Raw genomic sequence first — 127687 nt, 5'->3', positions numbered from 1 at the left:
GACTTTGACAAGCTGGGGCCAATATCAACAGTCCAATCAGTTCACTTTGTTATGTCTGATTGATTAAAAATAAACCTTGCCACAATTTAAATACCCACAGTAATAAATATCCACAGTGGATACTGAGTTTCAAACTAATGACTTTATGGACATTTTTATTTTATGCTCCTTCTATTTCATTTGCCACCTGTTTTTTTATGGAGGTGGATACTAATATGAATTTATAATTGGAAAGATTGTAGAAACTATAAGCTGAAGAAAAAAAAATCTCATATTTCCATGAGCCTGGGCTCACCCCAGTCTCATATCCATGTTCTTGGCTGACATAAATTCTACCTGATTTGGTCTTCAGCTGTTATAGCTCCAACATATGACAAGATGAGATGCATTTTTGCTCATGTTGGTTGTATGGAGTGCTTATTTTGAGTTCCTGTCAGTAGTTTCTGTCGCTCACAGAATGTTCTGTCCCCACACAATGTTCTGAATAAACTCTAGAGATGGCTGTGTGTTAGAAACCTCGGATATCATCCATTTCTAAAACACTCAAACCATCCCTCCTGGTACCAGCAATCATACCATGGTCAAGAGGGATCACATTTGTGCGCCTGTTCTGATGTTTGATGTTAGCATTGACTGAAACCCTTGATTTATAACTGCATGATTTTTCTACATACATATGTAAATTTGAAATCCATGACCTGCTGAAAGAAAGCCTGCTTTCAAAGCCTGCTTCCTGAGACAGAAAGATAGAATGAAATAAAGAATGAAAAGAGGGGGGAAGAGTAAAAAGGCGAGAATGAGAGAGTGGGAGAGAAAAATCAAGAGGGAAAGAGAAAAAGAGACAGAATGAAAGAGCCCTCCACCTCCATACACACCTCCACAAAAAGACGGACACAAGGTGGAAGGCAGGTCGCTATGGCAACTGACGAGTGGCCTCCAAGGAAAGTCACTCACACACACACACACACACACACACACACACACACACACACACACACACACACACACACACACACACACACACACATATACACACTCTCTCCCTCAGACCTCCTCAATTAGCTCTGCCTGTGGCAGTCCCTCACTTATACACTAGCTCTCACACACACACACACACACACACACACACACACACACACACACACACACACACACACACACACACCAGTGAGTGGGCAGTGAAGTGAAGGGGCTCGCATTAGGTGAGCTGGTCATCAGCCCAAGGCAACTTACCAACAAACCAACCAACTGCTCAACTGTAAAAATTACACAAGGAAATAAAATAATTTTTTTATATCTTACACTGTTTATTGGATTTTCTGGATTTTCTGAATTTCTGGACTTTTTTTTTATAATAAATACTAACTAATTAAACGAGAGTAAAAAAAAAAGGCAGCCACTATGCTGTAATGTGATCATATATTTTCGATTTTGCTTAGCTAATTATTGTAGTTTTTTCTGTTCTTAATTAACATAAACCTACTATGAAGCAAAACTGAATACAGACATGGACATTGGGGCAGGGTAGTGGGCAGCATTGTTGCCTCACAGATCCCTGGTTCAATCTTGACTCCTTTCGGGTCCCTTTGAGGATCTTTGATTTCCTCCCATATCCCAGAAACACGATGGTAGATTAATAGGTGATTCTAAATGGTAAAAGTGTGTTTATTTGTGAGTCCCTGGGAAAGAGTGGCATTTCATCTATGAAAGGGGTGTCCAATGTTTTCCACAAAGGACCAGTTGGAATGAAAACCTGCACCCTGCAAGATTGGACACTTCTATAGGGTGTATTTCTACATATATCCTAGATTTATATTTGGCAGATGCCCTTATCCAGAGTGGCTTATTTATAAAACTGACTAATGGAGTTAGTGTCTTGCTCAAGGGCCAAACAGGAGCAGCAGGGCTGGGAACTTTAGACATTTCAATTAAAAGACCAGCATCTTCCACACTGAACTTACCACTAACCAATTCCACGTCACACCCAATGTTCCCAGGAAAATCTCTGGATCCATCACAATGCTGACCAAAAGCTAAAAAAATAATGAATGATCATTAGGATTATGCGAAGCAGGCAAATGTGCACCATTGCAGGCATGTAGATAGGGTCAGTGGCTGTGAAAGTTGGCCCAGCGCTGACCCAGAAGCAGCCCAGTGTGGGAGGGTAATCTTTACCGCAGTAGCAGTACTGGACGATGTACGCCATAAGGAAATGCTCCAGGCTTTAAGCCCCAAATTAATTTTCCACCCTTCTGCTTCCAGCTGGAACACGGTCCTGGATGCAGCGGAGAAAAATGGGAGGTTTAGCCATTCGTGCACTTGCATCTCTTTCACTTCTGTTTGTTAGTCTGTGTTTTTCCGTGCACTCAGTTTCCTTTTACTCCAAATTGCGACTAGCGGAAATCGGATCATTAATAAAAAAAGGGGTAAAAAAAAGTGGGACTGGGTGAAAGGGCAAGAAAGAACACTTTGATATTTGATTATGTTTAATTCGACACTGTGTTTTTGTTTTTGTTTTCTTAGATTGGAATAAACACTTAATCGGTTCCAAAGCTGCCGCTTCAAGAGATATTAGCCTGTTTCACAATAATCCAACAGTTGAAGCGCTGAGGCAATACACACACACACACACACACCCCACCACCACCACCAGCAGCACCACCAACCCAACACCACCTACACAACCACCACCAGGCTGGGTCTATATTGTCCTCGCCCCTGGCAGCCTAATGGTCCACCCCCTCTCTTCATTCACAATGGTCATGTGATGTGCACTTTCAGAGTACAACAGCTTACTGAGAGCTCCCCATTCATTTCCTCCTGAGTAGTCCACGAAGGAGGAGGGAAACAACAGAGCAAGAGAGAGCGAGTGACTGAGAGTGAGAAAAAGAGAGAGACGAGTCTGACCGCACAGGAAAACAAGACAGACAGAGAAAGAGCAAATAGGACGCAATAAGGATATCATTTCTTTATCTCACCTTCCAAGACTTCAGAAAAGGTTAGTACCTAAAATCTATATGGCATTGCCTTTCTCTCCCTCCCTCTCTCTCTCTTTCTCTCTCTCTCTCTCTCTCTCTCTTAGCTGTCAGCTGTCATTTCACTGAGTTGCCTGTCAAGATTCTTCGTAGCTGTCTTGTCTGGATGATCCTCAAGTTGAGCAAAAAAATTCAAATCAGACCTTATAATGACAAATAGCTTTCAATTTACTGTACACATAATACATGTTATTTGTAATTTTTGGTCTGTGCATTCTTTTCTGTATTTCTAAATATTTCTTATTTATAATTATTAATAATAATTAATAATGAATCTATGAATCTTAAGATCATATGATCATGTCAAACTAAAAATAAAAAACAGTTTACTGTAATTTTAGGAATGTACATCCTAATGTTACAAAAAACAAAATCACCTATTTCAGAGTTCTAAATGTTCCTTACATAATGATCACTCAGCAATTAATATAATTGTCTGACATGCATTAATGCCTGATAGACGTATGTGTGATATTTACAGTAGTTACAGATTTCCTTTGAACATTTTAACACTCTAGTAGGAATCCACCACCCATGCATATATGCAGCACATGGACAGCTATATACACGTTCTATACACTCTGTGTGAACCCCCCACAGTGTTTCTCTTCCTTTCACTCGTTGGGTGATAGTTATGTTGGATTCACTCCAAATACCAAGAATGTCTCTTTAGAACAACAATATCTGCAGTGTGATGAAGACTGGCCGCTCCACTCAGTGGTAGTTATGTGAAAGAGTGGTGGCGTTACTGGGATTACTGCCCGACTTTTGTTGGATTCTCGAGCTTAAAGGGTCCATTGGTAAAATTTCAGAATCCTTCAAGGTATAATTATACAGCTCCAAAAATTCCTTAAGTTTAGAAAAACTAAAATGTGCAATATTGGAATACAGATGTGACAAGTTGCTTCACTGCAAGCTTGAGTTTACATTATTCTGGCCCAGAAATGAGCTCACCATCAGTACATAGCTGCAAACATTTTGGCAGCTCTGAGAAAGAAATCGGATCTACCATGTACAAAATGAACTTGCCAGGAGCCACAGTAAGAGTTTTACTTTTTCTGGTCCATAAATTCGCCCTGCCTTTAGCTGAAAAACAGCTGACACTTTTTTTGAAGGAAACTTACTAGATTAGTGATATGGCAAAGAAAGGGTAAAGTGAAAATTAAGGGAAAAGAAAAAATTTTCGCTAACTTAACTAAATATTATTATATGTTTGTCCCCTTTTTTCCCAGATTCATATTTTCTGGTTTGTGTGGTTTTAAAACCCCAATTAACTCTGGAGAGATGCTCTAAGCTTCATGCCACCCCCAGGACCATAACATTCCCCCTTTATGCCTATTATGTATCTGTACTGTCCTGTCTAGGGCTGTGAGTTATAGCCTCCGGTCACAGGGCTCAAGAGGCTCAAACTTGCTTGGCCTGCTCTTCTTTGACAGCGTTGGCCTGCTCTTCTTTGACAGCGTTACACATCTTGAAACAGCTGGAACACAAGCAAACATTCTGTGTGTTTTGGACTTCTGCTGACCATGTACTGGCCTAGTGTTCCTTGAAGGTCCACCTCTGGTGGGATTGTTATCGTTGTTGGGTTGCACGTGTACAATGAAGGAAGAGGGCAAAGGTCAGGGAACACGGGATGAGTGCAAACACAGGCATGACGAGGGGGTTGGTCAAGTATGTCAACATGACTAGGGCACAGAGACCGATGTGGACCTTGTGCTTTGCAAAAGCATTCACTGTTTTAACTCATTGGCTAATTATCAATCCCGTCTCAAGCTTCATCTTGAGGACAAAAATGTCTGCTTCAGCAAGGGTTCCCAGGAGCGGGGATCGAAAATCTTTATCATAACAGGAAGGAATGCAATGGTTTATAGGAAACACAATTTTCTTTGAGTTTGTTGCAGCTGTGGCACTGCTGTTGTGTAACTGTCCTTGAACTCAGATTCTTGATATGACGCTCCACACAAAGACTACAAACTAGCCTTGGCTTGTATTCAAAACAGAACATACAATGCTTGATTTCTCAAGCTTTTTCGGCTTGAGACTGGTACCGCATCGGATTCCGCATGTTTTCTCACACCCAAATGATTCACACACACACACACACTAGCTTTGTAAGTGACTTTCATAATTATGGACATTAGAATCAGTATCAGGTTTATTGCCCAAGTGTGTTGACACACACAAGGAATTTGGTTCCAGCTGTTGGTGACTCTCAAATGTTCAGACATAAATAACACTATACATTTGGCCTATAGACAGATTATGCATAGCTTAAACACACAATAAATGCTATGCCTACATCACCTCAGCATCTTTTATAAAGCAGCATTCCATATAGGGATCTCACCAAAATATTAGTCAGATATCCCTTTTCTCGTAGAGACATCGACCCAATTAAGTTGTAAAAAATCCCCCCCACCACCACGCACACACACACACACACACACACACACACACACATATATACATATACACACACACATACGCATAGGCACAACTGTCTATGACTCACAGGCCTACTGAAAACAGAGTGGCAGAGTGATTTGTGTAGAGTACAGGAAATAAGGGCTCTTCGTTGCGACTGGCAGGCCCATTAAAACTGAGCTCTGGAAAGAGCCGGGGGGGGCGCCAAAATAGCGCAGCGGATGCACTTCCTGTGGCCGAACTTTGACCCCTTGACTCCCAGGGCCCTCCTGGTGTTCAAGTCAGATTGCACACATTATACAAGGACAGGGCAGCAAGTGAAGGAAAAAGCCAGAGAAAAAGAGAAAGAGAGAGAGAAAGGCGCATATAGTGAAGAGACAGAGAGAGTAAGACTCCATGTGGAAAGGGTTACTGGTTAACAGTCTGTTACTGATCAACAGCTGTGTTCTGCCGAGTTGGCATTGTGATGGCGGTGTGAGCGTGTTAGTGTGTGTTTAGGGTTTCTCCAGGGTACCACTCTGTTTTCACGCACGCACACATACATGCAAATGCAATGCAAATGAAAACTAAATTTTCTCCCTTACTCCACCATCGCTTTTCTGTATCTCTCTGTCCCCTCCGTTCTTCTTTCCCTCCCTCTTTGCAGCTGCAGCTCTTCCAGCAGTGCAGAGGGCAGGAGTGAGAAAAACAGCCCTTGCCCAGGACTTAAGAGTTTGTGTGTATGCGAGTATGTGTGTGGTGCTGAAGGAAAACACAGCTGTCTGACTCATTACGACTAGCAGCCTGATAACGCTTGCTTGCTGAAAAAATGGTGGCGAGACAAAGGGAAAAAAGTTTTCGTAACAACTTGTAGCGAAACTCAAAGTGTCGCTAAAGGCGAGAGTTTGGGGTGCTGCAGAATGTGTTGCAGACTTTCTTGCAGTATGTGTCTTGACTTTTGTTTTGTCTCACTTCTCCTCTAGTCTTCTGCCTGAACCGACAAAGTTTCCTGTCATCCTTTCTTGAGTTGATTCTTCCTCTTCTGTAATACTGTCATTTCTCTTCTCCTCTCCCGGGCACTTTAGCATGCCCGGTCACTGGCACTCGCAATGCCGCAATTCTGGCATGGCTTTCAAAGAAGCCCAGGCTTTCCCACAATGCAGATGACAGCTGTGAAGGGCCAGCCGCTGCCCCCCAGAGCTTGCCGAGCCTGATGAGAATGTGCACAGATCTTTTCCAGCTGTGCTAGCAGACCAGACCGTACGCCAGCACCTTTTGGTCATTTATGGTCACGCAAAGCAAATATCTGTCCTCATCAAACGTGGTTCTCTTTTTCTAAGGTTTCCTCATAGTTGCAAGCCATCCCATTAATTGGAAGGGTTAAAAAAAGTCAATGGGTCTACACTATATAGATCAACTTGGTTGTAGAGGTCAATATAAAATTGTCCAGGGATGCTTTAGTTGTTTATTGGTTTGGCATACAGTCACTCACTTATCTTAAGAGCGTAAGTAATGTCACCAATTGTTATCCTGAAATGGTTGGTATGTTCTCAGAAAAAAAAGTAATTTTTTTGAGCACCTTCATGTTTTTCTACACGGTCCTCTTTGCACCATTGCACAATCTCACCAAACACTGATGTCCTTCGGTCATTGCGCAATGCAGGCCCTCTGATAATAAACAGTTTGACAGTGTGCGGTTCAACAGTTCAAGTCAAATTGCACACATCTGTCTTAGCCCATCCAAGGGAACACTAAAGAGGCAGCCTCAGATCTTTCTGGCACACGGTCCTCATGCAAGAGTGTACGGCAACACCAGATCCAGCCTGGGCCCGAGAGGCCAAGAGGGAGAATGGGCTATTTTTGTACTGATCTCAGATCTGTTTCTGTCTACCACAATCCTAACTTCATTATTGTAAAAGAAACCCAGATTGTTGACTCTGGTGACAGGCAGGGTCGTGCTGAAAAAATTACCTGCATAAAAAGCCATGGAAATCTTCTTGTTCATGCTTTTTGGATTTCAGCATGACAGGAAAGACAGTCTTGTGACTTTTTTTTTGCTTGCATGTGCCAGTCTGGAGCACATCCTGTCAGTCTACTGTAAATGAGAAAATGCTATCGTTCTTACTGTACCATCGTACTAGGCATAAAAGGTGGCATACGGCAAAAGCCTCCTGCATATTTCCAGACTCCAAGAAGCTTGACCTGCTCTCAGTCTGGTCGTAGGGTGTCTGTGTGACTACACAGACAGATAGAAACCGAGGTGTTTGGGCCATGCCCCAAATCAATAGCAGATGTGAGAAGAGAGTGTGTTTTGGCTACGCTTCTCTTAGGGAGAGGGATACATTGAAAGTGCAGAAGCTTAATTTCAGAAGCAACTTAGTAAATCTGCAGGAGATAGTCTCAAATATTTATGTAGTGTCTTGGATGACAAGTCATGGACTATTTGGACAGTGTTTTTACTGTAAGGCAAGAAGGAATTATTAATAGAGCAATACAAAGATCTATCTCATTTATGCTTCAGGATATGATTATGTTTATTATTTTATTCATAATAAATATATAATTTTTTTCAGTTCTGGAAGTTATATTTAAACTCTAAATAGTTTATTATTTAAATTAAAAGAGGTAACATTAAACATACAAATATTGTGTATCTATTGGTTGGCACTATTCATTGACTAAAATGTACAAAACCAGTAACATTTTGATTTGTTCTTGGTTGTTATTGCTGTTGGTTGTGTTCAAAGCTTTTCCAGTTACTCCTTCGACATAGTATATTGTCTCCTGCAGAAAACAGACAGTGAAATAGTGCACCTCTCCTAACACATATATACACACACACACATACTCTGACGCTGAGCAGTGTCCTGGCTCTGCCCGGCAGCAGCCCCCATCCGACTCGAGTTGTCCGCCAAGGAAAACTAGCGCCGCTGAAATGGAAAGTCTGAAGTCACTCTGGGTTTTTTTTGGCGAGGTCTGATTACGCAAAGCAGGAGAATCCAGCAGAAGAGGTCTGCGTGTTCCTAAACGCAGGTCCAATCCAGGAAGGCCGAGACAACTCTGTTATCTATCACTGATATCAGATTTACATGGTGTGGTTTCCAAAGTATATCGTTAGGTAGACCTTCAGGATGGAGTCATAGGAGGTTTGGGATGATCTTGATCTTAAATTCTGACTAAGGTCCAAAGCACTCTGTGCTGGAGATATTTTAAAACAATCCACTCTTACTCAAGGTTACTCAGGGTTTGTTTTCATAGTTCATTGCATTTGCACAGAGATTCTACTCGAATCTCTTTGTGATAGGAAACCACAGTTGTAGCAGTGGATATATGACTTTTAGAACGTTTAAAGCTTTCCTTAGAAGATTACTCCTGAGGTTTTGATATACAAATATATGCATCATTGGTGACCTACATGATAAAGGAATATACCATTATGCAAATAAGATCAAGTTCATTGACATTAATCAAAAGTAAACTTTTTGCAAAAAATGCTTCTTCAAGCATTCCCTGGAAGATTTTCTGAAAAGGAAAACTTCTGTTGTAGGATTATACTTAGAGGCTTATTTAAGGATTCCTACATAAAGAGAAACCAAACAACTCTTTAGGGTCTTAGATGGAACTTTTCAAATCTACACTTTCTTTTTTTACACTTTCTTTTCACAGTTCTTTCTGAAGGACGTTCCAGACGGCTGTTTCCAGATCAAACACACAGTCAAATTTCCATCTATATTGTTATCTCTCACTGACACAAGGGAGATTATTGAGTAGAGGTGGAGTAGTTGGTGTTTATCCAAGAGGCACAAAGCTCACACTGGTTACTGGTGGAGCAACAGGGTGGAAGGAAGTTGTGCTGACCCGACTGAGGTCATGCACTCTGATGAAACTGACCATCTCCTTTTCAAAAAAACAGTGACTCATTAAATTTTTTTGTCAATGTGCTATTCTCTGCACTTTGGGCCAAAAGATGACATGGACAGTAAAATATCTCTGGGCGAGTTTATCGGACTAGAATAAGGCACACTCCTGGAATTAGCGCTGACTCAGATTATTTGTTTTTGACCCGAACAATTAATTTCAAACTTTGCTGAATTATAACACCTTTTAGTATGTATGATGACTTGTCAACACTCTTAAGTCACTAATTAGTTTAAAGCATTTCTTAACCACAGCAATTCTTTTCTGGTTCTGTAAAGTGGCCCCAGATCCTTTTCCTGAGTGAACGCTGAAGTAGATATTGTCCATCTTTGACTTCCATCACTGACATGTCATGCCTCATTCTGAATGAGGTTGATTTTGGCCAGCTGTTGCCTCACCAAAGCGTTCTCCCTCATCAAAGCGGGTGCCAAAGAAAATCTCTACTTCCCACATAGGCAGTTTCTCTTCCAATCTGGATCCCAACCTCAACCTTTCATTGATCTCATCCTTCCCCCTTTTACTGCAAACCTGGTCAGCCATTTGTAACAATTACAATGTCACCAACTGCATGTTGATCCTATGACTAATTCCAAGAGCCTGATTCCTGAACCCTCTCAGTGCCTTGAACAAGGCAACAAACTCTTGGTGTAGGGATTTATTGATGCTCAGGGGTGCGTTCAAGCCTCATTGAGGTTGTATGAGGGTGTTACAGAGGCACAGCTGTGTAACATATGCCTCTCATGGTCTTCTACTGAAAGATGGAAGGAATGATACTGATGGCTGACCTGAGGCATGAAGAGCTGCCTTAAAATGGGATTCTTCTGGTGAACATCTATGTTTTGTGAAGCATCATGGTGCTATTTAAGAGGCATTGGATGTTTAAAACACACACACACACACACACACACACACACACACACACACACACACACACACACACACACACACACACACACACAAACACTTTTAGGAGCTTGGGTCAAAGACTAATAACTGTTGTGCTGCCATCCAAGACCCCACCCATTTCCTTTAACATCCTGTCTACTTTATTGCTCACACACAGAAACATACACATACACACACAAACACAGAATTCAGGTCAGCAGGGGCCAAAGCAGTCAGCATGTTTCTGCCCTGGGTCTCTCCTGAATCAGCGAGCACAGTAGAGAGTTGGACGCAGTCAACCAGAGCCATTTATCACCATGCTACTGGATATGCTGAGCTCTAAAAGCACGGCTGACCTGCCGAACTCCACACTGTCCCACCTTGTGGGGTTGGAAAAAGTGTAAGCCTGTGCCCACTATAGTCTCAGATTCTCATACTTGGATGCAGAGTAGTGAAACCAATTTGTTTTTGTCTATACAATCATACAGGAGTATCCGCATTCTATGCATTCTGTGATACCGTTGACTTCCTGTCAGCTCAAAATAAAAAGGTTTGGCCATTCTCCACTGACCTCTCTCTACAACTAGGCCTTTCTGCCTGCAGAACTGCTTCTCACTAGATTTAAATTTTTTTTTTCTTTGCACCATTCAGTGTAAACTCGAGAGACTGCTATGCGTGAAAATCCCAGGAGCTCAACAGTTTCTGAAATATTCTAAACCAAACCGTCTGTCACAATCAATCCATGCTGCATTCAAAGTCACTGAGATGCCATTTTTCTTTGTACTAATGGTTAATATGAGCATTAAGTGAAACTCTTGACTTGTATATGTGTGAAGTTACGGTTACTGTTGCATGTTTGGGTGATAATGATGTAGGAATTAACAGGTGTAAAGGTGTAGCAATAAAGTGAAATAAAATAAGTGCAATTAGAAATAGTTATGCAAAAATTAACATTTCTGTTTTCTTGTTTTAATAGTGACAAAGGTTTTATTGCATTGTACTTGTACTTTAGTTATGCTAGCTATAAGCCTGTTTTAATAATTTGCTTTAATTTTGCAAAAGCAAATACAACTGATCACACATTGGTTTGTTTTATGTGGGTCGAATGTTCTGGAATAAAAACCTTTATTGGCACTAATAAATTAATATATGTTTAAGGGGCTCTGAGGCTTTTTATTAACACTGGAAGAGTTCATGCCTGGAAAAAAAACTCCTGACTTAGTATGCATTGGGAGTTATAGTGAACCTAATGACATTTCAGTGGTATATACAGTACAGACCAAAAGTTTGGACACACCTTCTCATTCAAAGAGTTTTCTTTATTTTCATGACTATAAAAATTGTAGAGTCACACTGAAGGCATCAAGGGCTATTTGACCAAGAAGGAGAGTGATGGGGTGCTGCGCCAGATGATCTGGCCTTCACAGTCACCGGACCTGAACCCAATCGAGATGGTTTGGGTTGAGCTGGACCGCAGAGTGAAGGCAAAAGGGCCAACAAGTGCCAAGCATTTCTCTGGGAACTCATTCAAGACTGTTGGAAGACCATTTCAGGTGACTACCTCTTGAAGCTCATCAAGAGAATGCCAAGAGTGTGCAAAGCAGTAATCAAAGCAAAAGGTGGCTACTTTGAAGAACCTAGAATATGACATTTTTCAGTTGTTTCACACTTTTTTGTTATGTATATAATTCCATATATAATTCCACATGTGTTAATTCATAGTTTTGATGCCTTCAGTGTGAATCTACAATTTTCATAGTCATGAAAATAAAGAAAACTCTTCTGAATGAGAAGGTGTGCCAAACTTTTGATCTGTACTATATATATATATATGTGTGTGTGTGTGTGTGTGTGTGTGTGTGTGTGTGTGTGTGTGTCTCATTTTAATTGTATTCACTAGATAGATAGATAGATAGATAGATAGATAGATAGATAGATAGATAGATAGATAGATAGATAGATAGATAGATAGATAGATAGATAGATAGATAGATAGTAAATAAAATTGAAATGAGACACATAGCATACTAGGCAAGTTGTTATTACACATTACAAGCAAATTTGGTGAAGATTGATAGTATAAATATCCCAACATCTCACTTAAATTTGTAAATTTCCCATTGGTGTAAATTTCCCATTGGGATGAATAAAGCAACCACCCACCCACTTACCCACATACCTAACTTCCTTCCTTCCTTAAGCACTACTGATATTATAAACTGCATGAGTGTCAAAAGAATTCATAACACGACTCGAACAGTCCATTACACCTTCCCAACCCTGCGGGGTCTGGCTTGTCACATGCTGTTAGACTAAACACTTCTGAATTTTGCTTGCTTTCTATGTATCCCTCTTTTATCTACTCATTCTTGTTTTATTGGGTTTGTTTATGTACTTGGGCAATATGTTGCTATGGTAGACATATCATTTTTCAAAAAAATTAACGTCTTTTCTTTCCGACGTGTATGTGTGCGTGTGCGTGTGTGTGTGTGTGTGTGTGTGTGTGTGTGTGTGTGTGTGTGTGTGTGTGTGTGATGATCAGGATGTTGATGCTGGACGGGATGCCTGTCCTGCGAGTCAGAGCAGAACCTGTGCAGATGCAGCGGATGGTAAGCTTCTACCCACTCACTAAAATTACGTCATCAGGTAAACATCAGCCAACTATCAGTTATTACTTAAAATTAAATGGAGAGCTTTGTATGTTTCTAAGTATGCAAAACTATCCTAAATCAATCATTGTATCAGCATTGCCCTAGGGATGATAGAGATCAAAAATGAGAAAAATAAAAGAAATTGCTTAAAGTGTACACCAATTAGCTAGTTGTTCTAATGAACCTGAATTATTAATAAATGCACCATTGCAACATTAAACTTGAGCACTTCAAGTGTTATAACCATCACCTTTCACCCTTTACTTTCATATAAAAATGCAGGACTTATAGCAAATAGCAAGCAAGTAACTTACTTAATATAACAATATCAAAACAAGCACAAAATGTATTAACAATAATCTAGTTCGCCACCTCTTTACCCAGGTGGTTATGTAACTGCCTAAAAAAAACACATAGCAGTCAAACCTTTGGCAGTATACAGTTACTGTAAATCACAAACATCAGGTAACGACTTTGTAAAGATTTTGTTACTCAGTTACATTAAATATGTTTGCTAGTCAGCTCTTAAACTTGCATATCCAGCTAACCACCTCTTAGCAACCGAAAATACATAATAAAATTACAATAGATACATTTACTAGTAAGACACCATTTTGAGGTTTGAATCACCTCTGCTTGAGGCAGCTAGCAAACTGCAAGTAATCTAGCCTGTGTATAGCAGGACCAGATTTCCACATTTGACTCAACTAATGTATTTTTTCCCCAGCAAATGATTGAACAGCAGTTAAACCTCTGTAAATTTAATAATAAAATTACCATAACCCAATTTTGTTACTCTCTAACCTCAGGTGCATTTTCTAGCCTCAGTAGTTCTAACATTCTTTCACTGATAAATTTTTATGGCAACCTATTGTTCTGTGCATTTATAACATAAAATAATAGCAAGCATCATTCTGTTACAGAGTTACATTAAGCTATGTTTGCAAGCTAGTTTGCATACCTAGCTAATTACCTTTATAGCTAGCTGGCTAGCTACCTGCCAGTAAACTTGCTACTTTTATCACTGTGTGATTTTAGTATTGTTTTTATCAGATTGTGTGTGAAAATATCAGATTAAAAGAATAAGAACGATTTCTGCTTATTAAATACATTTGGTAGCCAGCTTATCTATCTAACTAAAGTGCATGCCAAAATTTTGGAAACACCTTGTCTTTTAGAGTTATTAAGACAAGCATGCATGTTTCTTTATTTATGTACAACAACTTTTACTTTGACTGACAAGTCAAGTCAAGTTGAGAAGCTTTTATTGTCCTTTCAACAATATATAGCTAAAAACTTAAAAATAGAGCTAAGGACTAAAGTATGTTGTCCTCGGCACATTAAGTGCAGTGCAACCTGGTGCAAACAGTGCAAGACAAGACAGTGCAAAAGACAACACAAGACAGTGTAAGACAAAAACACAAAACACAAAATAGCACTGCTAGTAAACCTACTGTGTATTATACATTGCAGTGTGCAAGAGAGAACTGGATACAGGAGTGTACCTTGCAAATAAACTCAAAATGTAAACATAAAGGTTTGTGCAGAACAGCAATAGCATCAGTCAAATGGATGTGCAAAAAACAGTATGTAAACAGTTGTGTAAGTTACAAGTTAGTAAGATGTGTAAGAGTGTGTTTGAGATTTGTAGCAGTTCAGTAACACACAGTTGAGTGAGTCGTGCGTGTGAGTTCCAGTTCAGTTCTGTGTGTTGAGGAGCTTAAGGGAAAAAAAACTGTTGCACAGTTTGGATTTGAGGCCTGAATGCTTCGGAACCACTTCCCTCATAGTAAGAGAGTAAAGAGTGTGTGTGAGGGGTGTGTAAGGTCGTCCACAACGCTGTTGGCTTTGTGAATGCAGCGTGAGGTTTAAATGTCCGTGATAGAGGGGAGAGAGACTCCGATGATCTTCTCAGTTGTCCTCACTAACCTCTGTAGGGTCTTGCGATCTGAGACGGCACAGTTCCCTAGGCAGTGATGCAGCTGCTCAAGATGCTCTCAATGGTCCCTCTGTAGAACATGGTCAGGATTAGGGGAGGGAGATAGGCTTTCCTTAGCCTTCTCAGGAAGTAGAGACGCTGCTGGGGTTTCTTGGTGATTGAGCTGGTGTTGAGTGGCCAAGTGAAGTTCTCTGCCAGATGAACACCAAGGAATTTGGTGCTCATGACGATCTCCACGGAGGATCCATCGATGATCAGTAGAGACGATGTGATTCGAGGTGTGCATTGTTACACATTCCTGAGTCAGCAGAGTGAACAGCATGGAGCTGAGCACACAGCCCTGAGGGGCCCCAGTGCTCAGTGTGGTGGTGCTGTTCTCAATCCAGACTGACTGAGGTCTCCCAGGCAGGAAGTCAAAGATCCAGTTGCAGAGTGAGGTTTTCAGGCCCAGTAGGCTCAGCTTCTCAATCAGGTGCTGAGGAATGATTGTTTTGAATGCTAAACTATATATATATAGTAATTGAGGCAGGAGACTGTATCCTTCTTCGGCACAGAGACAATGGTCGTTGTCTTGAGGCTCGTAAGAACAACAGCGCTGTTCAGGGAGATGATACAAATGTAGGTAAAGACATCTGCTAGCTGTTCTGCACATTCCCTGAGCACTCTGCCAGGAATGTCTTTTGGTCCAGCAAACTTCCGTGGGTTAACTCTGCATAGAGTTTTCTTACTTGTGGATATACAGAGCACCTGGTCACTGGGAGGGGGGGGTGGTCTTCCCGCCGCAATGCTGTTCTGCACCTCAAGGGAGGGAGGCATCTCGGTCACAAGCAGGTGAAGTTGTCTTGTAATTCTGGATGCCCTGACACGTGTCTCCGCTGTCCTGGATTAACTGTGGATTCTCTTGGTGTGTGCGCACTTCGCTTCTCTGATAGCACGGAACAGTTTGGCCCATGCTGTTCTTAAGGCCATCTTTTCCCCAGCTCTGAAGGTGGAGTCTCTAAATTTCAACAGCGTACGCACCTTAGCAGTCATCCACGGCTTCTGGTTGAAGCGTGTGGTGATGATCTTGGAGATGGTCACGTCATCAATGCACGTGCCGATGTAGCTGGTCACTGATGATGTGTACACCTCCATGTTGATGAAATTACAGTTGGTTGACAAATATATAAATGTACAGATGTTGGTACAAAAACTTCACAACAGTTCAACTTTATTTTCATTCCTTAGCATGAATAACATTAATAACATCCGGACAATTATTTTCTCCAAACCTTCAGAAGTTAAAATTTATAAAATTTGCCAAAATGTGTACTTTACAAGTTGGAGATTTCTTTCTGACCTTCATCCCAGAGCAGTTCAATTGGATTTGGGTTCAGTGACTGGGAAGGCCAATAAAAGATAACATTCCAGCCTAATGTTTGCTTTTTAAATAGCACTAACAGACCTTGCTTTGGGTCATCATCTTTGGGTTTGGGTCATCATCTTGTTGTATGGTAAAGTTGGGTTCCAATGAGCCGCAGTCAAGATGGAATTGCATGCTTTTGAAGTATGGAATGGTAGCCATGTTGGGTCCTTTCACCTGGAATAAGTCTCCAACCTTTCCTGCTCTAAAAACAACCCCAAACCATTTAGCTTCCACCTCCATGATTGACTGTGGGGTGAGGCAGTCAGCTAACATAATCTCTCCTGTCTTTGTCTTACAGAAGTTCTTCTGTTAGAGACAAAAATGTCTAATTTGTACTTATCTTGCTTCCAGTCATTCACTGTCCAATTCTTATGTGTTTTTGCCTTTTTACCCAGTTTGTCTGTGTCTCAAAAACAATAAAAGACTATATGTTTTCCAACTTTTGACAGGCACTGTAGATGTATAGCTAACTGCTATTAAACTAGCTAAAATTTGAGTTTTGAGATACGATGAGATGATATCTAAATTTTCATTTGGTTATATTAGACCAATATTTTTGCAATATATTTCATTGCAGGCAAATGTTGTTTAACAGTACCATTAGCCGGCCAGTGTACTTGTCTGAACTCTGAAAGTGATAGATAGATAGATAGATAGATAGATAGATAGATAGATAGATAGATAGATAGATAGATAGATAGATAGATAGATAGATAGATAGATAGATAGATAGATATGTGAGAAATATTTGTACATCATGTTCCTTGTTTGTCATCTCGGTGACAAAAAATTAGTGACATTCTATACAAAAAAAGTTGAATATTTTTAACTAGTGTTGTTACTAGTTATCTTTCATTATCTAACGCTACCTTTATTGTCTTTGCATATTTTGTTGTTTTTTGTTTGTAGATCACAGACCGCACAGCAAATTGAGGACAGTATGCAGAGACTGATCCTATCTTTCCCTTCTGTCTCGCTCTCTCTCTGTCTCTGTCTCTCTCTCTCACTCTCTCGTCCTTTCTAATCTCTTTCTTTTTTTCTGTCTATTCATTTCAGTGCGGCCACTGTTGTTTGCATGTGGTTTTTTGGTGTATGCTACAAAGCCCCACATTTTAAGTGTGAAATAGGGGAATGGACGGTTGAAGCATGCATGTGCTGTTTGATTCGGCTCTGTGCTAAAGTATCTTTTTTCTATTATTATTATTTTCTTGGAAACTTTGCTCCCCCAGTTCTGTCCAGAAGCTCTTTGAGTACGGAAAATAAGCGCTAATAAGCAGGAGGAACCCCCTCCTTCGTTTTCCCTTCCGAATAAGGGGTTGGAAACGGGCTGTGTAGGAGGAGAAAAGGAACGATGAAGATCAAAAAATTCGACCACAGTTGCCTGCGCGGGAGGGTGTTAGAGAGGGAGGGAGAGAGGAAGATGAGGTTTAAAAACAAGTTTTATTTCAGTTGAGAAACCTCCAAACCAGCCGACCGCAGGAAACACAGCGGAAAATTAGGGCACTTTTTCTTTGACACTTTTTGTTTGCAAATGTAAGAGCGCTAACAAATAACTAGCACTTGTTGCAAACATATGGAGAAATAAGATGCTGTTTGTAATATTTAAAAGCGCTTCTAAACTTGTGAGAATTGTGTAATTTTAAAGGATATCGCATGTAATTGTTATTTGCAATACTGTTCTGCAATAGATTTTGCTAGTTTCTTCATTTCAATCTTTAGTTGTTATTGCTGTTGCTGTTGTTTTTCTGGCCCAGAAATTTACCCTGCCCTTACATCTTTTTTTTTTTTATTATCGGGCATCCTAACAGGCAAATTCAGTTTTAACAAGAATATAAAGTCATTTATGGGAATGTTGTCATTCATGTTTTGTTTTCTCACAGACAGCACCATACTTTACAAATGGCTTCTTTAAATTTATATAACTTATAAATAATTGTCAAATAAATACACTATATGAAGAATAGTGTTGGGACACCTGACTTTTTCAGCCATATGTGCTTCGTCCCCAAACTCTTACCACAAATTTGGAGGCACATAATTGTATGGGATGTCAATGGATGCAGAAGCAGTAAATTTTTTCTTTAATGACTCATGAGACCTGAACCTTTTCCAGCATGACAATGTCCTGGTTCACAAGAGTGGCCTGCTATAAATAACTGGCCTTAACCCTATTGAACTCTTTAGGCATTAATTGGAATGCTGACTGCACCCCAGGCCGCCTCACATTACCTATATCAGTACCTGAATTTACTGAAACTTTTCTGACAGAATGATATATAACAGCAAATAGGAACTAAATCTTGAATTGGATGTTCAAAAAGCACATGCCAACCTAATGGTCAGGTGTCCACAAACAATTTTTCTCTATAGTGTGTTTTTACCCTACAAACAGTAAAAAAAAATCCATGATGTTATTCATATTTAAAATACCTTTATTTCTTTTCTTTAACAGTCTCCTGAGATCCGTAGCTACGCAGACATGGGCGTGTTGGTGATGGAAAGACGGTTCCGGACTCATTCTCCCGAAAAAAGATTCCCATCAGATCTGTTCCAGACCGAGCCTGTCGACCTTTCAACCAACAGATCTCGCTCTTCCCCATCATCATCTTCATCATCATCATTGTCTTCGTCATCATTATCACCCTCTTCATCACTGCTGCGTTTCTCGCCACGCTCCCCTTCAGTCTCCTCCACCAAGTCTCCTTCATCATCATCGTCGTCGTCGTCATCATCATCGTCGTCATTATCGTCGTTATCGCTGCCCTCAACCTCCCCTCCGTCTGTCATAACTCCAGTGCCACGATTAAAGATGTCTCCATCAAGGGTGGCATCTCCCCCCTCTATTATTCGCAGGGGGCAGCCATTCCTGCACATGCCCCATGTAATGCCTCCATGCCCAAGCCCCATTCACCTGCACCACTGTAGAGTCCCCGTTGTGGTGCAACCTGTGCCTCTGGTCTACCCCGGGGTTGGCTCACTGGGACCTGGAGGTCTCATGGCACCCATGTTGGAGGAAAGCAGGATACATGGAAAAGGTAAGACAGAGTTCAGTGGCGAGAGAGAAACAGAGCGAGACAGAGAGAGTGAGAATGTATGCTTTTAATAGACAAACATGGCAGAATAACTGATGGATCTCGGTATAGTTTACAGATTCTCAGCTCTTCCCCTTCCTCAACATCTGTACCTTTCCAACTCTGGCACTGGCTTTGACGTTTGTTCTGTTTCACCCTTCTCCCTCTCCCTCTCTCTCTCTCTCTCTCTCTCTCTCTCTCTCTTTCTCTCTCTCTCTATACACACTTCCCCTTTTTCTATCTGTCTCACTTTCTTTGTCGTCTGCAAAATCCTCTTTGAGTCCTGCAATCTCATCAGTGTTAGTAACACAACCCAGAGCCCCAACAATGCATTCATCATTTTTTAGACTGCCCTCTCTTACAGTCTTTCTTTAATACAAAAAATGTTTAAGCTGCAGTTTGTTAAATGTAATTATATTTTGATCCCTGTAACAATCCGATCATTTTAATTATCAGAAAATCCCATGTATTTTGCATTATCGCACTGTGTATTTGATTTATGCTATTTACTTGCCTTGGATTCTGGTTGATCTATTTCTGACCCCGAAAATAGCTCCACCACTTTATCTTAACAAGCATCTAACTAGGTGTATTTGTTTTTAATGGACATGGTGGGGGGTAAACACTTTGCGTTTTTTAATAGACTTCACAGAGGGAAAATAATGCTAAAATTACAGATGGCTCCTTCAAATTCAGGATACCTAGAACGTATGAGTTATAACTGCCATCCAAAGCATGTGTAGACATACAGGTAAGAATACAAGTGGGATTTTTGTAATGCATTTTGACATTTATGTCCTAATATATATTCTTTTGTATTATGCTTGCTTTAAGAGATTAGGGAAAGGAGACTTATGGGTATTCCGCCATCTCTTTCACACACACACACACACACACACACACACACACACACACACACACACACACACACACACACAGATTTTTCAGGACAGTCTGTCTGCGTTTCCGCACGAGTGCTGCTTATAACAGGCTTAGTGGCAGTTGAGGATTTTCTTGTTCCCTTTCTGTCCTTACCCTCATTCTTTTGAAACAGAGCAGACAGCGGGGTTACCTAAGACCAGTCTCCTCTAACACACACACACACACACACACAAATGCAGCTCATATGCAGCTCATATGCACTCCAAGTATGACAATCCTACATCTGTTTATGTATAAAAATGTTTTATTAATGAGGGTCTATCCTCTCTGCTGTGCCTAGAGAGGTTTCCATAGTACCACTTAACAGGGCAACAGGATTAGCCATGACCAAATAAATAAATAAACAAATAAATAAATAAATACATAATACAAAATAAACATTTTTAAATATTAATCATTAAAACGATTAAACACACAAACACAGACAGGTACATCCGGCTACAGTTTCACAGGATGTGATTGATACGCTTTTGTGTTTACCAGGAAATCCTGTATTTTTCAGAACACTAGACTTTAGGTATAGCGTTAATTAACTGTGTCAGAGAGATTTAGTAGAAAAGCTTAAAAAGAAAATCCCAGCGTCTCATCACAAACCCTGGTGAATTTAAACTTGAACTTGAAAATACTTTTTCGCTCCCTCTTCCAGATAACAACTTCATTTGTTTCAGATTACAGTATAAAAGATCAATCGATCTTTGATTGGGATCTCAGAAATCTTTTCATATGTCACATCTGTAGGCAAAAACCCAGTGCTGTTTTAGTTTTTTGTTTTGTTTTTATTTTTCTTCCCCCAAGTAACTCCACATGTGTTTAATTCGTAAATTCAAACCAGAAAAATTTAGCAAGATGTTAGCATATGCTGACGTTTTATGAGGTCATTTCTACACAAAAAAAAAACAAACAAACAAAAGGAATTAAATAAAAAAAAAAATAAGAAACACGTTAAGAATCTCCCACATTTTCTCCACAAAAAACAGCTAGTCTAGCTAACTGCTTATTAACTAGCAAACATTTAGTCACATGTAGCCATGAGGAAGTATATATATTGTCATCTTGTTAGTTTTTTCTTTAGCCAAACTTGCGAAACATAATGTAAGCCTTACTCCTAAGATTTATAGTTTAGCTTGGTTAGCTAAGTAGCTAGATTAAGATTAGTAAGTAAATTCTGTTTTTAATGTTTGTCCTCAACGTTATTGGATAAAGCTAAAAGTCTATTTTTCTCAGTGGCGCATATATATATATATATATATATATATATATATATATATATATATATATATATATATATATATATATATATATATATATATATGTGTGTGTGTGTGTGTGTGTGTGAGCCAAAAATCTCAAATCCATTCATTGTGTTTCTTGGCTTAAGCAAGTAGTGGTTTCTTTGACACAATTTGACCATGAAGGCCTGACTCTTGCAGTCTCCTCTAAAAAGTTGATGCATTTATGTAAATTGGCAGTTTCTGAGGCTGGTAATTCTAATAAACTGCAGCAGAGGTAGCTCTTAGTAGAGGTAGTCTCAATCCTGGGACTGTCCTCATGAGAGCTTCTTTTGTCTTAGTGTTTGACAGTTTGTATTGACTGACCGTAGTTTCTTAAAATAATAATAGATTGTCATTTTAAGATTGTTTCTTGCCATAATATGAATTTATACAGTAGTTGTAGGAGCACTAATAAGGTTATTGACTCTGTACTTCCCCTTCACAAGACAAGTGATGGTCTAAAGTACACTAATAATTTAAAAGGCAAGAAATGTCCCAAATGAATTCTTAACACACCTGTGAAATGAAAACCACTCCACGTGACTACCTCATGAATCTGATGAGTGAATGTCATGAGTTTGCAAAGATGTCATCTAAGATAAATGGGGCAATTTTGGAAAATATAAAACATATTCTTGGTCAACACTTTTTGGTTTAAAATATAATTCCATATAAATTACTAAATATAATTCCAATTCTTTATTCTTTAAAAATACATTAGAACAGTGTCAAAAGCCTAGACACAGCTCTTTATCATCAGAATCAGATATTTATTATGACATTTATTATAAATTTGAACAGAGGTGTTTCTAATGTCATTGATATTTAATATATAAAGACATTATAAGATATAGAAATAAATCATGTGTATTTTTTCACTTCATGCTGATTCATATCCACACCACGTCTCTAACCCCACCCTCTCCATCCCCTTTTCCAGTCACACACAGAGTACCAGATGGACCATCTCCAAGGCGAACTTTGAGTGACAGCGAGGACGACGACTTGCCCAATGTGACGTTGGACAGTGTGAATGAGACTGGCTCTACTGCATTGACCATCGCACGTGCTGTACAAGAGTGAGTTTTTTTTTTATTATACAAACACACACACACACACACACACACACACACACACACACACACACACACACACACACACACAAAACAAAAATGTGTTTAGCAATGCTTTAACCTTTATGCTGAACCCCTTCCTGAAAGGGACTGTCCCTGTCCGTTTACCATGAAAAGTTTCCAGCTTACTAACTAGTCATTGTACTCCCTAGTTCATTCATTTGTATCAAGGGCACTAGGTTTTAAAATGCATTCTATATGGAGCTTTGCTGAAAAACATACATGGAATTGTTCAGGTCCTAGACAACAAACTGAAGAAAACTGTAGAGTGTTAGATGGAACCTTTTCTTCATATGAACAGATTTATATAAATATTTTTTATTAAAAACTGTATTACAGAAAACCTTGTTTCTTTAAATAGGTGATATGAAACATTGTTGTACGATTATATTCTATTACATAGAAGTTCCCTAAAAGAGACAATTTGATAAATCTTTAATAGTGTTGGAGTAGGTTGTAGTTGTTCTTATAAAAATAATTTTCATAGGTTCCTTGGATGTTCATATTTCAATAAAGTTAGGGTTTCTAAACCATTAGTTGTAGGCTTCAAGCTAAAACCTTCAAGAATTCTCATAACTTGACAAAACTTAGATCTCTTTTAGTAGACAATTAAATATTGATGGTTTTATATGCTTCCTGGAGCTACATATGAATGAAAAAACAGGTTTTATGAGTTTTTTAAGATGACCACTGTCATGTATAACGAACTTATGGGTTCTTTGGATGATTTACGATTTAAGGGGTCTTCCTGGGATAACATTGAGTAACCTCTTGTTTATGGATTGGTGTGTATGGGCTTTTTTTTCATACACTGTAAAAAAAAGAGACTACATTATGTCTTTGGAGAGAGAATGGTTCTAGAAAGTTTAAGAATGGTTAAAACAGTTCCACAAGGAACAGTTTATGAATGGGAAAATTATTAAATATGAACCGTGTTGCATGGTTGTACATAGAACCTTTAAGGATTATTTAAGACAAATGAGACAAATTAAATAATAGGTTTTTTTTTTTTTTTTAAATAGTCTACTCTTGTATGTAGAAGGTTTGTAAATTGGTTCTGCTTGGACGCTTGGATAAGAAACCCTTGGCTGTATGGTCCACCTAGAAGAGCTCTTTAAGGTTAACCATTAAAATGTAAAACTTCCTGTTCGTTTTTTTTTTTTTTCCAGACAGTAAATGGTTCTTCTGAAAGTTTTTCACAATAGGGTGAATGGATTGAATCTTTTAAAGTGTGATGATGCATAGTAACAAAAGACCCACTAGCCTAAATGGATCTTATGTTCTTATGTATTAAGCCACAAGAACAGTTTTTGATTCAGAAATAGTTTTAAGTATAACCTTCTTAGAACACTTTTTAGGTGTTTTACACACATACATACACTTGAGAAAAGTTACACACAGCCACAAGTGTCTGTACACAATGTGAACAAGACAATACAAGACGATCCACAATCATCTGTTACTGTGTGTTACGTGCAACACTGGACAGCTTAAACCATGGAAATAAACTCCAACCCATTATGTTTATGTATGTGTGTGTGTGTGTGTGTGTGTGTGTGTGTGTGTGTGTGTGTGTGTGTGTGTGCTTGTGATCTGGCTACTTTTGTCTCTCAGCTTGATAGAATTTTGTGGAGACACTTTCACTGTCAGCATGAATTCATCATCATTATAAATGGGCACTTGTGAAGGAATGGCAGATGTGCAGGTGTGTGAGTGTGCATGAGTGTGTGTGCATCTAGCTCATCCCCAAAGGGAAGCTCATTAATAAAGGAATTCTCCCTGGAGGGTGACAGAGGCTCCTACATATTCAGAACGCCCGCAAGGCTAGAGTGTTGGCGGTGCAGCCGTGCCAGCTGATGGGCACACCGGGAGGAGGAAGAGGAACATGGCTGCCAGCGGTGCTGAGCGCTGTGCCAAGCCTCAAGGCAACGGTGTTTTTATATGTGGCATAGTGTGTGGGTATGTGTGTGAGAGAGAGAGAGAGAGAGAGAGAGAGAGAGAGAGAGAGAGAGAGAGAGAGAGAGAGACTGGCCGGATGAGCTGGCTAATGCACTCTGCCGTTCCTTAAAATCATTGTTTGCTCAGGTCTCTGAGGGAGTATGTTTCAGGGACGCAGGTGCATGAGGCGACCAGGTTCATGTCATGGACCCGGTTCACTTCTCCTGATCCCGGAACAGTTGAATTCTCTGGACGTTATTGTCCTGTGTGCTGGAATTAGCATGTAAACTGATCGGAGCTCAGTGGCACTGCCATGCACATCCGCACTGCAGGAAAGCCCCTTCCCGCGCCTCCAAGAGGAAAAAATGTTTCAAACAAAAGACGGAACAAAAGAACAAGCACCACCGTTTTTAGAGGCTGTTCAGCTGCAGCTTCCCTCTCCCTCATTCAACCTTCATCACAAACACGGCCTGAAAACAGAAGGACACAAGACTGCTCACAGGCCACAACTTCATCACATCACAACTCCATCCCCTCCATCAACTCGCTACTCAATCACCTCACACCTTCCACACCTCACAACTCCATCACCTCACACCCTCCACAACTCCATCACCTTACACCTTCCAACACCTTACAACTCCATCACCTCACATCCTCCACACCTCAGAACTCCATCACCTCACAACTCCATCACCTCACACCTTCCACCACCTAACAACTCCATCACCTCACACCTCCACACCTCACAACTCCATCACCTCACACTTTCCACCACCTAACAACTCCATCACCTCACACCTTCCACACCTTTAAACTCCATCACCTCACACCTTCCACAACTCCATCACCTTACACCTTCCAACACCTCACAACTCCATCACCTCACACCTTCCACCACCTAACAACTCCATCACCTCACACCTCCCACACCTCACAACTCCATTACCTCACAACTCCATCACCTCACACCTTCCACCACCTCACACCTTCCACACCTTTAAACGCCATCACCTCACACCTTCCACCACCTCACAACTCCATCACCTCACAACTCCATCACCTCACATCTTCCACACCTCACAACTCCATCACCTCACATCCTCCACACCTCACAAGTCCATTACCTGACATCTTCCACACTTAACACCTTTCACACCCCACAACTACATCACCTCAAACCGTCCACCACCTCACAAGTTCATCACCTCGCATCCTCCACTCTTCACAACTCCATCACCTCACATCCTCTACACCTCAAAACTCCATCACCTCACATCTTCCACCACCTAACAACTCCATCACCTCACACCTTCCACACCTCACAACTCCATCACCTCACACCTTCCACCACCTAACAACTCCATCACCTCACACCTTCCACCACCTCACAACTCCATCACCTCACAACTCCATCACCTCACATCTTCCACACCTCACAACTCCATCACCTCACACCCTCCACACCCCACAACTACATCACCTCAAACCGTCCACCACCTCACAAGTTCATCACCTCGCATCCTCCACTCCTCACAACTCCGTCACCCCACATCTTCAGTAGATCACAAGTTTATCACCTCATGTCTTCAGCACCTCGCAACTCCATCACCTCACACCTCCATCACCTCACACCTCAATCACATTACAACTCCATCCCTTTACGTATCCATCACCTTATACATTCATCAACTCAATACTCCATTAACTTACAACTTCATCAACTCACTATTCCATAACAACCCTTTCAATTCACTACTTTATTAACTCATTACTAAATTTACACCCTATACCTATCACCCTACACCTTCAATAACTTACACCTCAGTCAACTCACAACTCCATAACCTTACAACTCCAGCAACTCACATTTCTATCACCTCACACCTCCAATAACTCACACCTCCAATAACCCACAACTCCATCACCTCACAACCTAGTCAACTCACAACTTCACCTCACACTACTATCACCCTCACACCACCATCACCTCACACTTCAGTTAACTCACAACTACATCACTACACCCCTCTATAACCTCAAATCTCCATCACCTCACAACTCCATCACCTCACAACTCCATCACCTCACAGCTCCATCAACTCACAATTTCATTACTTTACGCATCCATCACCTCATAATTAAATTACTTCACAAATCCATCATCTCACAACACCATAACCTCACATCTTCAACAACTCACACATCCATCACCTTTCACTTCCGTTCAAACTCACACCTCCATTGCCTCACAACTCAATCACTTTACATCTCCATCATCTCAGAACTCCATCACCTCACAACTCATACCTCACACCTCCATTACCTCACACCTTTATTACCTCACACCTCCATCACCTCACAGCTCCATCACCTCACAACTCACACCTCATATCTTCATCATCTCACAACTCCATCATCCTCACACCTTCATCACCTCACACCTCCATCACCTCACAACCCCATCACCTTACAACTCACACCTCACACTTCCATCACCTTACAATTTACACCTCACAACTTCATGACCCTCATACCTCCACCACCTTACAACTCCATCAACTCAAACTTCTATCACCTCATACCTCCAATAACTCACACCTCCAAAACCAACAACTCCATCACCTAACAACTTAGTCAACTCACAATTTCATCACCTCACAGCTCCATCACCTCACACCACCAACACCTCGCACTTCAGTCAACTCACAACTCCATCACTTCACCCCTCCATCACCTCATAATCAATTCACTTCACAAATCCATCACCCTCACACTTCCATCACCTCACAACTCACACCTCACACCTCCATCATCTCACACTTCCATCACCTCACATCTTCCACACCTCACAACTCCATCACCTCACACCCTCCACACCTCACAATTCCATCACCTCACATCCTCCACACCTCACAACTCCATCACCTCACAACTTACACCTTCACACCTCCATCCCCTCACAATTTACACCTCACACCTCCAGCATCTCACACCTCCACCACTCTCACACCTCTATCACCTCACAATTTACACCTCACAACTCCATGACCCTCACACCTCCATCACCTTGCAACACACAACTGTATTGTTTCAAATTTTCCACATTTTATGTTCTCTCTCTCTCTCTCCCTCTCCCTCTCTCTCTCTCTCTCTCTCTCTCTCGCTCTCTCTCTCTCTCTCTCTCTCTCTCTCCCTCTCTCTCTCTCTCTCTCAGTTCCTGACCCAGTGCACTAGCTCAGAATGACATATTGTAGTTTCTAAACTAATCTGTTTGTTACGACCCTGACTCTCTTCACTCCCTAATGTGTGAAACCTGCAAATCCAGCATCCCAAAGATTTGAAGATCTCCTGAGACAAAGACATGTCAGACCTTCGTAAAGCCAGCCTCTGCTCTCTCGGCTCCCTCCATCATGTCCCGTGCTGAATCGTGAATCATTTTCTCCTCTCCGTTTTGGGAGAGAATAAGAGAAGGGGAGATGTGGGAGTCGAGTGCTTCTTTTTCCCCTCCATCTCCTCTGGGCTCCCAGAAGAGTTCGAGCTGCCAACAGCCACAGGTGGCCGTTATCCCCTTTCCACATCTCTCTCACTCTTTCTCTCTCTCTTTCTCTCTCTGTCTCTCTCTCTCTCTCTCTCTCTCTCCCACTCACACACACACACACACACACACACACACACACACACACACACACACACACACACACCTACACACACGATGTACCTCTGTGGCCCAAGAAAAACAGGAAGTATGTCTGCAGGGGGTGAGGAGCAACTCCCAAATTTCTACAGATAAACCTTCTTGTACTCAAACCACTGATCAGAATCCATTGTGTGTGTGTGTGTGTGTGTGTGTGTGTGTGTGTGTGTGTGTGTGTGTGTGTGTGTGTGTGTTTTATGTTTGTTCATATGTTTATGAACAAGCTGGGTTTGTTCATTTTTTTCTCTTTTGTATTGAAATATACAGTATAACTTTTTGTCTGTGTGTTTGTGTTCGTGTTTATGGACATTGTTTAGTTTCATCGTATTTTCCGAGTTTATGTGAAAATTGTTTACGCCTCTTGAATATGTTTATGGATAAATACATTCTTTCTTCATGTGTGAGTAGAGAAGGCTCAGGGCATTACAGCAACAGTTACCGCATTACAGCAGCACCCTCTAGTGTCCGGATTCATAATTACTGCCAAAGCTGCTCTGTTATCAAATTGCACAAACGTTAAATATATGAAGTATTACTTTATCAGTGTAATGCCTTTCTGTCCCTTTTTCTTACTTATATCTTACTCCCTTTATGCAATAATTAATGTATTTGATTTATTATCTTACATTCTTCTCCTTCATTCCTTTAGTTTTTTCTCTCTGTCAGTATACTACTTCATTATATTTATATAAAGGCCTTCTCTGCTGGCCTAAACTCTAGCAGAATCACTGCTATTATGATTTTTGTCGATGCATATGTATGTAAATTATTCTCAATAGTCTATTTTCTGCATTTCGTAGTGTTTCTGTGTTTACGTTGGAGTGTCTATTCAATCAGATTCAGTCGTCACATCACGTGTTGCCGGGGTCAAAATAATTTTACGTATACGAAAACTCCACGTTGCTTGAAGGTGTTGTTTTAACCGATCAGAGCATCCAGTCACTTTGGCATTTTCATGTCCTTTGATTGGATGTTCCGAGAGCACACAAGTCAAAGCTTGCAAACCGCATCTGTAGTAAACTGCACAAGCTCAAATATATACATGTGGATTTAATAGCTTTTTTTTCATTCCACAATTGCTGACAGAGGAAAATACATTTTTATTAGTTTGCAGATACACTTACAAGGACAAACTTTCCCAGAAAAGATGGACACTCTGAGGCAAGGTCGGCCATAACAGTTCAAAACGAGCTTTTTCTTGAACCATTTATACTTCTTTTATATTTTTCCATAGGATTTGCACAAAAACACACAATTTTCTTCATTTCAAATCACCAGGAAAAGGGTAATGCACAGAGAAAAAGCACTAAATGCAGGGAAAATTGGGTAATTTGAGGTTTATATTGATGCTACTGCTAATGATGATGTATGTGGTGGTGCAGCTGTGGCTGCAGTGAAAGGAGACTTTTTGAATTGTGTTTACTGAGACTTTATCTTTAGTAATGACATTTATTCTCACTGTATGAGATTCCTGTTTGTGATGCAGTGCTCTGTTATACAGCGTTTCCCTATAATATTGATTTGTATAGAGGTGGCCTTAATAATGTATTTTACAGTTTAGAATGGATTTGTACAAATGTTACTCCCTCAAATTTGTAGTATTTTTTTAAATAGCCAATTAACTGTCAGTATTCTATGTATGCTTGTTCTAACTAGTTATAACAATCTGTCATTTAGTTATAGAAATAACAACTAGGTCTGTATTAGCTGTCAAAGAGGCATGTGGTTTTTCTGTAAGGTTAAAATGTTTGAATAAATATCTGTGTTTAGAGCTCCTTAATTGTTTATTTTCACTTGAAGTACTTAAAGTCTTGGGATGAGGTTTGGCCTGGGCATCATCTGTATTCAGCTAATAAAGTACACTTAAATACAGCCCCAGAAACATTTTCTGTGGTTTAGGAAGGATATGAATGATATAAAGTACAGTTTTTTCCCCCCACATTGTTGTTGCAGTCCTATGTTGCCGTTCACCATCGAGAGCATGCGGAGATCGAGACGGCCAGAGTCTCCTGACACAAAGAAGAGGCGCATCCACCGCTGTGAGTTTGAGGGCTGCAGTAAGGTTTACACTAAGAGCTCTCACCTCAAAGCCCACAGGAGGACACACACCGGTAAGTCTGAGATAAACCAAGTAAAACAATAAATGTATAGAGCCAATGAATTGCAGCAGGTTGACGCATATCCAAGCTTGTTAGGAAGATTTCAGGGTCAGCCATGATACAGCACCGCTGGAGCAAATGTCAGGGTCTGGTGTACAAGCGTACCTTGTGCAAGGGCCCAACAGTAGCGGTTTGTCAGGGATAAGGCTTGAACCCTAGAGCTTATGAGCAGGTAACCCAGAGCCTTAAACACAGAGCCACTTTTGCCCTATAGCTGCGCCACATAACCTGCCTTTATGGCATTTTTCAGAAATAATTCTTAATCACCAGGTAAATGGATTCAAATTATTAATAGAAGGAGCAAAACAAAAACGAAAAAAAAACACAAAACCTTGGAAAAACACATACCTGTGCACATTTGACACAAAGCTTGGCAAAGACCAAGTTAAATGAGACACAAGAGAACGTAATCAATGTAATTGTAATTTTAGAAGCGAGGGGAAGTGGGAATGGTTTTCCAATTGGGTCTTGTGGGAAAAAAGTGATTATTTACTTAAGTAACAGTTGCTGTGTCCCAATCTGCCAACCTATACCGAGCACTAACATGATGTACTCTTTCTTTGAATAATATACATTTGATTGTTTACCAAGAGATTATGCCAGTAGTGGGATGTACTAACAAGTCATGTACTGGAAGAGAACACTGTTGCCCAGTAAACAAACTCCTTGTTGCATTTCAGTTTTTCTTCATTCATTATTCTTTTTATCAGTTGTAATATCGAATTTCATCTACCATTCCTTTGATTTATTTGTCCCACATTTTAAAATGATTTTGAAATGTGCACCAGACATATACAATACAAGACAGTGTGGGACAGATACACAAAACTAACTCCTGTATAATATTTTATACAATACAATCTGTAAAGGAGAACTATAAACAAGAGTGTATTTGTAAACCTTAACACAATGTTGAGCAAAAAAGCAGCATTTGAGAGGTGTGTGTGCGTGTGTGTGTGTGTGTGTGTGTGTGTGTGTGTGTGTGTGTGTGTGTGTGTGTGTGTGCGTGTGTGTGTGTGTGTGTGTGTGTTTGATACAATTCAGTTCTGTGTGGAGGAGCCTGATAGCTTGAGGAAAAAAACTGGCCCAAATGCTTTGAAACCTCTTTCCTGTGACAAACAGCATCTTTAAAGAGTTGTGGATCACATCACATCACATTAACCTGTATAAATGTACAGCATATTGTCAGATTTCAAAAGCAAATCTGAAGATGACCTGAAGGTGAGCTGCACCTCACACTCTCTCTTACTGTCTCTCAGGTGAGAAGCCATATAAGTGCACATGGGAAGGCTGTGCATGGAAGTTTGCACGCTCGGACGAGCTCACACGTCACTACCGCAAGCACACCGGTGTCAAGCCATTCAAGTGTGGTGACTGCGAGCGCAGCTTCTCCCGCTCGGACCACCTGGCACTCCACCGCCGCCGCCATGCACTGGTGTGAGGATGCACACATACACGTGCATGCACAAAGACACACACACACACACATAAAGCAGTTTGATTGGGACAGAGTCGTGATGAGGTTTGGGAAAGGCTGGACCTTTTCCTGAATGTGCTCAAGGTATTAGGAGATACATAAAAATCTGTACAATACTGTAGAAATACAGTCGAGTCCTGAATGAAGAGCAGGAGTGATGATCAGTTTTTACTGTTTATATCCTGAAAACTACATTTATACACCAATATATATATATATATATATATATATATATATATATATATATATATATATATATTTATATCTATCTATCTATATCTGTAAGGAGCTGATCTTATTGATCATGCACTCATATACTAAAAGACATACAAAGAATGGAGAAGAAGACAGAAAGAGAGAGAGAGAGAGAGAGAGAGAGAGAGAGAGAGAGAGAGAGAGAGAGAGAGAGAGAGAGAGATTATCAGATAATACCAGCACATATTGCAGGGCACATCAATCATAATCAGCATTTATATGTCATTTCATTGTAAATTTTAAACGCAACTTCATGAGTATTACACCAGTTTGTTTTAGCCAGTAAGAAAAACCTTTATGTATATCGCCGTATTTGTTATGTTTTGTTGTTGTTTTTTTTACTGTGAAAGGGCAGAGATACAAAATCTAATTTGAGATCACTTCTCCAAACTATTCATTTGTTTCTCAAGCATGTATGATAAGGAGGTCAATGGTCAGAGATTTCATTCTAAATAAAAACATACAGAGCCTGTCAAAAGTTTGCAAAGTCTTTTATGGTTTTGGAGAGACACATGCATGTTCCTTTTGTTTCTATGCAACTAACTCGGTCATTTAGAATTATAAAAATGTACTTTGACCAAACATATAAATGGCCAGATGTTACTCTTTCTTTTTTATCGAAAAATTCTCCCTTAGCATAACATCTATACACACTCTCAGCATCTGGACAGTTCATTTCTCCAAACGTTTAACTGAAATACATCTTGCCAAAGGTGTTCTTCATTAATTGGAGATTTCTTTCTGACCTTGTTATCCAGTTCATCCCAGAGCAGTTCAATAGGATTTGGGTGATGATAGATAACATTTCAGACAACTGCTTGCTCTCTAAATAACACTTACAGGACTTAGACATACTCATCAGCTCTTGTTGTGAATTCGGTTCCAATGAGCCGCAGTCCAGTCGATTTGCATGCTGTTAAAGTGTGGAATGGTTGCCATGTTGGTTCCTTTCATTTTCTGGAATGGTCTCCAACATTCCCTGGTCCAAAACAACCCCAAATCATTAAGCTTCCACCTCCATGTTTGACTGTGTGGGTGAGACAGTCTAACATCTTCTCTCCTGTTCTCCATCTTACAGTGAACAAGTTCTTCTGTTAGAGACAACCATGCCCCATTCTACTCATCTGTCCACAGAACTTTCTTCCGCTCATCACTCTCCAATTCTTGTGTGTTTTTGCCTTTTACCAAATTTTGTTGCATTAAAAACAAAAGGAACACACATGTGTCTCAGAAACCATAAAGACTTGGTGTTTTTTTACCTAACTTTTGACAGGCTCTGTATATGGATAACTAACAGGGTATTAAGGTAAATGTGAATTAGCGAATGCTATTCCATCCACTTAATATAATTTTCCTACAAAAAAGTAAAAGGAAAAATATACAGTCAGTGATTTATTTTCTAATGATAAAAATTTGCACAACATTGATATTTTTGATTGAGGGACATGAGGTTATAATCCTTTTAATGCTATTATTATTATTATTATTATTATTATTATTATTATTATTATTATTATTATTATTATTGAAACCATGTACTGTGTTATCGAGAGAGAGAGAGAGAGAGAGAGAGAGAGAGAGAGAGAGAGAGAGAGAGAGAGAGAGAGAGAGAGAGAGAGAGAGATTCATTTTCATTTAAACTGCATAAATTGTGCACAAAATAGTGTAGCAAATGTCTGTAAATTGAAAAAAAAGATCATGCTCTGTATGTGCATTTTTATGTCCTGTCATGTATTTGTTCAGTATTTTTATTGCACCCTTTATTGAAAGTATGTGACTTCACCATTTCTATATATAAGCGTTGTATAGAGAAGCCCCAGGATTAACCTTTAATCCTGTTTTCTCTATTATGTATTTGTAAATGATGTTACTGTATACATTTCTCTTTTTTATATGGATTGACTGTGAATTTATACATAAATATATATATGGATGTTTAATGGATTGAATGAAGGCATGAATAAAAAAAAAGTCACTTAACACTTTAATTTCAATTGCAGACTTTTTTTCAACTACAGTATATGGACAAAAGTATTGGGACACATTAATTTTCCCACCAAATGTGGTTTGTCCCCAAACTGTTAGCATGAAGATGGTGGTTCACATTTATATAGGATGTCTTTAAATAACAGTAAATTTTTCGTTCACTTGAACAAGAAGACCCAAATCTGTTCCAGCATGATACACAAAGCCAGCTCCATTAAGTTATGCTTTACATGGGTTGGAGTGGAAGATCTTGTGTGGCCTGCTATAGAGCTCTGATATGGAACGCTGACTGCACCCCAGGGCTCTTCTCCTCACCTACATCAGTACCTGATGAATAAAAGAAAGTAAGGACAACACAACATATAAAATGGGATGTTCAAAAGACACATACAAATCAAATGTCGGTTGTCAGCTATACAGACCAGACATTATGACCTTATAATATTAAGAGCAGTTAAGTGAATAACACTGATTATTCCTTCATCAAGGCACCTGTTAGTGGGTGGGATGTATTAGACAGCAAGTGAACATTTTGTCCTCAAAGGTGATGTGTTAGACGCAGGAAAAATGAGTGAGCGTAAGGATTTGACAAGGACCAAATTGTGATGTCCAGACGACTGGGTTAGAGCATCTCCACAACTGCAGCTGTTGTGGTTTTGTGGTTTGTTCCCAGTCTGCAGTGGTCTGTATCTATTAAAAGTGGTCCAAGGAAGGAACACTGGGTCATGGGCAGGCAAAGGCACATTGATGGACAAGGGGAGCGAAGGCTGGTCGTATCTAACAGACGAGCTCCTGTAGCTCAAATTGCTGAAAAAGTTAATGCTGGTAATCGACAGGTCAGAACTGTTTTGGCAGCAAAAGGGGGACCAATAATGTTATGCCTGATCAGTGAATATTATATAAATGTAAATAATTAAATAAGAGATTTTTACTTAATTTTTTTATGTATATGAAAATTGCGTTCATTCTAGATAGATAGATAGATAGATAGATAGATAGATAGATAGATAGATAGATAGATAGATAGATAGATAGATAGATAGATAGATAGATAGATAGATAGATAGATAGATAGATAGATAGATAGATAGCACACACTGCACTATTTGGACACTTTTCCATGTTATTGCTATAAAAAACATGCCTATGAATGATGAACTATAGATGGACAAGAATATCAGTAGTACACATTGACATTTATAAGGAACACGGAGTAGAGCACTATTTTAGAAACAGGGAGGATTATTTTTGGTGGTCAAGAAATATCGTAGCTCATATGCTGCTTTTGGGCAGGGTTTACCACAGATAACACTCATCACATGTCATTATTATGAAACCAAACTTTGGAGTTATGTATATTTTGTCCACTAGGTGGCAGGATTTCCTAAGCCATAATTTCCACACCTGTGCTTAGGCCTGTGTGAAGAGGGTAAGAAGTGAATAGCTAAGGTATTATTGATTCAGAATCAACCTTCAGTGTTTACTCTTTACTTTTGTCCCTTTATGAATTGTTTGTTTCTCATTAGAAGTCATTTGATGGAAAACATGCAGTGGCCTGAAGGGCTGACCTGTGAATGAGTCTGGTCCTGAATATGAAAAGCATGCAAGTTGCCAGACAAGATGCCAAATGCATGAATGGTTATGTTTTGTTGGCCTTTCCCTGACCTTTGAATGCAATTACTGATAGTCTAGGTTGTGTTTGTGTAAGAAGTAACCGAAATAAACCAATCTAGTCTGGTAGAAGGTTATGTTCCCAAAAGGGAGTGTAATGAAATGCCGTTTTGAATGGATTAATCGGTTTAAAAGACAATGACTATTTAATCAATACAACAATTACTATTTGATCAACAAAATATGTGTAAATGTTGAAATGTTGTTGGAAACAAATATCTGATATTTTACATTAAACCATGTGTTTACTTTGTTTACAAACAGTAACAAATCAAAAACTGATATTTTTACATATGAGTACATTCATTGTCATGAAGACTAGATATAAGTTTACGTTTTATACTATGTCAATTTTGTAGGGTTTCGAGTTTGAAAAAACAAAAAATTTGTTTTACATCTATACATTTTGGTAAACATATTTAATAATAAATATTTAAGATAATGAAGAAATTTGTCTTATTTTATACCAGAAAGCTGTTAAATTTTTTATTTTCATTGGTCAGAAGAAATCATAGGTTTATTTACGTACTCTTATGTAATAAAAACTTGCAGAAGCACTTGTCTACTGATGATGCATATTGTGTCCAAAAAGGTGCTTTTAGTTGGAAGTGTACTTTTATTTTCATTAATGGTGTCCAACCCCAGATTTAAATTGAAATAGGTCACATGTCGATCGAAAGCCCGTAATCAAAACACATACAATTTGTCGAAATGAATTGGAGGTATTATCATACGTCAACTCTGATTTTTTTATTTTATTAGTATTTATTTATTTTTTTCCCAGAAAAGAAACAAGCATGATGAACCTGTTATCTGCCTTTTCTTTTCAGGATAAACTGGTTAGTAAAGATTAATAGAACAGAATGATCGACAGCTTTACATGATACGATACGATTCTGATTCATCGGGTAATTAGTTTTTGTTTTTTTAATTGAAAGAAACATGAGAACTCAGAGAAAACCTAAACTCAAACAAACAGTAACCTGAGCTCAGGATTGGCATCACTACACACTGCACCAGCAATCAGGCTTTGGCGATTATCTTATCAAAGCATATAGGTATCTGTTACAAGAGCAATTATATCTACATGTCTACATCTATCTATCTATCTATCTATCTATCTATCTATCTATCTATCTATCTATCTATCTATCTATCTATCTATCTATATATATATATATATATATATATATATATATACACATTATAAACATTCCCTGCTTAGTCATTCTATGGCCAATTCCAGTGTTTATAGTTACTAAAAAAACTTCATAGCGGTATTACAATAATTGCTACATGATAATCCCTGAGCTCAAGTGGATAAAAAGTGAATCAGGGGCTCACTAACAGCATTAAAACCTCACTGTTTTGGCTTCTGCGTCTTTGTGTCTCAGAAAAAAAAACCTATTATGAAACATGAATCTGTGAGAATATGTCACGGAGCATAATCCCAATTGGGGCGTTTTAATGCTAACATTAGCCTGTTTCTTATTATAGCTAATTACCAGATGCATTAGCTAATGCTCTTCTGAGCAAACCGCACACTTCCAGTGCTTTAAGAAGAGCGGCCCGAGACGTGGAGCAAGGCGAGGAAGTGTGTTTGTGTGGGTTGCAAATGGATCCTGCATGTCTCAATCAGTCGTCCCTCTCTCTCTCTCTGATCGGCCAGCGGAAGGAGATGAGAAACACCTTATGAAAATATTGTTCCTCTGTCAATGAAAACAGCACGGTGGACTGTTGTTCCTCTCGCCGCTGTCTCATAATCCAAACAAAAGAATCCTTGTCATAACACAACCCCTGGGCTTCGCAGTGCTCAGAGGAAAAACAGGCTGTTGACAAGACGTGAGAGAGGAAAAGAGCGCATAAGGAAGGGAGATCGAGAGAGGAACAGAAAGGAAAGAAGATGCTGGTGTTTTATTTGGCACCATACAGCCATTATTGTCCTCCTATGCACTCACTTTTTATTTTCTCATCAGCGTTTAATCTTTTGAGAAAAGATCAGAGTTTACTTGATGACTGATGAACCAGAAGCTACTTATCGTTCTTATGTTCTTCGGTTTAGTTGGATTCGACCAAACAGACCCCCTGGCTTTTAATTCAACTAGTATTTTGTAACATTTGTTAAATAATTTTATGATACTGACAATATGTGATGTGTTATTGTCCCCTTTTTCCACTTGAGAATGATGAGACCCCCTGCTGGCTGTGAGGTAAAAAGTAAATAAATACATATTTTATTTTATTTTATTTTATTTTATTTTATTTTATTTTAATTATTAATATAAATCTGGACTGATATGAATAGTATTTAATATTTATGATAGATAGATAGATAGATAGATAGATAGATAGATAGATAGATAGATAGATAGATAGATAGATAGATAGATAGATAGATAGATAGATAGATAGATAGAACTAATAATGGTAATAATAATATATATGTCTTATTTAATTTAATATTAAACATTTCTATTTATTTGGTCAGTCCTAGTCTCCTGCAATGACTTCCATATTGTGAATAATTAGGCCTTTTGAGAATGCACTCATATCATGCAATTCTCAATCCTTGTCAATGTAATAAAAATTGGATTGTTTTAATGTTTTTTAAATGATTTAACATTAAAATGCCTATACCTAAACTAAGATAATCGCCATAAACTAGTGTAATGAAATTGATTCAGTCCTGCTTCTGAATAAGTAGCATTTCAAATATTTACAGAGACATTTTAAAAGACGCGTTCAGTCTCTGTTGGCTAAAAACGCAGGTATGCACACCGACCCGTCTTCTGCGACTCTGCAAAAGACTGAGGTCAGACCTCGAGGCATTGGGAGGCGAGCCAACCCTGAACAACGTGATCACCTGTCTCACACATCCAAACAGACTCCACAAAGTCTCCGCCATTAATGAATTTCAATTACAAACAATTATACTCGAGGCCTCGAGTGCCGTTTAAGGGTGATTCAAAGAATCTGATCTAGGTGTCCATCCTTTCTTTCTAGATCCTTCATAACCTGCGTGTTACAGACACAGAGTTCAGTTCTAACATGATACTATATGAGAAAAAAAAAAGCCTGTAGCAATTAAATCTAAAATACAAAAATGGAACTGATGAGTAGGAGATTACATGGTCTAATGATCTATTGAGATTGTAGTCATATCTGTCTGAGCCTCTGAGGTATTTGGACAATGATTATAGTGAAAAGAAAACTGTGTATGATAGTGTTGAATTCAATTATTCATGTTAAAGCATATTATTCAGTAACCCAAGTGAAATGACATAGAATCAAAACCAAACTATAAAAATAGTTTTTAGAATAAGATGAGCTTTTACTTAATGGCAACCATGTTCATAAATAATGCGTCATTTCTATGTTATTTATTTGATATAAAACAGACAATATTCATTCATTTCAGTTTGCTAGTTAACACCGTTCAGATTCGTTCTTGTTAGCTAGCTCTGCCATTTATATTTCCTTTATAGCTTGGATTCTAACTTACTGTGGTAAAATGTAATTTGTGAAAAATTCACCTCAGCAATCCCATTTGAGACTTTACAACAAAGTGAGTGTTCAAGAACAAAACGTTTCTGCAAAAAACACAAATAATTTGACAATTTTTCACTACAAATGCCATTAAAAACCATCAGCAGTTGACTTTTAAAACCATTATTAATGTTTTCTATTATGAATTTGTTTTTTTAACTAATTAATCATTGTCCAGTAGATACAAACATGTGGCCTACAAGTTGGTCTTTAATAATATCCACTAGACATAACATGCCACCAACAGAAGGTCAAAAAATTCTAGTAGACAACCACATTAGGGCTTTTATCAAAGCCAATACAACCTCCTTTATGATCATTAAAACCATTACAAATTCTATTTTTCTAGATCTTTCCAACCAGAATACTTTCAGAAATGTTTATGGCTGACAGTATGATTATATATAATGGACATCTAATGTTCAAGTAATATTTCCAACTAGTAATAAAGTTTGCACTCCAAAAAAAAAAACATCCATTTGATTCAAGAATTTTACAATCTTAACAACAAATGTCTTCTCATTCAAGATTTGGCAGCTAACCGTAAGGTGAGCTTGTTAGCTAGCAAGCCTGATGAGCTGTTTTGAGTTCAAGTAAAACAGATAAATAAACCTCATTGTACTTGGTTGTGTCTTATTAAAATGTTATTCAATTACTCTGCTAATTTCAATTTTCTATTTGTTTTTACTCTGTACTTAAGGGCTGCTGACTGCTTTCTATTGTTCTTGGCTAGCTAGTTCACTGACTAGCCAAGTGACCAACTTACTACTAACTCGATAAAACACAAGTCAAATCTAAAGTCTTTGATTTCATTTGTTTTTGCTTTTTTATCAAATCTGTAAAGCCATATACACTACAGGGATGAAGGTTATCTTAAGACTAAGATTGGTATGTGGTTTTTGAGCATCCAATTCCACCTTTAGTCTCCATTTGCTGTTATACTAACTTCCACTCTTCTGGGAAGACGTTCCACTAGATTTTGGAGTGCGCTTGTGGAGATTTTGGGTGTTGGCTAAGTCAGGTACTGATGTAGGTAAGGTGAGGAGCCCTGGGGTGCAGTCAGTACTCCAATTCATCCCAAAGGTTTTCACTAGGTTTGAGATCACCACACTATAGCAGGCCACTCAGGATCTTCCCTCCCAAAACATGCAAATCATTTCGTGATTGAGTTGGCTTTTACTGTCAGGGGCTTTGTCATTTTGGAACAGGTTTGGTCTCTTAGTTCACGTAAAAAAAGTAATACATCACATTTAAAGCTGGCCTGTAGAATCTTGTGCCTACAACTTTGTGGTAGCAGTTTGGGGAAGAACCACTTATGACCGAAAAGGTCAGGTGTTTCAATACAGTATAAAGCAGTGCTTCTTTATTTATTGCCTGAATATTTCCCACTGTCATAAGTACACAACTCTCTTATTTGGAGGTGGTGGCTTAAGTAATGTAATGTAAAGTAAAGTAAAGTAAAGTAATGAGTTTAATTCCCAGCCACACCAAGCTGCTACTCTTGGGCCCCTGAGCAAGGCCCTTAGCCCCATAGCTGCTCAGCTGTATGAATGAGATAAAAATGTAAGTTGCTCTGGATAAGAGTGTCTCCCAATTGTCATAAATGTAAAATGTTGTTAGTTTGAGTTTAGTTACAGAACAATTCATAATTACAGAACCATGTGCCTGAAGGTGATTAGCTACATAATAAGCTGGCAGATTGAACAATTATTTATGATATTAAGTATTAAATATATTGTTGTATGTCATATGGATTTGGACTTTTATAATGGTCATAATACATAATGGTATAGTAAAATGCTATTATTATTATTATTATTGTTATTATTGCCCGACTCTTTCCCCGCCCTGTGACAAGCCCCCTTGTAGTTGTGAGTTGACAGGCAGAAGCATATGTTTGGCTAATCATGATTAGTGATCATGATAAAACTAAAACCATTAGTGAACTATTACACTGAGTGGATCAAAGGCCATGTTCAGTAATTGCAGAGGTGGACACTAATTTGTAAGATTGCCAGTGCTGAGACATACAGAGAGACAGACACAGAGAGAAAGAGAGACAGGAAAATTGAGAAAGAAGGTTTCGAGAACCTTTGTTTAAAAGACTATGGAGCCCCAAAGAATGCGTTTGAAGTCTTTCGTTATGTCATACATTATGTCGTGTCTATGTTGCCGCATCAAAGGCTTTCCGTGGCCCACAACTGAAAGAACACCTCACAGACAGGGCTCACAGACCGGAGAACACACCGTAAAGCCTGGATGAAGTGTGTTACAGTTCATTCAAAGCTAGACAATCACTGCCATTTGCCACAAAAGGCCAGTTTTAAAAAACTCTACACAAGTTGACCTCTCAGCTGTAAAAGGCTAACTGCTTTGACATAAGGCTTCAGCTCCTTCGCACAATACGCCAACCCAAGGCAGATTGCATCAGAATGCCAGGTGTGATGATCCGGCATTCCTTCTTGAGAGTGCTACACCGATATTTGTAAACATGTCTGGTTCGAATCATTACAATAAGTCGTGAATGGTGTTATTTAATCATGTCTGAGAGTTAAACAGCAATGCCTCCTAATCCTCTTAACACAGCACCGTATTTCTCCTGCTCTAAAACACCTGAATCAAGTCAAATGTGCTTGCCTAGAGCATGGAAAACAAGAATGTGAGAAGAGCGACTTGCCTCGGATCTGGAACTGCAACATTTGTTCTTGTGAAACCACTTTGCCAGGAGTTCTGGTCAGGATTAATTCATGTTCCAGTCAACATAGTGTCCTGAGGTCAGTTTAGCCTTTTCAAAGATCAACAAGAAAATGGAGGGAAAAATAACACTTGGTTCTCAAGGCGTTTTCTGGAAACTATCCGTTCCGTTTTAGGTATCCAAATATTACATGTAAATCAGAGACGTATGTAAGGAATAAAACTTGATGGGCCATACTATTATAATAATCAGCAGCAGGAGGGTATAATACTACACATTACCGCCCTGGATTTGTTGAACTTATGTACAGCAGTACAACCTGTTATGCTGTTATTCATCTTATATCAAAAGCAATGTTTTAAAGATTAAATGTTTTGATTTATCAGAATCAGGTTTATTGGCCAAGTGTGTTGACACACATGAGGAATTTGGTTTCAGCCGTTAGTGACTCTCAAAAGTACAGACATAATATGCAATGCACTTTTTAACCACTTCTGGCTACATTTAATACTGTGGAACATTTGCAAAAAAACATAAATGCAGTTATAAACAGCCGTTCCCTCAACATCCCTTGAAGTTAAGACAAAAAAAAAACCATGCAACAAAGTTCTGACACTGGAGACTCCTTCCAAATACTCTAAAAACCATTTCTTTAAAAACTTCACAATATTAATTAACCAAAAATGTTTATTTATTATTTATTTATATCTTACATACTAGACCCTGTCAACAGGAAACAACAATATATTTGAATAAACCCATTAATTATACACAATAATCCTTTTTATGTTACAGTCAGAACTACTGCTAATGTTGCTTATATTACAACTGCTAATAAAACAAAACGATTTCACATATTAGCAATACATTTGGTGGTATGACAAAAAAGAACACCCTATTAAACACCAACAGGGTCACAATTCACTACAAAAATATAAGCAGCAGTTTTAAAGTATCCAATATGTCAAAATGGTGTTTTTGTTTGTTTTGTTTTTGTAATAAAAAGTAAAACTGCTTTTTTGTGATGACCCCCTTTGCCTTCCATACATATCAGAGCTTTTGGATTGAGTTTTTTCTTAAAATACGGAATTAGTATCAGTGTGCGTGCATTATTTAACTATGTTTTAATTCTCAAAGTTCCAAATGAACACAATCATTTGCATATTAAAATAACTGAATATTATACTGTTGATAGTGCCTTTCCACAGGTTGTTTCTCCACTGCTTTACAGTCATGCATAATATTAAAAGACATATATAATGAGCCCAGAAATATTTTTGTGATGTCAATACATCAGTTATTTCCTTACTCTTGATTGCTCCACACCTGATTTTAAACTTATACAGAAACTTAATATAATTAGCATTACTTCTAAGTGTAGGTGGGAATGAAGCAAAATGTAAAATGTAATTGTATGAGTAATTCCTTAAGCACGCAGAATCTGCCTACACAACCGGACTCGCGTTTCTTTCTCATGCAGCTACTCACTTTTCGCAATAGTTTCACTGTACCTAAATAATTTATTGCAGTTATTGGGTAATATACTTTTCAATGAAAGGCTAATAGAATAAGTAGTAGTAGGATAATTGTTTTATGAGAAAAGGGTTTGCTTATTTGGCTGAAACACCTACAAATTAGTTTCAAATTTAGTTATATTTAAAATAATTTTTTTAGATTTCCTTTATTATATTTATTTTTATAAAACCAAGAACCACTTGTTTATACATAATCAATTTTAAAATAATTTCTTATAGTAAGAATCATATCTTTATGATTAGCATTATTATGAACATATTATTAATAATAAAAATACAAATAATTTTGATTGTAAAAAGGCTTGCTGCTCTAGTGAAACACCTACAAGGTATATTTTTTATATTATTATTATTATTATTATTATTTTTATTAATAAAACTTTTTCCTTACCGAATTCCACCAAAAATAAATATTATCATTAACAAAAAATTTGGCTACTTAATTTTTTTATTGTCAACTTTTTTTAAAAATAAAACTTTAATATTGTACCCAGACATATGGTATGCTGTTGATGGTGAACCAAAAGTGGTATCTTGGATGGTTGCTGTAAATTGGACTCTTAACCTTCTGATCAGTAGGTCAGAGAGTTGACCGCTGAGCCACCACTGCCCATTTCCTTAATGGTTATATTCAGGAAATGCTTTTACTTATAGTGACTTACAGCTGAGAGAAGCAGTTAATGGTTTTCTTCTCTTCATTGACAGCATTGCAGTGATGGTATTTGACATCTCAACTTTCCAAACCACTGAGCAACACCACACGTTTAATGCCTATTGGCATCAATACCGAGTCCTGAGTAAGTTACAGATAAAATATATACGTTATTAAATGTGTCATTCATCAAATTGTTGCATTTAAAAGAATAGCTAGATATTGCTAAATATTTAGGAACGTTGTGTTTTTGTTCCACCTGGTCAATTAAATCCCCACAAAACTACAGCCTAAGTACACAGATTTTTGTAGGAAATATATAAGTAAAGGATCAGTCATCTGTTGAACCATTAGAACCCTTTTACATTTTCTTAGTCTTTAAATGTGCTATAGATCCCACAATGGCAAAGCATTTTCAGTCTCAAAAACATCATCAACTTGTGATTAGATTTCACTAATTATGAATCCTTTCTACTGGTTTTCCCCTGAAGAACAAAATACAGGAAAAACTAAAGTGCAAAGTGCAGAGTGGGGCTAAATTCATGTGCTCATTATCACTGAAAAAGGAAACAGGTGTGTGTTTGTGTGCTTTTCAATGTGATGAAGACTATGGAAATAAATACACAGTATATATATATATATATTATTGTATTATAATGTATTAATCCATGAAACATAGTCTATGTGGTCTACAGAAGAAAAACAACAGAATCCACAACAGAGAAACAAGACTGTCTTTTTCATCATGTAGGGTTATGGATTACACTGAAAATGTTTCACTGGATTTTGGAGTGTGCTTGTGGAGATTTGTGCTTATTCAGTAACAAGGGTGTTGGTAGGTAGTGATGTACGTGAGAAGGCCTGGGGTACAGTCAGTGTTCTAATTCATCCCAAAGGTGTTTGCGCTATATGGCAGGAGATCTTTCACTCCAACCCTATGAAAAGCATATCTTCGTGGTGCTGGCTTTGTGCACAAGGTCATTGTCATGCCGGAACAGGTTTGGGTCCCCTAGTTCAAGTGAAGGGAAAATGTACGCCTCCAGCTAACAGTTCGGGGAAAAACCACAAGGAGGAAAAGGGAGGAAAAGTCAGGTGTCCCAAAACTTTTGTCCTTTTTTTATTTTGTAGATTTACATAGTGTATTTGGAAATCTAGTTAAAATGTAGAAGAGTCAACGTTTCTTTAAATAAAAATTCTCTGATAAAATACTTTTAATTGACAAATGTACTTAAGTACACTGACAAGGTAAACATGTTTCCTTACTGTCCGTTAGTGAATTTACAGTGGCTTATCAATGCATATGGAAAATACGAGCTCACTAAGCATAATAAAAACCTACAGGAAACAATAATGGCTATACTGAGACTGCTAACTGTCTTTGAGGTTATGACTGGTGCATTTAGCCTTCATAAGTGATCAAGCCACTTAGCATGTTCGGGTAAAACTTTTACATTTGTGCACAAGAGATGGCTGGTAATGCTGTGACAACAGAGTTAATAATGACACAAATCTTATATATGGAAATTTTGTGAGCGAAGAGATTCCAGTTTCCCACATGTTTTGTCTTTCGACCATACGATTGTATTGTCTGTTATCTGAATAAAACACACACCCAGACTTACACACGCGCTCAGCAGATAATTTCTCTGCACAGACCCGCATTAGTGATTGTATCTCACAGGTAAACAAAGCAGGTAAAATTTACACACCCTTGCCATCACCTGGGTGTAGATATCGTCACAGCTGACTCACAGCGCTCCACCAAGCACAGTGATATTTCCAGAGCAGCAGGTTGTTACTGTTACATCATTTGGATGTGGTTCTTTACGTACAGATAATCCATCAGCGTTGTTTTTATGAACCGTCTCCTGGATACACTATACTGTATATCCAAAAGTTTGTGAACATCTAACCTCCTGAACATCATGTTCCAGATTTGTTCACTATTGCTGTTATAATAACCTCCACTCTTCTGGGAAGACGTTCCACTACTTTTCGGAGTGGGGTTGTGGGAATTTGTGTTTATTTAACTTCTAAAGTATTAGTGAGGTCAGGCACTGATGTTGGATGAGAAGGTCAGGGGTTCACTCAGTGTTCCAGTTCATCCCAAAGGTGTTTGGGTTTGAGGAGTTCAGGTTTCTGTACTACTGTACAAACTGAAGTTCTTCCATTCCAAATTCAACACATCTTATCTTCATGGAGCTCGCGTGTTTGAGACTCTAGGTTTCAATGTCGATTTTATTCATTTGTGTCCTTGAAAAATTTGTGGAACATTTCAGGAAAGACACATATGTGGGTGTGATGCATAGGTTTAGATTCAAATTCAAACACTACATTTAAATAGGAGATCAAAAACCCTGATATTGGAACCAGTTTCCTGTTTAATTGTGCCACTGGTTGACTACCTTATTGTGTTCGCCTGTTCTGTGTTCATTTACTCCCTATTATTTTAATTTCTTCTGACAACGTCTTACCAAATGTTTTATGCAGTCTATTTTTTTTTTTTTTTACACTTTGCTCATATTATTGTTATCTAACCATGGGTCTGTAATGTGTATGAACTGTAACATTCTTGGATTCTTATATAGCCCAAAGTAAGCAGAAAACCCAGTCTACACACCTGCATCAGCCTCCAGCTATACATCAAAAATGTTAATAAAGATCAAGTGACTTTGTCTGTATAAGTCAAATTAGTTTTAGTGGCTGTCATTCATTATGAGCATTAGACTTTTAATAAATGTGAAACACACTTTTACACATACAAATATCGTGCATCGACTGCTGTTTCTGCCACCACATTAGCCTGAAGGTCATTCTTGACTGTCTGAGAGCTGTCTGTCTGAGTGTCTGAGAGGGAACAATGTCACTGCAGCTGCTGCAATTTGTGACATGCAAAAATACATTACTGCAATAAAAACAAGGAACGCCCGCTTGAGCTATGTTCATAGAAAGCCATTTGATTTTTGATAACTAGAAAATTTGACAGAAATCATGTATATTCCTTCTGCTAAGCTCCACAAATACTATTTATAGATGGCAATAAATATATATTGTTTTTAATCCAAATTATTAGACATGTTTTTTGCTTCAGACAGGAAATGAATTTTGTGACGTGTATTGTGCACTTTTATGGTAAAGAAAACACTCTGTAAAATCTCGGTTCATTTGATCTAGTGACTTTCCAATATGCTGTAGAAATTTAAAAATATGTAAAAAATTGTTTATTAAAAAGATAAAGGAATATTGTAACTCCCCTAATATTGATATGAACAAAAAAGTGCCGAAAGTGTCTTTTATGTTTTTTCTATTAAACGCAGCATAAATGATTTAATACCATTTCATCCTCTGATGCAAAAGAATCCCTCATTACACAATAATTATCAGCCCTGATATAAATCGTCATTGCGAGCGTTAGCTGGTATGTGGTATGGTGTAGGTTGTTGTGGTTTCCTGTGTGACGGGTGTAGGCTTGTTTGACTGATGTAAACTTTCCAAAGGAGCAAAACCAAATTGTTGTGGAAAGGGCTAACACGATCCTTAAGTGCTGATGGAAGTAATTGAGAAACATCTGTATCCTTGAAGACCATCATCCCACTCAATGTGTGTGTGTGTGTGTGTGTGTGTGTGTGTGTGTGTGTGTGTGTGTGTGTGTGTGTGTGTGTGTGTGTGTGTGTGTGTGTGAAGCAGAGGCGGAGGTTATGGGGTCGACAGAATAATGCTGTTGGTGTGTTTTTATAATGCTATTGTATCCTGGGTCTCCAAAGTATAATTAGAAAAGGGAGTTATTGACTGCTGTGTTCCATCATCAACACGGTGGAGAATGTCGAGAATGAACGCTTCACAGCTGTGTGTGTGTGTGTGTGTGTCTGTGTGTCTGTGTGTGTGTGTGTGAGTATGTGTGTGTCTGTGTGTGAGAGAGAGAGAGAGAGAGAGAGAGAGAGAGAGAGAGAGAGAGAGAGAGAGAGAGAGGGAGAGAAAGGGAGAAAGAGAGTGATGTATTGAGGTTTTAATCCATCCTTTGGACCACCTATGCGTATGGATGAGTGTGTGTCCACGTGTGTATCGTGTGCATGCGTGTGTATGAGTAAGTGTGTTGAAAGAGCATGGGAAAATAAACTCTCCAATCAGAAGCCCTCCAGGGCCTCAGTGTTCAAGAAAACAGAAAAAAAGAAATGAAAAAAAAGAAAAGGAAAGAAAGGAAAGGAAAGGTCTCAGAGCGCCTGTCCACCCTCGCACATGTATCCATACCATAAGCTAACAATAAAACAAGTCTGGGGGCTATTTAAACTCGGACATTTCCGATCTGCTCACCACCTACACAAGTCCAAATCCACACAATGTCCCAAAGTCCAACTGGGGAAAGACGAATGCGTGTGTGGAGATTTTTGTCCTGTATTAGACACGGTCTTAGAGAGACAGGGGTCTCAGTTCGCAGCACATGTTGCTATCTAACCTGGCTGGTTTAGTGTTACAGCCCTGCTACTTGCTCCATATTGCCTAGAGAAAGCAATTAAATTACGTGCACATGCACACACACACACACACACACACACGCACACACACACGGTCATTTATCCATTTGCTCATTAAAGTCAGGCAATATTAATATAATGTTTGAATGATAACCACTAATAATCATAGATTCTCTGATACGTTCTCATCCACAGAACTCGTGCTTTATTTCGGTGTGCTGATGAATTTCCTATGAAGACGTTTAAAGTGCGTGATTTATACGACAGCCAATTAGCATTCCATATATGTTATGTTACACTGGCTATAAATATTAACGAATCTGACAGTAGCTTTGTGACAATAGGTCAATATGGTGTGAACAGTTTAAAGACTAATTGTCCTACACAAGTGTTTTAACTTTAACAAGAACAATAAACTTGATGAGATGTCATGTCTTTTCGGGGTTATTTTGTTGTTGAAGTTTGGGACGAATCGCAACCTTCGATGGCTTTGGAGGAAATCCAGAGCTGCAGATGTTGCATTTGATTGGGCGGTTAAATGATAATAGTGACTTGGATCTTGAACTTACTGGATTTTTTTTAGATAGTAAGACATACCAATGTTGAACTCACACAAACTGGTTAAAAAAATCTCCTTCAAATGCACCATTTCCACATCTAAAACATCAGTCAGGTTCCTTTTATTCGAGAAATGCCTCAGAAAGGTAATAGATTTTGTAAAAAAAATGAACAATAACAGATGAACCATTCTTGCTGATGAGCTGCTACTCCTGTATATAGCAAAACACACCCCCTCGATGATTTGATTTGAAGAACACAAGACAAGTACGAGATTTATCATAAAAAATACATAATGTGAATACATTATAAGGACAAAAGCAATTTTTTCCAACCATATGTAATTCTTTCTCTGACTGTTACCACACAATTGTATAGGATGTCTTTGGATAACATTACATTTTCACTTCACTTGAACAAGTAAACCCAAATCTGTTCCAGCATGGAAATATCACTGTGCACAAAGCCAGCTCCATGAAGATATGATTTACATGGGTTGAAGTCAAAGGTCTCCATCTATAGAGCTCTGAAATCAACCCAATGGTCCTCAATCCTCAATCAACCAACCTTTACTAACATCCTTGTGCCTGAATGAGCACAAATCTCCACAAGCACATTAAAAAATCTATTGGAACATCATCCCAAAAGAGTGGCGGTTATTACAGCAGGGAAGGAGGACTATGTGGAATGGGAAGTTCGTAAAGCACATACCAACATCTTGTACTTAGGTGTTCACAAACGTGTATCCATAATGTTATAATGTCATAATGTTGTGCCTGATCTGAGTATATAGAACTTTATCAATGTTCATAACTTGATGTTTCCACAAATTTTCTTAAATGCTTTATTTCTATCAGTAAAGATTTAAATAGTTTCCAATTGAACACCACAGATGTAGTTAAAAGACTACTGAGATTTCCAAAAAGTACCAGAACAGTCATTCCGTATATCTGTATACCATCTATATCTACTGTGAATATTTTTGTACCATTGTACATACTATGTGCTTATCTCATACCATTGTAAACTGATACAGCTCAGATTTCTCTACACATATTGTGCCTTGCACACTTCTTACACATATTCAAACGTTTTGCTTGCATCCATAGATCTTATATACAAATATATTCTTTCTGTAATTTGCCTGAAGGCAATATATTTATTTGTTGTATTTATGTACATATTTATCTACACTTGTAAGTTTACAAAATGCTGCTATCTGTACTGCTGATTAGACAGATAGATAGATAGATAGATAGATAGATAGATAGATAGATAGATAGATAGATAGATAGATAGATAGATAGATAGATAGATAGATAGATAGATAGATAGATAGATAGATAGTTGGATGGATGGATGAATGGATGGATAGATAGATAGATAGATAGATAGATAGATAGATAGATAGATAGATAGATAGATAGATAGATAGATAGATAGATAGATAGATAGATAGATAGATAGATAGATAGATAGATAGATAGATAGATAGATAGATAGATAGATGGATGGATGGATGGATGGATGGATGAATAGATAGATAGATAGATAGATAGATAGATAGATAGATAGATAGATAGATAGATAGATAGATAGATAGATAGATAGATAGATAGATGGATGGATGGATGGATGGATAGATAGATAGATAGATAGATAGATAGATAGATAGATAGATAGATAGATAGATAGATAGATAGATAGATAGATAGATAGATAGATAGATAGATAGATGGATGGATGGATGGATGGATGATGGATGGATGGATGGACGGATGAATATAGATAGATTTTTGGGTTTTGGGCTCAGAATTTGCTTTGTTAAATAAATATGTGACACAATAACCTTTTTAGTTAATACTTTGTACTTCCTCCTTTTGCCAGCATAACAGCTCGGAGTCTTCTCTTGTAATTCCTGATAAAGTTGGAGAATCCATACCAGGGATTTTAATCTGAAACCAGTTCATCATTCAGAATCTCTCATGCATCCTTCTCCTTCAGTGGTTCATGCTGGTGGACCTCCATGCCCTCTACAATATTAGTGAAGGGCAATTTATATACAGATAACATATAAATCTGATTCATGGTGTTTTACAAAATGAAACCAAACACACTCACAAACAGACTGCTACTAGCTTCAAGATTCCAGATTTTATTTCATGAACATAGTTATATACAGTTAATAATAACTTGCAAGGAAATGTAAACCTGATCGGCTGCTCAGAAAATTGTGCATAAAAAAAGAAACTATAAATATAATATAAGATTAAATATATTAGATAAAGATAAAGTAGTAGTTTAATCTACTAAGTAAAGGCTTACAAAATAGAAGACACGTGTGATACCATTTAAAGAAAACTATTTATTTGAAACATTATTATAATCCAATCCGAGATTTATATTTCTTTTGTAGGAACACCAACAAATTTGTTCATGCCCTTTTCATTTTAAAATATTCAGTAGAAACAAAAATCAAAAGCAAAATCTGATTTGTACTAAATAGAGAATAAACTCTGTTATATGTCAATTACTTATGTCCATTCACACACTATATGGGCAAAGTTTTTAGACATCTAACCATAAGCCACATTTTATCCTCATACACTGTTATAATAACCTCCACTCTTTTGGGAGGATGTCCCACTAGATTTTAGACTGTTCTTGTGGAGATTTGTGCTCATTCATACACAAAGGTCTTAGTAAAGTCAGGTACTGACGTAGGTTAGGTGAGAAGACCTGGGGTGCAGTCAGCATTTCAATTCATCCCAAAGGTGTTCAGTAGTGTTGAGGTCAGAGCTTTATAGCAGGAGATCTTTCACTTCAACCCATGTAAAACATATCTTAATAGAGCTGGCTTTATGCATTGGGGCATTGTCAGGCTGAAACAGGTTTGGGTCTCTTAGTTCAATTGAAGGAAAAATGTCCAGCTACAGCATTAATGGACATGCTACACAATTGTGTGCCTCCAAGATTTTGGTAACATTCTGGGGAAGAACCACATATGACAATGATGTCAAGTGTATGCAGTTTTTGTCAATAGAATGTAATTCTTACTATGCGTATCCTGGTATAATTTATACAGGACATAAGGAAAGCGCAAAATATAAATAGTTAAATTACAATTAAAAAAATATACGCATAAATAAATCATGGTCCCCTGGTGGTCTAGTGGTTAGGATGCGGCCGGGTTCGATCCTCGGTCAGGGAACCAACCCCAGCCACTCTTAGTGCCGGTCCCAAGCCCGGATAAATGGGAAGGGTTGCATTAAGAATGTCAACCAGCGAAAAAACCTGTGCCAAATCAAACATGCGGCTGATTTGCTGTGGTGACCCCTAATGGGAGAATGCATTTTTTTAATGCATAAATAAATTTGCAGTGTGAAAACAAACACGTGCAAGTGCAAACATGTGCAAGTGCTAAATCAGCATACAAAACACTAGCTCTCAAAAATAAAAAAAGTACAATTTAATCCGTGTTTTATTTATTTAATTTTTTTATACTGTGGAATCCTTGCATCACGATCTACAAAGTCACCTTAGGACTTACATGGGAACAAGTTTCAGCTGTAGGTTAACTTTGAACTATGCAGGTCATCCAGCTAGGCTGGTCCAACGTCTTCTTTTTCCTGTTTGGCACAAATACACATAGCTAACTCAAATGCATGCAAAGAAACTTTAACAATAAAAAAAGCTGTAATATTCTACATTGATTTCTAATAAGCAAAAAAGTCCAAAAATTCACCATATGGAGATAAAGTGAAAAAAATACATGGAATGATAATTTTTTTATAGTGCAATAACAAAGACAGCTACTGCAGAGCTCCTTTATTTATTTAACAGCATATTGTATGTTTTATATAATTATAGTGGTATTTAATGTTTCATTAGAGCAGCTATTAATAGTCTATTGAAATAAAGACAAAAACAAATGAAGCTTATCATGTTACAGAGAAACCGGAAACTCTTAGAAAAACATTTCTGTGTCAGGGAAGAAAAATCAATGCTATATTGTACGTTTGACTGTAACAACACTTTCGTCTCCATCACCATCTTTACTATGATCAATGATTCTGGGTTGTAATTGTTATACAGCAACACTTCTAATAGGAAATCTGTGTATTATATTGATTACATTGAACATCCACTATACAAATAAATGGTGACTATAAAAATATAATAAAGTATCAGAATGATGTAATTTGAGTACCAGCCAATAGAACGGCTGTAACAGAAAACTAATCAACACCTTCTGACCAATCAGAACTGAGAACATACTTTGAATAACACTGAAAAACCAAACGTCAAACCATTATCATATAATGATTTTGATTCATTTCAATTCAATTTTTTAGAATAAACACATTATTATTATTTTTTTTTTTTTTTACATACACACACACTAAATCCTGCTGTCAGCTAAGGTGTGTGGAGCCCCAAGGAGACACTTAGCAGCTGAACAGATGGGTTCCTGGCACTCAGACACTCTCTTTATGCACTTTTTCCCTGTCATTCTCACACACACATATACACACACACCTGTGGAAAAAAAAAATTAGGCCAGGTTTGTTTTTATTGCGCCTGCTCGGGGAGTAAGTTGTTGAAATGTGGTATTTATTTTGAAGAAACACATATCGCTTGCAGGCACTGTCAAAATCTGAACTACGAACTACCAAAGAAATTTCTTTAATACTTCATTTGTAAATATTAAATCAAGCTATCGCAAGCAGGAGAATTTAGTGTTATAGTTCGAAGCAAAGGCTTTGCTTGTGTGCGTGTACATGTGGTTTTATTTGTGTGTGTGTGTGTGTGTGTGTGTGTGAGTGTGTGTGTGTGTGTGTGTGTGTGTGTGTGTGAGTGTGTGTGTGTGTGTGTGTGTGTGTGTGTGTGTGTGTGTGTGTGTGTGTGTGTGTGTGTGTGTGTGTGTGTGTGTTATGCATGGCAGGTGTGCAGCTGGTGCTCTTCTCACAGAACAGCTTCTAAGCCATAAGAAGTCATTCCTCTATTAGCATTAACGACCCATTTGAAATTGTGGTTTGGGACGGAGCCAGTCGCCATTTAGCACACAGATGAATATTAGCTATAGACAGTGAGCCCTCAATCAGTGAAGACAATGGATCTAATCCTTTTTTCACTTCTGTGCTTTAATACACCGTTGACCTGCTACAGGTTATTCTCTGTTAAATGTACGCTTAGATCTAAATTATAAGAAGAAGACATTAATTTATCATAATTTCAGAAGAGCAGCTCTGGCCATAGACTTGGGTTTAGTTTAAGAGCATTGTAATACTTTCTTTCTTTCTTTCTTTCTTTCTTTCTTTCTTTCTTTCTTTCGTTCTTTCGTTCTTTCGTTCTTTCGTTCTTTCTTTCTGTTTTATATCTGTCTGTCTTAGTTTTTTGTTTGTTTGTTTATTCGTTCTTTCTTTCTTTCTTTCTTTCTTTCTTTCTTTCTTTCTTTCTTTCTTTCTTTCTTTCTGTTTTATATCTGTCTGTCTTAGTTTTTTGTTTGTTTGTTTATTTGTTCTTTCTTTCTTTCTTTCTTTCTTTCTTTCTTTCTTTCTTTCTTTCTTTCTTTCTTTCTTTCTTTCTTTCTTTCTTCCCTTCTTTCTTTTTTCTTTCTTTCTTTCTGTTTTATATCTGTCTGTCTTAGTTTTTTGTTTGTTTGTTTATTTTTTCTTTCTTTCTTTCTTTCTTTCTTTCTTTCTTTCTTTCTTTCTTTCTTTCTTTCTTTCTGTTTTATATCTGTCTGTCTTAGTTTTTTGTTTGTTTGTTTATTTTTTCTTTCTTTCTTTCTTTCTTTCTTTCTTTCTTTCTTTCTTTCTTTCTTTCTTTCTTTCTTTCTTTCTTTCTTTCTTTCTTTCTGTTTTATATCTGTCTGTCTTAGTTTTTTGTTTGTTTGTTTATTTGTTCTTTCTTTCTTTCTTTCTTTCTTTCTTTCTTTCTTTCTTTCTTTCTTTCTTTCTTTCTTTCTTTCTTTCTTTCTTTCTTTCTTTCTTTTTTCTTTCTTTCTTTCTGTTTTATATCTGTATGTCTTAGTTTTTTGTTTGTTTGTTTGTTTATTTTTTCTTTCTTTCTTTCTTTCTTTCTTTCTTTCTTTCTTTCTTTCTTTCTTTCTTTCTTTCTTTCTTTCTTTCTTTCTTTCTTTCTTTCTTTCTTTCTTTCTTTCGATCCTAAACAGACTTGTATGACACTGCATGAGAAACAGCCAGTAAACTTTCTGTCACAGTAAACTCTTCAGGGCATGACAAGCATTTCCCCCACCCCTGCAAAACTGCTAAACGGCAGGGGTGGGGGAAAGTCTGGTAAGTGAATAACATTTTATAGCACATATAACATAAGTAATAATAGGAACTGTCTTGTCTTAAGGGCTCAAATAACCGTATCTCAGAAACTGTAAGTCCGATCAAGCTGAAGTTTGATTTACTGCATTGCTGTGCTGATCTGTACTTGTTCATTTACGCACAACTGCATCATTTATATTGTGCTTTTATGTAACTGGCCATTTGGTCTGCATTATTTGTAAAGAGTGACTGGTTTACTGCATCGAGCTGCTTCGGGAATCATCTGGTTTGATTTGTTATCTGTCTTGCTGGGCTGGGGCTTTAGTCTATTAATTAAACATTCTTTGTAGTATAAGATTTTACTATTTAAAGATTAGTATCTGTTGAAAAATTGTAGACGTTCACTCCTAGTTTTATATAAATAGATAAAGATGCGAGTGTGTTTCTAGAGCAGAGGTGCAAAATGTTTTTCTATGAAGGGCTAAAAATCAAACTTGGTTGAGAGCCATAGGGTGAAAGCAAATTTGCATTATATCAAAATGTATTATATCCCAATAAAACTTGCCACAGTTCCCCTTGTTTCTGATTTTTTTAATAAATAAATAAATAAATAAATAAATAAATAAATAGAAAACTAATGCAGTTTTTCTTTTTTTTTTTTTTTGTCTAGTTCCACGCAACTTCTAAGTAGTGTTTGTACACTGCAATATAATGTTTATACAATATAATACACAATTCAATTTCTACTACAATAGAATAAATTTGTACTATAGAGTAATGCATAATAATAATTGAGGCTATAAGCTATACAGCCATGTATGTGAGATCAGTGAACTCTAATGAGAGACATGAGGCTTGTCCTTCATTTTTAAAGGTTTTCCAAAGTGGACTCCTTCAAATGTACTTATATGCTCTACTTTTCATTTCTTTTCAAAATTTTGGATAATAAAAAAATAAAACAAGATGTGTTATATTAAATATTAAATTACAAATGAAGATCTGTATCTTCATTTCTTATATATGGCATGCTGGGACAAAGCAAAAGTCACCATAATGACAGCACATTAGACTTAACCACAGTGTCCAATTTGGTTTAATTTGCTCTCATTTCATTAAAAATATCAGACATACGGAAACTCAACAAACAGCCACCAATCACATTAAAAACACACCAGAGAACAAACTGTGTAAACAGTCCTAATTCTCTGTCTCACTGTTACACTGTTGCTGGAATTAATATTACTTGACATTACAGATGCGATCGTGGCTTGAGTCCACTACATGTGAAACTACTGTCAGCGCTAAAGCTTTTGGTTAATTAAGCTAAAAACTAGCCTTTCACCCCAAACAGAACAGGTATCTAAATCACAAGTCATAAATCATACAGATCGGCTGTGGGTAAAAGCAGACAATTAGTTTAGCTATTTGCTGAGGGAGGAGGTTTTGCTGAAACACGTTGAATGTTAGACAAATAGCCTAAAATGCACGAGAGTGACCTATGGGAATATAATGTGCATATGTTTTGTGTCTTATCATACATCTGATATCAGCTATTCTGAGCAATTTCATTTCGAAAAACAGCTTGAGGGTGATTGGGAACACTCAAGAAGGCACTTGGCCGAAGTTTGTATTTACAGAAGCATTGGCTGATAAGGTGGTAACTCATTAGTTTGTACTACGAGCAAAGTACCAGTGAAATCGATACAAAACAATCGTTAATGGTTATTAATGGGTTATTAGAGGGGCCAAGGGTGAAGTGCCGCCCACCACCACTCGACTCAACCACAACACTAGGCGCTAGCATGGACTTATGGTCCGATTATCAGTAGTTTGTGCAAAATTGTGCAAGACTGAATAGGGGGGTTGTTTCATGTAGTGCCCCTTCGAACTTCACGATAAGACTTTTGGATTAGATTGTGGTGAAAATCTCGAATGTAAAATTAGAACCTGACTTCAACTTCAACTTCAACTTTAACACGACTTTAGATTTTAGCTGTTGAGGCATTGTGAAGGAATGTGTTTCATGCTGGCAATAGTGCCGAAAAATCAAGCACTATCGATTCTAAGCAGTACAGGGCTCAACTCCATCGCACATCATGTCAGTGATGGCAGGTGTGTAATTGGTAAATGCTTTGGGAATATGTTTATGTAAAAAAAAAAAAAAAAAAGGCTGTGGGATCTGTCCTCCTGATGTGCCTCTAAGCAGGGCAATTATCCTCAACTTGCTTCAGTGGTGTTGAAATACAGTCCCTATTTCTTTTCTGTAGCTTAATTTAGATGTCTGGGGGAGGGGGGGATAGTTGGGGGAAAAGTGGAATAGATTTATTTTTGGGGTTTTTTGTGGGCGATCACCTGAGCAATTTGTGACTTTGTGACAGAGCAGATGGCATTTTTAATTGAAACAAGCTTCACTGACATTTCAGGGATGTCTTTGCCAACTCTGTGATTGTGTCATGCTTACTTCCGGAAGATCAGTAAAAGATCAGCTTCTCTCTGCCTTTTAATCAAGAGCATAGGCCATGGTTACCCATGGTTAAAATGTCTATGCATTATGGAAGACCTGACCTCTAAGTAGACGTATCAGACAGCAGTAGGAGGTCATCAGGGTACAGAGTACTGCTGGAGACACCGCTGCAGATTTATGAATTTATGCATGAACCCGTTTTTGCATCATGCTGAATGCGACTAATTGGCAGTTCCACTCAACCGCCTAATCCACGTCCCCTCCCGCCTTGTGTTTTGAGCTTGCTGTCTCAGAAAAAATAAGTAAATTAAAAAAATTGCCCCTGACTGAGAGGTGCATCAAATCACATTCGGTTCTGAATATTGTGTTTTACTTTATCTAAAATGATTTATTCTATTTTATTTGTCCATTAAATACTAATGGTTCTTCTACTTTGTGACATGATACTGTAATTTAATTTGTCAACTGAAAATACATTTTTTGAGAGAAAGAAATAGAACCACACAAATCAACTGTTTTTGGGCTTTTCACTCGTTCCTGTCGATTTCTTCTCTACAACTTCCGAAGGATTCGACCATTTCTGTCCACACAGACTGCCCAGGTGATAGTTCAGTCTCTTGTCATTTCGAGCCTTCTCCATACTTCTCCATCAACATTCTCAAAATAAATAATGCGTCTGTGGTGCTCTTTCTCGGCATGAAACCATACTGTTGCTCACAGATGGTCACCTCTTCTCTCAGCCTGGCTTCCACTACTTTTACCCATAACTTCATGGTGTGACTGAGATACTTTATTCCCCTGTAGTTACTGCAGGTCTGCACATCTCCCTTCTTCTTAAAGATCGGTACCAGCACACTCCTTCTCCATTCCTCAGGCATCCTCTCACCTTCCAAAATCCTGTTAAACAATCTAATAAAAAACTCCACTGCCATCTCTTCTAAACATCGCCATGCTTCATAACCGTGAATCTACGCAAATAGGAAAACATTTCAGTCATAGAGTATAAACAGATAAAGCAGGAAAATCTCAGTCATTAGTAGATGACGTGTGCTGACAAGTAAGCAAACTTGTTTTTTTTGTCTAGCAGGAGCATTCAGAGTGCCAGTCATTGATTAGAAACCGTATTTTTTTCTTATTTAAAACAATTTAACTCCTGTTGATTAGATTTACATCATGTTTTTCCTATTTACATGGAAAAGACTAACAAATGACAATAAATTGTATTAAAAAAAACACTTCCAATATCATACACACCCTGGTCAGATCTGTCCCTTGATTGGGTCACTAATACACCTAAAGTTATAATTTGTACATGATGAAGTTATCAATTTCATCATGTACGATCTTTGACTGTTTATTCGGACCTCATGCTGTATTTTTGCGGCTGTCGTGTTTTGCTGTGGCTGCCGTTGCTCTCATTGTTGGTTTGAAAGGTGGATCTGATGGGAGTTTTATAATAGTAACAAATGTTTTTGGGCTTCACCTTGCAATCCAACAGGTAAATGGAGATAATAAATCAGGAAGTAGCCAAGCATTCAGCACATGTCATGACCAGTAGACGTGTGGGCTTGGTTTCTTCTCCAGGCCAGAAAAACCTGCTATAGGCCAGAGAAGCCTAGTGGATGACATGTTACAAAGGAATAAATGCACCCAGAAAACTGTACATTATGAGGGAAAAAACACTAAGGTTAGGGTTTTGTTAGAGTTCCTGGAAAATATGTATGTGGCATTTCTGTTTGTTTTCAATTTTCTGTTATTTTTTTACATAGTGTTATTGCTACTGGTACTAATAAAAGATGGAAAATAAAAAGTTATGTAAATAATACTTTTGCATATTCAAGATATTCTCAGTATTTACTGTTTTCTGTTTCAAATAATTTATTCATGATTTCTTAAGTGTTTGTAGTAGTTATGCATTTTATTAGAAAAAAACTAATAAACTTAAAAAAATAAATAAACATAAAAATAATTAGTATATAATTAGGATGTGTTTGTTACATTTTATACTTTAAGTAGGAGATCCAAACCTGTTTTAAGCTTGACAATGCCCCTGTGCACAAAGCCAGCTCCAGCTTTAGCCCTATTTAACACTTTTGGGATGTAAACTCTGACTGAATCCCAAACCTCTTCAACTCACTTAAATCAGTATCTGACTTTACTAATGCCCTTTTGGCTGAAGGTGCAAAAATTGCCGCTAGCACACTTCAAAATCTAGAGGAAAATTTTGCCAGAAGAGTGGAGGATATTATAACTGCAAGTGGTGACTAGATGTGGAATAAGATGTTCAAAAAGCACATACCAATCTTATACTCGGGTCTCTACAGAACTTCATATAGAGTATTTGACTCTATGATAATAATTAGCAGTGTAATTCAGGGTAACCTTGAGCACAATTGAGTTTTGCCCATTTTAAACGTACTTCTGGGAATATTTTTTATGATAACTTTATTGAATTACTCACAGATTAATAGCATTTAATCCAATTTTAAAAGTGTGTTGAATGTATTAAATATACAATCTGAACACTGCGACAAGTCATGTTTCTTTTATAAATGTTCATAAAGCCAACTCATTGAGACCTGTCTGCCATTTTGTTTTCCTAACACACTGGTGTGAAAGTGTGAAGAGGCTGAATCATGCCCTGTGCCTCAGCAAGCCAATGAATCATTCCTTATTTAGCACATACATGTGTAGCTAACCGGCATCCCAGCTGCTTTAGTAATGAAAAAAAAAGTGTCATCATTTTCCAATCTGGAAAAATCTTTTTATATATATATATATATATATATATATATATATATATATATATATATATATATATATATATATATATATATATATATATATATATATATATAATTTTTTTTCTTTCAATATAAATGTCAACCATGAAAAAAAAGAACCACCGATAAGCTTGAATAAACAAATTCAACATCATTAAAAAAGACATTTACCATTTTTCAATAGGGCCCCTCTTCAGCTCCAGCAAACGTAGCTGATGTTTGAAAAGGGAAAGTACCCACTTGAAACAGTTGTCCATTAAGGCATTAGGATGGTGATTAGAACCATAAGCGCAAGCCACTGTGTGTTCGCTCACGGCTTGTTATGTTTCCACAGCATGTAGAGAACAGGTCCTCCTCCACAAATGGCCCATGTTGTGCTAGCACGTGGGTGGTCTGTAAAGCTACACTGGAAAAATCCCACCAAAAACAGCGTGTAGCACCGGCCCGAGGCCAGAAGCCCAGATGTGACAGTAATTGTTATTAATCTTCTCCATAAGCCAGTAGCTCACTTGCTTGTGAACATAACATAGAGGGGAAGCAAAGACTATCAAAATGAGTGGAGTGCAGTAACTTTATTATTTGATAATCATTACAAATCCATGCTACCCATTTCTAAGAGAAAATAGTTGTCCAGTGCATGTCTGTTTAGTTGTTAAAAAGGCAACAGATACTTTTGATTGATAAGAACAAACAGTGTGGTGAAAGCATATATCATATTTGAAAGTAGAGCGTCATGCATATCCGTTAACACGTTCTCTGTAAAAGCTTCCAAACTAACATCGGAAGCCTTTTTCACTGCAGGGCAAAAGAAGAAATGATTTTTAAAAATAATGAAGTTCTGAAGCTGTGATCTCTTGAAGGTGGTTGAACTCATTAACTAATCAAACCTTCACTGTCAATTAGCATTATTTTATAGCAGAGATTGCACAGTAATAGAAATAACATTGTATCCAGACGAAGTGAGGAAGAAGTGGGGGGAAAAAGAGCATTCAGGAGGCTGATTGAAAGTAAACGAGGGTGAAATGGCACAGCGTAAAGTTAATGCGCATGTCTAATTTCACATCAGTTTTCATTAATCCCTTTTGTACAGTCTACGGGCCACTCAATTCAGCACAAATTCTTCTGACAACTCTCAGGGTCGCGCTTTTGTTCTGCTACGGCAAAAAAAACTGCTTCAATGTATTGATCAAACTGGGCCAGGTTATGAGAAAGTGCAACGAGTCTCACTCTAAAGCTGGAGAGTGGGGAGAAGAGGTAGGGGCCTTCAACTTTAGAGCAATAATGTTCACCCTGGGGGTCTGGAGCTTTCTTGTACGGAAAGGGGGAGGACGAAGGGAAGAAGAAGAAGAAAAAAAAAGTGAGAGGGAGGAAAGTGAGGAGAAGACCTGTAGGAGGAATGCCCAAGAGCAACCTTGAAGAACCTCTTGATAGATTCCAATGGAGCCTCCATTGTTTTCCTGCCTTTGACATCTGAAGTCTATTAGGGACAGGGGCCGAGGTTTCGTCCTGAGAATCAAACCAAGAACATATGTAGCAAAGAGGGAGAAATTCCCCGTCTTGTTCAGAGCAATGAAAGCATTTATTTTCCTTTGCCGTGTTTCCTGATCTCATATCAAAAGGAGTATTGTTTCTCTGCACAGAGGGGTTCCTCAACGTTTTGGCAGCTTGTAATTCGGTTGCACCCCGAGAGAGTACCAATGTCTCATAAAGCAAACAGTGCAATCAGCAAACAACGTCCATCCACAAGAGAACGGAAAATACCAAGACAATCCGAACCTATAGACGGAGAGCTCGGAAAAAAGATAAATTCAGGGGCTTGATTAAAATAAAAAGGAACTTAAAGACACAAAATCCTGTTCCAAAATTTAAATTGTGACACTGAAGCATGAAACTACTCACAGTTCAGCAGTTCAGGGATGTCGGGGAGGGTGGATTTTTAATGACGTGTCCAGAATCAAAGTGGACTACACATCTGATGTGTAATAGTCCAGTGTAATAGAGCCAAAGGTGGCTGAGAAAAAAAGAGTTTCATTTAAAACTCATAAGGCATTAATTCTGTGAAGAAATAAACTCCCCTCAGATGAGCTCAGACACTGCATCCCTGCTGTATATGAAACAGTTCTGAATCCCTATTGTGGGATCTTCTTCTCCTATGAGCTTTTGCAAGATGCTGAAATACAATGAATTCTAGCAATGCCTGAATATAGATCCTTGTCATAGAGGTTCCAGAGTAAGATATCAAAATGACTGCAGAATTTTTTGCAAAAATTGCAACATACGGGACTCGTTAGGAACATCTCGGCATGAGTGCACGCATGGACAATAATCCATGCGTGTTTGTGATCCTGGCGATTATCCAGGGTTCGTGAAACCGCAGTTACCTAACCTGTGTTTTAGTTCTCCTGTGAATCTTAAAGTCACACTAATAACACGTTTTTTTTTTTCTTTTTCCTGACAGCCATCAGATAAGATATGTACCCTGCCACGACTGAGTAATTTATAAAGTGCAACCGTTTCTGCTCTGGTAGTTTTTATTCCAAGGGTTTTTTTTTTTCATTGCCTTTTGATGTACAGCAGCAACATGTTTTTCTTTCCTCAGGCCTAAGCAACAGGCGAATAATATAATCGTCAATGTTGTTTAATTAAAAAGTGTCATATCATGAGCGGCACTATTTGGGAGGTTGTCAACACACGCTTGAGAAAAGTTGAATAAAAGCAAACATTTGGAAATCTTGTAGAAATCTTTGACTAACATTGTCTAATGTCAGAAACATTGACTAAAATATGGTTTGTGATGTCATTCAAACACATTTATATTACACTATAGGGATAAATGTTTGTGGACCACGGACCATAAGATTGGTATGTGTTTTTTGAACATCACATTCCACATTTAGTCTCCATTTGCTGTTATAATAAACTCCACTCTTGGTGGAGGTACAGGGTTAGGGTTATGTTCCAATTCATCCCAAAGGTGTTCAATAGGGTTGAGGTCAAAGCACTATAGCAGGAGATCTTCCACTCCAACACCTGTAAAAAATCTTTATGAAGCTGGCTTTGTGCACAGGGGCATTGCCATGCTGGAACTGGTTTGGGTCTTTAGCTTAAATGATGGGACAATGTGAGGAACAATCACATGCAGTATAGTTTAAAAAGTGAGGTGTTCCAATACTTTTCCCCATATAGTATAATTGGAGTCTATTACCTTTTATGTTACTAATAAAATGGCCTGAGAACTGACAACCTCTGTAACCTCTAAAGCAATGCTGCAGCACTCATGCATCTGTTTTTTGAAGCAGCTTCTGCACCTGACACACAGTTTTTTGATGGAAACTTGCAAGACCTGTTACGAGTGGAGACCGTCTTGGAAAATCTCTTTATGACCCTGGCCACTGTACTATAACTCAGTTTCAGGGTGTTACCGAACTTCTTATAGCCTCTACCATTTTTGTGGAGAGCAACAATTCTAATTCTCAAACCCCTTTGTCATGAGGTGCTACGTTGAACATCCAGTGGTCAATATGAGAGAATTGTACTCAAAGCACCACATTTGAATTGCTCTAATGTTAATTGTAATAACTAAGAAGGAAGAAAAACCAACGGAATGAGAAATAAATATGTAACGGTGTCACAAAACAGGTTAAAAAAAATGTTTTATTGTATTTTTTAATAATTTGAGGAAGTAACATTTTTTCTATTTTTAAGATATTGTCAGTTGTTAAGTTATTTTTAGTCCATAGATACAAATCTGAAGAAATCTGTATAATGTAATTTTTTATGAAATATTGTGTATAGTTTTACAGTCCAGTACGCTGAATGGTCATATATTGTATAGATATTGCATATAGTTTGTAGCAATTAGGATATGACCTGGCAGTGGGACATGTGGCATATATTAGGTGCGGTTAAAGCACCGCCTTTTACACATTATCCTCAAGTACGTTAAGAGATTGTGGCTTTTTTGTCCCCCGTATATGAAGGCAGATAAGGTCCAATGTACCAAAACATTAAATCTTTAAATATATACAGTATTACAAAAACAAAAAGAAAAAAGAAAAGAAAATGCCAGCATTGAAAATGTGACCGATAATTTTTTATTAATATTTGTTTCATTTCAGTTGGCAAAAAACAACTTTTGTCATTTTAAAGACAACAAAATTTAGAAATATCATCTGAGGATCTATAAAATAAGTACAAAATAAAAATATTTAGAACAACAGCAAAAAAAAAATTAATAAATCGACACACCACAAAGATGCAGAGTATATGTCGGTGCCCCTCAATTTCATTAAAAAAAAAGGGCAACAAAATAAAAATCAATCAAATAATATTTACAATAAAATGAAGAATATTTACAATAAGGTAGTTTAGTTACACTAAAAAAAAGAAAAAAAAAGTCCAATTTTTTCAATTTCACTTCATGAAGTTTTATGAAATAAATAAGTTAAATTTTTTTACAGGAAGAACCAGATAGCCCTCTTTTTTTTTTTTTTTCAAGAAATTAACAAAGGGTGCTGTCACGGGTAACCAAATTGCTTTCAAGAGTAAACATTGTAGCTTTGTTTTAGTACTTTTTTTTTTTTACATTTTCATTCTAAAAACCTGTTAACAGAAAGAAACCCCCAGAAGGCACTTGAAGATGAAATGTTACTGTAGTGTTACTCGGACAGAACAGTTTGTGCGGTCTTATACATTCAAGCTAACGCACCAGTGACAGGAAAAACAAAATGGCCGGCATGCTCGTGTACGAGTATGTAAGAGTGTGTAAGTGTGTGTGAGGACGTCTGTACAAATCATCCAGCTGTCTGCATGGCTTTAATATCCCTCTCGTTCCATTTATACGCGGCCCGCTCAATAATTCAGGCCGTAATTGCAGCTCAGTAGCAGTACATTATTATTCCTTTCTTTCCGAAGCTATAAATACGTCAGCTCGAAGTCGGAGAGAGAGAGCGAGTCTCGGACTAAAACGTTTGGCTGCGATCGGATTTATACTCGAGGAGTCCAGTTTTAAACAGTACTTGATCCAGTGACACAGAGAACCCATTTCCAGTTTGATTTCAAGTGCAAAAAAAATACAAAAAAAGCAGATTCGTTGTGCGATTTTAACAGTTTTATCAATTTCAGTAAAGATATTTAAATACCTAATCAACGTCCTAACTCTGGGCACCATTACACCCCGTGGAATTGTGGGAAAAAAGTAATATAAGATTTAGTGACGCGAAAAAATCTAATTCAAATGAGATGTTTTTTGTATGATATTGAATATATTCACACTGCCAGAGAAAAACTGTTAAACATCTGGAACCAGTGTCCAGATGTGCATAAGGATAAATACGCAGCTGTTAGAGCGAAATCTAAAGCCGGGTTTAAAAAAAAAAAACTAACTCAGGGGCTCAATAAGTGCTTTATTAAGTTGTAGGTGGAGCCGAAGTCAGTGAAATGGTGAACTTTGGTCCAGGGATGTGCATAAAAAACAACTTTCGAATCGAGAAATTTTTTTTCAAACTTTTAAAAAAAATTATTTTCGAATCACGAGATAATAAAGAGATTTCAGTAAAATGTTTTGTTTATAATTAATAGGCGACAATATATGTATTTATGGTAATGGAGTGTATTTATCCTTAAATATTTCACAATAAATAATAATTCTAATGTGTTTATTGGTTTGATCGTTTGTTTGTTTGAAAGAGGGTCTCTGGCTCAGAAAGTGAGTTTCAGAAAGTAAATTGGCAAGTCAAATTTCTCCATTTTTCTCCGAACGACTCGAAACGTTTAACAGAAAAACTGCGGCACCATAAACACGCCTTTTAAAACGTCTTTTTTTTTACTAGCAGTGGAGGTTTAAGACGCGGCGCCGCTCGCTACTGAACGAGCGCCAACAAACGCACATAACGCAGCTCTTTTTTTTAACAGCCTTGGACCGTATTGTGTCGTCACATGGTACTAAAGCTAAAGCGTTCTGATGGAGGATTTGAAATAGAGTATAAAAGTGACAGGTTCAGACGGATCAGATAAAGAGTGTGTGTGTGTGTGTGTGTGTGTGTGTGTGTGTGTGTGTGTGTGTGTGTGTGTGTGGAGGATGATATAAAAAGAAAAAAGGCATGTAATCGTGGCCATGTTGGAGCAATAAAGTCAGGAGCTCAGAGCTTGTTTAAACACGCACGAGAAAAAAAAAAAAAAAACGCTCACCCTCGTTATAGAAGGCTCGTCCTAGTACACACACTCTTAAATTTGTGTGTGAGTGTGTGTTGTTATAGACTGTCTTCAAATGCACAATTAGCTGTGTGTGTGTGTGTATTTGTGTAAAGAATGAACATGATTGTCAGTGTTTTTTTGTGTGTGTGATTTGTGTATTGTTATACACGGTCTTCAAATGCACGAATAGCTGTGCGTGTGTGTAAAGAATAGGCGTGATTGTCAGTGTGTTTTCTTGTGTCTTTGTGTGTGTCTGTGTGTGTGTGAATAGTAATTTCCTATAGAAATGCACGCATTTGTAATAGAGGTGTAAGAAGATGTTCTTGATCAGTTCTGGTGCCTCTTCATGTGCAGAGCGAGGTGGTCGGAGCGGGAGAAGCTGCGGCTGCACACGGCGCACTGGAACGGCTTGGCTCCTGTGTGTTTGCGGAAGTGGCGTGTGAGCTCGTCGGAACGAGCGAATCTCCAGTCACACCCTTCCCATGTGCACCTGTATGGCTTCTCGCCTAAAACAACAACAAAAAACAACAACATGAAAACAATGAAGTTCAGATTCAGCGAAAAAGATTCCATGACTCCAAACGAACATGCGTTTTGCTTTTTTTTTTTTCTTGGGTTTGTTTGTTTCTGTGAAGCAGTACTGCAGGACAATTTGAAAAAATGTCATCAGGTCGGTTGCATTTTTTTTACCATGCTGGCAATCACATTGACTAGCACCTGTCCACACAATAAATCACGAACTTGTACAAATCCAACCTTTGAGATACATTTTTTCACTTTTTTTTTTTCGAAAACGGAGCTATGCGGCACGCTAAATACCGGCGTGTCGAGATCAAACACAAAGTCTGTCGAAGAAAAAGCCTGTGCCGTTTGCTGTTTGTCTTTCCCAAGCGTCGGCTTCAATGTTTTATAAAAGCCGGTTCTGCAAAAACCAAACAAAGCGTCTTCTTTTCTGAAATGGATCCCTTTTGCTAATCTGTTTTGCTTGTGTATGAGTGTGTATGTGTGTGTGTGTGTGTGTGTGTGTGTGTGTGTGTGTAAAATAGCACGCAGATAACGAATGAGACTAGGCCTAGAAACCTTGACAGGTTTATCCAGCCCCTCTGAGCTGTTTTCATCACATGGAGTAGAAGAAAAAAGAAGATGAAGAAAAAGCAGACGAAAAGAAGAATGTTGATGAAAGAGAAGATAAAAAAAAAAAAACTGCTACATATCCTAAGCCCGGGTTTAAGATCAGAGCCGACTGCTACAACCGGAGACGAGAGAAATCGTTCGGGAAGCGAGAAAGTTACTCAGCGCTCTAGCGGAGATTAACCTCGCAAAGTATGAAAGCTTGTGTGGAAGAGCCGGAGAGATAATTAGGCAGGAGGCTGGATGTAATCGTGTACGTGTGGCGCTCGGGTACAGGTGAAGCGAGTCCCAAATGAGGAATCCTGTAATGACTTGTTTTGGCGAGCTCATCTCGGTGCATGGCTCACCCGGGGGGCTTCTTCCCCCTCTCTCCCGAGACAGGGAGAATTAGAGTGTAGCTGTGGTGATTAGCCATTGTATAGACTCTTGTAGGCAGTAGAGAAGCTTTATGAAGAGAAGAGAGGGAGACAGAGAGAGGGAGAGAAGGATAAAACTCGTCTTCCTGGTTGTACCAGTTCAGATTGCCTGCTTAATAGATGATGATGAGGATCATGCGGATCCCCAAACAGTTTATAGGATGATTTAGTTCCCTTCCTAACAAGTGTGTGTGTGTGTGTGTGTGTGTGTGTGTGTGTGTGTGACTGCTATGACAACATCAGTGACAACACACCCTAGGAGACAATGAGGAAAAGAGGAAAAGAGAAAGAACGGAAGTGTATTTGATTTGCATACTGTCGTTCATGGACTGAATTTTGTTTAATCAATCAATCAATCAATCTATCTATCAATTTATATATATATATATATATATATATATATATATATATATATAAATGGTCACTTTTTTTGTATGGGCATGTCACAAGCGAGTGACCTTATCTTATCTCAATGTGCGGCAAGTGCCAAATCAAGCTGGCACTTAGATTTACAACTTGTTTGCTGTCATAAAGTCCGTTCTTAGAAAAGAAAAAAAAAAAGGAAAAAAAGAAAAATCGGCCTAACAAGTAGCGATTGCTTTGTTTGTTTTCCCTCCCTACGCTCAAGGCCACGCTGTGCAGTGCAGCGCATCCATTTGACTCCCGGATTTTTACGACCGAAGTTGCAACACCAGATGTTCAGAGACTTAAAAAGTGTTTTGTCGATCCGAAGCAGATTCCGGCAAAAAAACATTATAAAATCTCTTATCTCTAATCGAGCGAATGGTGTGGGATAGATTTCAGGCTGTGTGCACGAATGAATGCGAGGGCATGCCAGAGAGCTCGCTCCTGCCTAGCAACATGACCCGAAACACCCAAAATAAAGAAGTCGTGGCACTGCTGCGACAGGACCAAATAAAAACCCGGCTTTAATTTGGGGCGGGGTTGGGGGGGGGGGGGGGTTGGTCTTACCAGTGTGCGTCCTCAGATGAGCTTTCAGATGCGAGGACTTGGTGTAAACCTTCTTGCAACCTGCGAACAAAAAAAACAACACGGCACCGGTGAATGAAGGAAACGAACAGGCCAAGTCACGTCAATACAGAACTCAAAAGGAAACTAAGTGGGAACATTTTCTTTAGGCTTCGATAATGTTTCCATTCCATTTCTGAAGCTAAAACCAATCTCATCTTGTTAGCTGTAACCCCCCCTACACACAACCCACACTCCCCCTCCCTCCTCTTGTTCGGGCGAAGCTTGATGATGGCTTCTAAATGGCGGAGCGTGGCGTTTCAGATGAACTGCTTAGCGTAAATGCACTATTAATGGTGTCATGAGGCTTGCTTGTTTTACAATCTGGTCGGTCAATTTGATGCAACAGGATTCAATAACAGTCGGGGGAAGCTGACGTCAGCTCCCTCGCATTAATTCAGAGGCCTGGTTAAAAGGCTTTGGCCTGGGCCTGAATTATTCAACAGCGGATCGGTCTTGGTGAGGAAACGCCACAGAGTGCTCGGATAAAGAGGCAGAAGAGTGGAAGGGAAATCAGGGTGATTTATAAACATACACCTGAATACGAAACGGCTCCTAAACGAAACACTTAGCAAGTGAAGGACTGCAGTGGATGGTATCTTCGATTTAATAACCCAAACACTGTTCAGACGACTTTTTATATATATTAAAAAATAGTAACAACCCTTTAACAACTCTGTAACGGAAAAAGTATCGCATACAACCTTTGACAAGATCAGTTGCAAATTAGTGTTTAACAATAGCATGTAAATGATGCACTGCAAAGAAATAGTCCCTCTTATCCATACCTGGAAAGTCACAGTGATGTATCCGCCTCTTCTCGAGGTCAGGGTTGGTCCTGCGGTTGTATCGGACAGGCATTACCCCGGCGCTGCTGGTTGCGGGCGCTCGCATGGATGAGGGTGCTTGATGAGTGGGCATGTGGCTGGCCATTTTGGATGCAATGGTGGCGGCGTAAGACGGAGGAGGCGTCAGGTTGTGGAGCAGCTCTTTCTGGCGGTCCGGGCTGCCCGGTTCGGAGGTAGGCGGCGAGGGAGGAAGGTAAGATACTTTGACCGGCGTGTGGCCATGGCCGAAGTGAGCCGAGGAGGCGAGCGGGTACGAAGGCGTGGCCATGGCGCAGTACGGCTTGTTGGCAGTCTGTGTGGCTGCTAAGTGCATGTCGTGGAAGGGGGGCACCTCTGACGACATGGGGTGGGTGTGAGAGTCCGAAACGGCCTGAATGGGAACGTCAAGCTCTGAGTTGAGCAGCTGGAATAGATGGCCGTCCTGGTGAAGCTCGAACGAAGGCATCTCCTGCTTGATGAACACGCCATTCGAAGCATCGCCTGTGTCCATGTTGGCACAATGTGCCGAGGACGAGTTGAAGATGGTCGTGAAATCGGGAAGAGCGGGAGGCCCCGAACAGTCTGGGGCCGACGAGAAGGCCGAGCTCACCGGTTTGCTTTTCACCTGACTGGGGACGGAGGGCCGCGGCTGGCGGGACAAACCTCCACGCAGGTAGGCGATGTCGGGTAGGTACACGTTCATGTTGATGCTATAAGGGGCACACTGGTCATCGCAAAAAAACTCCACAGAGGAGCTATCCTGGCAATGCTTCTTGACTGCCGGGGAATCGTGCAACTGAGGTGTCAGGTATTTGTCCATCTCAAGCTTCGCCTGGAGGAAAAAAACAACAGCACAAATCTCGTTTTAAACTCCCATACAAAAGAATATGTCTGACAAATGACGATTCAGTGACAGGTGAATTGCTCTTAACAGAAAGATTTTGTCTAGCTCGGGAGCAGAACAAATACCCTCCGATAATATTCCGCAGCGATGTCTATATGTCGTATCAGCAAACTGGTTATAACCGAACATGTACATATGCATACATTGAAAACGCCGGATGGATATGTGGGCGAAATTTCATGAGCAGTGGTATGCGTGCTATGTGTGCAGCAGGTGACGCGGAGAACACTTGGGCTTAAATATGCATGTAGAACAGCAGGGAAAGTTTTAAAAATAGACGTGTAACACGGTCACAAAACACATCAGGCCTCCTTGTCCAGCATAAACGAAAAACGTGCGGACGTGAAATCAGGGTGGCGTCTCGTCAAGCTTCCCGTTGGAAGATTCCGTATTCAAGAGAAACCCAAACACAGCTGAGCTTCCAGGGCTGCATCTCTGAGCAAAAACACTAAACCCTCAACTCTTCTTCTGGGTCTCAGGATGTTAAGGTGCACAAGTTTCAGCAGGACCCGCACAGGTGCAGGATGACTGTTTTGTACTGCGTTCATAACTGAACCATGATGAGGATTGTTGGGTTTTTGCAGTCAGCAGACAAACATTTATCACACAGCCTTCAGTAGGTATCCGCTACATTCCCCCCTGCACTGTAAAACAGAGCTCATACATACCGCCGGGCCCAAAACAGACTTTGCTGACGCGCGGAAACCAGAAAGCTTTACTCCCTCACACACACTCACACTCACACACACACACACACACACACACACACTCATCTTTTCCATATAAACCTCAACCAATTATCATTAGAGCGCAATTAGCGGGGAAACAACATACAACCAAACAAACCGACGTTTGCGCTCAGCCCGGGGGTGACACCCGACATGTCGGGGTTTATATATATATATATATATATATATATATATATATATATATATATATATATATATATATATATATATATATATATATATATATATATACATATATATAAACTTATAAATTTATATTTATATATATATTTTTCAATTATATATATTTTCTTGGAGGGCCGTCCTGCTGTTCTCTTTTTTTGCACGATCTCAGGTAACTTTCATTCCACGACCGACTGGAGTGGAGTGGAGTGAACGCGTGAGGGCGAGGCGGCGGGGAGAAGAGCAGATGTTAGTAGTGGTGTTGGTGGTGGATGAGTGGCCGCGAGACCCCGAGCCTGTACCGTGAACCCGCATCATCTCACACAGAAAACACACACACGCACACGCGGGGAAATCCCGGTGTCAAAATAAACAAGGACGCGCGCATCATGGCACTGGAACCAGACGCGCGTCTCAGACAGGAGACAAGGACACACCTCTGATCGTTCATGCATGCAAACAAATGATGATTATTATTATGATGATCATGATGATTACCTGCGCGTATTCGTTCGCCAGTCCTCTCTCGGCATCGGTAAACAGACCGGACTCCTCCTGAAAGCCCTTCATTAGCGGCAGAAAGTCCTCGTGTCCCGTTAACAGCGTTGCTGCCATAACGGCCCGTTATGATGGACGAAATCCGCAAAATATATATATAAAAAAAGCAAAACAAAAGAATACAAAATCACGGTTTTTTTTTTTTCCCGGGACGAACGTGCGGCGGATGGAGCGAGCCGGAGATGTGCGTGGCGCATGGACCGATTGCATGCGCGAGTCAGCGTGCGCGTGTCGATGTGTGCGTATGAGTGTGTACACGCTCCCGTGCTCACGGCGGATATCCCGGTTTCTGCCTCCTCCCGTCCTCAGGGCCTCGGTGATATGAGGCTGCTGGATGGGCGGGGCGAGGAGCAAGCCGAGATTAGGAAAGTGAAGGAGCTACACCTTCTTTTTTTTTTCTTTTCTTGTCTCAGATCACACACACACACACACACACACACACACACACACACACACACACACACACACACAAATCTATTACATTTGTATATCATTTCTGCAAGCCGGGATGTCAGCATGCGATGATCGGACGCTCAAATTCCCTATTTTGTTCCATAATTAAAAAAAAAAAAAAAAAAATTAAATTAGATAAAAGTAAAAAAAAAAAAAAAAAAAAAAAAAAAAAATAATTATAATTAAGTTCCACTACATCACACACACACACACAAAAAAAAAAAAAAAAAAAAATCACCACACCCCCTCAGGTGGTAGTTTTAATATCATGGGCAATGCATTTTGATGGCAATTGGTGGATAAATTAATTAATTAATTAATTAATCGATTAAATAATTAATGAATCGATTAATTAATTATTTAATTTATCCACCAATTGCCATCAAAATGCATTGCCCATGATATTAAAACTACCACCTGAGGGGGTGTGAGAGAAGCTGGGCTCAGTGCAACCAATTTTTTTTTCCTCCTAAAAGCAAATGCTCCTCATTCGACATAAAGGAAGGTGCTATCTGCCTTCTTCTGCATACATGACCTCAATTACACACAATTGGCTACAGCCTAAGCGGAGATACAGTAAGCCCCCATGGCCAAATGTTACCTAGTTATGGATTGAATTCGAAAAGCACAATTTTACCAGGTAAAGAAAGTAACATTGCGATCAGAATGGTGACTAATATGTCCTCTATCATGGCCAACACTGAAAGTAGTAACAAGACATAACCTAGTTATTATGATCTATTCAAAAAGAAAGAAAAGGAAATAGAGATGTACAGACAAAAGGAACTGGGCGATGTTCTCTTGCGTTACCTCTCAAAACAAAACAACAATGTATAATAGATCAATATATGACTTTTAGCATATCATCACCACCTACAGAATAGTGAGTTAGCCTACATCCAAGTTTTTTTTTTTCCCCTTTAAAGAAGCATTTTACAACATTCCATGTTGCCATAGTATCTCTAGGCGTGTACTAGGGGCCACACTTCAGTCACTGATCCCTAAGTCATTATGGTGTAAAGAAGTCATTAATAGCCATCATTTAATACTTACAAAATTACAGTTATGGAGTCATCACATAATAATGGTGAAAAAAAATCTTTTATTCCTAAATGACAATGGTGTCAACTGGTTTGAATTCAATTTCTATTGGTAAAGAAACAAAACAAAAACAAACCTATGGGTGGAGTTTCTTCAAAATCACTCTGAGAAAACACTCTGTGGCCATCAAAGCCATGCTCTAGAGCAAAACACATTAATTGAAATTGAATTAAGTTGTTGGAAATCCCAGGCGGAGGCAAACAACAGAAAAGTGCGGGTACAGACTGTGGTTTTATCAGTTTATGGACCATTTCTGCTCTACAAAACACTATATGGACAGAAGTATTGGGGCAGTTTACATTTCCAGCTAGATGTGGTTGTTCACCAAACTGTTACCATAATATCGGAGGCACACCACTGTATAAGACAATGGACATCCCTTCATCTAAACTAGGAGACCCAAAACTTAAAGACCCAGATCCATGTAGATATGTTTTACATAGGTTGGAGTGGAAGATCTCCTGCTATTGAGCTCTAAAATCAGCCTTAGTGAACACTGCACCCCAGGTCTCCTCACCTCACATATGTACATCAGTACTTGAGTTCAGTACAAACACCACTGTGGCTAAATAAGCACAAATCTCAACGAGCACACTCCAACATCTAGTGGAATATCTCGCTAGAAGAGTGGAGGTTATTGTAGCAGCAAATAGGGACAAAATGTGGTATCAGATGTTGGAAAAACACATTCAAATATATTAAAAGCACCAAATTTTGCCCATATAGTGTATAAATTAGGACACGTTAATAACGCATTGACGCAGATTGAATTTAAAAACACAAATTTTATAAACGTCTGGGGTTCAAGCCCCGGTATCGCCAAGCTGCCACTCTTGGGCCCTTGAGCAAGGTTCTTAACCCTCTATGCTCCGGGGGTCCCTTACGAGGGAAATATCAAGGTCCGTGACATCGGAGTGACGTGGGGCCGCCTTCCCGTGGGTTTACCATCTGCAGGAGGGACCGTGAGGGACGGTGCTGTGAGGATTGGGCAGCAGTCGAAGGCGGGGGCCTGCTTAGACTGCTGCCCCCACGACCCGAATTACGGATAAGCGGGAGAAAATGAATGAATGAATGAAATTTTATAAACGCGCGATTAATGCAGCACGCATTTGAGCATTTTTATTAAAAATATAAACAAATATAAAAGAGGTGAAATTAAAACCTTCAACGAAACACATTTATTCATGACGTCTTTTCTTTACTCGGTTATATATTTAAAAATGTAAATTAAAATTTTAATCACTAAACAAATATTTAACTTTAAACAAGATTATTTTGTCTTCGTGCTCTATGTAAAGTTTGGCTTCACTAATAGTAAACATACATTCGTATAAAGCATGTTGATTAGAGTAATGAAAAATGTGAAGTGTATTCGTTTAAGGCACATTGACAACAGATAAAAATGTGTGATTTAGTTGCGATTAATCGCGAGTTAACACATGACAATCGTGCAATTAATCACGATTAAATATTTCAATTGATCGACAGCTCTGATATAAATACATTCTTGCATTATGTGAAAGATGGATAGGCAACTTCTGGTGTATTTGGTGCATTAAACTTGTGTAAAAAAAAAAAAAAAAAAGAAAGAAAGAACTAATCAAGAAATTAATTATGGGATGATCCATGTATGTATTTATTTTTCCCCTTAAGACGTGAAATGAGAAGAACAGAATCAGATCGCCTCCTTCAGCACCCATTCCAGAGTGAGACAAGAGGAGACACACGAGTCTTACAGTATGCACGGCTCGGGCTATTTATAAGTATTACTGTGTGTAAAGGCTTCCCGATTAAAAAGATGAGGCCGGAGACTCCTGTTACAATAAATCACGGCAGACAAAAGAGCACTTTCCTGAACATTTTTTCTCTGACACACACACACACACACACACACACACACACACACACACACACACACACACACACACCCTACCGACAAAAATAACAAATCCAAACAGAGTTCACATCCACAATAATAATAAATAAAAGACATTCCTTTTAATTAAAATTTTTTTTTTTTTTTTTACAAGTACAAAACACACTGTTACATGACGTGAATTATGGCGTCTGTAAATAAAACACGTACGTTGTGTTCCTCAGGTTAAACGAGTCTCTGTTGGTCACTTGGACTTCGCCTTCAGCTTTCTGTGCCACTCAGGAGCTTCTTTATTAGTCTATGAAAAGACAGAGAGAGAGATAGAAAGAACGAGATTTTTTTTGGGCCGTTCCCTTTGAACTTTGCTGCGTATTGTGGTTTCATAAAAGATACGAAACGCCGGCCTGCCATAAGCAAACATCCTAAAACCCATTACAGGGTTTACTTGAAGGCATACAAAAGCTGAAACGGTTCACTGGTTATCCCAGAATCACATTCTCACTCGTTTTTTTTTTCTTTTTCTTACTAGTAAAGAGAGCGCAGAATGACCGCGAATTATTAGCCAGATTTAATATTAGAACTGAATGGGAGGCATTCCTTCAGTCTCAAAGCTTTATCACTTGAACACAAATAAACATGATCAGGCCTTTCATGCACTCATTATTACTTCATCATACTGCAAACCGAACCAAGCAAAACAATCCAGAACAATAAAACCTGTTCAGTTGTACATAGTTCGACATGCTGTTACAGGAAAACAATCAACAACAAGGTGATGTGATGCACCTGACATGAAGAAGGGCTACTTCAAGTTATAGGAGATCTGAGGCTAATGAAATGCCTCTCGTACAGGACTAAAATTAAATAGGGGAAGTGGTATATCAAGGGTTACGGTTACAATGCTCTGGATTACTGATTAGAAGGTCGGGGGTTCAAGCCCAGGTATCGTCATGCTGCCACCCGTGGGCACTTGAGCTTCACTGAAATATGCGAAGAAATCAAGAAACAATTAAGTGCCTCTCTCTATAAATCTCCATATTTGTAGTCAATAGAAAATAAATACACTTAGACTTTCCTTATAGCTTTTACCTTTATTAGTTACAATGCTCTGACACTAGAGACTCCTTCCTCAATATTATCCTTCATCAAATATGGCATAAGCAATTACACCTATTTGTTTTTTTATTCATGTAACCTGTCTTGTCATTAAAGCCTCAGTGTAATTCATTACTATAGAAACTGTATTAGTAGTTGAATGAGTACAAGACTTTCTGGCCAATCAGCATTCAGCTTACAACATCTCAGGTTTAAAGTAACAGCGCACAAATTGAACATCAATAAACATCATGGTTTATTAGACGGGCGCTCGTGTGCACTTACAAACACTGTAGGTTTGGGTCGGAGCTGGAGCTGATGCCCGTCTTCTGTTCGGCTCCTCGGTTCTCTGGGCCGCTGTTCCACAGGTCTTCCGCTGAGCTCCTCTTCAGGCTCTCTGTTTTGCCGTGAGCGCATGCTGACCAGCACCTGCTTCATCGCAGAGAGCTCCTTTAATGCAATCAGACAACAACGCAAATCCATCAGCGAGGCAGATTAAAACTCGGCTTTCAGATCAGCTAAAACAATATATAATAAATGTAAAAAATATATATCAATATATAGAATGAAATAAATAAATATAAAATGTAATATGCAAAATTATGTATTTCTGTATTTAATTGACATTTTCCATTATCATATGTGCAAAATTTGGTGCAAAAGACAAATGAAAAAGTAATTATATAATTTATTTTATTTATTTATAATATTTATATTTTATAATTTATATATTTCCAACGGTAGTTTCAATACTTTTTGCATATTACGTTTTAATTAGAATGTTGCTACTTCTATACTTCCGTAAAAAACATCTTTGCGATCGTTTAGAACTTTATTATAGTGGGCGTGGCCACACTCGATTCTAACGTGTCTGTACTTTAAACCTGCATCAGGGACTCAGTAAGTTACTTAAATCCTTTTTTCGAACAAATCGGAGAACAATACAAATATACATCATCCCATAATTAATGTTTTTTGTAAATATTTGTGCTCATTCAGCCACAAGGGTGTAAAAATAAAGTCAGATACTAGTGTAGGTGAGGTCTTCCATTTCAACCCATGTAAAGAATATTCACAGAGCTCATTTTGTGCACAGGGGCATTATCATGCTGGAACAGGTTTCTCCTAGCTCACGTGAAGGGGAAATTAATCCTACATTATCCCCAAGACATCCTATAAAATCGTGTTCCTCTGACGTTGTGGAAACAGTTTGAGGAAAAACCACATATGGTTTAAGTCGGGTGTCTCAGTACATTTTTCAGTATAGTATATCTCCATTATTTTTTTATTTATTTTGTTTTCATTCATTTTCGTAATCAGTTTAGCAATTCACCGTATTCTTACTTCAGCAATTTATTGCGCTTAAGTACAGTATAGTGAAAATACATACTTTCACTTAATTCTTCTGTGGTCTCGTTGAGAAAACTTGGCATTGCTCAACATTTAAAAAAGCAAACAAATAAACGCGGATCTACTTTTTCATGCTGTCAAAATCGCCATGAATCATTTCTTGTTCTTGCATGATTTGTATACATCAATCAAAGGACACCTGAGAAGAAAATCAGCTAAGTGTGGTGATAGGTTTCAGAGTAACGCCTCCGAACCGGCTGAAGCTTAAACAGGTCTCTCTTTTTGTTGCGGATTAAAACTAAAGTGACACTGATGAGCTCTTGCGTTTGAAAAAAAAGCGAGCGTGATCCGTCTTTTAAAAACGAGACGACTCTCGACTAGCATTTCGGGGGAAAAAAAAAAAAACCTTCACCCCGTTATTTCTTGATGCGAGAACATCCAGCACCCTTGATGAATATAGATAGATGTGCCTTAGTTGTGTACATGTCAGGGGTTATTTAATATTTCTATTTATCACTCGACCACCATATGCGCTGGCATGTTAGAGCGCCGTGCGAGCGAGCAGCTGTCCGTGAGGACTGCGTGCTTTATGCCAACATGCCACTGGAAGTTGTGCACTCTGCAAAGGCTGCGCCAACAGCAGCAGTGGCCGTGTGGTTCAAAATAGCTCCAAATTTCACAAATGTGACATGATCTTCAGTCTTAGGCTTGTCGTAGGTGCAGCGGCCAGGGAATTATGTGCGGTCGATCGTGTATGAGAAGTATATTTATTAAAATAATCATTATTATTATTAATTCACGTTCGTCTTGCATTTGCACGCAGTCTGACAAAAAAACGATTAGATACGAATTGAAGCGATCACGCCAGGTGAATTCATGAGAACTTGTTCAGTGGTGTGACAGGAATTTCCAGTTGCCTACACACACAAAATACTAATAATAAAAGAAATTCTTCGCCGGTCATTTGCATGCAAATAATGGCGGCATGGAAAACATTCTTGCGAATTCAAGTGCTGAAGGACACACTGTTCAGTGACACACTCAGACACTACATAGGCATCATCATTCCCAGTGCCAACCCAACTCAAGGTAATTAGGCACCAGTGTGACGTTGTGAAAGGGAAAGGCTTGTTCGAGCAGAGGCCTGGAGTCACCAGTGTGTGACTGGCATTTTGCATGACAACCCACAGAGTCTGTACAACAAAGAGGGAACACCCAGAGGCAACTTTCTCTGTGTGTGTGTGTGTGTGTGTGTGTGTGTGTAAATGATTCAGGCAGCGAGTGTTTCCAATGAAACACTCCAGGCACTACCAATAGCACAATCTCATCTCTATTTCTCGTACGCCCACTTTTCAAATGCCACACACCTGGTGGCGAAGATTCAAAACATTTAAAAAACAGCTCTTCTTTTTTATCACACAGACCTGAATAACCTGAGGTGAACCCTAAACAAATCCTTAGTTTGAACTGAATTGGAGGCTTGCACCATATTACACGACAATGCCTCCCTGGATGATGCAACGCACCACCCCCTGGGCGCATTTGTCAATGTGCCGAGTCAGCCGTTACCTCTCTGTGGCTCAGGAGCCGCTCCAGGTCGGCAGCCATGTTGTTTTTCACCTGCAGCAGCGATGCCCTTTCTTTCTTTAGCGCACTATGAAAAGATATGAAAAAATATAAATGATAACTAAATGCACTGAATAGATTAATAGACCTCTGCTATTCTGAACTGATTCTGATGCACAGCTATCCTAATACGCAAGTAGGAGCAGAATCAAGAACTCGCCTAATCTGTTCCTCAATATAAAAGACAGTTATATCCCGAGTAAAACAGTAAAACAACTGGCCTCATTTGTCAAATATAAAAAAAAATAATGATAATTATTTGTAAAACATTGGCAGGTTAATTTACACCGGAAAATTCCCGTACATACATTGACATGTAAAGAGATTCCAATGCACTATAATAAAAAAATTTTTTTAATAAAATAAAAAAAGATTTTGTGTCATACAGTATGAAAGTCTAGTTGACACGCTGCAATGGCTGAGCTGCAGCATTGGAAAAATTTGCCAACATTTAGCCATCTTTTATTGGGTTCTTAGGTGTCATGAAATACACTAGATAAACTCAAAACTCAAAAATGAAACAACTGCCATTAATCTTGTATTCTTGTAATTCATCAATCTGCCATTAAAGTTTTTATTTACTTTTAAATATCGATGTTGCGTTTTTGAAAATCGATACTGTATCGCCAAACAAAATATCGCGATACTCACGTATATCGATATTTTCTTACACCCCTTAGTTCACATTCATACTAAAGGTGTTCAATAGGGTTGGAGCTCTACAGCAGTAGATTTTTTACTTTTTCCCATGTAAAGCACATCTTAATGGATCTGGCTTTGTGCACAGGAGTATTGTGCTGGAACAGGTTTGAGTCAAGGGAAAATTTCATTCTGCCGCATCCAAAGACATCCTTTACAATTGTGTGACACCTTTGTGTCCCAATAGATAAGTTCATATAGTGTATATCTAATATTTATCTCACAATAATTCAGCTGTATTTGGTGCCATACTCGGGGTGTGCAGGAAAAACTGGTAACAGGTCAATAAAAACATGGAGTTGTTGAGATAAACATAGCTTAGTGTCATACCAGAAACAACTCCTGTGGGATATTTAAGTTAAGGAAAAAAAACCAACTGTTTACTGTTTCCTTTTTCTCTAGCCTCTAGCATGGCCTCTTAAAAGGGCAACACATGACAGGACCTGTCTTCTTTTATTTGCATACAAGCATAACGTGAGTATTTGTTATTTAAGAAATTCAACTGATTTGTCACCGTGATAAGATGAGATTACCAAAAAACATCTACATCTTATGCTAATTCGGGTGCTTGGCAAATTTATGGAAAGATGCAATAGGTTGTAGGTTTCCTTGACACCCAGGTTTGCATTTGCGTAGAAGCAACCACTGAATTTGCATGGTGCTTTTCGAAAGCACCTTACATCAACTCCAGGGATGGCTTGTAAGGATAAGTCCTCATCTACATCGTCATTGGTTTTGAACTGCCGTCTCAGTGATCTAGATCTGCTCCTTTACACTAGAAGACCTTGGGTATTCTGATCACCCAAATGTAGCTATGCTTTTCATTAGCTCATAGACTTGGAATGCAAACAAAACGACTTTCATGCAGCGGGAATTCAAATTTCATCATAAACTATCTATTTTCCAATAGTTTGAATGGAATACTGGCAGCTGATACGACTGAGCTGGATTTTCTTTATGCTACATAGGCCATTATCAGTGTCTGCATCTGCAAGCACACTATCTGTAACAGCGTTCATAATAACAATATCTGTGTCTGTATCTGTATTCGCTCAGTCCGAGGCGAGACGTTCTTCCCAAAACAGATAAACCACTTTCAGCACTCTCGCTCCACAACAAAACAGGGTGTGCAGCTGGAACTGAAATTCGGGATGCTGGCGGTGAATACGGACCTCACTTCCTCTTCCAGCTGCGAGAGCCGGTATTTCAGTGACTGGATCTGCGCGTCCCGCTGGCGAACCGTCTCGATGAGGTAACTTTGCGGCTGCGGGGCCTGCTGAAGAAGCTGATTGGCTGCTTGCAGCTGAAATGAATGACAATATACAAGATGAAAAAAGTAGTTAGTAGTATGAGAGAGAGAGAAAAGGAAATAAAGAAAGAATGAATAAATGATTGAATCAGCCATTCATGTAGTGGCAGCACAATGCAGTAAAAAGTAAACTTCAAATAGAAAATTATCATCTAAATAATCTGGGCTGGTTTTAGTTGCAGAAGCTGCAGATCTCAAGAATAGTTTTCTCCCAAAAAAAAAAAAACACATCCAATTACGATGTTGATGACAGAGTGTCAAGGGAAGATGGTCGGATTGAACCGAGATGACAGGATGGCTGACATCTAGGATTATGATAACTCACTCACTCACTCACTCTGAGAAGCAGAAAAAGGATCTCAGGAAGCTCATGTTGAAACATAAAGCTGATGGGCTGCAATAACAGGCAAAAACTGAACAGGCTACAACAGTGATTTGTGGTCGTTATGAGTAACATGGTATATGTATAAGTAATGTAAAATCTTCCTTCCAAATAATTTGAATAAGTGAAATAAAATCTAACCGAGTTTATCCCATTTATCTTATCCCATTTTTCTCATAACATTTGATGAGAACAGTTACTTCACAGATACTTCCTTTATTAAGTGACATACAACCCCAATTCCAAAAAAGTTGGGACGGTGTGTAAACTAAATAAAATGCAATAATTTGCAAATCTCAAAAACCCATAGTTTATTCATAATAGAACATATAACACTTTTTAACTGAGGAAATGTACCATTTAAAGAAAAATAAGGTTCTTTGAAATTTGATGGCTGCAACACGCCTTGTAAACAAATTGGGACGAAGCAACAACATTCTGGAAAAGTAAGTGTTATTAAAATTACCAGTTTTAATAACACAGATACATTTGCAACTAATAAGGTTAAGTGACAACATATCAGTAAGATGATTGTGTTTCTTAGAGAAGAAATCTCTGTGCACAAAAGGCAATGGTGAAAATCGACATCGGATGCCAGTGATCTTCGGTTCCTCAGGCAGCTCTGCATTTAAAACAGTGATGATTCTGTAATGGAAATCACTGCATGGGCTTATTAACACCTCCAAATATCATTGTCTGTGAACACAGTTTCCCATATCATCCACAAATACAGGTTAAATCTCTATCATGCAAAAATGTAGTCATGCGTGAACATTATGCAGAAACGTTGCCATCCTCTCTGAGCCAAAGCTCATTCAAAATAAACCAAGGCAAACTGAAAAACTTTACTTTGGTCAGACGATTTAATATTAAAAAAAGATTTTGGGAAAAAAATGTCCTTCGTACTAAAGAGGATAGGGATCATCAGTGCTCAGTTCAAAAAGCTGCATCTGTTTTTCAGGGGAGTCCTTCTATATTTAAGCAAGACAATACTGCATACTGCATCTATTACAATACCATGACTTCGTAGTAGAATCCTGGTGCTGAACTGACCTGCCTGCAGTGTAGACATTTCACCATTTGAAAAAATTTGGCACATCATGAAATGGAAATACAACAAAGAAGACCCAAGTGTTGAGCAGCTACAATCCTGTATCATCAAATATATGGGACCAGATTCCTCTCCCAAAACTTCAGCAACTGATCTCCTAAATTCTCCTAAACATGGCCCTGTCCTGACTTTTTTGAGACATGTTGCAGCCATCAAATTAAAAAAGACTGAAAACGGTATGTATTTTCAGTTTAAAAATGTTATATGTTTTTTGTTTTATTGTGAATAAAATATGGATTTAGGAGATTTTCAAATCTTCACATTCTGTTTTTACTTTTTTGGAACTGTGGTTGTATTAACCAACTGAATAACAGAGATTGTCAATAGCAGGCCACAGCTGAAAGGGCCATTTAAAACATGCTAATCAAAAAAGAGACGCCACAAGATTTTGCAACAGGGAAAGACACAAGAGCGATCACCTGGGAGAAAAACGTGAGGTGTGCGAAAAGTGCAACACGTCGCTGGAGCCAGGGAAAATATTGTGCATGTCTGAAGTACGTCTTGGCTTTAGGCATGCCAGTCCTCATGTGTCAAGTCTGAGAAGATGAACAGGCAGCAAATAGTCTTTTACTGGCAGCCATTAAAGGAGAAATTAGCTATTCGTCCCTGCGAGCTATTCCGTGATATATCTTAGTGTGTACGTCCGAGCGGGTGGGTGACTGACATCTCGCTGTCAAGGAAGTCCGAATAAATGCATGCTATGTTTATGCATGTTGGATAAAGAATGAAGTCTGATGCAGAAATCCGGTCTTAAAGCAGGGAACAGAGTGAACTTTGAGTATCATGCACCGCTGTAGGACAGAGAGCAAGACAAGTGCAGACTTGTGTCAATACCTGGTCCAAGTTTGACTCTGGGCGACTCCTCAACAGGGCACGAAGCCACGAGGAAGAATGAATGTCAGTGATACCGTGGATCAAAGCGCTTCAGATTCCTTGACAAGTATCAGCGATGGAGTTTCTTTACTGCTTATGGGAACTAATCGAGGGCTCGAAGCTCCAAAGGGCTCTCTAACTCTGTCTCTCTCTCTGTGCATTTGTTCTGAATTTCTGCCACAAACACAGATCTCGATCCTTATCTTCTTCAATAAAACTCCTTATCATGGGACTATTCCCTGTGTGTGTGTGTGTGTGTGTGTGTGTGTGTGTGTGTGTGTGTGTGTGTGTGTGTGTGTGTGTGTCAGTCAATCAGTTTCACATTTCAGTGTTTACACTACTGTACACATTGTAACGTGCTCTCAAGTCTAAGTCCAAGGGGGAAAGAAGAAGCAAGGAAGATATGAAAAATGTAAGACAGGTTAAAACAGAGTGAGAATAGGGACAGAGGAATCAAGTAGGCATGAGAAAGAATGAAGAAAGAAAGAAAGAAAGAAAGAAAGAAAGAAAGAAAGAAAGAAAGAAAGAAAGAAAGAAAGAAAGAAAGAAAGAAAGAAAGAAAGAAAGAAAGAAAGAAAAGAAAGGTGTGTTTTATACTTATCACATGTAGTTTACAGAAAAGTGAAATTATTTCTCACAAATCATGAGTCATGTGAGGAAACTGAAGTCAGAACACAGGCCATGATACAGCCGCCCAAAAGCACTGAGTGTTAAGGGCCTTACTCACGGGCCCTTAAAGTGGCAGCTTGGTAATATCCCGAAACTTAAACCCCAGATTAGAGCTGCACAATTTTGAAGAAAGAAAAAAGTAATATCCCGATTATTGTGGTCAATATTGCAATATAATAAACGGCTTCATGACTCCACTTGATTGGTTATAAAGGATTAGTGATCATGCTGAAATATGTATTAGTAAAATTATACAGGTTTTCAAATTGAATCTTTTACATAATTAATTAACATTTGCATTGATGTAAATAAAATTTCTCCAAGGTTCAGATCAAATAAATAAAAACATAAATAAATGTATGTGTGTGTTTGGGGGGTGGGTTTCATGTACACGGTTCCAAAAGGCAAGAAACGAAAGGAAAGCCGCAGGCAAAAGTAAATGAAAAATAAAAGAAAGCTCTGTCTGTTGTCGTCTTTTTCTTTCAACCCGGAACCAGATCTGTTACAGGTTTGTCATATTGCCACGTGATGTAGTAACTTTAATTTAGCAAATCTTGCAACAGTTCATCTTTCATCTCTCTGCTCAGTGTTTTTGATCTTAAATCTAAAATATGGCCATATAACAGAGGTAAAGTTTTTTAGCTACCAGTTCAGTGTCGATCTGCTCTTCATCCATCTTCACCTGATCTCTGCACTGCACACCGAAAGTCACATGACCACTGCCTTAACCACTGCAGCAAGTGTGTGTGTACTTTATGAACATTCAATTACACATTTATTCTCCATTGGCTGTTGGAATAACCTTTACACTTCTGGGAAGATGTTCCACTAGATTTTGTGGAAAATTGCGTTCATTCAGCCACATGGTCGCTATTAAAGTCAGGTACTGGTGTAGGTGAGGTGAGAAGGCCTGGGGAGCAGTCAGCGTTCATATTCAACCCAAAGGAGTTCAATAGGGTTGGCACGCTATAGCAGGAGATCTTCCACTACAACCCATGAAAAGCAAATCTTCATGGAGCTGACTTTGTGCATAGGGACCTTGTCATGCTGAAACAGGTTTGGGTCTCATCATTCATGTAAAGGAAAATTTCATTCTACCACATCCAAAGATGTCCTATACAATTGTGTGTCCAACGTTTGGGGAATAAACACATCTGGCTGCGAAAGCCAGGTGTCCTGAAACTTTCCACATAATGTCCACGTCAGTCAATAAATGCGTTTGAAACCCAGCGCACGGACGCGAAAAGCTCGCTGGAAAAATACTCAAACTGCAACATCTGTGACTCATTCCCAAGTTTCACGAGCCTCTGTGAACTCTGGGGAGTTTCTACATGAATTTAGCAAGCGGAGGCGTCTGCGCTGTGTGTCCATGTGCCGCTCCGGGACAACGGTGGAACCGAAAGAGAAGCCATTGTGACTGAAAGTGAAATCCGTAATGAGTCGGATAGTTGGAAATTTGCTGAACGAAATGTGACAAGTTAAAAAAAAATCAATAAAAGTTGTGAATTAAATCGCAACGTGCCTCACTGCGCCTCGACAATCCGGGCCTGCTAAACATTGGCAATGTGCCGTTTCTTTTGTATAACAAGTCTACATTTGTTTTGAAGGATTAAGAATGCTGGATGTCAGTGAAAAGGGATGATGTGTAAATATTAGGACATTCTTTGGCACTCTGGATCAGAAACATGATTCTGCTACTCGCGAGTGACCGAAGGAAGGAATGAACAACTCTTCAGGTTAAACCTGCAGTGATGAATGTGACAGAACAACAACCCTCTTCCTGAGCTTTGGGATCAACGAGTCATCCCATGCCTTCCTGCCCCACCCATCCCAGAGAGAAAGAAATAGTGCTATGAATGTACTGTCACGGTATTACTCTCTCTCTCTTGTCAATCACAGCAACAGTAGCCAATCGTGAAGATCTGTGAGCTTGTGCATGCAGAATAGGGCAAATAGCACCTTCCTCTAAGACATCTGGCCAAATTAGAGAAAGATTTAGGTTATTTGGAAAACTCAAAGAGATTAAGAGAATACTGTAGATTTGTGTGTTTATAAAGACTCTCTTGTGCTCAGAATACTTATTTACAATTCACCATTTCTCTTAATCCTACTCTCCAGGTATCACTCAAAAGAGAATGGGTTTCAGGGTCTTTTTTTGTTAGGGTTTTCAGGTTCTCCTCCCGGCTTGTCAATATGTTCTAAGCATAATTATTTGCTGTGTCACAACCAGCAGTGCACCGGAAGGCGTTTTCACTCTTTGTTCTAACTGTCTTAAGACGCTGCATGAGAAGTTGAGGACAAGTATTCTCATGGCTGACATTTTAGACAGTTGTTTGAAGCACACAATTCTAATTCCTGTCTTTGGATGTGATCGCATAAAATTGTCCCTTCATTTAAACTAAAAGATCCAAACCTGTGGTTCTTCCTCAAACTGGTACCACCAAGTTAAAGGCACACAATTGTATAGGATGTCTCAAGATTTGGTGGTAATAAATTCTTCCTTAACTTGAACTAGGAGACCCAAATCTGTTCCAGCATGAAAATGTGCACAAAGCCAGCTCCATCAGGATGTGCTTTCCATGGGTTGGAGTGGAAGATCTCCAGCTATAGAGCTCCAAACCTATTGAACACCTTCAGGATGAATATGAGTCCTCCTCACCTCACCTACATCAGTACCTGACTTTACTAACACCCTTATGGCTGAATGAAATTTCCACAAGCACACTCTAAAATCTAGTGCAACATTTTCCCAGAAAAGTGGGGGTTATTATAATAACGTTATAATGGGGAATAAGTGTGGAATGGGATGTTCAAAAAGAAGGACATACCAATCTTATGCTCAGGTGTGCATAAGCAGTGGCCGTGCTATTAAAGTGTATTAAGGCTCTGAAACTCTCAGAAATCTGGATTTCTTCTAATGCTGTTTTAAATTAGCCGACACTGCTCCAGATTTGTTTTTTTTGGAAAACTGTAAGAAAATAAACCAAAAACTGTTGCCTGTATTAAGCACACTGAAAATAAATCACTCCTAAGGAAACAAAGAAAAAGAAAAATGACATGCTTGTATTTGTGGCTGGGTGTAAAGATGAATCTAGGGTTTTTGGAGCTTATGTTTTCATCTCTGTACAATGACGCATGACTAAGAGTATAAGTGTTGAATGGGTTTTGACAGTGCGATACCTCTTCGCAGAGCTGTCCTGTGTGGGCGGAGCTTCTCTCCAGGTCTCTTCGAAGTTGAGTATTTTGCTTCTCTAACTGCAGGACCCTTCTTGCTAGATGAACACTGCACATACATACACACACACACACAAGTAACATCTTCAAGCATCCTTCACCTTTAACATAGGGTTGAAGCTCTGGTAAGACACTTGACCTTCTCCACTCTCACCTCTGTTTCAGCCTCCTTTTGGCCGTGGTTGGCACGTTCGCTCCATATCCATATGAAAACAGCACCCTCTCGGCTTCGTCCTCGTTTTCCACTATAAAACACGCAGAACACGTGAAAGTCTTGATGCGGTTGGACATGTCTCAGACCACCCACCTTCAAGAGCAAAGGCGAGAGGCTAAGTACGCTGATAAACTATTATCTCTCCTGCTCAGAACGTACAGAAGTTTTCGAAACAAAGCAGCGCCAAAGTGATTTAATGAACTCGGCAATAAATGGTGTTGAAAGCCAAACGATATGCAACAGACAGAAATAATTACAAAAAAAATAGTTAAGAGTACTGCAGTGTTTTTTTTTCCCCCCTAACATAATCAGTCACGTCTGTAATGTACAGGTTATTAGCTCCAAACGCTGAGGGCATGTCCACACTAATACTTTTATTGTTTGAAAATGCATATTTCTTTTCTCTCGGTTTTGGCCTTCTGTCCACACTGAGACATTCTAGCTTTTTAAAAACGCTCTTCAAAGGGGATAAAGTTTTTTCACAGTGCAGTGTGGAGATAATACAAATGGCGGACAGTACAGGGTCAATCAAAAGCAGGAAAAAGTGTGCATCATCTACGGCATAGGAGCATTTTATATTAAACGCAACAAAGAAAACTGTACCTGCAAGTTATGCAAAGCGGAGCTTGTGTGGGATGGAAGTAGCACAGTGATGCACGAGTACGTGAAAAGAAAACACAGTGGCGTCACGGACGAAGGCGAAACTTCAGCATGATAAGCAAAAACTGTATAATCCTCATCCCTGTGAAAATGGTGTAGTTTACTGAAGTGCTATTGTGTAAACTGTAACTTCGGGACAGTCGCACTGGATCTGTTCTGTCGTCACTCGCGAGCACCAGGTTGTACAATCAGCTCGCTCTCGACATCGCGATGGATTTAATTCAAACGGTGCGAACAAACACTAAATCTAAAAGCAGCAAATAACAGCAGCAGTAAACGATTAAATTTTTAGTTACTGTTGTGGTTTTCAGCGGATAATTATGCATTTGTACACCAATGCATTTTTTCCCTTTTTTTTTTTTAACAAGTCTGTTAGTTTGCTGCATTTTTCCGTTTCATTCTCGTTTTTTTATAGCATGTGTCTACTACAGTAACTTATGTTTTTAAACGTGATTTACTGCGGCTTTACTGCGTTCAAACGGTTGCTTTTGATGTTTGAATATTGAATTTGTGCATATATCATTTAATTATTATTCATTGTAGATGCTTATCTTCCTAAATGAACTAAATGTCTGTGTATTTATTATTTTTTTTGTCAAAATAATATTATATTTTAGATAGATTTTTTGAAAGCATACTTGTTAACTTGTAATCTGCAAAATACAAATATTGATGTACACTAATTGCTTTACCCTGCATACTTTACATACGTGTTTTATTTGTTTTATTAAAGAAAGAAACAACTCAGAATGGGGGAATTTGTTCAAAGGAGAAATCCCCCATGCAATCCTCAACAAGCAGCTGTAAACTATAAGCTTTAAAATGTCTAATTTTGTTATTTTTAAGTACACTTTTATTCATGAATAGGGTTTTTATCCAATTAATCCAATAAATAAATAAATAAAATCGTCTAACTAATCGATTATCAAAATAATTGTTAGTTGCAGCCATTATATATATATATTTATATATATAGCCAATTCATGTTACTCGATCATTCAAACAGTTATGCTGTTTCCAGACCTGCTGTTCTTTTTTCTATTCAAAGCAGTAGTAATTAATCTAACTGCTGCCCATTGAGATTTAAATCGTAACACAGGACTGGTTATGAAACAAGCCATGCATCGGTTCTGCTTTAAATGATACTCCTATTATTCACTTTTCAAATACATAATTAAATGCTTCCCTTTATACAGTGTGAAAACTTCCTCTTAACAGCACATAGCTGCTTTGTTCAAACAGACAAGAACAAACTGTCACCTTCTTTATCAGACCATGTTTGACGGAAAGCTCTGATCTTTCTGCCGCTCGGAAACACTGGGAAAGCTCGGGGTTTTCTCACAAGCAGCTCTAATGAATTGCTTACAGGAAAACACCTCAAAACCCCGATAATACCCAAGTATATACGGATGGTACTGTATTTTTGTTCTTTCTAATCATCTACGTGATCGTGATGGCGAGGGTATTACCCATGGTGTTGGTAAGAGATATTTGGTAGCAGATCTGTTAAGCGTGCGAGAGCTGGAAAGACTAAAGCACTAAAGCGCCGCTGCATTTCTCTCTTTCGATTTCTTCCTCTCTCTCAGATCTGAATACTTGATTCTGTTGACACCACTATCAGCATAGAATCAAACAGCATTCTGGGTAATACAGAAAACTGGTAAATAATGTTAAAGCATTTAAACCTTTAAAAATGCATCTCAATAATTCATTACAAAAATCAGTCGTTTAAGTTTAAAGGACCGGAAAAAAAGTGACGTGAATCTTATGATAAAGCTGTAAATTCATCTCACTTTCTGCCGCCTGCATGGTGATGTCATCCAGCTCCTTCTCCAGCTTCTCGTAGGTCTCAAGCCTCACCTGCTGCTCGGCATTCTGGGATTGCAGCTCTGTGATGCGTTTCTCTGATGTAGACTGTAGTGTGTAGAATTCTTTGGTTAACACCTGAAAGAGAAAGAGAGAGAGAGAGAGTGTGAGAGAGAGAGAGAAAGAGAGAGAGAGAGAGAGAGAGAGAGAGAGAGAGAGAGAGAGAGAGAGAGACACACACACACACACAGAGCTTTTATCAGCTATTAATAAACAAACACAAAGGCATCCATGATTTCCACCCCTGTGTAATAGTCTTAAAGGCTGTAGTTAATCTTAAGTAGATAGGAGATGGAGGGACACCAGATCTTGACATAACACAAGTTGCTTTCTCACAACTTCATTTTATCCGGAAAAAATCTTACGACTTGAGATCGGGACTGATGTTTCATACACTCTGGCATCTATACCGTTGCAATCATACGTGTAATAACTGCCCGCTGTGAAGACGAACTTCAATTCTGCAATAAATGCTTACAGGACTGTACTGTACAGCAGGCATTCTCAAACCTCTCACAGCCAGAGTCCTTCTACAGTAAACCAACAAGAAGTAAAAAAAAAAAAAAAAAAAAAAAGACGAAAAAGAAAGAAGGAAAGACAGATGAACAAAAAGAATCAAAAGACTTGAACAAACAAATGGGGTAAAAAAATAAATAAATAAATAAAATAAAAAAATAAAAAAAAAAAGAAAGAAAGTAAGAAAGAAAAAAGAAAGAAACAAAAGTACATGAACAAAAATGAAAAAGAGAAAACCAAAGGAAAGAAATTAAGAGTAAACAAAAAGAGAAAACAAAGAAAGAAACAGGCTGACAAGAAAACCAAACTAAACAATCAGTGCCCTACAGTAAGGAGGAGTTTTTTTCATGCCTTGCACTTGCATTGTGTGACTCGAAAACAAAAACAGACAAACTGTTTTTACTTGTAGTTGGGATACAAAAGCAAACAAACACAACAACACTAAAAAATGCCAAGCTGAGGACAAGCCGGCGTAAGGTGACGAGAAGACACCTGCCTCCAGTTTCTTCTGCTGTTTCTCACACTCGATCTGGCACAGGCTGAGGTTCCTGGCCGTCTCGTCCTGCACAATCTGAGCACGCTCACATTCGAAAGCCTTCAGCTTCATCTGGTTCTGCAGCTCTGATGTGCGTCTGTCGGTGTTCAGCTGCAGCTCCCTGAATCTGTGCAAAAACAAACACAATTTTTCATTTGCTGTTATTTATCCATGTAATACACACCGGCAGATCTGTTTACACGACTTTAAAGGCACTATTTATGTTGTTTTCTCTCCCTGGACAGCACAAACCTTTTTACCCCATACATCCAATAAACACTGTCCACTCAATGTACCTATACATACATCACATCCCATCCACCGCATACACTCATTACACCCATACACCCAATACATCATCCATCCATCACCTTTCACACCCAATACACCCATACTTTTAATATATCCCATACATCCAATACCCCAATCACACCCATCCACTCAACACACCCCAAAACATCAAACAAATACACTCTTTACATCCAATACACCCATCCATCCATCAACTAAACACACCCATACATCAACTCAACACACCCACACCTAATACACCAATCACACCTATCCACTCAATACAACCCTATACATCCACCCAATACATCCCCTACACCTAAACACAAATCCACCAACTACACCTATACATCCAATAGACCACAAACACCCATTACACACATACACCCATATATCAATCAACTCAACACACCTAATACACCCATTCATCCATCAACTCAACACACCCATACATATAATACACCAATCACATCTATCCACTCAATACAACCCTATACATCCACCCAATACATCCCCTACACACAAATCCACCAACTACACCTATACATCCAATAGACCACAAACACAAACCTATTACACACATACATCAATCAACTCAACACACCCAAAACACCCATACTTTTAATATATCCCATACATCCAATACCCCAATTACACCCATCCACTTAATACACCCGAATACATCCACCACACATATACATCCAAACACCTACAGTATAACACCCATACATCCATTTCACCAATCCACCAATTACAACCATACATACATCAACTCAACACACCCAATACAGCCATACATCCAATACACCAATCACACTCACACCCAGCCAATCAATACACCTCAATAGATCCAATACACTAACTACACCTATACATCCAATACACCCCAAACACCCATTACACTATTCCATATAATACACCTATTACACCCATACAGCCATCAGCACAACACACCCAATACACCCATCCACTCAATACACCGCAATACATCCACCAATACATCCAATACACTTACTACACCTATACACCCATCCACCCACTACACCTATACGTCCAATACACCCCAAACAGCCATTACACCCATCCATCTATTACACTAATCCACCCAATACAAATATTTCACCTATATAGCCATCAACACAACACAAACAATATATCCATCCACCCAATACACCCAAACCTCCATCTATCAGATCAACACACACAATCCACCCAATTACACCCATCCACTAAATAGACCCATTACACACATAGACACACGGTGTTAGAAAGACATAGGCAGCGGCTCATGTGCTTGATATGTGGAAGCCAAAATATTCATTATGGCGCAATCAAAGACTTCAGTAACAATAGCAATAATAGCTTTTTTTCTGTTGAATCTCATGGATCGAGGGGAAACGTTCATACTTCATGCAAATATTTTCATAGCCTGCTAGTTCATGGCACAGGTGGCACACGGGTATATCTGTTCGCACTTTTTTGAGAGTGTCGTTTCCATTTTCTTCCTCTCTCACACATTCACCCACTCAGACACCTGACACACACTGGAGCGATGGCAGGTTTTTTCTGTGCCAAAAAAATAAATAAATACTGCATATCTCGATATTTCAGATAAATCCTAGCATGTCCATACAGGCGCTTAAACTTGGCAGGTCACATTTGACCTTTACTTTTTTTTTTTTCTCTCACCATTGGCAGTTACGATGATTCTAGTGTAATGGGAAATTAATAATTATTTTCTTAACACCGTATTGATGCAACATCCAGCCAGGACCTGGATTTCTAGTACAAACAAACCCTACAAAAATAAAAACAAATTGACCAATCAGAATCCCTTCAAGCATTTACGCTCCAAAGATGCTTTTTTTTTTTACACTTAAGTAAACATCACATGACTTTCAAAATCTCAGAACTGCTGTACTGTTTGTCATGACAAGACTTTTATCACTTAGGATCTGTTGTTTTTTTTAGTGAGGGGTGTGTGCACTGCATGAGCGATTGCAGAATTCACTTGCACACTGCAACGTCTTTCAGCTGAAGAGCCCAAGCGAAGCACATCTGATCCCCAAGTCACTCATTCTCACGAAAAACACACATAAGTTGTCCGTCATGTAAAACTGTCGAAACAAAGAGGCGGACTCTTTGTTTCGACAGTTTTACATGATGGTGGCGGCTTCTTCTGCACCATTTCGCCGGAGACATTTTGAGGAGCAAGGAGTGTCTTCTTATGAGTCATGTCATATTGGATTTGAGCTTACAAGTTCCACAAGCGTTTTGACATTTTGACAAATTGTTAATCACAATAGCAACATGACGTTTTGTCGTCTTTGTCACGCGGAAAAAAGATGGATGACAAAACCGGGTTCAGGGATCGTCTGCTAAACGCTCCCACTTGTTATTGCTGCGACGATACACAGACGAATGAGAAAAATCAAGCTGCTGACCCTCTAAACAAACCTTCATTTCTGAAATAATCTATTGTGGATCGGCAAACAGAGGTTCGTGAGGTGTGTTGAGGTGTTATGTGCTCAGGATTAGCGAGGATCGCATTTTTATTGTATACTTTTATGAATGAGCTCCGATCGAGGTGGTGAATTACAAAACGAGTAATTTTGGTTCCAGATGCACAAGTTCTGCACATTTCTAGAGTTGCGATCTGATTGGCTCCTCACACCAAAACAGTTTATTAGGAAAAGGTTGAAATAAAAAAAAAAACTTTGGCGTAAATCTGTGTTTTTTAGGGACATTATCCTAATAGGGAGGTGGTAACTCAGTGACTAAGATATTAAAGAGCTGATTTTAAATCTGAGCACCATCAAGCTGCCACTGTTGGGTCCTTCCAAACGCTGCAAATGTGAGTTTTGTGTAACCATACATCCTAGAATAAGAAACCAACAACTATAATACTGTAGTGAGTGGATTTGAGGTAAAAATGCTTTCAGAATCAGTGTTTTAGACACAGTAAGAGAAATCAGCTAGTTTGATCATTCAGAATGAATCGGATTTAAGCTTCTTAGTGCCTTTAGCCCAATCTTAATAAGAATAAACTAAGGAACAAGGCATGTAACTGATCACTTAAAGTACAAAAGTAATATTTTTTTCGTCATGCCTACTAGTATTACATAAATGGCTTCAGGCTGCAATTGCCATAAACAGTTTTCACACACAACAACAAAGATGGTATTAATATGTTTTTACCCAGATGAGGACGTGTTCAGTTTTGATTTTGGTTCCTCTCAAGGTTTCTTCATCATATCGTCTCAGGGAGTATTTCCTTGCCACTGTCACCACTGGCTCGCTCATTAGAGATCATGTAAAAGGATTTCATCATGACATTAAAATTTAAATATGTAACTATAACTTTTTATTTTGTAAATAATCTTTGTGACAAAGTCCTCTGTTAAAAGCGCGATCCAAATTAACTTGGATTGAACTGTAGGTTATTTATGCTATTCTTTCCTCTATTCCATTAGAAACCTGTGTTCTGTGTCCTTTCAAAGAAGTAATTACTTGTGCAATAATCTCATGTTGCACTAATCCATCATATTCTTTTATACATAAACACTACTTTATGGATTAGAACTGTAGCGTAATCTTTAAATTACTAGGTATCTGTAACAACTATATGTAATGCCACCTTACGTACACATCAGTGATCTGAAGCGTTGAGTAGCACTTAGATCATTTTTTACAAATACAGAATGCAGCTCTGCTTGTTTCGACTTGGAGATGTTTTCACTTTTTGTCTGAGATGGCATGAAGAGATGTTATCATCTGAAATTTTTTTTGATCATGCTAATTTTAGAAAGAGAAAAAAAAAAATAGAGGGATTTCAGAGCATTCTGTTTCCTGATACCGAATGTCATCGATCAGCGTCCCGGGGCATGTTTTTCCTCATCGTTGCCTCTTACTTGTTCGTTACCAAACCTGAAATATAAACGTGCACTGTTAATGTGCTGTATAATAATAAAACGAAACTGCATTAAACATTTGTGTAATGCAAATTAGGATTAGAAATAAAGCAAGACCTGTTGCATATATAAATCTGATGAAAGCTGTTAACAAGTGTGACATTTATTTAAACTGATCATGCGATCCAGACGTGGCTCAGGAGACCACACGGCCGTATTTACTGCAGGCGAGAGAATTAAAAACCAAAATCGGATCTTCCCTTACCTCGGATCACCAATAGCACAGTCTTTTGATTGCACAATCTACAAACTGCCATCAGCATTAATCTGATCTCAGCTTTGTTTAATAAATACCTCATACCCTTATCTGGCATTAGATGGCCTTTGCCACAGTCACCACAATATATTTTCAGACAAAAAAAATAAATAAATAAATAAAAAGGAAACTACAAAATGTGACAAACAGTAAGAAACAGTTTTATGACTCCTGCTCATTATGGCATATATCCAGTCAATCCTGTGGTCTCTTAGTAACGTGGTATGAATGTCGTTGGTTCTAGAGGGCTGAGTTAGAAACTTTATTGAGAGAGGAAGGCTGGCGGTAACGCAAATGAGCAACACAGCCGTGGTGAGGAGAAAATGCATCTCAGAACCCACAAGCAGAACCCGGAGATGAATCGAGACTACAATGGATCACTGTGAGCTGAATTTTCCACCTGACATTGTTTGACCCTTCCTACGATTTCGTGATCATTTAATTTTCTAATAATGTGAATGAACAGAAGTGCAGGTGTTCCTATTAAAGTGTCTGGTCAAGATTTCTTGAATGCAACACGATTATTATTTTTCAGCCACTGACATTTTTGTTTTCTGTCTGAAAAACCGTTCCTATGTTTCGAAACGATGAGTCAGAGTGACCATTACACAACTGCGACACAATGCAATCTAGGATTCGCTTTTCCCCCTCTTTTCCCACGTCAAAACACTACGAGAGTGGCACGGAGGGAGTCCTGAAGCGTTTATGGCATGGAGGGCAACAGCGGGAAAGCAGCATGTGTCACTTGCCCCCCTCTTCACCCCTCCTCTCAGCCCAGCTTCTGGGTGAATGCGAGTGATCCGTTCCCCAGGGCCAGAAAAACGCGGGCTATGTCCAACAACTGTGCACCGAGGAGCCTCTGGAATGCCAGGCATGCGTCTGGAGTGCAGTGACACACTGAGAGCATGTGACATGGGCAAATATGGGCTCGACGTTGCCGAAGAAAAGGGAGGGAGAAGGAGGGAACCAATAAGCGGGGATCCAGGGGTGAACACGAGTGCGCACACTTCCCCTACCGGAAATAACAAAGTGGTAGATGCCTGCAGGGTTCAAGTGTTTAGAGATCTATCATTTTATACCACTTACACCTGCTCATCCTGGCTTGGCAGAAAAGAATTTAAAAAAGTGATCGATTACATGTTATTTAGGAACGCTCTGTGTGCTCTCATGTTGCTTTGTCGGGATACACGCAATGTTTTTAAAACTAGGTTAATTGTTTAATGTTTACACCAAAAACCATAGCAACTGAAAAGAACAGGCAGGCGACTGAACTCTTGCAGGACCTGAAGTACGGATTTGTCAAACAAGGCAATGTGTTTGTGAACTTGTTACTAGAATTAATGAACTCGTTCTGCAGGAAGGACTTTTTAAGATTGGTAAAAATTCCCTTTATGCATCAATCTAAATTAACTTGTTGTATAGGGTTAAACAATCAACAAGAGTTAGTCCTAGATCAGAACCCTGAGGTACCTGATAGTTTTAGCATTTAAAGTGTTGACAATACATAAAGATACAATGGAATACTGTGGATCGTTCCCCTTAGGAACCACGAAGATGACTTTGGACTGTAATTAATACAAACAATTACTACAAACACTTGCATTCAAGTCTGCATCACTGAACATGACCTGAACAATAAAGGAGCGGTAATAAATGGACATTTGGTGTCATCCTGATTAAATGGCTTCCCATTAGAGTCTGTATTGTCCTGAAGAGTTTTTCCTTGCCACTGTTGCCACTGATTTGCTCATTAGGGACAATCTTTTGAAATAAAAAGGCTACAGAAATAAAACTGTACTCAAATGTTGGAAGGTTTTGCAAAGATGCTTCGCAAGAGTGCTTACGCTCCACTCCACTTTAATCTCCATGGTTCAAATTCGGCTCATTAAACTCTTCTGGATAATTATGAAAACAATTTGAAACATGAATCAGCAGGTAAGCACTATGGTCTGTGAGTTATTAAACTTTCACTTAAATAATGGAAATCATTCATGTAAAGTAGAAATTAATGAAAAAAAAACAAAGCAGTTTGGCCACAAAAACAGCTTCAATGCTGTACTGAATCAATTTACTTAAGTGTCTTCTGACTTCTTACACATGGCATTTTCACAAACAGGCCTTTGTATTGCAGAAATAAATAAATAAAAATAACAAAAGATTAACTACAACCAGATGTTCTTTTCTGTCCCCAAGAAGATGCAGCTCTAACTCTGCCATGTTGATCTTTATTCTTTGTGACTCGTCATTTTCACGTAGCAACGGGGGTGCTGAGAGAACGCGATTGAGAAACGACGAGAAATCAATCTACATATAAAATATTGGTCACTTTCTAAATAAGTATAGCGCATCTACTAATAATGATAGATAAATAAATAAGTTTTTACCGATGCAAATATGTTAAAAATTACAAATACCAACGTTCGATGGACACTTTTATAATCGATGCATCACACGTTGATAACGTTCATGCCGATGCACTTATGCGAATCAGGGAATCTTGCCATCCCTACACTGGACAAATGGAGCACCAACTTTCCAAGAAATATGTTAGAAATGGTGTGAATTGGTAAGAAGTTTAAAGCAAAGGATCTGTATCATTTTCAGCCTTATGAGCCTTGTGCCTTATGGAGATGAGGGCGGAGTGAACCTGGACACCACACCCTGGTCAAGCAAACTTGATTTGCAAAGATGCTTCACCCCAAAGAAACAAAGTTCAGGAAAATAAATATCCCCCGCCCCCTTAATGCTACGGCACTGTTCGTTCATCAGGATTTATTTGACAACATCCTGTTCATATTCAAACAAAGGGTTTAATTACTGTATTTGACCGAACATAACCGTTGTCCTAACAACGCAAGGCTTGACAAAGTTGCACCTACTGACTCAGCTCTGTTCAGTTTCTACATGATAAACTGTTCAAGAATGTAAAAGTGGCCAGTGAAGTCACTAAATGTACATGAGCACAGTAAATTGCAATCCACACTCCTTCTCTTTCTCAAGTCCAGACACAGAACAATGACTCACTAATTGATTCGAATTCATCCGAACACAATGAGAAGCTAGTGTGCCATCTAATTTCTGCAACACCACAAAATGGGACAAAGGCTATTTGGCAAGAACAAAACCGCAGTCTGTACATATAGAATATTTCAAGAGCAAGGTCCAAGAAGAACGTTTGGAAGAGGCACCAATATATAGTACATTCTAAACTACACTACTAAGGTTTCTGAACACCTGAGCATAAGATTGGTATGTGCTTTTAAACATCCCATTCCACATTTAGTCCCCATTATAATGCTGTTATAATGAGCTCCACTCTTCTGGGAAGATGTCCTGCTAGATTTTGTGGAGCTTCGCATGAGATTTCATTCAAACACAAGGATGTAGGTAAAACCAGGTACTGATAGGGGTGAACGTGAGGAGATATGGGGTGCAGTCCAGTCCAGCCCAGTGCAGTGTTCCAATTCATCTTGAAGGTCTTCAATAGGGTTGAGGCCAGAGCTCTATAGCAGGAGATGTTCCATTCCATCCCACCTAAAACATATCTTCATTGTCATGCTGGAACATGTTTGAGACTCCTAGTTCAAGTGAGCGAAAAATGTAATGCTATCGCATCCAAAGACAACAGTTTTGGGAAGAACGACATATGATTGGAAAGGTTCCAAAACTTTTGTCCATAAAATGCACATTGTTTGTGTATACTGGTTCTCCAGGTACACCAGGCTTCTGGGTGAACTGGCAAATCAATGTAATTATCCCTTAGGGAAAAAGAAACTGTAAAACGCATAAAAAATATAGGTTGGTGCACAGTGACAAAAGAGAAGGATTGCGTGCTGTTCATTAACCGTAAATCACCCCAAGCAATGGTGTTAAGAAGAAAAAAAACAACAACAAATAAAAACAGAAAACCGTGACATTATTTACGTCGTGTCAAATGTCGGTGGCACGCTCGGTAAAAAAAAAAAAACCTGAGAAATATGTGAGTGAGTCTGTCTGTCTCTTCTTTAAGGAATACCGCTGTCAAAGATAATTATAGGTATTCGTGGCCAAAAAACAGGTCTTTCTTGCTTGGCATTTCGGGTTCGGATCTCCATCAGACAAGCAATGTAGTAAAAGTAAAACGTTAATAAAGGAACAGTATGAATGGTTCTCAAATGTTCTTTGCTCTAGTTTCAGAATACGTGACCTAAACCGAACTCGGTAATGAACAAAGTTGGGGAGCGATTATACCATTAAAATGTACTGTACACCAGGAACAGTGAGTGTGTATCGAATTGTTATGTCATCGCTACAGAGAAATGCCTCGAAGGGATTAGTTTTGGACACGAATTATTAAGTAATTCTGTCCTCAAGTTGTGCTTTGCACGTGTATGACCTCTGGTGTTATTTTCACCTCTCAGGCGATGACGAGAGCCAGAGCTCAGTATACAAAGTGTCTTATACATATTTTGTCCATCCAGGACAACAGCGTGGTTGTCTGAGAAATTCATTAGAGGAAAAAAATGGCATTTATTTCAAATTTTTTGCCTCACTGTTGCATGAGAAACATTCCAGCGAAAGCGAAGAGAACAGGAAGTCATTAAAGACTTTTCAATAGACTGCGAACAAGGCGACACGTTGAAAGGTTGCAACAAGGTTACAACGGTAATCTAACGCAGTTTGCACGAAAACGCTCTTATTAACAGGTGTTCCTCAGAACGCTAGTGAAACCCCACAATGCAATGCAATTTGGCAAGATGAAGCAGCCTAGTGTAACTATTCTCAAAATGGCCATAGTTTTCGGAACAAGGTTGTGAACAGAAACAGCGAGTCTGCAAATTCAATACTGTAAAACAGTATTGTACTGTATTTCCATCAAACAGTAAGATGATGTATGTTGGAGATTGGATTCAGCCACAAGACCATTAGGACCATCAGTAAATCAGGGATTGATGGAGGTGAGGTGAGGAGGCTTGGGGTGCAGTCAGCATTCATCCCAAAGGTGTTCAATAGGGTGGAGGTCAAATTTATAGCAAAAGATCTTAAAACTCCACCCATTTAAAACATATCTGCCTGAAGCTGGAACAGGTTTGGGTCTCATAGTTCAAGTGAAGGGAAAATTTAATGCTATGGAATCCAAAGACATCGTATTCAACTGTGTGCCTCAAACCATGTCGTAACAGTTTAGGAAGAACCACATATGGCTAGAAAAGTCAGGTGTTTCAATACTTTCTGTATAATTACTGAAATTACAGTAGGATATTGCATTTGGTAATAACAGTAGCGCCTAGTATTTTACTGTAAATCACTATCTGCAAACAAGGCTCTGGCCATGGTGAAAATAAATGGAAACTGTATGTGTGGATGGTGTATCTCTAGTGTGCAGGACAAGTCCAATTTCTGCAAAGTTTGGGAGAAGAAATCATTATGAAGTGAATAAAATCTGTACCATGATGATGTCGAAGAAAAAAAAAAAAGGGTTAGATGTGCGTAAACACCACAAAAAAATAAACTTTTAAGGTGTAGTCTAAATGAGGTTTTTTTTTTTTTTTTTTTTTTTTTTTTTAGATCTGGCAACCTAATGCATTAAGCAACCCGTTTTTTTTTTACATGCATTTTAGAACAAATTAATGCATTATTTATGCATTTGCTTATTTAGCTATTGATTTAATGATTGGTTAATTGATTGATTGATTGACCAGAAAAGAGGGTTAGGGTAGAATGGCTGGATACGATTTGTCAAACAAAAAACAGAACCAGATTGTGCAAAAATAAATATTCTTATATTAATATAATTTACATATTTCTGCTATGACAGTCGTACTTGGGGAAAAACCTGCCACTCTGCACATTTACATAAATTCTTGCAAATCTCCGCAGGAACATCGCAGCACGTGTTCATCTGGGATCCGAGTGACAGATTTGGAAATTCTCACATCCACTTTGGGGAGCAAACGCTGAAAAAGTGTAGAACCGGCACAACTTCCTTTTTGAGCGGTGAATAATTTTGGCTTGTACACACATCTGTGTATGATTGACACAATAATATGTGTAGCATCCACGTGAAAATGTAGCTTTCCTAAACTACAAATTTGGAAAAGCATTTTTCATTACAAAAGTCCACATTTTAAAAGATGAAAACTGATGATGCGTTTGCCTGAAGTGTTAGGACACAAATACAAGTTGCGACCACGTCGAAGACACGGAGACATCTCAAGGGGTTTCCCGATCTGCCACAGAAAAATCTTTCTTTATGTACACACTGGGGGTTCACAGCAAAGATTTAAACCTACACCTGTACAATACTGACTCAGCGAAGTTAAGTTTAAGTACTACCTAAATAACCCTTATTAAAGCAGGTTCAACTGGCCTGAGAAGTCATCAAACCTATTGTATGTCAGCTAAGTAATGTAGCATCCTCCCTTCTTTCTCCCAAAAAAATTAATCAAGTTCAGACACAAAACATTGACTCATGAACCTTTAAAGGGCGATTTAACACATCACCAGATCCGTGCAAATATGAATTACGGAGAGTAAGATCTTAATTTAACAGTAAAGGTGCTTTTTACTTGTCATATGTATGTTATAGCACAGTGAAATTATTTCTTAGCGTATCCCAGAGAAGTTAGGAAGCTGGGGTCAGAGCGCAGGGTCAACGAAGATACAGCACAGAGCACATAAGGTTAAGGGCCTTGCTCGGGGCCCCAACAGTGGTAGCTTCATGATACCAGGGCTTGAACCACCAACCTTCTGACCAGCTACCCAAAACCTTAACCACTTTCCCACTTCTTAAAAAAAAAGAAATTCACAAATTTAAGACATTTCATTGGTTGAGGTGTTGGATTTTGAACCAGAAGATCATGAGCTCAAATTCCAGCAACACCAAGCTCCCACTGCTGGGCCTGTGATCAGGGCCTCAACCCTGAACTCCTCAGATATACGAGAGGGCATTAAAAAGTTTCAAGACTGGCTCTGTTTAAAATACTTCATTTATCTATGCTTGCACACTATCACTGTCAAAATAGTCCCCATACACAGCAATACAGAGCTCCCAGCGTTCCTGCCACTTCTGGAAAGTATCCCGGAAGTCTTCTTCTCGAAGCGTGTCAAGCATTTTTGTGGGGTTGAGCTCATCGATCAAGGTGTTCCTGATCTCTCGTCGTTTTCTGCCGATGTTCTTTCGCTCTTGAAGCACGTGTGCCGCTGGAAACACCTCGAACGACTCGTTGCAGCATCGACGTATGTCAACGGTATGTCACGTAAGACGTCTCTGTGGCAGATTCGCCCGGTTTCGTGCAGGATTTCACGTTTGCTCTTTGTTCTAACTTGCAGTCCGTGATGAAATCGCAGACGTGGTAACGCACATGATCAGAATAGCACCAGATAGCACCATTAGTCTCTAAACTTTTTAATACCGCCCCGTATAAATGAGATCGTTATAAGTCGTTCAGAATAAGGACGTCTGCATACATATATATATATATATATATATAAATATATAAAGAGAGAGAGAGAAAGAGAGAGAGAGAGAGAGAGAGAGAGAGAGAGAGAGAGAGAGAGAGAAAGAGACTCCGGATGATACGAAGCGAACGTTACGCTTGCGTGCTGCATGTTTTAGGAGCGAAAGCTTAAAATGAAGCAGCTGAAACAACAGTGCGCTAATAAAACAACAACAAGAATAGAGTTATCGTGTCGACACTGGGTTAGCGTTCACACTAAACCCTTGAGAAAACACAGGATGTGTTGTTTTTTTTTAACCTGGGTCTCCTTTCTAAGAAATCCTTTGACTGATTTGACTGATTCATACCTGGAAAATTATTTGCAAACAATGCCTCACATTTCCTGCGAGGAAAACAAAACAAATCAGTCACTTGCACTCAGATTTGAGCTTATGAGAGGAGCATTTTGAGAAAAAAGAGTGAGAGAGAGAGAGAGAGAGAGAGAGAGAGAGAGAGAGAGAGAGAGAGAGAGAGAGAGAGAGAGAGAGAGAGAGCTGAGGCATGGAAACTTACTGCTCTAGAAGCTGATCATATTTGGCCTGAGCATCTCTCTCAGCACCGGTGGCTCGCTCTTTCTCGAGGACGGCGTTATCCCTTGCTTCACGGAGGTTTCTGGATGGGGGGCGAAAACATTTTAAAATCAAAGACACACTGGAAATCAGATCTAAATATCTCCTTACATGTGAGAAGGAAATCATCACTTGGATGGACTGATTTAAAAAAATAAAAAATAAATAAATAAATAAATAAATAAAAAGGTTCTCATTTGATCATCTACTTTTTCCTGATAAATCTTTTTTTCACCTTTTATTCCTCCTGTCTCTGAACACAAAAACATTCATAAATAATTACTCTGGATGTTTGACGTCCCAAAAAAAATAAAAAATAATAAAAACTCCTTTGCTAGAGTCGTGATTTCTGTATGCAAATTTCGCCTTGCTATGCCTCAGCAAAGCCACATAATGTTATAGGCAGAAAGGTTTAAATCAGATCTTTACAGCCAGAAAAATGACGAAAATCATACGATCAGTGACCCTCGAGTACTGGTGTTGCTGTTCCTGTAAGGTGTTGGTGGTGATGTGTTGTGCTGATTTAACAGAAGGTCTGATTTCGCAGGAGGACGCTGTTCTGGGGTTGCACTTTTAGTCACTTTATGATCTCGAACATAAAACAGGTTTTGGTGTGAGAGAGTTAAAGCTTCTTAACTCGCTCACCATTTTACAGTGACTAACGATCCTAACGATTCGAAATCGGACGTACGGACAGAAGCGCAAACGTTGGACACAAAAACCCAGAATGCATTGCTGCAATGACGAGTGCGATGGACTAGATGCTTTATTGGGCTCAAATTTTAAAGGAAGCCGTTTGAACAGCGGGTGCAGATACGGTGGCGATTAAAGTTATTTAACAGCGCCACAATCAGCATTGTGGGTAAATGTACTTTCATGCATTTCCCTTTTTTTTTTACTTTGACATTTCATTATTATTTGTTATAGCCTGATGGAAGAAATCACAGAGTAAGAATTTCATTGTATAGTGCAAAAGACAGTTTCTCATTTTATATATATATATATATATATATATATATATATATATATATATATATATATATATATATATATATATATATATACACACAGTGAGGAAAATAAGTATTTAAACACCCTGCTATTTTGCAAGTTCTCCCACTTAGAAATCATGGAGGGGTCTGAAATTGTCATCGTAGGTGCATGTCCACTGTGAGAGACATAATCTAAAAAAGAAAATCCAGAAATCACAATGTATGATTTTTTAACTATTTATTTGTATGATACAGCTGCAAATAAGTATTTGAACACCTGAGAAAGTCAATGGTAATATTTGGTACAGTAGCCTTTGTTTGCAATTACAGAGGTCAAACGTTTCCTGTAGTTTTTCACCAGGTTTGCACACACTGCAGGAGGGATTTTGGCCCACTCCTCCACACAGATCTTCTCTAGATCAGTCAGGTTTCTGGCCTGTCACTGAGAAACACGGAGTTTGAGCTTCCTCCAAAGATTCTCTATTGGGTTTAGGTCTGGAGACTGGCTAGGCCACGCCAGAACCTTGATATGCTTCTTACAGAGCCACTCCTTGGTTATCCTGGCTGTGTGCTTCGGGTCATTGTCATGTTGGAAGACCCAGCCTCGACCCATCTTCAATGCTCTAACTGAGGAAAGGAGGTTGTTCCCCAAAATCTCGCAATACATGGCCCCGGTCATCCTCTCCTTAATACAGTGCAGTCGCCCTGTCCCATGTGCAGAAAAACACCCCCAAAGCATGATGCTACCACCCCCATGTTTCACAGTGGGGATGATGTTCTTGGGATGGTACTCATCATTCTTCTTCCTCCAAACACGTTTAGTGGAATTATGACCCAAAAGTTCTATTTTGGTCTCATCTGACCACATGACTTTCTCCCATGACTCCTCTGGATCATCCAAATGGTCATTGGCAAACTTAAGACATGCCTGGACATGTGCTGGTTTAAGCAGGGGAACCTTCCGTGCCATGCATGATTTCAAACCATGACGTCTTAGTGTATTACCAACAGTAACCTTGGAAACGGTGGTCCCAGCTCTTTTCAGGTCATTGACCAGCTCCTCCCGTGTAGTTCTGGGCTGATTTCTCACCTTCCTTAGGATCATTGAGACCCCACGAGGTGAGATCTTGCATGGAGCCCCAGTCCGAGGGAGATTGACAGTCATGTTTAGCTTCTTCCATTTTCTAATGATTGCTCCAACAGTGGACCTTTTTTCACCAAGCTGCTTGGCAATTTCCCTGTAGCCCTTTCCAGCCTTGTGGAGGTGTACAATTTTGTCACTAGTGTCTTTGGACAGCTCTTTGGTCTTGGCCATGTTAGTAGTTGGATTCTTACTGATTGTATGGGGTGGACAGGTGTCTTTATGCAGCTGACGACCTCAAACAGGTGCATCTAATTTAGGATAATAAATGTAGTGGAGGTGGACATTTTAAAGGCAGACTAACAGGTCTTTGAGGGTCAGAATTCTAGCTGATAGACAGGTGTTCAAATACTTATTTGCAGCTGTATCATACAAATAAATAGTTTAAAAATCATATATTGTGATTTATGGATTTTTTTTTTAGATTATGTCTCTCACAGTGGACATGCACCTACGATGACAATATCTTAAGAAAGAACAGAGAATGTGCGTGCACACACACACACACACACACACACACACACACACACACACACACACACACAGAAGCTTTAAACACCTGATATAACAAATTCTATTTATGAAGACCTGAGTTAAGGTGTGTGTGTGTGTGTGTGTGTGTGTGTGTGTGTGTGTGTGTGTGTGTGTGTGTGTGTGTGTGTGTGTGAGCACAGTGAGAACAAAAAAGTGTGCACTCGGGGTAGAAAATAAACAAGACATACGGATTTGGAGTCGAAGGTCATGAGTCAAAGGGAGGGATGGAAAAAAAACAACAACAGAACGCACGTCACATGATATGGAGTGTAAGAAAGATCGCAGCGAAGCGGTGCTCCTGGGAGTCTGAACACCAGGCCGTTGTGTTTGGACAGAAGCTCACCTGTTCTCTCTCTCGTACAGCTCTTTAGACGTGCGCTGCAGGCTCTCGATCTCCTGGCTGGTCTTCAGTCGGATGTGCTCCAGCTCGTCCCTCAGCTTGTTCTCGTACTCGGTCTTATAGTGATCCCTGGTGGAGAGGCAGGTTCATGTTTTTTTGTTTTTTTACTACAGTATAATGGGGTTTAATCTAAAACTGTATGAATTGGATACAAAATGTACATTTATATTTGTATATTTGGAATTTGGTAGAAAGCCTTATCCAGAGTGTCTCGGTCATTAAATTACACTCTGATACTGGATCATTAGAACATTAACTTAAAACTGCGTTGGAGAACATCGACGCCGTTTAAAGGCTCAGCTGTTCGGATATCAAATAGAAGTTCATTCCACCACCTTAGTGTCAGAGGAGAGAACAATCTGAAAGCGTGTCCTTCTTGAACCCTGAGAGATTGTGGGACATGAAGTAGAGGCAGATTGGTGGTCTGTTTTTGGCTTTTCAGGTGAGCATCAGTGTTTTAAATCTGATGCTGGCAGCTACTGAAAGCCATCTGAGAGCACGTAGAGGTGGGAACTTAGAAAGTTTGAAGACAAGTTGTACAGGTGCATTCTGGATCATTTACAAATGTAAAATAAAGGTGTCAATCAAAACAGGTATTTATAAAGGAATTTCCTGGTTTGAATAATGAAAGGATATGTAGCTGCACTGTTTGCTTTATTTATTTATTTATTTATTTATTTTGCGAGGTTGCCATTACAGAAGAAAATCAGGGATATTTGCTTGGGACAAATGCTTGGTCTATTTTTTCTCCAAAGGGAAAAAACTAAGTTGAAATCTTCCAGTGGTGTTTTATAAGTTACATAAGTAACATTGATGGCTTCATTGGAAATTAGTAACCTCGGGAATTTCTCTATTTATGCAAAAGGAAAGTGAGGACGCTGTTCAAAATCGAGATAAGACAAAAGCCCTGAAAGTTGCATAATATATGAGGGTGACGCTTTCGTTTCGTAATATTTGTCAGTTTGAAACATTTGTACGCTGTCAATATTTTGAACATCATTTATGATTCAGCTGAACTACTACTTTTAATTAAAAGTGGGGGGGGGGGATTTTCAAACATTCTTGATAATACAGTAGGGATGGCAAGATTTGCATCTGTACATCAGCATAAAAGTCGACGATGTGCTTCGGATACAAGTTAGCATATATAATTATTAGTAGATTTGCTATACTTTTATTATTTAGAAAGTGACTGATAATTGGTGAACAATATTTGATTTGTAGATTGATTTCACATCGTTAAACTGTTTCTCGAGCGCGTTCTCTCTGCTGCTAAGTGCGGAGACCGAGGCGTGTCCTGAGAGTCACATGGAATACAGATTAACATGGCAGAGGTAGAGCTGTGTCTTCCTGGAGACAGAACAGGAAAAGAACGTCTGGTGTTAAGGCCGGTTTGCAAAAGGGCCATGCTTTAAAAGTCAGAAGGCACTTACGTAAATCTATGATTTGCTGTCGGTCTGAAGTAAAGAAAACAAACAAAAAAACTATCTGTACCATATTGAATTGTTTGTATCGTATTGCATTGTGTTGAATGGAATTGAAATCGGATCGCACTGCATTGTAATGGGGCTTCATACGTATCTTAAACGTACCTATGCATCGAATACTGCACCAAAAATGATGAGGCTTAGAGATATTAAATACCATTGATAGCGTGAATGTGATTCTTTTGCCGGAAGCGTGTTTAAAAAGTCCTACCACGCATTCTACAGACCTGGAGGACACGTATTTGTCGTAGACCTCCTCCCTGGCCTTTTTGCAGTCCTCCAGCTGCACCTGCAGCCTCTCCAGACGATCCTCCTCGTGGGCACAGCGTACACTCAGCTCCATATTCTGTTTGTTCAGATAGTCCTTATCCTTCTGAAGCAGTGTCACTGACTGCTGCAGTGTGGCCACCTGGAAAATACAGATAAAAAGCACAGGATATGATGAGAGAAAAAGAAAGAGAAAAAGAAAGGCTGTTCCTAGGACCTGGTGTGTATGGTCTGTTCATTACCTCTTTGCTGAGATCGTTCCTCTCTTTGGTCATCGCGGTTTGCGTCAGGTCCATCACCTCCTGCTTCTTCCTCAGCTCTCGGACCTCTATCTCGTAGTCGTCCCTCTCTCTGTGACAATCAGATTATTCATTATTGCTGTAATTGGTTTACATAAACACGGATCTTCTTTTCCAGTTTAAAGAATTAGAAAAACGGCTTTTACCAGCTTCACAATTCCGTTTAAAGGGATGAGAGCTTCTTGTTTAACAACAAAAGCTACTGCGGCGTGCTTTTCCCAATTATCACCAACTCTTTGATTTTTATTCTTTGCAGCCATCGCAAGATGTTCTTGTTGAACATCCTGTTCATTTATTCCCCCTTTGCTGTTATGATTAGCGTCTGGAACAGTTAGATGTTGTTGCGTGGTTGTGGGAATTTGAGGATTAGTAAGCTATGGTGAGTAGAGCTGAGGTTCTATCAGTGTTCCTATCCATCCCAATGGTGTTCGATGGGGGTTGAGGTGAAAGGTCAAGTGCAGGAAACTTAAGATCTTGCACTCCAACCTTAGCACACCATGTGTTGCGCTCCCTTGTGCACTAGAGCACTTTGGGAAAAGGCAAGAACCATAAAGGCCATGAAGCGTAGATAAGTCTTATGGATGAAACGTACAAAGTGAATAATAATAATAATAATACTTCATTTTAATTAGCGCCTTTAAAAGTTACATAAAAAGCACTTTCCAAGCATCACATTTTGGTACACAGGAAGAAAAAGCCCCATTACTAATAGAATGTAAATGATGAAGGAAGAAGAACTAAAAGACCAGAATCGCCGCAGCAGAAATCTCGCCATTACCATGTAGCACCTTGTAGGTCCGCATAAGAATTTTGAAATCAATGCGAAATCTGACAGGGAGCAACTCCAAAACCGGAGACGTACGCTCACCAGACCTGATCTTTACTGTACTACAGTAGCAGCTGAATTTTGAAAAACCTGCAAATTTGTTGAAAGTAGATTTTGAAACCCCTAAAAGCGAAGCATTACAGTGATGAATGCATGAATGTGAATCAGGATCCAATCTGGAACAGATGTGTATAATCGGTGGAGGGTGATGCGCACTGTCCTCCTCACCGCTTGACTTTGTCATAGTTCTGACGTTTGTAGTCTCCCGCCTGGATGAGCTGCTTGGTGTCTGCCAGTTCCAGAGCGAGTCTTTGGCAGCGGATCTCCAGCTCTGAGCGCGCTCTTCTCTCGTCTTCGTAGCTCTAGATTGGCACAAAGTAAGAATCGAACATCAGGTTTACATTCATGGTGTTAAGACATTTTCGGTTTTTGAGCTTCCATTTTAAAACTGTACTATTTGTGGATGGCTTTCAGTGGCAATTGCAATTCAGTAGTGCATCCTACTGTGCCCTTCTGCTTCACCCTCATGATATGAATTTAAAAAAATGACTTTCACACCCGAAACCGGTTCTAACTAGTACCAGCGGACTAACCAGCTCCAGATTGTGAAAGTGGAAAAGGGGGCGAATGTCTTCCGTACCTCCATGAGGGACTTGATTTGCTTGCGATGGCTGTCCAGGTCGTCCATCACGTTGTTCTTCTTCGCCTGTAGCTCGGTCACCTGAGCTCTTAATGGCGTAACCACCTCGTAGAAGCGCACCTGACACCAGTGGAAGTAAGGAAAAAGCTGTGAGCATTTACACACACACACACACACACACACACACACACACACACACTTAGATGTCTACGGATGGCCGGGGCTGCTCACCGATACATATTCGGGGATGGAGAGCTTGTCTTCAGGAAGATCTCTCAGTTCCAGATATTTCTCCTCGCTCAATTCGATGTCTCTCAGGCTACGCCGGACATCTCCAGCCCTCTCGCACAGCTGTCTGTTGGTGTCCTCTAACTGCTTTTGCCGCAATAAAATGGCATCCATGTCCTGTTTCATCAGAGCCTGCTGCTTCCTGTGACCAACACGGGAGACTCCATTTCATTATCAGTGTCAGTGCTGCAGGTATCTGCCCATAGATACGAACAAATCTATAAACAGATGTGTTCATCATGTAGTCTGTCTATCTGTGTCCCTCTGTCTCTTGGTTACTGTCTCTTAATATAACTGTGTGTCCCTCTGTCTACCTGTGCCTGTCTGTCTATCTGTGTTTCTCTGTCTATCGCTGTCCATCCTCCTGTCTGTCCATCTGTGTCTCTCTCTGTCTGTTTTCCTCCTGTCTGTCTATCTGCATCCCTCTATCTATCTGTCGGTGTCTTTAGTCTTCCTGTCTGTCTCTTTGTATTTATAATTGAATATTTGCCCGTCAGTTTAAAACAAGTATGTGCAAATAAATAAATGTGTGTGTGTGTGTGTGTGTGTGTGTGTGTGTGTGTGTGTCTGTGTGTCTGTGTGTGTGTGTGTCTCATTACTGAGCACTAACCTATTCTCATCCTGCTGCACTTTAAGCTGGCTGTCCAAGCGAAGGGCAAAGATCTGCTTCTGATGCAGTGCATCATTCAGCTGTTCCTCCAGCTCCTCCATCTACATCACACACACACACACACACACACACACACACACACACAACAGTCCAATTCCAGCTAAAGTAAAGTAACATCACATGATCAGTGTGATTTCTCACTTTGGTCAGATGTTCCACTTTAAGGTTGTCAATGATGAGGTTCTTCTGTGACAGCTCGATTTTCAGGAGCTGGATGTTGTGAAGGAGCTCCTTTCTCTCCAGCACCTGCTTAGTGACCTTGTGACTGCTGCTCTTCTCATCTGAGGAAGAAATGTCCTCCGTGGGCACCGTGGTCTCCAGACTGATCTCCTCCGACTCCAACGAGCTGGAGATGTTCACCCGCTGAGTCTCTTTCTGCTTTTTGGGGGCCATGTTCCAGCTTAACACAGAGGAGAAAGAGCAGCGATGAACAAGGGGGATTCATACAAAAGAAACAGAGTGAAGAAGAAGAAACGTGAGAGAGAGAGAGAGAGAGAGAGAGAGAGAGAGAGAGAGAGAGAGAGAGAGAGAGAAAGTGGCAGTGATGAATAGAAAGATGGAGGAAAACCAGACAGAGGCAGGCAAATGTAGAAAAAGACACAGACAGACAGAAAGAGACAGGTAGGTAAAGGTGTGTGAGAGAGAGAGAGAGAGAGAGAGAGAGAGAGAGAGAGAGAGAGAGAGAGAGAGAGAGAGAGAGAGAGAGAGAGAAACAAACCGAGAGCAAAAACCATCAGACAGAGTTGACAAGACAACCAAGACAGACAAGTTGACAGAGTACAAAAAAACAGAAAAACGACAAGATGCTCAAATAAAAGAGAGACATGTAGAGAAAAAGAGAGACAGACTGAGAAAGACAGTGATAGAAAAAAATAAAGAAGCAACTGTAAGAGAGAGAGAGAGAAGTAGACAAGTAGAGTAGTGGGTAAACAGTCAGGTAGACAGACAGACAGGTAGACAGACATACAGACAGACAGACAAACAAGTAGACAGACAGGTAGAAAGACAAACAAGTTAAGAGACCGGTAGACAGACAGACAGACAGACAGACAGACAAGCATACAAGTAGACAGACAGACAAGAAGACAGACAAGCATACAAGTAGACAGACAGACAAGAAGACAGACAAGTAGACAGACAGACAAGTAGACAGACAGACGAAAAGGTGAAGAGACACTGAGGAAGACAGACAGAGAGGTGATATTAATCATAGACATTTGACTGTATATTTTGCATATTTGCTGTATTTATCACAACACTAACACTGTTCTCTTCGGTCACTTTTATTGTCACTTCCAGTCAGAACTGTCACTAATAAACTCTATAAGCTACAGAAATGCTGACACTCATTACTGCATCACACAGACAGAAGTATATGTAACTTTTCTGACCCGCCGTCTGTCATATACTGAGGAAATCACAGTCAAATATTTCAAATGAATTAAAAGCCGCATACCGACTGTTCAAACGTCCCGCCGCTTAGAGACAACAGCAACAAAACAAACCAGAAAATCAGCTCCCTCACTGCCTACTTCTTCTTCGGTTTTATAATTGTGCTCAAACGGGTATCGCCACCTACTGGACTGGAGCGCAAACTCGCAATTAAATATATTATATTTATAATATATTAACACGTGCATAAATGTAGTATGTTAGACAAATATTAATTTATTCTTCCTTCCACGAAGTCTTTTACAATAATATAACCCAAACACATTTATTTATTTTTATGTAAACGTATGTAAAAATGCCTTTATTGTAATGTTTGAGCGCCCTCTTCCGTTTAGCGATGGAAGTAAATGCAATTATTCTTACGGACTTTTATTGTGAAACTGAAAGATTTTAGGAATAAGTGGTCAATGTATAGATAAATCGAATGATAGTATAATCGGACCGACGGGGATTTAATGTCGAAACTAAAAACTAAACTAACCGAAAATTAGCCTCGCTTTACGTCACTGCCTGCTTCTTCTTCGGCGTCTTATTTTTTTACTCAAACAGATATCGCCACCTAGAGGACTGGAGTGTAAACAAGTCATACAATTTATTATACTTTATTTATAATTTGCGTTTGAATATAGTATATTAAATAAATATTTTATAATATGCCCAAACACATTTACATTAGGTTATATTTTGTATTTATTCTCTATGTTGAGTTTGGTTTCACTAATAATAAGCATACACCATACACCATCTTTATTTGTCCCATGTTGATAAGAGTATTAAAAACTTTAAAAGTATTAATTTAAGGTACATTTAAACAGATAAAGAAGTGAGATTAAGTTGCGAGTAAACGTGAGTTAACTAATAACAATCATGCAATTAATCGCGATTAAATATTTTAATTGGTTGGCAGCCCTAGTTTAAATATAATATTTATTAAATATACATTTTTTTAATATTTATATGAATAATTATTCAACGCAAAAAAATATCCCAAAACACATTTATTTATATTTTTACGAAAATATACACGAGGGGAAAAGGTGACTTTATTGCAACGGTTTGAGCGCCCTCTGCCGTTCAGTGACGGAAGTGAGTGTGAGTTTACTTCCGGACTTTTATTGTAAAACCGGAAGTTTTCGGATAAAGCATTTGTACTCTATGACGTTGTTAGTGATAAACACCTGGGTTTGTTCTGATGATATTTGAGTAAATATACAGTGATGTCGAATGATATTATAATCGGTCCCGCTTTACCACCGGGGTTACTGTCGAACGGAAGTGAGGAATCAGATGAAGACGAAACGAGTAGGTTCAAAACAATGAGAAATGATGTATTCAATCTGCTTCCTGTATGTGCAAATGTGCAGCTCAGATCATGAACCTTCTCTGCATAATGTGATGTGATGTGTCTAATGCAGTGTTTTTCACTCTGTATAAATCTAATATTCTCATTATTATTATATTTGCAGTCATAGGTCCAGCTCTTCCCCCGCTCTATAAACGAGAGTCCTCAAGTTCCTCCAGTGATCAGGAGCAGGTGGTGTTCAAGAGAGCCAGATACTCAGGATCAGGGGACAGTCTGCCTTACAAGTATCCAGAACTCACTCTATTTATTATATTTATCTCATGTTCTGTCCTGATTGACTAATAAACCAGTCATGCCTGAAATGCAGGAAAGGAGAAGCAAGGAGGAGGTGTGATGATGATGATCAGGATGGTGATGAAAATGTAGATGATTGCTTCTTTGGTCCAGCTCTGCCTCCAGGATACCAGAAGCAAGACAGTTCACCTGACAGGTGAGCCAGAATAACAGAAAAACATCAGTAGTCTGTTGCACATCCTAATTTGGAGGAGCTCGATTCAGGGCTGACTATCAGTTTCGGACTTTGATGCGAAAACAATATTGTTGTGTAGGACTGGGAAATGCCCCGGATGTCTAGGTTTCTCTGTTAATCCAAATTACAGAGTTTTCTCAAGACGCAGAGATGATATCATACCGAGATCGTCCTAAAACTCTCGATATCAATAACAAAATGTGATGCTATGCAATTTAATATGGTACACATGGTTCAGTTTAATTTATTCGGTTCAGACCGACAGCAAATCATCAATTTACTTAAGTGCCTTCAGACCTCAAACAGGCCTTTTGTAGTATAAAGAAAAGATGAAATAAAACCAGTCGTACTATTCTGTCTCCAGGAAGTTACAGCTCTACCTCTGCCATGTTATTCTGTTTTCTGTGTGACTCTCAGGACACGACTCGGTCTCCTTAGTGTTGTGATACGTCATATTCACGTAGAAACAGCGGTGCTGAGAGAACGTGCTCGAGAAACAGTTTAGCGAAGAGAAATCAATCTACATGTCGAATATGTCATTTTCTAAATAATAAGCAAATCTACTAATAATTATATAGAAATAAGTCGGTGTTTACAGATGCAAATATGTAAAAAAAAAATGATGCATTGCGATAAAAATGGCAACTCAAATCCATTGCACATTTTTTTTAATCGATGCATCACATTTTTTTACTTTTATTCCGATGCGATTCTGTGAATCTTTCCATCCCTACTAGATGTGGTCAGGGTATATCTAGTAGGGATGGTAAGATTCACAGAATGAATGAATGAATAAATGAATGAATAAATGAATAAATAAATAAATAAATAAATAAATAAATAAATTTGTTGAAGGCCGTACCTGTTTGGTATGCATCTATTATAAAGATATGACAGTCACAGAATGACAATATGCAAGGAAAGATAATAAGAAGTAATCACATAAACTCGGGTAATTGCTTCTGGTTGAATAACTGATTGCAGATTCAATTCAATTGCTTTTTGTGATATTTCTCCCTTCAGTGTAATAATCAGTACATGTCAGATCCTGGTAACGTCTTGTGAATCGTAGACTCTCCAAAGGGCATTTTTTTATAAAAAATTTTCTTCTCTTCATTAAGAGAAACTAGAATGCATATACACTCAGGACACTACTATAGCGGTGTCCCTCAGGGGTAACTACTGCTCTCCTTTAACTTTCTGATTTTGTTTCTTGTCATGCGTAGGCCCCCCGTGCTTGGACCCGCACTGCCTCCGGGCTTTAAAAAGCAGCAACATGATGATGATGATGCGAAAGAGGATGAAGAACGAAGCGTTTTAGGACCAGCACTTCCTCCCGGATACAAACCGGTGTCTTCCAGCAGCGAGGCAGAGGACGAGGAGGTCTTTGGGCCGATGCCGTCCAGAGGGGAAGTTCAGAGCTCCGTGGCACTGGATATTGAAAGAAGAGCGAAAAAGATGAAGGACAGATTACTTGGGCAGAATGTGAGTGTTCTGCGTTCTGTACTATTTCATTACGAGCTGAAAATTCGACGCGGTCTGATCCACCCGGTTCCTTCACGCGTGTGTTTCAGGACGAACCCGAGAAGCCTGAGAGAGAGAGCTGGATGATGGAGCTGCCGCCTGAGATGCAACACGTCGGACTGGAAGCACGAAGCTTTAAAAAGAAATCAGGACCTGAGAACAAAGACCGCTCCATCTGGACCGACACGCCGGCCGACCGAGATCGCAAAGCTAGGGTGAGTTTATAACACTACTCATTAAGAGAACAACAGTTCCTTTGCTCTTGCAATATTAAAATATAGATGGAGGGGAGCAGGTAGAAACTTTTGCAAAGACATTCCAGAACAGAGAAAAGCCATGAAATATACTTACCTCTTACCCTGAGAGAAGCTGGTACCAGTCAAGCAGTGCTCGAGGATCTCAGGCAGTGTGGTGCAGTACAAGGAGTGATGAGGACTATGAGATAAGAAAGTGCTGGTCCATTTTTCTGGCTTTGTAGGCAAGCATCTGTGTTTTGAATCTGATGCATGCAGCCACCACAAGCCAGTGGAGGAAGCAGCAGTGGGGTGGGGTGGGAGAACTTGAGCAGGTTGAACACAAGTTGGACGAATGGCACTTAGAGAGTTGCAGTAGTCCAGTTTCAAAATGACAAGAGACTGAACAAGCACCTGAGCAGCCTGTGTGGACAGAAATGGTCGAATACTTTAGATATTTTAGAGAAGGAATCTACGAGAACGAGTAACAATTAGCAACATTAGGTTAGGAAGGTTACCTTCTTACCTCCTTGGTTACCCCAAGGCTGTGAGCAGTGGCTGAAGGGGAGAGCAGAGAATTGTGAGGAGATATTCTGAGATCCTGACCTGGAGACAAATCACCTGGGATGACTAGCAATTCAGTTTTGCTGGGGTTAAGATTTAGTTGATGAGCACTCATCCACGAAAATATGTCCGCCAGGACTGCCGAGATCCGAGCAGTAGCTGTGGTATCTAAGGGAGAGAAAGAGAAGATAAGTTTGAATGTCATCAACATGGCAGTGTTAAAAAAAAAAAAAAAAAAAATTCTTGGATATGACTTTACCAAGAGTGTGGGTATAGAGGGAGAAAATGAGAGGACCAAATACGGAGCCTTGTGGGACACCAGTGGAAAGTCTGCGTGGGGCAGATGTGGACCCCCCTCTATGAAACCTGGTAAGAGCGACCTTCCAGGTATGAATCGAACCAATCCTATGCTTCTCTACAGATATTGAAGCTCCTGAGGGTGGACAAGAGTCAAATGCTGCTGAAAGGTCAAAGAGGATGAGGACAGATAACAGCTTGGCTGATTAAGCAGCATGTAGTTTCTGAGTGAAAGTCAAAAGGGTCGTCTCTGTGGAATGTGCAGCTTTGAAGCCAGACTAGTTGGGGTCTTGGAGGTTGTTTTGTGAAAGTTTGACAGACATTTGGTTTAAAAACAGTGCGTTACAGAGTTTTAGAAAGAAAAGGGATACCGGTCTGTAGTTACTTCGGGGTGGAAGTGAAGGTCTGGAACATTTCCACAATCTTGGACTCATCTGACTACAGAATTGTCTTCCAGTCATTCACTGTCCGATTCTTATGTCTTTTTTTGCTTTTTAACTAGATTGCTGTACCTATAAAAATCACTGTAGACCTATATAAACATTTTTACTTTTGTAAAAAAAAATCTGTCTGTCTTTAAGGAGCGGCAAGAAGCAAAAGAGAAAGGAGAGACAACGAAAGACGATGGTCCTCGTCTCTCCAAAAAAGATCTGGAAATGGCAGATAAAGTGTCCAAGTACAATGTAAGTGCTGTGTTTGTTTTTTTAAACATTTTTTTAATAATTTTTTTTTAAGGATACATATAGGGGGGAGTGGTGGCTCCAGCGGTTAAGGCGCTGGGTTGCCGATCGGAAGGTCTGGGGTTCAAGCCCCGGTATCGCCAAGCTGCCACTCTTGGGCCTTTGAGCAAGGCCCTTAACCCTCTATGTTCCGGGGGTCCCTTACGAGGGAAATATCAAGGTCCGTGACGTCGGAGTGACGTGGGGCCGCCTTCCCGTGGGCTCACCACCTGCAGGAGGGACCGTAAGGGACGGTGCTGTGAGGATTGGGCAGCCTGCTTAGACTGCTGCCCCCGCGACCCGAATTACGGATAAGCGGGAGAAAATGAATGAATGAAGGATACATATTGAAAGGGTGCCAATAATTCTGCATTTGATGAACACATACACATGCAGTGTCCATTAGAGACAGTGCATAGTTTTCTATAATTTTATATACTGTCCAAACACCAGTTTTCATTGGCACCTCCATCAAATGGTTATGTTTTAGTTTTGATGTAAAAATGAATCCCAGAGTAGACACTGGTTACACAGTCTCGCCCTTTTGACATTCCTACCATCGTTTATCTTTTTTATCTTCCTTCTCCTTTTTCAGGACTCCAAGCGATGCGAGTCGCTCCTGAGCATGCACGCTAAGAAAATGAAAAAGAAAGCCGAAGAAGATTCGAATAAGCCGGTGGAGAGGAGGCCCTTTGACCGAGACAACGACCTGCAGGTCAATCGGTTTGACGAGGCGCAGAAAAAAGCCCTGCTGAAAAAGAGTCAAGAGCTTAACACGCGCTTCTCGCACAGCAAGGATCGAATGTTCCTCTAAGGAAATGGTTTACAGACAGAACTATTATCAAAAAAGTATCAATCATGCAGCCTGCAAAATACTGAAATCATGGACTTCTTTAAAGCTGCAGTTTGTAATGTCTAAAGGTTTTTTTTGTTTTTTTTCTTCTTACATATAATGTCATTCTAATTAATTATGAAAGAATAATTTAAACAAAAATTACGAATTGTACAATTATTTAAAGCTCGTCTTATTTTGTAAACTATAAGACATTAACTGGGTTTAAACACATTATTAAGTATTCTGGAAACTGCACAGGGGGAGGTGAAATACCTACTTCCAGTTATATTAATATGATATTGGACATAAATCTGCTTATTTCTGGTCTGGTTTTTTTTATGGTTCTGACATCAGATATTCTGTGCTGTAATTTCATGTTTTTGTAAAGATGAGATAAAGAATAAAAAAAAAAGCAAATGATTTGGATTATTTTGTTCATTTCCTATAGTGATTTTGTCATTACCATCTGGTGATAATTAAACACACTCTAGGATGAGGGTCTGTGTGCATTGCGTTCATTTGGGGAATTTTTTTATTATTATTATTAAAACTTTTTTTCTTCTTTCGGCTTTTCGCCACAGTGGATCATCCGTCTCCATACCCCCCTACCCTCTACATCTGCCTCTTTCACCCTAACTACCTGCATGTCTTCCTTCACCACATGCATAAACCTCCTCCTTTTTCTTCCTCTTTTCTTCCTTCCTGGTGGCTCCATCCTCAGCATTCTCCTACCGATATACCCCATGTTCCTCCTCTGCACATGTCCAAACCATCTCAAAAAAACAAATAATAAAATTATGATGTTTAAAAACGATGCTCAAAATGTAAAATATTTAAAATTAGCCTTAGTTATAGTTTCTTAGTATCTTGTTGTTGTTTTTGACTTATTTGGGTGTGTAACCCGAATGTAAAATTACTAACCAGTACATAACTCATAGGTGGCTTCATTCTTTAGTTCATATGGATCACTACATTCTTTTCAAAAGCAACAAGAGAGTGACAGTAAATAAAATTTAGACACATGTATTCTTTTTACAATGATATCCTCAGCATTCTCCTACCGATTCTGGGAAGATGTTCTACTAGATTTCTTGGAGATTTTTGCTCATTCATCCACAAGCGTGTCAGTAAAGTCAGGTACTGATGTAGCTGAGGTGAGGAGGTTCCTGGGGTGCAGCCAGCATTCACATTCATTCCAAAGATGTTCAATAGGTTTGGAGATCTATAGCAGGAGATCTTCCACTCCAACCCATGTAAAGCAGAGCTTCATGGAGCTGGCTTTGTGGCATGCTAAAACATTGGCATGTTTGGGTCTCCTAGTTAAAGCGAAGGGGAATTTCCATGCTACAGCATCCAGAGACGTCCTATATAATTGTGTGCTTTCAACTTTGTGCTAAGTGTTTGAGGAGGAACCACATATGGCTGGATAAGTTAGGTGTTCCCAGTACTTTTAGCCACTAGAACTGATCTTGATGAAAAATAAAATTACTGCTGGTAATCCGTATCTGTATCTGTCAGGTGTCCCAAAACATTTGTCAATGTCAAGTGTTATTATTTATAATAATAGTTTTTATTATTATAATTATTAACCTTCACAGGATTCAAAGGAAACGTAAGTTTAATATCTTTTAGTTATATACAGTGAGGAAAAGAAGTATTTGAACACACTGCTATTTTGCAAGTTCTCCCACTTAGAAATCATGGAGGGGTCTGAAATTGTCATCGTAGGTGCATGTCCACTGTGAGAGACATAATCTAAAAAAAAATATCCAGAAATCACAATATATGATTTTTAAACTATTTATTTGTATGATACAGCTGCAAATAAGTATTTGAACACCTGAGAAAGTCAATGTTAATATTTGGTACAGGAGCCTTTGTTTGCAATTACAGAGGTCAAACGTTTCCTGTAGTTTTTCACCAGGTTTGCACACACTGCAGAAGGGATTTTGGCCCACTCCTCCACACAGATCTTCTCTAGATCAGTCAGGTTTCTGGCCTGTCACTGAGAAACACGGAGTTTGAGCTTCCTCCAAAGATTCTCTATTGGGTTTAAGTCTGGAGACTGGCTAGGCCACGCCAGAACCTTGATATGCTTCTTACAGAGCCACTCCTTGGTTATCCTTCCTGTGTGCTTTGGGTCATTGTCATGTTGGAAGACCCAGCCTCGACCCATCTTCAATGCTCTAACTGAGGAAAGGAGGTTGTTCCCCAAAATCTCGCAATACATGGCCCCGGTCATCCTCTCCTTAATACAGTGCAGTCGCCCTGTCCCATGTGCAGAAAAACACCCCCAAAGCATGATGCTACCACCCCCATGCTTCACAGTGGGGATGGTGTTCTTGGGATGGTACTTATCATTCTTCTTCCTCCAAACACGTTTAGTGGATTTATGACCCAAAAGTTCTATTTTGGTCTCATATGACCACATGACTTTCTCCCATGACTCCTCTGGATCATTCAAATGGTCATTGGCAAACTTAAGACGTGCCTGGACATGTGCTGGTTTAAGCAGGGGAACCTTCCGTGCCATGCATGATTTCAAACCATGACGTCTTAGTGTATTACCAACAGTAACCTTGGAAACGGTGGTCCCAGCTCTTTTCAGGTCATTGACCAGCTCCTCCCGTGTAGTTCTGGGCTGATTTCTCACCTTCCTTAGGATCATTGAGACCCCACGAGGTGAGATCTTGCATGGAGCCCCAATCCGAGGGAGATTGACAGTCATGTTTAGCTTCTTCCATTTTCTAATGATTGCTCCAACAGTGGACCTTTTTTCACCAAGCTGCTTGGCAATTTCCCCATAGCCCTTTCCAGCCTTGTGGAGGTGTACAATTTTGTCTCTAGTGTCTTTGGACAGCTCTTTGGTCTTGGCCATGTTAGTAGTTGGATTCTTACTGATTGTATGGGGTGGACAGGTGTCTTTATGCAGCTAACGACCTCAAACAGGTGCATCTAATTTAGGATAATAAATGTAGTGGAGGTGGACATTTTAAAGGCAGACTAACAGGTCTTTGAGGGTCAGAATTCTAGCTGATAGACAGGTGTTCAAATACTTATTTGCAGCTGTATCATACAAATAAATAGTTTAGAAATCATATATTGTGATTTCTGGATTTTTTTTTTTAGATTATGTCTCTCACAGTGGACATGCACCTACGATGACAATTTCAGACCCCTCCATGATTTCTAAGTGGGAGAAGCAGGGTGTTCAAATACTTCTTCTCCTCAATGTATATTGTAAGAAAGGATTCCTATTCAGTTGTATTTCCACGCTTCACCACTAGAGGCAGACATACACTTTACCAAGCAATGATAAGCAATTTTATATATATATATATATATATATATATATATATATATATATATATATCAGTGATTATTGTTGTTATTATTATCTATTTTTTCTATAATAATGATAATTTATACAAATGAAGCTTCGGAAATACAAAATACATTTTTGTCATTCCAGTCATGAGAAACAGGAAGTCACGCCAGTCACGTGGTTGGTTTTGCCCTGACGCGGCCACCGTACCAGCGTCACATTGGGATTCCCGAGTACGCAGGAGAAACATCACAGTAGATCCAAACATAGGTCTGAAACCCTGAGATCCTACTCAAATTATAACATTATATCATTATATTAAATCTCAAGAGGAGCAGTGATCATGTCAGACAGAGGAGACGTGGATTTAACCGGAGCTAAACAAAACACTGGGGTCTGGTTGGTTAAAGTAAGTAACAACACACACAATAGAAATGGTTTCCGCTACAAATACCATTACAACCCACTATATACATATAATGGTTTAATCTTTTCTCATTAAAATATCAAGTATATAAGTATTCAGTATTAGGAGCTCAGGTGCCTCTGTTTTCTTGATCGTTGCTGAGATGTTTCTACACCTTGACTGGAGTCTACTTGATTGGACATGATTTGGAAAGGCACACACATCTCTATAGAAGGCATCACAGATCAGAGCAAAAACCAAGCCATGAGGACAAACTGCTTGCAAAACTGAGAGACAGGATGGTTGAAAGGCAGAGATCTGCAGAAGGCTACAAATTGCAAATTCCCAAGAGCACAGTGACCTCCATCATTCTCAAATGGAAGAAGTGTGGCACAACCAGGACTCTTCTAAGAGCCTGGGCAAACTGAGCAATCTGAAAGAAGGGTCTTTGTAAGAGAGCTGAGATAGAACCTGGTGTTCTCTTTGACTGAGTTCTGGAGATCCTGGGTGGCGAATGGACAAAGTTACAGAACGACAACCATCACTGCAGCTCTCCACTGATCTGGGGATTTATGGCAGAGTGTCTAGACGGAAGCCTTTCATCAGTGCAAAAACCCATGCTACCAGCTTTTGGAAGAGTCTTGCCTATCCCACATTTCTTCCTTTTGAGAATTATGGAGGTCTCTGTGCAGAAAATCTGAATCTAGCCTTTTCCAGATCCTGTCTCTGAGCCCTGCAGGAAGTTACTTTGACCTCATGGCTTGCTAGTTACCACAGCTACCACAGGTAGACTCCAGTCAGGGTGTAGAAACATCTCCTAAGAAAACCAGGAGGCACCTGAGCTGATTTTCAAGTGTTGTTGCAAAGGGTTTGAATAATTTTATATTTATATATATATATATATATATATATATATATATATATATATATATATATATATATATATATATATAACTGCATTTCGTTGCCTTGTACTTGTACATGTGTAATGACAATAAAGTTTAATCTAATCTAATCCAATCTAATATATATCAGGGTTGTTTTTTTTTTTACTTAAAAAAAAATTTACCGACATTTTTGGAATGTATATTTTCACTTTGTAAATTATGGGGTACCAAGTGTAGATTAATGAGTAAAAAAAAAAAAAAATTTTAAATAATTGTAGTATCAGGCTTATTAGGTATATTATATAATTATATAAATAAAATAAAATCAATGAGGAATTCATAATAAATTCATAAATCTAAAGACCGTGGATCTTTTTTCGTTTGCCTAGTGTTCTAGCTTATTTGATAATAATTAAATATTAAATAAATATAGAATATGTAATTATTAAATATGATATAAATATATGTCGATTCCTTAAAACCCTGACTTTATAATATTCTAAAACTAATTTATAACATTTTTATTATAACATTTATCAGAAGCAAGAAACAACAAAAAAATAAATAAATGTATAAAAGCCAAATTTTTGATATTTGATGAATGAAAAATTTGATATTATTATCTGTAGAAATAATTCTTCCCCTACTGTTGTTGCGGTATATTTAATTTTATTAGGAAAAAGCCAAATAGAGGGGAAAGAGAGCGTAGAGAGCTTATAACGAAGGTTATAGACGTAAAATCAGTGTTTATACGTCACGCAGGTCCCAAAGTATTTGGCTCAACAATGGGCCAAAGCACCTGGACGTGGAGAAGTCGGAAAACTCAGAATCGGGAAGTAAGTGACGTAGTTACACGTGTATTAAAAGCGTCTAATGTGCAGTAGAGAGCCGTGACACTGAACAGTCTCCTTGTGTGATTTCTAGGAACCAGGGGAAGGCTGAGGTGAGTGAGCGCTGATCATTACACTGTTTTCACTCCGGTTTTAGAACATCCAGCACTGCTGTAGTCTCCGCTCATAGTATGAGGTAGAAATGTCGTGTCCTCAGCCCGACTTTGTCTTCATCAGGTGTCTTTCACTCTGAACGAGGATTTGACTACGATAGAAGGAATGGGGGAAAAGGCATCTATGGTGCGAGCGCCTCGGGAACACCCGTTTACCCTGCAGACGGTCGGTGGACAGACCCTGACTGTCTTCACTGAGACGTCCTCAGGTAAAGAGTTCTCACCTCCAGCGTTATGACTATTTACTTATAGCTGTATGGGCTCTAGATCTCAGACAATTGGGGGGGGGAAATCCAATGTGTATGACGTTTCGCATCTACGACGTCTTTGATTTTGTATTTGAGTCTCTGAGTTTAAAATCCTCCATAATTCAGTCAACATTTCAGGGACAGAGGGTGGAAAAACAAAGAGAAGAATGGAAAGTGTAGTTAAGTAATGTAAAATGTGAATATATATATATAAAAATGAAAGTTGAGTGTTGGGGTGAGAAGCGAAGCCCTGAAAGAGCTGTGCAGGTGATAACGTGATATTATTAAATAGCTGAATGTGAGAGAAACAAGCTGGTAAGTTATTAATGTGCTCTTGGTTGGGTTTGCTGTCATGCTGTCATTCATCTCTAGTGTTCCTCATTTTCTCTATCTCTCTCTTTCTCTCGTTCGCTCACGCACTCCCTATATTTCTCCCTTTCTTTCTCTGTATCGCTCTGTATGCATCTGTCTTTTTCTCTCTCTCTGTATCTCTCCGACTCTCCGTACACTTCTATCTATTCATCTCTCTGTGTGTCACTCTTTCTCCTCGTCTTCAATTTGTTTTCTCGTTCGGGGGTCGGTGTTTCGCAGTGGCCGATCGATCTGGTGATTTTTGGTGTGATGATCCTGTTTGTTTGTGTTGGGCTTTTCCCCCCCTGCCGCTGCTCATGTGAGACTTTTCACGGCTGCTTGATTAATGGATCAGTGTGCAGTGTCGTGCGGTGTTGCGGTGTTGCAGTGCCGTGGGCGTGCGATTTGATGGTGCACTTCTGTGACAATAACCTGGTTCCCATAAGCCAAATCAAACTTCTTCTCTCTCTCTCTCAATCAAGCTTCTCTCTCAATCAAGCTTCTCTCTCTCTCTCTCTCTTTCAAATGACCGCTGTTTCTGTGCTACGCTTGGGTTTTGTGTGTGTGCGTTTGGTGTGCTCTTTAAAATCAGAGCTTTGCTGATTTGTGCACTTTTGTGAACTCGAGTTTGCTTCAGCGTCAGGACTTAGCTTAGGGTTTTTTTACACACACACACACACACACACACACACACACACACACACACACACACACACACACACACACACACGCACACGCTGCAGGTCAATCTCAATATGAAGAGGTTTCCTTCTTTCCTTACTCCAGCAACCAAGGACGTCACCTCTGCATCTCTTCTCCGCATGTCAAGAGCTTCACTTAATGTTCACGTCGAACATCAGATCGGAGTGATCCTGGTGACTAAAACCTCTGGCATGGTTGTTGGTACCGTATGAGCTTGACTTGAGTATTTCAGAAGGTGCTGATCTTTCACACACAGTAGTTTGTGTCGGTTTGACAGGAACACTATATAGTCACTATTTACAACTGTGTTGAGCTGAAAACCATCTCAAAACACCTCAGATGTTGAGGAGAGTGGGGAAGTTTCAGCACAAGGACCACACCAGGATCCAATCGTGTCTGCCAAGACAAAGACTCTGGTGCTGCAATGGCAACAACCTGAACCAGTCAGGTCAGGTTCTGATATTTGAGATGCTTTTCTGCTCAACACAGTTGTAGAGCGTGATCACATGAGTCACCATGGCCTTCCTGGCAACTCGAACCAATCTGATGTGTTTGTCTTTTAAACAATTGAAGTTATTTACAGATGTCCATTATAATAAAACGTGACAAAACGTGTGTAGTGGCCATTTGTGTGTTGTTCGTAATGACACCACACAAGTTTTATCTGATAATGCGAAAAGGTGTAGTGTGAGCTCATAATAACTCAAACATCACGTACCTCAAGTACAGTCTTTTTTAAAGTCCCAATGTTGGAGTAGGAGTGATGGGAATGTGCTTCAGGATTTGGGATTGTGGGCGTGGCTATGCAGCTGTGTTCATATCGGTGTGGGCGTGATCA

At 39.1% G+C, this 127687-nt stretch overlaps 5 protein-coding genes and 1 long non-coding RNA gene across 11 annotated transcripts in view; 3 read left to right on the top strand and 3 right to left on the bottom strand.

The window, feature by feature from the left end:
- Positions 1-2777: 2777 nt before the first annotated feature.
- On the top strand, positions 2778-34161 carry klf12a (Kruppel like factor 12a). Its single transcript, XM_083522836.1, has 6 exons — positions 2778-2996; positions 12783-12850; positions 18689-19271; positions 22461-22599; positions 30242-30399; positions 31707-34161. Exons 2-6 carry the CDS (start codon positions 12785-12787, stop codon positions 31886-31888), a joined length of 1128 nt encoding a protein of 375 aa, XP_083378962.1. The 5' UTR covers positions 2778-2996; positions 12783-12784; the 3' UTR covers positions 31889-34161.
- Positions 23132-30235, bottom strand: LOC310716064. 3 transcript variants are annotated; one of them, XR_014530469.1, is made up of 5 exons: positions 25848-30235; positions 25687-25702; positions 25402-25475; positions 25208-25352; positions 23132-25150 (listed from the first exon to the last, which is right to left on the bottom strand). It is a non-coding gene; the product is annotated as an uncharacterized lncRNA (long non-coding RNA). The 3 variants fall into 3 exon arrangements; XR_014530468.1 differs by having other exon boundaries at positions 23132-25352; XR_014530470.1 differs by lacking the exons at positions 23132-25150; positions 25208-25352; positions 25402-25475 and having other exon boundaries at positions 25572-25783; positions 25848-25928; positions 25995-30235.
- Positions 34162-64893: 30732 nt separating the features above from the next.
- On the bottom strand, positions 64894-73121 carry klf5a (Kruppel like factor 5a). Its single transcript, XM_083522821.1, has 4 exons — positions 72734-73121; positions 70382-71252; positions 69537-69596; positions 64894-67523 (listed from the first exon to the last, which is right to left on the bottom strand). The coding sequence occupies exons 1-4, from the start codon at positions 72848-72850 to the stop codon at positions 67345-67347; spliced, it is 1227 nt and encodes a 408-aa protein (XP_083378947.1). The 5' UTR covers positions 72851-73121; the 3' UTR covers positions 64894-67344.
- Positions 73122-76326: 3205 nt separating this feature from the next.
- On the bottom strand, positions 76327-114437 carry pibf1 (progesterone immunomodulatory binding factor 1). 3 transcript variants are annotated; one of them, XM_083521991.1, is made up of 18 exons: positions 114405-114437; positions 112613-112871; positions 112412-112512; positions 111745-111943; positions 111514-111633; positions 111102-111235; positions 109991-110099; positions 109709-109890; positions 107938-108063; positions 104872-104970; positions 92324-92489; positions 91239-91389; positions 88726-88816; positions 88518-88620; positions 82166-82296; positions 80238-80322; positions 77604-77768; positions 76327-76521 (listed from the first exon to the last, which is right to left on the bottom strand). In XM_083521991.1, the coding sequence occupies exons 2-18, from the start codon at positions 112862-112864 to the stop codon at positions 76468-76470; spliced, it is 2268 nt and encodes a 755-aa protein (XP_083378117.1). In that variant the 5' UTR covers positions 112865-112871; positions 114405-114437; the 3' UTR covers positions 76327-76467. The 3 variants fall into 3 exon arrangements, with proteins under 3 accessions (XP_083378117.1, XP_083378116.1, XP_083378115.1); XM_083521990.1 differs by lacking the exon at positions 114405-114437 and adding an exon at positions 113932-114065; XM_083521989.1 differs by lacking the exon at positions 114405-114437 and adding an exon at positions 113928-114064.
- Positions 114438-115013: 576 nt separating this feature from the next.
- gpalpp1 (GPALPP motifs containing 1) lies at positions 115014-120424 on the top strand. The gene is made up of 7 exons (XM_083521923.1): positions 115014-115225; positions 115390-115510; positions 115594-115716; positions 116982-117240; positions 117330-117494; positions 118955-119056; positions 119688-120424. The coding sequence occupies exons 1-7, from the start codon at positions 115141-115143 to the stop codon at positions 119904-119906; spliced, it is 1074 nt and encodes a 357-aa protein (XP_083378049.1). The 5' UTR covers positions 115014-115140; the 3' UTR covers positions 119907-120424.
- A 3015-nt stretch (positions 120425-123439) lies between these two features.
- gtf2f2a (general transcription factor IIF, polypeptide 2a) overlaps positions 123440-127687 on the top strand; it is an 8636-nt gene continuing 4388 nt past the window's right edge. For both annotated transcript variants that reach the window (XM_083522862.1, XM_083522861.1), the window contains exons 1-4: positions 123440-123661; positions 125308-125381; positions 125470-125488; positions 125613-125757. In XM_083522862.1, coding sequence (XP_083378988.1) covers positions 123596-123661; positions 125308-125381; positions 125470-125488; positions 125613-125757 — 304 coding nt within the window. In that variant the 5' untranslated portion in view covers positions 123440-123595. The remainder of the gene's footprint in view (positions 123662-125307; positions 125382-125469; positions 125489-125612; positions 125758-127687) is intronic.

This window comes from Silurus aristotelis (assembly GCF_946808225.1).
Source record: "Silurus aristotelis genome assembly, chromosome: 20".
NCBI lineage: Eukaryota > Metazoa > Chordata > Actinopteri > Siluriformes > Siluridae > Silurus > Silurus aristotelis.
The sequence above is the reverse complement of the archived record's forward strand: the minus strand, read 5'-3'. Positions and strand labels throughout refer to the sequence as shown.

Excerpts from the sequence above, each read along its gene's own strand:
- klf12a (XM_083522836.1), top strand. The coding sequence starts at position 12,785 with ATGTTGATGCTGGACGGGATGCCTGTCCTGCGAGTCAGAGCAGAACCT. Across the intron at positions 12,851-18,688 it reads CTGTGCAGATGCAGCGGATG|TCTCCTGAGATCCGTAGCTA; the intron begins GTAAGCTTCTAC and ends TTTCTTTAACAG. Across the intron at positions 22,600-30,241 it reads ATCGCACGTGCTGTACAAGA|TCCTATGTTGCCGTTCACCA; the intron begins GTGAGTTTTTTT and ends TTGTTGTTGCAG.
- pibf1 (XM_083521991.1), bottom strand. The coding sequence starts at position 112,864 with ATGGCCCCCAAAAAGCAGAAAGAGACTCAGCGGGTGAACATCTCCAGC. Across the intron at positions 77,769-80,237 it reads GGCTCCTGAGCCACAGAGAG|GAGCTCTCTGCGATGAAGCA; the intron begins GTAACGGCTGAC and ends ATTGCATTAAAG. Across the intron at positions 76,522-77,603 it reads GACCCAAACCTACAGTGTTT|ACTAATAAAGAAGCTCCTGA; the intron begins GTAAGTGCACAC and ends GTCTTTTCATAG.
- klf5a (XM_083522821.1), bottom strand. The coding sequence starts at position 72,850 with ATGGCAGCAACGCTGTTAACGGGACACGAGGACTTTCTGCCGCTAATG. Across the intron at positions 71,253-72,733 it reads TGGCGAACGAATACGCGCAG|GCGAAGCTTGAGATGGACAA; the intron begins GTAATCATCATG and ends TTTTTCCTCCAG. Across the intron at positions 67,524-69,536 it reads TCATCTGAGGACGCACACTG|GCGAGAAGCCATACAGGTGC; the intron begins GTAAGACCAACC and ends TTGTTGTTTTAG.
- gpalpp1 (XM_083521923.1), top strand. The coding sequence starts at position 115,141 with ATGTCGAATGATATTATAATCGGTCCCGCTTTACCACCGGGGTTACTG. Across the intron at positions 115,226-115,389 it reads ATCAGATGAAGACGAAACGA|TCATAGGTCCAGCTCTTCCC; the intron begins GTAGGTTCAAAA and ends TTATATTTGCAG. Across the intron at positions 119,057-119,687 it reads ATAAAGTGTCCAAGTACAAT|GACTCCAAGCGATGCGAGTC; the intron begins GTAAGTGCTGTG and ends CTCCTTTTTCAG.